The sequence below is a fragment of the Somniosus microcephalus genome, unplaced genomic scaffold (assembly GCF_052327205.1).
Source record: "Somniosus microcephalus isolate GS21.2 unplaced genomic scaffold, FLI_Smic_1.0 unresolved_chr9, whole genome shotgun sequence".
In the NCBI taxonomy this organism is placed as follows: Eukaryota; Metazoa; Chordata; class Chondrichthyes; order Squaliformes; family Somniosidae; genus Somniosus; species Somniosus microcephalus.
Window position 1 is genome coordinate 19,954,259 of NW_028225187.1, and position 121,285 is coordinate 20,075,543.

General features: G+C 52.6%; 3 protein-coding genes across 6 annotated transcripts in view; 2 read left to right on the top strand and 1 right to left on the bottom strand.

Moving 5' to 3' along the window:
- The window catches only part of LOC147084871 (uncharacterized), a 10,454-nt gene extending 10,226 nt beyond the window's left edge, over positions 1–228 (top strand). Inside the window, exon 2 of the mRNA XM_085979592.1 lies at positions 1–228. This exon is cut by the window's left edge and continues 5,790 nt beyond it. The gene's annotated coding sequence lies outside the window, so the exon portion shown is untranslated.
- A 32,132-nt stretch (positions 229–32,360) lies between these two features.
- On the bottom strand, positions 32,361–75,146 carry isoc2 (isochorismatase domain containing 2). The gene is made up of 6 exons (XM_085979604.1): positions 75,019–75,146; positions 57,969–58,188; positions 56,993–57,205; positions 49,358–49,428; positions 46,126–46,243; positions 32,361–39,526 (listed from the first exon to the last, which is right to left on the bottom strand). Exons 2-6 carry the CDS (start codon positions 58,098–58,100, stop codon positions 39,446–39,448), a joined length of 615 nt encoding a protein of 204 aa, XP_085835730.1. The 5' UTR covers positions 58,101–58,188; positions 75,019–75,146; the 3' UTR covers positions 32,361–39,445.
- Positions 75,147–75,267: 121 nt separating this feature from the next.
- LOC147084873 (splicing factor U2AF 65 kDa subunit) lies at positions 75,268–115,136 on the top strand. 4 transcript variants are annotated; one of them, XM_085979588.1, is made up of 11 exons: positions 75,268–75,568; positions 98,249–98,423; positions 98,875–98,978; positions 99,750–99,901; positions 101,232–101,348; positions 104,259–104,397; positions 106,065–106,144; positions 107,867–107,989; positions 109,598–109,684; positions 110,887–111,120; positions 114,859–115,136. In XM_085979588.1, exons 1-11 carry the CDS (start codon positions 75,520–75,522, stop codon positions 114,991–114,993), a joined length of 1,395 nt encoding a protein of 464 aa, XP_085835714.1. In that variant the 5' UTR covers positions 75,268–75,519; the 3' UTR covers positions 114,994–115,136. The 4 variants fall into 4 exon arrangements, with proteins under 4 accessions (XP_085835714.1, XP_085835712.1, XP_085835715.1 ...); XM_085979586.1 differs by having other exon boundaries at positions 75,269–75,568; positions 110,872–111,120; XM_085979589.1 differs by having other exon boundaries at positions 75,277–75,568; positions 98,288–98,423; positions 110,872–111,120.
- Positions 115,137–121,285: the final 6,149 nt, after the last annotated feature.

The window sequence follows — 121,285 nt, forward strand, 5'->3', positions numbered from 1 at the left end:
TTGAGCACAGACGCGCAAAGACAACACCCCGTCACCTTTCCAAAGCCTTTGAATGTAATGTTTTTTTTAAACTGACTACTGTACCCCGATTATAAGCAGCACATGGTTCTGTATAGTTTGTAAAAGGCATTTCAAATCAGGTTACTCGCAGATGGTGGACTGACACTGTGATTAAAAATGCTTTTTTTTTCTAATAAACCGATTTACGGCTGTGTGAATCAGACTCCGCCCGGCCTCCAGACTCGAATGTTCCGACGCTCTCCTAGGCTGGTTTTGCGTTCGCAATATGCAAACTATTTTGAGCGGAAACGAGAGAGAGAGAGAGAGAGACAGAGAGGGAGACAGAGAGAGAGAGACAGAGAGAGAGAGACAGAGAGGGAGACAGAGAGAGACAGAGAGACAGATGGAGTGAGACAGAGAGAGACACAGACAGAGAGACAAAGTGAGAGAGACAGTGAGCAAGAGTGAAAGAGAGGGAGAGACGGAGTGAGAGAAAGAGACAGAGAGACACACAGAGAGGGAGACAGAGAGAGAGAGAGAGACAGAGAGAGACAGAGAGAGAGAGACAGAGAGCGACGGAGCGAGACAGAGACAGATGGAGTGAGACAGAGAGAGACACAGACAGAGAGACAAAGTGAGAGAGACAGAGTGAGAGATGGAGAGAGACAGACAAAACGCACTTCTCACAATGGCGCCATTTTGTCAAAGCAATCGGCTTTTAAAATCCTGAGATCGCTGGTCCTCCAGTGCATGTGTCTCCCTGAGGAAGGGGACAAGCCTGTAAGATAGAATCATGGAATGGTACAGCACAGGAGGAGGCCGTTCAGCCCGTATCGCCTGTGGTCGAGCTCTCCGACTAGTCCCACTTACCCCTCGCTCTTTCCCCACAGCCCTGCACACCTTTTTTCCTCTTTCAAGTATTTATCCAATTCCCTTTTGAAAGTGGTTATTGAATCTGCTTCCACCGCCCTCTCGGGCAGCGCCTTCTGCACAATATTGACTTTGATTTGCGACACGGGTGAGTAAGAAGGCCGCAGGCAAGGTGGTGAGAAGCACGGTTAAATCATGAATCCATTTTCTAAAGCAAATCTGATTTGCCCCACTGTACCTGCAATGGTTCGAACGCGCTATGGGGTAGAAATTCTGCTCGGGCAGTAGGGAATCTGTACCAACAGCGCCGACTATTCCGTTCCATTGACTGTGGTACCGGGGATGAGGGACTTCAGTGATGTGGAGAAGCTGGGAGTGTTCTCCTTAGAGCAGAGAAGGTTAAGGGGAGATTGACCAGAATGGGACCAGGGATGAGGGACTTCAGTGATGTGGAGAGACTGGAGAAGCTGGGGTTGTTCTCCTTAGAGCAGAGAAGGTTAAGGGAAGATTGACCAGAATGGTACCTGGGATGAGGGACTTCAGTGATCTGGAGAGACTGGAGAAGCTGGGGTTGTTCTCCTTGGAGCAGAGAAGGTTAAGGGGAGATTGACCAGAATGGTACCTGGGATGAGGGACTTCAGTGATGTGGAGAGACTGGAGAAGCTGGGGTTGTTCTCCTTGGAGCAGAGAAGGTTAAGGGGGAGATTGACCAGAATGGTACCTGGGATGAGGGACTTCAGTGATGTGGAGAGACTGGAGAAGCTGGGGTTGTTCTCCTTAGAGCAGAGAAGGTTAAGGGGAGATTGACCAGAATGGTACCAGGGATGAGGGACTTCAGTGATGTGGAGAGACTGGAGAAGCTGGGATTGTTCTCCTTAGAGCAGAGAAGGTTAAGGGGAGATTGACCAGAATGGGACCAGGGATGAGAGTTCAGTGATGTGGAGAGACTGGAGAAGCTGGGATTGTTCTCCTTAGAGCAGAGAAGGTTAAGGGGAGATTGACCAGAATGGTACCAGGGATGAGGGACTTCAGTGATGTGGAGAGACTGGAGAAGCTGGGGTTGTTCTCCTTAGAGCAGAGAAGGTTAAGGGGAGATTTGATAGAGGTGTTCAACATTGTGAAGGGTTTTGATGGAGTAAATAAGGAGAAACTTTCCAGTGGCAGGAGGGTCGGTAACCAGAGGACACAGATTGAAGATAATCGGCAAAAGAACCAGAGGGGAGATGAGGAAACATTTCTTTACGCAGCGAGTTGTTGTGATCTGGAACGCGCTGCCTGAAAGGGCGGTGGAAGCAGATTCAATAGTAACTTTCAAAAGGGGAATTGGAGAAATACTTGAAGGGGAAAAATTTACAGGGCTGTGGGGAACGAGCGAGGGGAAGTGGGACTAATTGGAGAGCTCGACCAAAGAGCTGGCACAGGCACGATGGGCTGAATGGCCTCCTGTGCCATATCGTTCTATTCTGTGACTGTGATGGAGCTGAATATCGGGCGTCCGATCCGATACTGCCCGTTTTGCATCACCGGCTGAGACGAGTTTAGACCTGAATAGAGTCATAGAGTCATGTTCTGAGTATTAAGGTACAGTGAGTGAGTGCCCCTCTGTTCTGAGTATTAAGGTACAGTGAGTGAGTGCCCCTCTGTTCTGAGTATTGAGGTACAGTGAGCGAGTGCCCCTCTGTTCTGAGTATTAAGGTACAGTGAGTGAGTGCCCCTCTGTTCTGAGTATTAAGGTACAGTGAGTGAGTGCCCCTCTGTTCTGAGTATTAAGGTACAGTGAGTGAGTGCCCCTCTGTTCTGAATATTAAGGTACAGTGAGCGAGTGCCCGTCTGTTCTGAGTATTAAGGTACAGTAAGCGAGTGCCCCTCTGTTCTGAGTATTAAGGTACAGTGAGCGAGTGCCCCTCTGTTCTGAGTATTAAGGTACAGTGAGTGAGTGCCCCTCTGTTCTGAATATTAAGGTACAGTGAGCGAGTGCCTGTCTGTTCTGAGTATTAAGGTACAGTGAGTGAGTGCCCCTCTGTTCTGAGTATTAAGGTACAGTGAGCGAGTGCCCCTCTGTTCTGAGTATTAAGGTACAGTAAGCGAGTGCCGCTCTGTTCTGAGTATTAAGGTACAGTGAGCGAGTGCCCCTCTGTTCTGAGTATTAAGGTACAGTGAGTGAGTGCCCCTCTGTTCTGAGTATTAAGGTACAGTGAGCGAGTGCCCCTCTGTTCTGAGTATTAAGGTACAGTGAGTGAGTGCCCATCTGTTCTGAGTATTAAGGTACAGCGAGTGAGTGCCCCTCTGTTCTGAGTATTAAGGTACAGTGAGCGAGTGCCCCTCTGTTCTGAGTATTAAGGTACAGTAAGCGAGTGCCCCTCTGTTCTGAGTATTAAGGTACAGTGAGTAAGTGCCCCTCTGTTCTGAGTATTAAGGTACAGTGAGCGAGTGCCCCTCTGTTCTGAGTATTAAGGTACAGTGAGTGAGTGCCCCTCTGTTCTGAGTATTAAGGTACAGTGAGAGAGTGCCCCTCTGTTCTGAGTATTAAGGTACAGTGAGCGAGTGCCCCTCTGTTCTGAGTATTAAGGTACAGTGAGCGAGTGCCCCTCTGTTCTGAGTATTAAGGTACAGTAAGCGAGTGCCCCTCTGTTCTGAGTATTAAGGTACAGTAAGCAAGTGCCCCTCTGTTCTCAGTACTAAGGTACAGTGAGTGAGTGCCCCTCTGTTCTGAGTATTAAGGTACAGTGAGCGAGTGCCCCTCTGTTCTGAGTATTAAGGTACAGTAAGCGAGTGCCCCTCTGTTCTGAGTATTAAGGTACAGTGAGCGACTGCCCCTCTGTTCTGAGTATTAAGGTACAGTAAGCAAGTGCCCCTCTGTTCTCAGTATTAAGGTACAGTGAGTGAGTGCCCCTCTGTTCTGAGTATTAAGGTACAGTGAGTGCCCCTCTATAGAGTCAGAGTTATACCGCAGAGAAAGAGGCCCTTCGGCCCATCGTGTCCGCGCCGGCCATCAAGCCCTGTCTATTCTCATCCCATTTTCCAGCACTTGGTCCATGGCCTTGTATGCTATGGCGTTTCAAGTGCTCATCTAAATGCTTCTTGAATGTTGTGAGGGTTCCTGCCTCTACCACCCTTTCAGGCAGTGAGTTCCAGATTCCAACCACCCTCTGGGTGAAAAAGTTTTTCCTCAAATCCCCTCTAAACCTCCCGCCCCTTACCTTGAAACTATGCCCCCTGGTTATTGACCCCTCTACTAAGGGGAAAAGTTCCTTTCTATCTACCCTATCTATGCCCCTCATAATTTTGTACACCTCAATCAGGTCCCCGCCCTCAGCCTTCTCTGCTTGAAGGAAAACAACCCCAGCCTGTCCAGTCTCTCTCCATAGCTGAAGCGCTCCAGCCCAGGTAACATCCTGGTGAATCTCCTCTGCACCCTCTCCAATGTAATCACATCCTTCCTATAGTGTGGTGACCAGAACTGCACACAGTATTCCAGCTGTGGCCTAACTAGTGTTTTGTACAGCTCCATCATAACCTCCCTGCTCTTATATTCTATGCCTCGGCTAATGAAGGCAAGTATCCCATATTCCTTCTTAACCACCTTATCTACCTGTCCTGCTGCCTTCAGGGATCTATGTACATGCACACCGAGGTCCCTCTGATCCTCTGTCCTTCCTAGGGTCCGACCGTTCATTGTGTACTCCCTTGCCTTGTTAGTCGGTGATTTAACTTTTGTGGTGTGGGGGAAAGAGGGTATATTGAGAGGTCAGGACAGACTGCGGGAGTCACCTATGTTTCTCGTTCCTCTCCACATGACGGTGAGGTATTTCTCCGATCCTCCCCCGTGACGTTATTCGTGCTGGAGCGGGAGTAGATGCGGTTTTACGAGGACAGTGCGATTTAACCGGATGCAGGGTGCAAAAGCCCGCTCCCAGCAAGTGCCACCAGGACTGCCCTGAGGAGCGTTTCCACATGGGGTGGGGTGGGGGGGTCGCTCGGTTACTGAACACTGGCGTGGAAGCGCTCCAGACAAGCAGGGGTCATCTAGAGCCTAATCGCTGCAGCATTGGCAAACATAGACACATAGAAGATAGGAGCAGGAGTCGGCCATTCGGCCCCTCGAGCCTGCTCCGCCATTCAATGAGATCATGGCTGATCATCCAAATTCAGTACCCTGTCTCTGCTTTCTCCCCATATCCCTTGATCCCTTTAGCCTTAAGAAATATATCCAACTCCTTGAATATATTTAATGAATTGGCCTCAACTGCTTTCTGTGGTAGAGAATTCCACAGGTTCACCACTCTCTGGGTGAAGAAATTCCTCCTCATCTCTGTCCTAAATGGCTTACCCCTTATCCTTAGACTGTGACCCCTGGTTCTGGACTCCCCCGCCATCGGGAACATCCTTCCTGCATCTAGTCTGTCCAGTCCTGTTAGAATTTTATAAGTTTCAATGAGATCCCCTCTCATTCTAAACTACAGCGAGTACAAGCCCAATCGACCCAATCTCTCCTCATACGTCATTCCTGCCATCCCAGGTGTCAGTCTGGTGAATCTTCGCTGCACTGCCTCCATGGCAAGAACATCCTTCCTCAGATAAGGCGACCAAAACTGCACACAATACTCAAGGTGTGGTCTCACCAAGGCCCTGTACAACTGCAGCAAGACATCCTTGCTCCTGTACTCGAATCCTCTCGCTATGAAGGCCAACATACCATTTGCCTTCTTAACCGCCTGCTGCACCTGCATGCTTACCTTCAGCGACTGGTGCACATGGACGCCCAGGTCTCGTTGCACTTCCCCTTCTCCCAATCTATTGCCGTTCAGATAATAATCTGCCTTCCTGTTTTTACCACCAAAGTGGATAACCTCTCATTTATCCACGTCATACTGCATCTGCCATACTTCTGCCCAATCACCCAACCTGTCCAAATCATACTGGAGTTTCTCGGCATCCTCCTCACAGCACACACGCACACCCAGCTTTGTGTCGTCTGCAAACTTGGAGATATTACATCTAGTTCCCTCGTCTAGATCATTAATATATATTGTGAATAGCTGGGGTCCAAGGACCGATCCCTGCGGTACCCCAATAGTCACTGCCTGTCACTCGGAAAAAGACCCGTTTATTCCAACTCTTTGCTTCCTGTCTGCCAACCAGTTCTCTATCCAAGCCGGTCGTTAGGTTGGCGGATGCCTGTAAATCCCAGTGAATGCCAAGTTACCAACCGGGCAGCGCGCCAACTCTTGCGAGTGGGACGGGCGACCCACAGGCACCAAAGGTATTGTACGTATAGTCGAGTTTCTTCCTGTCTTCCGCCCTCCTCGATCCTCGAGATGCACCACAAGTTTCAAGACTGCCTTTGAACGCGGGGTTCCCAATAAAAGTTGTGGAAAAGGTGTCGCGGGTTGGCCGTGACCGCGAGTCTCGTTTACGGCCACGCAGAGATGCAGTGCCATGGCGCACTCAGATTCTCCGGTGTCTGCGAGGAGCCACCTCACTGGGGGGGCGTCTGCGAACGGTCTTAACATCGGCACGGTGATCGTCAGAATGTGGCGACGAAAGGTACGCAGACGGCTTGACATCGGCCCCTGTCTGGGCAAAGGCACCAAGAGCTACATGTCGTGGGATTAAGAAACCGAAACAGGGATGTGATCGCGTTAGAGAGGGTGCAGAGGAGGTTCACCAGGATGTTACCAGGGCTGGAGCGCTTCAGCTATGAAGAGAGACTGGGCAGATTGGGTTTGTTTTCCTTGGAGCAGAGGAGGCTGAGGGGGGACATGATTGAGGTGTACAAAATTATGAGGGGCATAGATAGGATGGATGCTGAGGAGCTTTTTCCCTTAGTAGAGGGGTCAATAACTAGGGGGCATAGATTCAAGGTAAAGGGTGGGAGGTTTAGAGGGGATTTGAGAAAGAACTTTTTCACCCAGAGGGTGGTTGGAGTCTGGAACTCACTGCCTGAAAGGGTTGTGGAGGCAGAAACCCTCACAACATTTAAGAAGCATTTGGATGAGCACTTGAAATGCCATAGCATACAAGGCTACGGGCCAAATGCTGGAATATGGGATTAGATTAGACAGGGCTTGATGGCCGGCGCGGACACGATGGGCCGAAGGGCCTCTATCCGTGCTGTATTACTCTATGACTCTATGACACCAGTCAGTGTACAGATATCTCCCTGAGAGAGAGGGACTGAGAGACACCAGTCAGTTTACAGATATCTCCCTGAAAGAGAGGGGACTGAGAGACACCAGTCAGTGCACAGATATCATACTGAGAGAGAGGGGACTGAGAGACACCAGTCAGTGTACAGATATCTCCCAGAGGGAGAGGGACTGAGAGACACCAGTCAGTGTACAGATATCTCCCTGATGGAGAGAGGGGACTGAGAGACACCAGTCAGTGTACAGATATCTCCCTGTGAGAGAGGGACTGAGAGACACCAGTCAGTGTACAGATATCTCCCTGAGAGAGAGTGACTGAGAGACATCAGTCAGTGCACAGATATCTCCCTGAGAGAGAGGGACTGAGAGACACCAGTCAGTGTACAGCTATCTCCCTGAGGGAGAGGGGCCTGAGAGACACCAGTCAGTGTACAGATATCTCCCTGAGAGAGAGGGGACTGAGAGACACCAGTCAGTGCACAGATATCTCCCTGAGAGAGGACTGAGAGACACCAGTCAGTGTACAGATATCTCCCTGAGGGAGAGGGACTGAGAGACACCAGTCAGTGTACAGATATCTCCCTGAGGGAGAGTGACTGAGAGACACCAGCCAGTGCACAGATATCTCCCTGCGAGAGAGAGAGGGGCCGAGAGACGGCAGTCAGTGTACAGATATCTCCCTGAGGGAGAGGGGACTGAGAGACACCAGTCAGTGTACAGATATCTCACTGAGGGAGAGGGGACTGAGAGACACCAGTCAGTGTACAGATATCTCCCTGAGAGAGGGACTGAGAGACACCAGTCAGTGTACAGATATCTCCCTGAGAGAGAGAGGACTGAGAGACACCAGTCAGTGTACAGATATCTCCCTGAGAGAGAGGGACTGAGAGACACCAGTCAGTGTACAGATATCTCCCTGAGAGAGAGGGGTCTGAGAGACACCAGTCAGTGTACAGATATATCCCTGAGAGAGAGGGGACTGAGAGACACCAGTCAGTGTACAGATATCTCCCTGAGGGAGAGGGACTGAGAAACACCAGTCAATGTACAGATATCTCCCTGAGCGAGAGGGGCCTGAGAGACACCAGTCAGTGCACAGATATCTCCCTGAGTGAGGACTGAGAGACACCAGTCAGTTTACAGATATCTCCCTGAGAGAGAGGGACTGAGAGACACCAGTCAGTGTACAGATACCTCTCTGAGGGAGAGGGGACTGAGAGACACCAGTCAGTGTACAGATATCTCACTGAGAGAGGGACTGAGAGACACCAGTCAGTGTACAGATATCTCCCTGAGGGAGAGTGACTGAGAGACACCAGTCAGTGTACAGATATCTCCCTGCGAGAGAGAGAGGGGCCGAGAGGCGGCAGTCAGTGTACAGATATCTCCCTGAGGGAGAGGGACTGAGAAACACCCGTCAGTGTACAGATATCTCTCTGAGGGAGAGGGGACTGAGAGACACCAGTCAATGTACAGATATCTCACTGTGGGAGAGGGGACTGAGAGACACCAGTCAGTGTACAGATATCTCACTGAGAGAGGGGACTGAGAGACACCAGTGAGTGTACAGATATCTCCCTGAGAGAGGGACTGAGAGACACCAGTCAGTGTACAGATATCTCCCTGAGAGAGAGAGGACTGAGAGACACCAGTCAGTGTACAGATATCTCCCTGAGAGAGAGGGACTGAGAGACACCAGTCAGTGTACAGATATCTCTCTGAGGGAGAGGGGTCTGAGAGACACCAGTCAGTGTACAGATATCTCCCTGAGAGAGAGGGACTGAGAGACCCCAGTCAGTGTACAGATATCTCCCTGAGAGAGGGGGACTGAGAGACACCAGTCAGTGTACAGATATCTCCCTGCGAGAGAGAGAGGGGCTGAGAGACAGCAGTCAGTGTACAGATATCTCCCTGAGAGAGAGGGGACTGAGAGACACCAGTCAGTGTACAGATATCTCACTGAGGGAGAGGGACTGAGAAACACCAGTCAATGTACAGATATCTCTCTGAGGGAGAGGGGACTGAGAGACACCAGTCAGTTTACAGATATCTCCCTGAAGGAGAGGGGACTGAGGGACACCAGTCAGTGTACAGATATCTCACTGAGGGAGAGGGGACTGAGAGACACCAGTCAGTGTACAGATATCTCACTGAGAGAGGGGACTGAGAGTCACCAGTGAGTAGTTAAATTCCTCCTCTATGCAGACGACCTGGTTCTGCTGTCACCAACTAAGGAGGGTGTACAGCAGAACCTGGATCTGCTGGAGTCGTTCTGTCAGACCTGGGCCCTGACAATAAACCCCCAAAAAACCAAAGTCCTTGTGTTCCAGCAATGATCCAGACATCAGGGACCCAAAATAAATCTCACACTAGGAACAACTAAAATCGAACAAACCACTAACTACACATACTTGAGCATAAAAATCAGCTGTACGGGAAATTTCAAACTGGCTGTGAATGAACTGAAAGAGAAAGCTAGAAGGGCTTTCTATGCCATTAAAAGATCAATCCAAATAGAAATCCCAATTAGCATTTGGCTCAAAATTTTCAAATCAGTAATTGAACCAATTGCACTCTATGGCAGTGAGGTGTGGGGACCGCCAACACAACAAGAATTTGCAAAATGGGACAAACACCCAATTGAGATCCTACATGCAGAATTCTGTAAATGTATCCTCCGGACTCAAAGGAAAACCGTAAACAATGCATGCAGGGCAAAACTAGGCCAATATCCACTAATAATTACTATCCAAAAAAGAGCCACCAAATTTTGGAAACACCTAAAAGTGAGCAACCCCCACTGCTATCATTACGAAGCCTTGAAATGCCAAGAGAGGACCATAAAGGAGAACACCCTCAGTCAACTAGTCCTGGGACTCAGTGAAGCAACCACTAACAATACTAACAATAACCAGCCCCAGGACAGTGACATCGTAGCACAGAGAATTCGACCCAACACAATTGTCACTAAGCAAAAGGAAAAATACCTGTCATATTGGGCAGAAACAACAAAAACCCAAAGCAAACTCAATTGCTACTTGGCCCTAAACAGACAATACAACATGGCTGATTACCTGACCATGGTAAAGGATAGCAAACTGAGAAAAACCTTGACAAGGTACAGACATAGTGAACATAGCCTGGCGATCGAAAAAGGCAGACACAGGCAGACCAGGCTGCCAAGAGAGGACAGGATATGCTCTCACTGCAGTCAGGGAGTGGTGGAGACAGAGATGCACTTCCTCACAGCCTGTGGAAAATATCAGGGCATCAGGGAGAATTTCTACCAAAAATTCTCACAAATATGCCCTGAATTCAGAAATTTGAATGACGACCAAAAACTCCCATACCTACTAGGGGAAGAGAGAAACTGTGTAACACTAGCGGCACACTATGTTACAGCTTGCCATAAACAGAGGGACAACCAGTAAACCTAAGAAAAGAGTATATACAAATTATACGAATGTATATTTATACACTCAGGGATATATCTGTTTATACACTGTACGAATAGATCTGCGTTTATGTGTTCAACCATAAATGTATTTCGATGCTTTGGCAACATAAGATGTACCTTATCATGCCTATAAAGCGATTTGAATTGAATTGAATTGAGTGTACAGATATCTCCCTGAGGGAGAGGGGACTGAGAGTCACCAGTCAGTGTACAGATATCTCCCTGAGGGAGAGGCGACTGAGAGACACCAGTCAGTGTACAGATATCTCCCTGAGGGAGAGGGACTGAGAGACACCAGTCAGTGTACAGATATCTCCCTGAAAGAGAGGGGACTGAGAGACACCAGTCAGTGTACAGATATCTCCCTGAGGGAGAGGCGACTGAGAGACACCAGTCAGTGTACAGATATCTCCCTGAGAGAGAGGGACTGAGAGATACCAGTCAGTGTACAGATATCTCCCTGAGAGAGAGGGACTGAGAGACACCAGTCAGTGTACAGATATCTCCCTGAGGGAGAGGGGACTGAGAGACACCAGTCAGTGTACAGATATCTCCCTGAGAGAGAGGGACTGAGAGACACCAGTCAGTTTACAGATATCTCCCTGAGAGAGAGGGACTGAGAGACACCAGTCAGTGTACAGATATCTCCCTGAGGGAGAGAGAGAGACTGAGAGACACCAGTGTACAGATATCTCCCTGAAAGAGAGGGGACTGAGAGACACCAGTCAGTGTACAGATATCTCCGAGAGAGAGAGTGACTGAGAGACACCAGTCAGTGTACAGATATCTCCCTGAGAGAGAGGGACTGAGAGACAGCAGTCAGTGTACAGATATCTCCGAGAGAGAGAGTGACTGAGAGACACCAGTCAGTGTACAGATATCTCCCTGAAAGAGAGGGGACTGAGAGACACCAGTCAGTGTACAGATATCTCCGAGAGAGAGAGTGACTGAGAGACACCAGTCAGTGTACAGATATCTCCCTGAAGGAGAGGGGACTGAGAGACACCAGTCAGTGTACAGATATCTCCCTGAGAGAGGGGACTGAGAGACACCAGTCAGTGTACAGATATCTCCCTGCGAGAGAGAGAGGGGCCGAGAGACACCAGTCAGTGTACAGATATCTCCGAGAGAGAGGGACTGAGAGACACCAGTCAGTTTACAGATATCTCCCTGAAAGAGAGGGGACTGAGAGACACCAGTCAGTGTGCAGATATCTCCCTGAGAGAGAGGGGCCGAGAGATGGCAGTCAGTTTACAGATATCTCCCTGAGGGAGAGGGACTGAGAAAGACCCGTCAGTGTACAGATATCTCCGAGAGAGAGAGGGACTGAGAGACACCAGTCAGTGTACAGATATCTCCCTGAGAGAGAGGGGCCGAGAGACGGCAGTCAGTGTACAGATATCTCCGAGAGAGAGAGTGACTGAGAGACACCAGTCAGTGTACAGATATCTCCCTGAGAGAGAGGGGACTGAGAGACACCAGTCAGTGTACAGATATCTCCCTGAGAGAGAGGGACTGAGAGACAGCAGTCAGTGTACAGATATCTCCGAGAGAGAGAGTGACTGAGAGACACCAGTCAGTGTACAGATATCTCCCTGAAAGAGAGGGGACTGAGAGACACCAGTCAGTGTACAGATATCTCCGAGAGAGAGAGTGACTGAGAGACACCAGTCAGTGTACAGATATCTCCCTGAAAGAGAGGGGACTGAGAGACACCAGTCAGTGTACAGATATCTCCCTGAGAGAGGGGACTGAGAGACACCAGTCAGTGTACAGATATCTCCCTGCGAGAGAGAGAGGGGCCGAGAGACACCAGTCAGTGTACAGATATCTCCGAGAGAGAGGGACTGAGAGACACCAGTCAGTTTACAGATATCTCCCTGAAAGAGAGGGGACTGAGAGACACCAGTCAGTGTGCAGATATCTCCCTGAGAGAGAGAGAGGGGCCGAGAGACGGCAGTCAGTTTACAGATATCTCCCTGAGGGAGAGGGACTGAGAAAGACCCGTCAGTGTACAGATATCTCCGAGAGAGAGAGGGACTGAGAGACACCAGTCAGTGTACAGATATCTCCCTGAGAGAGAGAGAGGGGCCGAGAGATGGCAGTCAGTGTACAGATATCTCCCTGAGGGAGAGGGACTGAGAGACACCAGTCAGTGTACAGATATCTCCCTGAGGGAGAGGGACTGAGAGACAGTGTAAGATTCGAAAATTTTCATTAAATAATCACACAAGATAACAGGATTAATAATACAGCTTTATTGACCAAAGGAAGCTTGTACAGGTAAAACCTTTGATAAAAGGGCATACAAAATGGCCGCCGGACCTCGTGATCAGTTTCTTGGACCATTTGATTTCTGTTACTGCAAGCCAGACAGGCTTGTGGATTGAGAACAGCAAACCCGCGAAAGCCAGCATCGGGAAACCGAAAGTCAGGGAAATGGGCATACATATTCAATTGGATTCTAAGTACAGGACGGTTTCAGGCAACAGGATGGGGCCCATCAAGATATGGGCGGACAATGAATGAACATTTAAACCCATTTAATGTACAAAGGAAAAACCGTTTAACAGCCATCAAGGGAAATCTCCAGACCGATCAATATGCAAACCGAGTCACGGTGACAATGTAAAAGACATTATCGGCCAGGAAGGCCAGTTAAGTTATCACCGGCTCCCGTTACAAGGCAAAGCGCCCCTGCAGAGATTTCTGCCCGCCAAAATTATTACAAAGACTGGACTATGATCTGGCGGGAGATAAGACTGACCCAAAAGGGTATAACTATGAATTGAAAAAGTCCATGAGTAGGATTTTTTGATGGCGATTTCGTAAGGCGCTTCACCTCGACGGCTACGATTCATTCGTAGGACGATTCACTTCTTCGGTACAATTCGTAACTTCGGTGACGACGAGAAGACTTTTGGCTGGGAAGCCAGCTCGGCCAGGCAAGGCTCAACCACGACGGGAAGACGAAGGAGGGTGGCCCGGGTACGTTAGTCGGGAGATCATCGACGACCCAGGCCGAAGGAGAAGACACCCTCTGGAAAAGCCTAAGCCAGGCGGGAAAGAGAAATAAACGAACTCTCCCATGTGCATCCAGTTATTCAGCATCACATCTGTGGCAGAGTCTCCCATGCACCCAGTTCTTCAACAACTTTAACGGATTCAGCCATGACGAGCGCTCATCAAGGCTGTGTCCACTGCCTCATCGCCTGAGAGAGAGAGAGAAAAACAAGCTGCGCCAGAAGTTTCCAAATCCACGTGACGACGGAAAGCTGTGCCAAAAAGGCTGCGAACCCCCTCTTTTGCGAATCTGAAAGTGGTGAGCATGATCCCGAGTTCCTCAAGTCGAAACTTAGTTTAGGTCTAGGGGAGGGAGAGGGTAAGGGTAATCGTAATGTGTTTCCCCTTTTTCGATGTGCCGTGTGTTTCCCATTTCCATGGAATCAAGTTTATAGATATGTGCATGCTCGTAGTCGCTCTGATTTGTGCTTATGATATGTATTTTGTAATGCTGCAGGCTGTTTAATAATAAAACCCTCCATTTCGTGCTATTCAACCTGGTCTATTGAGTCTTTCTCTGCACTACAGTTCCCTGCACCTAAGTCCAAGGTCTAGAACCGTAGGGGAGAGTGGGTCGAACCACTCAAGGGTAATTATTGCACGAAGCCTGGTAGGAGACCAGAAAGAGCAAGAGAAACCCTCTACAACACCAGTCAGTGTACAGATATCTCCCTGGGAGAGAGAGGACTGCGAGACACCAGCCAGTGTACAGATATCTCCCTGAGAGAGAGGGGACTGAGAGACACCAGTCAGTGTACAGATATCTCCCTGAGAGAGAGGGGACTGAGAGACACCAGTCAGTGTACAGATATCTCCCTGAGAGAGAGAGGGGACTGAGAGACACCAGTCAGTGTACAGATATCTCCCTGAGAGAGAGAGGGGACTGAGAGACACCAGTCAGTTTACAGATATCTCACTGAGGGAGAGGGGACTGACAGACACCAGCCAGTGTACAGATATCTCCCTGAGAGAGAGAGGGACTGAGAGACACCAGTCAGTTTACAGATATCTCCCTGAGGGAGAGGGGACTGAGAGACACCAGCCAGTGTACAGATATCTCACTGAGAGAGAGGGACTGAGAGACACCAGTCAGTGTACAGATATCTCCCTGAGAGAGAGGGACTGAGAGACACCAGCCAGTGTACAGATATCTCCCTGAGGGAGAGGGGACTGAGAGACACCAGTCACTGTACAGATATCTCCCTGAGAGAGAGGGACTGAGAGACACCAGTCAGTGTACAGATATCTCCCTGAGAGAGAGGGGACTGAGAGACACCAGTCAGTGTACAGATATCTCCCTGAGAGAGAGAGGGGACTGAGAGACACCAGCCAGTGTACAGATATCTCCCTGAGGGAGAGGAGACTGAGAGACACCAGTCAGTGTACAGATATCTCCCTGAGAGAGAGGGGCCTGAGAGACACCAGCCAGTGTACAGATATCTCACTGAGGGAGAGGGACTGAGAGACACCAGTCAGTGTACAGATATCTCCCTGAGAGAGAGGGGACTGAGAGACACCAGTCAGTGTACAGATATCTCCCTGAGAGAGAGGGGACTGAGAGACACCAGTCAGTGTACAGATATCTCCCTGAGAGAGAGAGGGGACTGAGAGACACTAGTCAGTGTACAGATATCTCCCTGAGAGAGAGGGACTGAGAGACACCAGTCAGTGTACAGATATCTCGCTGAGGGAGAGGGGACTGAGAGACACCAGTCAGTGTACAGATATCTCACTGAGGGAGAGGGGACTGAGAGACACCAGTCAGTGTACAGATATCTCACTGAGAGAGGGGACTGAGAGCCACCAGTGAATGTACAGATATCTCCCTGAGGGAGAGGGGACTGAGAGACACCAGTCAGTGTACAGATATCTCACTGAGGGAGAGGGGACTGAGAGACACCAGTCAGTGTACAGATATCTCACTGAGAGAGGGGACTGAGAGCCACCAGTGAATGTACAGATATCTACCTGAGGGAGAGGGGACTGAGAGTCACCAGTCAGTGTACACATATCTCCCTGGGAGAGAGGGGACTGAGAGACACCAGTCAGTGTACAGATGTCTCCCTGAGGGAGCAGGGACTGAGAGACACCAGTCAGTGTACAGATATCTCCCTGAAAGAGAGGGGACTGAGAGACACCAGTCAGTGTACAGATATCTCCCTGAGAGAGAGTGGCTGAGAGACAGCAGTCAGTGTACAGATATCTCCCTGCGAGAGAGAGAGGGGCCGAGAGATGGCAGTCAGTGTACAGATATCTCCCTGAGGGAGAGCGACTGAGAAACACCCGGCAGTGTACAGATATCTCTCTGAGGGAGAGGGGACTGAGAGACACCAGTCAGTTTACAGATATCTCCCTGAGGGAGAGGGGACTGAGAGACACCAGTCAGTGTACAGATATCTCACTGAGGGAGAGGGGACTGAGAGACACCAGTCAGTGTACAGATATCTCCCTGAGAGAGAGGGACTGAGAGACACCAGTCAGTGTACAGATATCTCCCTGAAGGAGAGGGGACTGAGAGACACCAGTCAGTGTACAGATATCTCACTGAGGGAGAGGGGACTGAGAGACACCAGTCAGTGTACAGATATCTCCCTGAGAGAGAGAGGGGACTGAGAGACACCAGTCAATGTACAGATATCTCACTGAGGGAGAGGGGACTGAGTGACACCAGTCAGTGTACAGATATCTCCCTGAGAGAGAGAGAGGGGACTGAGAGACACCAGTCAGTGTACAGATATCTCACTGAGGGAGAGGGGACTGAGAGACACCAGTCAGTGTACAGATATCTCCCTGAGAGACAGAGGGAGGGGCCGAGAGACACCAGTCAGTGTACAGATATCCCCCTGAGGGAGAGGGGACTGAGAGACACCCGTCAGTGTACAGATATCTCCCTGAGAGAGAGGGACTGAGAGACACCAGTCAGTGTACAGATATCTCCCTGAGAGAGGGGACTGAGAGACACCAGTCAGTGTGCAGATATCTCACTGAGAGAGAGGGGACTGAGAGACACCAGTCAGTGTACAGATATCCCCCTGAGGGAGAGGGGACTGAGAGACACCCGTCAGTGTACAGATATCTCCCTGAGAGAGAGGGGACTGAGAGACACCAGTCAGTGTACAGATATCTCCCTGAGAGAGAGGGGGCTGAGAGACACCCGTCAGTGTACAGATATCTCCCTGAGGGAGAGGGACTGAGAAACACCCGTCAGTGTACAGATATCTCCCTGAGGGAGAGGGACTGAGAGACACCAGTCAGTGTACAGATATCTCCCTGAGGGAGAGGGACTGAGAGACAGCAGTCAGTGTACAGATATCTCCGTGAGAGAGAGGGACTGAGAGACACCAGTCAGTGTACAGATATCTCCCTGAGAGAGAGGGACTGAGAGACACCAGTCAGTGTACAGATATCTCCCTGAGAGAGAGGGACTGAGAGACACCAGTCAGTGTACAGATATCTCCCTGAGAGAGGGGACTGAGAGACACCAGTCAGTGTGCAGATATCTCACTGAGAGAGAGGGGACTGAGAGACACCAGTCAGTGTACAGATATCCCCCTGAGGGAGAGGGGACTGAGAGACACCCGTCAGTGTACAGATATCTCCCTGAGAGAGAGGGACTGAGAGACACCAGTCAGTGTACAGATATCTCCCTGAGAGAGAGGGGACTGAGAGACACCAGTCAGTGTACAGATATCTCCCTGAGGGAGAGGGACTGAGAGACACCAGTCAGTGTACAGATATCTCCCTGAGAGAGAGGGACTGAGAGACACCAGTCAGTGTACAGATATCTCCCTGAGAGAGAGGGACTGAGAGACACCAGTCAGTGTACAGATATCTCCCTGAGAGAGAGGGACTGAGAGACACCAGTCAGTGTACAGATATCTCCCTGAGAGTGAGGGACTGAGAGACACCAGTCAGTGTACAGATATCTCCCTGAGAGAGAGGGACTGAGAGACACCAGTCAGTGTACAGATATCTCCCTGAGAGAGGGGGACTGAGAGACACCAGTCAGTGTACAGATATCTCCCTGAGAGAGAGGGACTGAGAGACACCAGTCAGTGTACAGATATCTCCCTGAGAGAGAGGGGACTGAGAGACACCAGTCAGTGTACAGATATCTCCCTGAGGGAGAGGGACTGAGAGACACCAGTCAGTGTACAGATATCTCCCTGAGAGAGAGGGACTGAGAGACACCAGTCAGTGTACAGATATCTCCCTGAGAGAGAGGGGCTGAGAGACACCAGTCAGTGAACAGATATCTCCCTGAGAGAGAGGGACTGAGAGACACCAGTCAGTGTACAGATATCTGACTGAGGGAGAGGGGACTGAGAGACACCAGTCAGTGTACAGATATCTCCCTGAGGGAAAGGGACTGAGAGACACCAGTCAGTGTACAGATATCTCCCTGAGAGAGAGGGACTGAGAGACACCAGTCAGTGTACAGATATCTCCCTGAGAGAGAGGGGACTGAGAGACACCAGTCAGTGTACAGATATCTCCCTGAGAGAGAGGGGACTGAGAGACACCAGTCATTGTACAGATATCTCCCTGAGAGAGAGGGGACTGAGAGACACCAGTCAGTGTACAGATATCTCCCTGAGAGAGAGGGGACTGAGAGACACCCGTCAGTGTACAGATATCTCCCTGAGGGAGAGGGACTGAGAGACACCAGTCAGTGTACAGATATCTCCCTGGGAGAGAGGGACTGAGAGACACCAGTCAGTGTACAGATATCTCCCAGGGGGAGAGGGGACTGAGAGACACCAGTCAGTGTACAGATATCTCCCTGGGAGAGAGGGACTGAGAGACACCAGTCAGTGTACAGATATCTCCCTGAGAGAGAGGGGCTGAGAGACACCCGTCAGTGTACTGATATCTCCCTGAGGGAGAGGGGACTGAGAGACACCAGTCAGTGTACAGCTATCTCCCTGAGGGAGAGGGGACTGAGAGACACCAGTCAGTGTACAGATATCTCCCTGAGGGAGAGGGACTGAGAGACACCAGTCAGTGTACAGATATCTCCCTGAGAGAGAGGGACTGAGAGACACCAGTCAGTGTACAGATATCTCCCTGAGGGAGAGGGGACTGAGAGACACCAGTCAGTGTACAGATATCTCCCTGAGGGAGAGGGACTGAGAAACACCCGTCAGTGTACAGATATCTCCCTGAGGGAGAGGGGACTGAGAGACACTAATCAGTGTACAGATATCTCCCTGAGAGAGAGAGAGGGACTGAGAGGCACCAGTCAGTGTACAGATATCTCCCTGAGGGAGAGGGGACTGAGAGTCACCAGTCAGTGTACACATATCTCCCTGAGGGAGCGGGGACTGAGAGACACCAGTCAGTGTACAGATATCTCCGAGAGAGAGGGACTGAGAGACACCAGTCAGTTTACAGATATCTCCCTGAAAGAGAGGGGACTGAGAGACACCAGTCAGTGTACAGATATCTCCCTGAGAGAGAGTGACTGAGAGACAGCAGTCAGTGTACAGATATCTCCCTGCGAGAGAGGGGCCGAGAGATGGCAGTCAGTGTACAGATATCTCCCTGAGGGAGAGGGACTGAGAAACACCCGGCAGTGTACAGATATCTCTCTGAGGGAGAGGGGACTGAGAGACACCAGTCAGTTTACAGATATCTCCCTGAGGGAGAGGGGACTGAGAGACACCAGTCAGTGTACAGATATCTCCCTGAGAGAGAGGGACTGAGAGACACCAGTCAGTGTACAGATATCTCCCTGAGAGAGGGGACTGAGAGACACCAGTCAGTGTACAGGTCTCTCCCTGAGAGAGAGGGACTGAGAGACACCAGTCAGTGTACAGATATCTCCCTGAGACAGGGGGACTGAGAGACACCAGTCAGTGAACAGATATCTTCCTGAGAGAGGGGACTGAGAGACACCAGTCAGTGTACAGGTCTCTCCCTGAGAGAGCGGTCTGAGAGACACCAGTCAGTGTACAGGTCTCTCCCTGAGAGAGAGGGACTGAGAGACACCAGTCAGTGTACAGATATCTCCCTGAGAGAGAGGGACTGAGAGACACCAATCAGTGAACAGATATCTTCCTGAGAGGGGACTGAGAGACACCAGTCAGTGTACAGGTCTCTCCCTGAGAGAGCGGTCTGAGAGACACCAGTCAGTGTACAGGTCTCTCCCTGAGAGAGCGGTCTGAAAGACACCAGTCAGTGTACAGGTCTCTCCCTGAGGAGAGGGGTCTGAGAGACACCAGTCAGTGTACAGGTCTCTCCCTGAGAGAGCGGTCTGAAAGACACCAGTCAGTGTACAGGTCTCTCCCTGAGAGAGAGGGACTGAGAGACACCAGTCAGTGTACAGATATCTCCCTGAGGGAGAGGGACTGAGAAACACCCGGCAGTGTACAGATATCTCTCTGAGGGAGAGGGGACTGAGAGACACCAGTCAGTTTACAGATATCTCCCTGAGGGAGAGGGGACTGAGAGACACCAGTCAGTGTACAGATATCTCACTGAGGGAGAGGGGACTGAGAGACACCAGTCAGTTTACAGATATCTCCCTGAAGGAGAGGGGACTGAGAGACACCAGTCAGTGTACAGATATCTCACTGAGGGAGAGGGGACTGAGAGACACCAGTCAGTGTACAGATATCTCCCTGCGAGAGAGAGAGGGGCCGAGAGACGGCAGTCAGTGTACAGATATCTCCCTGAGGGAGAGGGACTGAGAGACACCAGTCAGTGTACAGATATCTCCCTGAGAGAGAGGGACTGAGAGACACCAGTCAGTGTACAGATATCTCCCTGAGAGAGAGGGACTGAGAGACACCAGTCAGTGTACAGATATCTCCCTGAGAGAGAGGGACTGAGAGACACCAGTCAGTGAACAGATATCTTCCTGAGAGGGGACTGAGAGACACCAGTCAGTGTACAGGTCTCTCCCTGAGAGAGCGGTCTGAGAGACACCAGTCAGTGTACAGGTCTCTCCCTGAGAGAGCGGTCTGAAAGACACCAGTCAGTGTACAGGTCTCTCCCTGAGGAGAGGGGTCTGAGAGACACCAGTCAGTGTACAGGTCTCTCCCTGAGAGAGCGGTCTGAAAGACACCAGTCAGTGTACAGGTCTCTCCCTGAGAGAGCGGTCTGAGAGACACCAGTCAGTGTACAGGTCTCTCCCTGAGGAGAGGGGTCTGAGAGACACCTCCCACACTGATATACAGAGAGAATGATACAGTATAGGTCCCTCACTCACTGACCGTATCAGAGACACAGACACAGGGTCAGTCCCACACTGATATACAGAGAGAGATGTTTCTGTTTTTCTATTCTTCCTACCAAAGTGAATAACCTCACATTTCCCCACATTACACTCCATCTGCCACCTTACTGCCCACTCACTCAGTCTATCTATATCCCTTTGCAGACTCTGTGTTCTCCTCACAGCTTACTGTTCCACCTAGCTTTGTATCATCAGCAAACTTGGATACATTACACTCGGTCCCTTCATCTAGGTCATTAATATAGATTGTAAATAACTGAGGCCCCAACACTGATCCTTGCGGCACCCCACTAGTTACAGCCTGCCAACCTGAAAATGACCCGTTTATCCCTACTCTCTGTTTTCTGTCCGTTAACCAATCCTCTATCCATATAAAGAAAACCCAGGTGCTCCACCAGCCATCACCTAATCAGCCTGCAACTCCTCCCTCGATGAAGATTGATAATAACACCCTTGAAAATGTCAACACCTTTCCATATCTTGGTAGCCATTTATCCTCCAAAGCTGACGTTGATTCTGAAATCCATCACCACCCGAGTTGTGCAAGTGCAGCCTTTTCTAAACTGAGGAGAGTCTTTGAAAATCATGACCTCCAAGTCCAAACTAAAATTCTTGTCTACAAAGCCATCATCCTTCCCACCCTTTTATATGGAGCTGAAACCTGGACTACGTACAGTAGACATCTCAAAGCCTTAGAGCAATACCACCAACGCTCTCTACGCAAAATCTTGAGGGTCAGCTGGGAGGACAAGCGTACCAACTGAAATATACTTGAAGAGGCCAATATCTACAGCATCACCACGCTCATCATGCAGCATCAACTCCGATGGATTGGACATGTCATTCGCATGTCAGACTCACGTCTCCCAAAACAGGTTCTGTACTCCCAGTTGAAGGAAGGGCAGAGGTCTCCTGGTGGTCAAAAGAAGCGTTACAAAGATAACATCAAAGTAATCCTTAAAAAGTTCCATATCAATATTAATAACTGGGAGGAAATCGCACTGGACAGAGACAATTGGAGAAAATGCATCCACAACGGTGCCGCACTACATGAAAAGAATCTCCAGCATGCCGCTGAGGATAAACGCCAGCGCCGTAAGGAGAGACAACAACTTAAGAAGAGCCATACTCCAGTCACTACCAATAGTCTTACATGCCCACACTGTAGTAGAGTCTGTGGATCTCGGATTGGCCTCCACAGCCACCTGAAGACCCACAAGTAGATGACTGAGGAAGGACATACCATACTCGAATTCGAGTGGTCGCCGATGATGATGATGATGATTACCCCCAACCCCATGAGCCCTAATCTTGTGTAATAACCTTTTGTGTGACACCTTATCGAATGTCTTTTGGAAATCCAAATATACTACATCCACTGGTTCCCCTTTATCTACCCTGCTTGTTACATCCTCAAAAAACTCTAATAAACATGATTTCCCTTTCATAAAACCATGTTGACTCTGCCGAATCATGTTATGATTTTCTAAGTGCCCTGATACCATTTCCTTAACAATGGAGTCCAGCATTTTCCCGAGGACTGATGTCAGGCTAACTGGCCTGTCGTTCCCTGTTTTTTCTCTCCCTCCTTTCTTGAATAGCGGGGTTACATTTGCGACCTTCCAATCCGCTGGGACCGTTCCAGAATCGAGGGAATTTTGGAAGATTAAAACCAATACATCCACTATCTCTTCAGCCACCTCTTTTAGAACCCTAGGATGTAGGCCGTCAGGTCCAGGGGATTTGTCAGCTTTTAGTCCCATTAGTTTCTCTAGTACTTTTTCTCTACTTATATTAATTACGTTAAGTTTCTCATCCTCATTAGACCCTAGGTTCCGCACCATTTTTGGTATGCTTTTTGTGTCTTCTACTGTGAAGACAGATACAAAATATTTGTTTAACGTTTCTGCCATTTCCTTATGCCCCATTATAATTTCTCCTGTCTCAGCCTCTAAGGGACCGACGTTTACTTTTGCTACTCTTTTCCTTTTTACATACTTGTAGAAGCTCTTACAATCTGCTTTTATATTTCTTGCTAGCTTTCTCTCATATTCTATTTTTTCCCTATTTATCATTTTTTTGGTCATCCTTTGCTGGATTCTGAAACTCTCCCAATCCTCAGGCTTACTGCTATTCTTTGTAACATTATAAGCTTCTTCTTTCAATCTAACGCTATCCTTAACTTCTTTAGTTAGCCATGGTTGGATCACTTTTCCTGTGGAGTTTTTGTTTCTCAATGGAATGTATTTTTGTTGAGAATTATGAAATATTTCTTTAAATGCTAGCCACTGCTTAACTACCACCATACCTTTTAATCTATTTTTCCAATCTACCTTAGCCAACTCATAGATACATAGAAGATAGCAGCAGGAGTAGGCCACTCAGCCCCTCGAGCCTGCTCCGCCATTCACCGAGATCATGGCTGATCATCCAAATTCAGTACCCGGTCCCTCCTTTCTCCCCATATCCCTTGATCCCTTTAGCCTTAAGAAATATATCCAACTCTTTCTTGAACATATTTAATGAATTGGCCTCTACTGCCTTCTGAGGTAGAGAATTCCACAGGTTCACCACTCTCTGGGTGAAGAAATTCCTCCTCATCTCAGTCCTAAATGGCTTACCCCTTATCTTTAGACTGTGACCCCTGGTTCTGGACTCCCCGACCATCGGGAACATCCTTCCTGCATCTAGTCTGTCTAGTCCTGTTAGAATTTTATAAGTTTCAATGCGATCCCCTCTCATTCTTCTAAACTCCAGCGAGTATAAGCCCAATCGACCCAATCTCTCCTCATACGTCATTCCTGCCATCCCAGGTATCAGTCTGGTGAATCTTCGCTGCACTCCTTCCATGGCAAGAATATCCTTCCTCAGATAAGGCGACCAAAACTGCACACAATACTCAAGGTGTGGTCTCACCAAGGCCCTGTACAACTGCAGCAAGACATCCTTGTTCCTGTACTCGAATCCTCTCGCTACGAAGGCCAACATACCATTTGCCTTCTTAACCGCCTGCTGCACCTGCATGCTTACCTTCAGCGACTGGTGCACAAGGACACCCAGGTCTCGTTGCACTTCCCCTTCTCCCAATCCATTGCCGTTCAGATAATAACCTGCCTTCCTGTTTTTGACACCAAAGTGGATAACCTCGCATTTATCCACATTATACTGCATCTGCCAAATCACCCAACTCGCCCCTCATACCTCTGTAATTGGTTTTATTTATTATATAATCGACGGATATAATAGGGCTGGATTTTGCCAGCCGAGACGAGTTGGGGGCGGGACTGCTACATTCCAGGTTCTCGTCCCGCCCCCAGCGACATCTGACGAAACCACGCTATTTTCCTGGCGGGCTTACCGGCCAATTAAGGGAAAGCCGGTGACAGATGACGTCAGCGTATGACGCTTCATCCGTCGAAAAATTTTTGACAGATGAATTGTCAACGTTTGACAGCTTTGAGATGCTGTCAAACACTGACAATCTCTGTTCCAAGGTGAGCCCTTGCACAAAGGCTCACCAACAACTCAGCAGATGGCTGCTGCATTCTGTCATCTCTGCCGTTGAGATGAGGCACCTCCGGATCCTCAACGGTCGAAGCCTGCAGGAAGAAGCAAAGGTAAGGAATCTTTTTCCAACACTTTACACTCACCTCTCAAACTTACCTGTCCACAATTGCACCCATCACTCACCTCGACAGCTGACATTTCGGCCCCTCTCCGACCCCCGCAGACCCACTGCTCGCCTCGCTGACCCTGGCGGGGTTTCCCGACGTCGGGAAGCCTGCAATTGCAGGCGTAGAATGGGGAAAAGCCTCAAAACCGCCAGTTAACTACCTGTTTCTGCCATTTTCCCAGCAGTCCCGCCTCAAAAGGGCTGGTAAAATCCAGCCCATAGAGTGAACAGCACAGAAACGGGAGTTGGACAAATGAGAGAGAGCGCGGACTGGGTAGGTTTGGGGAATCAGCCAATTTCACAAACGGACACACAGGAACAGGAGGAGGCCCATTCAGCCCCCTCGAGCCTGTTACACAGGAACAGGAGGAGGCCCATTCAGCCCCTCGAGCCTGTTACACAGGAACAGGAGGAGGCACATTCAGCCCCTCGAGTCTGTTACACAGGAACAGGAGGAGGCCCATTCAGCCCCTCGAGCCTGTTACACAGGAACAGGAGGAGGCCCATTCAGCCCCTCGAGTCTGTTACACAGGAACAGGAGGAGGCCCATTCAGCCCCTCGAGCCTGTTACACAGGAACAGGAGGAGGCCCATTCAGCCCCTCGAGTCTGTTACACAGGAACAGGAGGAGGCCCATTCAGCCCCCTCGAGCCTGTTACACCGGAACAGGAGGAGGCCCATTCAGCCCCCTCGAGCCTGTTACACAGGAACAGGAGGAGGCCCATTCAGCCCCTCGTGTCTGTTACACAGGAACAGGAGGAGGCCCATTCAGCCCCTCGAGCCTGTTACACAGGAACAGGAGGAGGCCCATTCAGCCCCTCGAGTCTGTTACACAGGAACAGGAGGAGGCCCATTCAGCCCCCTCGAGCCTGTTACACCGGAACAGGAGGAGGCCCATTCAGCCCCCTCGAGCCTGTTACACAGGAACAGGAGGAGGCCCATTCAGCCCCTCGTGTCTGTTACACAGGAACAGGAGGAGGCCCATTCAGCCCCTCGAGCCTGTTACACAGGAACAGGAGGAGGCCCATTCAGCCCCCTCGAGCCTGTTACACAGGAACAGGAACAGGCCCATTCAGCCCCTCGAGCCTGTTACACAGGAACAGGAGGAGGCCCATTCAGCCCCTCGAGGCTGTTACACAGGAACAGGAGGAGGCCCATTCAGCCCCTCGAGCCTGTTACACAGGAACAGGAGGAGGCCCATTCAGCCCCCTCGAGCCTGTTACACAGGAACAGGAGGAGGCCCATTCAGCCCCTCGAGCCTGTTACACAGAAACAGGAGGAGGCCCATTCAGCCCCTCGAGCCTGTTACACAGGAACAGGAGGAGGCCCATTCAGCCCCTCGAGCCTGTTACACAGGAACAGGAGGAGGCCCATTCAGCCCCCTCGAGCCTGTTACACAGGAACAGGAGGAGGCCCATTCAGCCTCCTCGAGCCTGTTACACAGGAACAGGAGGAGGCCCATTCAGCCCCTCGAGCCTGTTACACAGGAACAGGAGGAGGCCCATTCAGCTCCTCAAGCCTGTTACACAGGAACAGGAGGAGGCCCATTCAGCCCCTCGAGCCTGTTACACAGGAACAGGAGGAGGCCCATTCAGCCCCTCGAGCCTGTTACACAGGAACAGGAGGAGGCCCATTCAGCCCCCTCGAGCCTGTTACACAGGAACAGGAACAGGCCCATTCAGCCCCTCGAGCCTGTTACACAGGAACAGGAGGAGGCCCATTCAGCCCCTCGAGCCTGTTACACAGGAACAGGAGGAGGCCCATTCAGCCCCTCGAGCCTGTTACACAGGAACAGGAGGAGGCCCATTCAGCCCCTCGAGCCTGTTACACAGGAACAGGAGGAGGCCCATTCAGCCCCCTCGAGCCTGTTACACAGGAACAGGAGGAGGCCCATTCAGCCCCTCGAGTCTGTTACACAGGAACAGGAGGAGGCCCATTCATCCCCTCGAGCCTGTTACACAGGAACAGGAGGAGGCCCATTCATCCCCCTGAAGCCTGTTACACAGGAACAGGAGGAGGCCCATTCAGCCCCCTCGAGTCTGTTACACAGGAGCAGGAGGAGGCCCATTCAGCCCCTCCAGCCTGTTACACAGGAACAGCAGGAGGCCCATTCAGCCCCCTCAAGCCTGTTACACAGAAACAGGAGAAGTCCCATTCAGCCCCCTTGAGCCTGTTACACAGGAACAGGAGGAGGCCCATTCAGCCCCTCCAGCCTGTTACACAGGAACAGGAGGAGGCCCATTCAGCCCCCTCGAGCCTGTTACACAGGAACAGGAGGAGGCCCATTCAGCCCCCTCGAGCCTGTTACATAGCAACAGGAGGAGGCCCATTCAGCCCCTCGAGCCTGTTACACAGGAATAGGAGGAGGCCCGTTCAGCCCCTCGAGCCTGTTACACAGGAACAGGAGGAGGCCCAATCAGCCCCTCGGGCCTGTTACACAGGAACAGGAGGAGGCCCATTCAGCCCCCTCGAGACTGTTACACAGGAACAGGAGGAGGCCCATTCAGCCCCTCCAGCCTGTTACACAGGAACAGGAGGAGGCCCATTCAGCCCCCTCGAGCCTGTTACACAGGAACAGGAGGAGGCCCATTCAGCCCCCTCGAGCCTGTTACATAGCAACAGGAGGAGGCCCATTCAGCCCCTCCAGCCTGTTATACAGGAACAGGAGGAGGCCCATTCAGCCCCCTCGAGCCTGTTAGACAGGAACAGGAGGAGGCCCATTCAGCCCCTCGAGCCTGTTACACAGGAACAGGAGGAGGCCCATTCAGCCCCCTCGAGACTGTTACACAGGAACAGGAGGAGGCCCATTCAGCCCCTCGAGCCTGTTACACAGGAACAGGAGGAGGCCCATTCATCCCCCTGAAGCCTGTCACACAGAAACAGGAGAAGTCCCATTCAGCCCCCTCGAGCCTGTTACACAGGAACAGGAGGAGGCCCATTCAGCCCCTCCAGCCTGTTACACAGGAATAGGAGGAGGCCCGTTCAGCCCCTCGAGCCTGTTACACAGGAACAGGAGGAGGCCCAATCAGCCCCTCGGGCCTGTTACACAGGAACAGGAGGAGGCCCATTCAGCCCCCTCGAGCCTGTTACACAGGAACAGGAGGAGGCCCATTCAGCCCCTCGAGCCTGTTACACAGGAACAGGAGGAGGCCCATTCAGCCCCTCGAGCCTGTTCCGCTACTCAATGACATAATGAAAAACCGATGATCCGGTCATTAACGCATTGCTGCTTGTGGGAGCTTGCTGTGCGCAAATTGGCTGCCGCGTTTCCTACATTACAACAGTGACCACACTTCAAAAGGTACCTCAATGGCTGTAAAGCGCTTTGGGACGTCCCGAGATCATGAAATGTGCTGGAGAAAATGCAAGACTTTGTTGAATCTGTTCTCGCTCGGTCGCAGTATTGGCTTCAGCCAGCAGATGTCAGTAAGCTGCCATAGATTGGAGTTTACGGTTTGTCTGGACACTGAGACACTGATGATCATTCAGCTTATCGGAGAGTGCTATTTTTTATTCATTTGCTGGATGTGGCGAGGCCGGCATTTATTGCCCATCCCTAGTTGCCCTCGAGAAGGTGGTGGTGAGCCGCCTTCTTGAACCCGCTGCAGTCATAGTCATAGAGTTATACCGCACAGAAAGAGGCCCTTCGGCCCATCGTGTCCGCGCCGGCCAACAAGCCCTGTCTAATCTAATCCCATTTTCCAGCACTTGGTCCGTAGCCTTGTATGCTGTGGTGTTTCAAGTGCTCATCGAAATGCTTCTTGAATGCTGTGAGGGTTCCTGCCTCTACCACCCTTTCAGGCAGTGAGTTCCACATTCCAACCACCCTCTGGGTGAAAAAGTTCTTCCTCAAATCCCCTCTAAACCTCCTGCCCCTTACCTTGAAACTATGCCCCCTGGTTATTGACCCCTCTACTAAGGGGAAAAGTTCCTTTCTATCTACCCTATCTATGCCCCTCATAATTTTGTACACCTCAATCAGGTCCCCCCTCAGCCTTCTCTGCTCTAAGGAAAACAACCCCAGCCTGTCCAGTCTCTCTTCATAGCCGAAGCGCTCCAGCCCAGGTAACATCCTGGTGAATCTCCTCTGCACCCTCTCCAATGCAATCTCATCCTTAACCTTCTCTGCTCCAAGGAGAATAATCTCAGCTTCTCCAGTCTCTCCACATCACTGAAGTCCCTCAATCCCTGGTCCCATTCTGGTCAATCTCCCCTTAACCTTCTCTGCTCCAAGGAGAACAATCCCAGCTTCTCCAGTCTCTCCACATAAATGGCAGAACAGGCTCGAGGGGCTGAATGGGCCTCCTACTGTTCCTGTGTAACAGGCTCAAGGGGCTGAATGGGCCTCCTCCTGTTCCTGTGTGACAGGCTCGAGGGGGCTGAATGGGCCTTCTCCTGTTCCTGTGTAACAGGCTTGAGGGGCTGAATGGGCCTCCTCCTGTTCCTGTGTAACAGGCTCGAGGAGCTGAATGGGCCTCCTCCTGTTCCTGTGTAACAGGCTCGAGGGGGCTGAATGGGCCTCCTCCTGTTCCTGTGTAACAGGCTCGAGGGGGCTGAATGGGCCTCCTCCTGTTCCTGTGTAACAGGCTCGAGGGTCTGAACGGACCTCCTCCTGTTCCTGTGTAACAGGCTCGAGGGGCTGAATGGGCCTCCTCCTGTTCCTGTGTAACAGGCTCGAGGGGGCTGAATGGGTCTCCTCCTGTTCCTGTGTAACAGGCTTGAGGGGCTGAATGGGCCTCCTCCTGTTCCTGTGTAACAGGCTCGAGGGGCTGAATGAGCCTCCTCCTGTTCCTGTGCAACAGGCTCGAGGGGGCTGAATGGGCCTCCTCCTGTTCCTGTGTAACAGGCTCGAGGGGGCTGAATGGGCCTCCTCCTGCTCCTGTGTAACAGGCTCGCGGGGCTGAATGGGCCTCCTCCTGTTCCTGTGTAACAGGCTCGAGGGGGCTGAATGGGCCTCCTCCTGTTCCTGTGTAACAGGCTCGAGGGGGCTGAATGGGCCTCCTCCTGCTCCTGTGTAACAGGCTCGCGGGGCTGAATGGGCCTCCTCCTGTTCCTGTGTAACAGGCTCGAGGGGCTGAATGGGCCTCCTCCTGTTCCTGTGTAACAGGCTCGAGGGGCTGAATGGGCCTCCTCCTGTTCCTGTGTAACAGGCTCGAGGGGGCTGAATGGGCCTCCTCCTGTTCCTGTGTAACAGGCTCGAGGGGTCTGAATGGGCCTCCTCCTGTTCCTGTGTAACAGCCTCGAGGGGCTGAATGGGCCTCCTCCTGTTCCTGTGTAACAGGCTCGAGGGGCTGAATGGGCCTCCTCCTGTTCCTGTGTAACAGGCTCGAGGGGGCTGAATGGGCCTCCTCCTGGGCTGAATGGGCCTCCTCCTGTTCCTGTGTAACAGGCTCGAGGGGCTGAATGGGCCTCCTCCTGTTCCTGTGTAACAGGCTCGAGGGGCTGAATGGCCTCCTCCTGTTCCTGTGTAACAGGCTCGAGGGGCTGAATGGGCCTCCTCCTGTTCCTGTGTAACAGGCTCGAGGGGGCTGAATGGGCCTCCTCCTGTTCCGGTGTAACAGGCTCGAGGGGGCTGAATGGGCCTCCTCCTGTTCCTGTGTAACAGACTCGAGGGGTCTGAATGGGTCTCCTCCTGTTCGTGTGTAACAGGCTCGAGGGGTCTGAATGGGCCTCCTCCTGTTCCTGTGTAACAGGCTCGAGGGGCTGAATGGGCCTCCTCCTGTTCCTGTGTAACAGGCTCGAGGGGCTGAATGGGCCTCCTCCTGTTCCTGTGTAACAGGCTCGAGGGGGCTGAATGGGCCTCCTCCTGTTCCGGTGTAACAGGCTCGAGGGGCTGAATGGGCCTCCTCCTGTTCCTGTGTAACAGGCTCGAGGGGCTGAATGGGCCTCCTCCTGTTCCTGTGTAACAGGCTCGAGGGGGCTGAATGGGCCTCCTCCTGTTCCGGTGTAACAGGCTCGAGGGGGCTGAATGGGCCTCCTCCTGTTCCTGTGTAACAGACTCGAGGGGTCTGAATGGGCCTCCTCCTGTTCGTGTGTAACAGGCTCGAGGGGTCTGAATGGGCCTCCTCCTGTTCCTGTGTAACAGGCTCGAGGGGCTGAATGGGCCTCCTCCTGTTCCTGTGTAACAGGCTCGAGGGGCTGAATGGGCCTCCTCCTGTTCCTGTGTAACAGGCTCGAGGGGGCTGAATGGGCCTCCTCCTGTTCCGGTGTAACAGGCTCGAGGGGCTGAATGGGCCTCCTCCTGTTCATGTGTAACAGGCTCGAGGGGCTGAATGGCCTCCTCCTGTTCCTGTGTAACAGGCTCGAGGGGCTGAATGGGCTTCCTCCTGTTCCTGTGTAACAGGCTCGAGGGGCTGAATGGGCCTCCTCCTGTTCCTGTGTAACAGGCTCGAGGGGCTGAATGGGCCTCCTCCTGTTCCTATGTAACAGGCTCGAGGGGCTGAATGGGCCTCCTCCTGTTCCTGTGTAACAGGCTCGAGGGGCTGAATGGGCCTCCTCCTGTTCCTGTGTAACAGGCTCGAGGGGGCTGAATGGGCCTCCTCCTGTTCCGGTGTAACAGGCTCGAGGGGGCTGAATGGGCCTCCTCCTGTTCCTGTGTAACAGACTCGAGGGGTCTGAATGGGCCTCCTCCTGTTCGTGTGTAACAGGCTCGAGGGGTCTGAATGGGCCTCCTCCTGTTCCTGTGTAACAGGCTCGAGGGGCTGAATGGGCCTCCTCCTGTTCCTGTGTAACAGGCTCGAGGGGCTGAATGGGCCTCCTCCTGTTCCTGTGTAACAGGCTCGAGGGGGCTGAATGGGCCTCCTCCTGTTCCGGTGTAACAGGCTCGAGGGGCTGAATGGGCCTCCTCCTGTTCCTGTGTAACAGGCTCGAGGGGCTGAATGGCCTCCTCCTGTTCCTGTGTAACAGGCTCGAGGGGCTGAATGGGCTTCCTCCTGTTCCTGTGTAACAGGCTCGAGGGGCTGAATGGGCCTCCTCCTGTTCCTGTGCAACAGGCTCGAGGGGGCTGAATGGGCCTCCTCCTGTTCCTGTGTAACAGGCTCGAGGGGCTGAATGGGCCTCCTCCTGTTCCTGTGTAACAGGCTCGAGGAGGCTGAATGGGCCTCCTCCTGTTCCTGTGTAACAGGCTCGAGGAGGCTGAATGGGCCTCCTCCTGTTCCTATGTAACAGGCTTGAGGAGCTGAATGGGCCTCCTCCTGTTCCTGTGTAACAGGCTTGAGGGGCTGAATGGGCCTCCTGCTGTTCCTGTGTAACAGGCTCGAGGGGGCTGAATGGGCCTCCTCCTGTTCCTGTGTAACAGGCTCGAGGGGGCTCAATGGCCTCCTCCTGTTCCTGTGTAACAGGCTCGAGGGGCTGAATGGGCCTCCTCTTGTTCCTGTGTAGCAGGCTCAAGGGGGCTGAATGGGCCTCCTCCTGTTCCTGTGTAACAGGCTCGAGGGGCTGAATGGGCCTCCTCCTGTTCCTGTGTAACAGGCTCGAGGGGCTGAAAGGGCCTCCTCCTGTTCCTGTGTAACAGGCTCGAGGGGGCTGAATGGGCCTCCTCCTGTTCCTGTGTAACAGGCTCGAGGGGGCTGAATGGGCCTCCTCCTGTTCCTGTGTAACAGGCTCGAGGGGGCTGAATGGGCCTCCTCCTGTTCCTGTGTAACAGGCTCGAGGGGGCTGAATGGGCCTCCTCCTGTTCCTGTGTAACAGGCTCGAGGGGGCTGAATGGGCCTCCTCCTGTTCCTGTGTAACAGGCTCAAGGGGCTGAATGGGCCTCCTCCTGTTCCGAACAGACCCCCCACGAAAAGTTACTGAGGCCTTTTTGGGCTGGACTTCTGCTGAAACATAAAACGCCTGCTTGGAAACACAAGTGCGGCCTACAGCACAGGCTCGAGGCCACATCGGGAAAGGACTGAGGATTTGGAGCAGATTATCAGGAAGAGGTTTATTCGCAGAGTTACGGATGCGTAGAGCAATCCAACGGTCGGCACAACAGTGGCAGAACCAGAGAAGCAAATCGAGTTACAATCAAACGTCATTGTGCACAGCAGGCTTCAACCTTGACGGGCCAAATGGCCTTTTCCCTCGGCTTTCCGCTGTCAGGGGTTGGGGATTGGGCAGTGCGTGTTCAATCAGAACGTTTCCTCAGGAGATTAATTAGATCCATGATAGGGGAGAGTGTACACGGGCTGTGGGAGGAGATTAAATGGGTGGGTAGAGTCCGTGATAGGGGAGAGTGTCCCCGGGCTGTGGGAGGAGATTAAATGGGTGGGTAGAGTCTGTGATAGGGGAGAGTGTCCCCGGGCTGTGGGAGGAGATTAAATGGGTGGGTAGAGTCCATGATAGGGGAGAGTGTACATGGGCTGTGGGAGGAGATTAAATGGGTGGGTAGAGTCCATGATAGGGGAGAGTGTACATGGGCTGTGGGAGGGGATTAAATGGGTGGGTAGAGTCCATGATAGGGGAGAGTGTACATGGGCTGTGGGAGGAGATTAAATGGGTGGGTAGAGTCCGTGATAGGGGAGAGTGTACATGGGCTGTGGGAGGAGATTAAATGGGTGGGTAGAGTCCGTGATAGGGGAGAGTGTCCCCGGGCTGTGGGAGGAGATTAAATGGGTGGGTAGAGTCCGTGATAGGGGAGAGTGTACATGGGCTGTGGGAGGAGATTAAATGGGTGGGTAGAGTCTGTGATAGGGGAGAGTGTCCCCGGGCTGTGGGAGGAGATTAAATGGGTGGGTAGAGTCCATGATAGGGGAGAGTGTACATGGGCTGTGGGAGGAGATTAAATGGGTGGGTAGAGTCCATGATAGGGGAGAGTGTACATGGGCTGTGGGAGGAGATTAAATGGGTGGGTAGAGTCCGTGATAGGGGAGAGTGTCCCCGGGCTGTGGGAGGAGATTAAATGGGTGGGTAGAGTCCGTGATAGGGAAGAGTGTACATGGGCTGTGGGAGGAGATTAAATGGGTGGGTAGAGTCTGTGATAGGGGAGAGTGTCCATGGGCTGTGGGAGGAGATTAAATGGGTGGGTAGAGTCTGTGATAGGGGAGAGTGTACATGGGCTGTGGGAGGAGATTGAATGGGTGGGTAGAGTCTGTGATAGGGGAGAGTGTACATGGGCTGTGGGAGGAGATTAAATGGGTGGGTAGAGTCCATGATAGGAGAGAGTGTACATGGGCTGTGGGAGGAGATTAAATGGGTGGGTAGAGTCCAGGATAGGGGAGAGTGTACACGGGCTGTGGGAGGAGATTAAATGGGTGGGTGGAGTCCATGATAGGGGAGAGTGTACATGGGCTGTGGGAGGGGATTAAATGGGTGGGTAGAGTCCGTGATCGGGGAGAGTGTACATGGGCTGTGGGAGATTAAATGGGTGGGTAGAGTCCATGATAGGGGAGAGTGTACACGGGCTGTGGGAGGAGATTAAATGGGTGGGTAGAGTCCATGATAGGGGAGAGTGTCCATGGGCTGTAGGAGATTAAATGGGTGGGTAGAGTCCATGATAGGGGAGAGTGTACATGGGCTGTGGGAGGAGATTAAATGGGTGGGTAGAGTCCGTGATAGGGGAGAGTGTACATGGGCTGTGGGAGGAGATTAAATGGGTGGATAGAGTCCATGATAGGGGAGAGTGTACATGGGCTGTGGGAGGAGATTAAATGGGTGGGTAGAGTCCGTGATAGGGGAGAGTGTCCATGGGCTGTGGGAGGAGATTAAATGGGTGGGTAGAGTCTGTGATAGGGGAGAGTGTACACGGGCTGTGGGAGGAGATTAAATGGGTGGGTAAAGTCCGAGATAGGGAGAGTGTCCATGGGCTGTGGGAGGAGATTGAATGGGTGGGTAGAGTCCATGATAGGGGAGAGTGTCCATGGGCTGTGGGAGGAGATTAAATGGGTGGGTAGAGTCCATGATAGGGGAGAGTGTACATGGGCTGTGGGAGGAGATTAAATGGGTGGGTAGAGTCCATGATAGGGGAGAGTGTCCATGGGCTGTGGGAGGAGATTGAATGGGTGGGTAGAGTCTGTGACAGGGGAGAGTGTCCATGGGCTGTAGGAGATTAAATGGGTGGGTAGAGTCCATGATAGGGGAGGAGTGTCCATGGGCTGTGGGAGGAGATTAAATGGGTGGGTAGAGTCCATGATAGGGGAGAGTGTACATGGGCTGTGGGAGGAGATTGAATGGGTGGGTAGAGTCCGTGATAGGGGAGAGTGTACATGGGCTGTGGGAGGAGATTAAATGGGTGGGTAGAGTCTGTGATAGGGGAGAGTGTACATGGGCTGTGGGAGGAGATTAAATGGGTGGGTAGAGTCTGTGACAGGGGAGAGTGTCCATGGGCTGTAGGAGATTAAATGGGTGGGTAGAGTCCATGATAGGGGAGGAGTGTCCATGGGCTGTGGGAGGAGATTAAATGGGTGGGTAGAGTCCGTGATAGGGGAGAGTGTACACGGGCTGTGGGAGGAGATTAAATGGGAGGGTAGAGTCCGTGATAGGGGAGAGTGTGCACGGGCTGTGGGAGGAGATTAAATGGGTGGGTAGAGTCCATGATAGGGGAGAGTGTCCATGGGCTGTGGGAGGAGATTAAATGGGTGGGTAGAGTCCGTGATAGGGGAGAGTGTACCTGGGCTGTGGGAGGAGATTAAATGGGTGGGTAGAGTCCGTGATAGGGGAGAGTGTACACGGGCTGTGGGAGGAGATTAAATGGGTGGGTAGAGTCCATGATAGGGGAGAGTGTACATGGGCTGTGGGAGGAGATTAAATGAGAGGGTAGAGTCCGTGATAGGGGAGAGTGTACATGGGCTGTGGGAGGAGATTAAATGAGAGGGTAGAGTCCGTGATAGGGGAGAGTGTACACGGGCTGTGGGAGGAGATTAAATGGGTGGGTAGAGTCCATGATAGGGGAGAGTGTACATGGGCTGTAGGAGATTAAATGGGTGGGTAGAGTCCGTGATAGGGGAGAGTGTACATGGGCTGTGGGTGGAGATTAAATGGGTGGGTAGAGTCCATGATAGGGGAGAGTGTACATGGGCTGTGGGAGGAGATTAAATGGGTGGGTAGAGTCCGTGATAGGGGAGAGTGTACACGGGCTGTGGGAGGAGATTAAATGGGTGGGTAGAGTCCGTGATAGGGGAGAGTGTCCCCGGGCTGTGGGAGGAGATTAAATGGGTGGGTAGAGTCCATGATAGGGGAGAGTGTACATGGGGTGTGGGAGGAGATTAAATGGGTGGGTAGAGTCCGTGATAGGGGAGAGTGTACATGGGCTGTGGGTGGAGATTAAATGGGTGGGTAGAGTCCATGATAGGGGAGAGTGTACATGGGCTGTGGGTGGAGTTTGAATGGGTGGGTAGAGTCCATGATAGGAGAGAGTGTACATGGGCTGTGGGAGGAGATTAAATGTGTGGGTAGAGTCTGTGATAGGGGAGAGTGTACACGGGCTGTGGGAGGAGATTAAATGTGTGGGTAGAGTCTGTGATAGGGGAGAGTGTACATGGGCTGTGGGAGGAGATTAAATGTGTGGGTAGAGTCTGTGATAGGGGAGAGTGTACATGGGCTGTGGGAGGAGATTAAATGGGTGGGTAGAGTCCATGATAGGGGAGAGTGTACACGGGCTGTGGGAGGAGATTAAATGTGTGGGTAGAGTCCGTGATAGGGGAGAGTGTACATGGGCTGTGGGAGGAGATTAAATGGGTGGGTAGAGTCCGTGATGGGGGAGAGTGTACATGGGCTGTGGGTGGAGATTAAATGGGTGGGTAGAGTCCGTGATAGGGGAGAGTGTACATGGGCTGTGGGAGGAGATTAAATGGGTGGGTAGAGTCCGTGATAGGGGAGAGTGTACACGGGCTGTGGGAGAAGATTAAATGGGTGGGTAGAGTCCGTGATAGGGGAGAGTGTACATGGGCTGTGGGTGGAGATTAAATGGGTGGGTAGAGTCCGTGATAGGGGAGAGTGTACATGGGCTGTGGGAGGAGATTAAATGGGTGGGTAGAGTCCGTGATAGGGGAGAGTGTCCCCGGGCTGTGGGAGGAGATTAAATGGGTGGGTAGAATCCATGATAGGGGAGAGTGTACATGGGCTGTGGGTGGAGATTAAATGGGTGGGTAGAGTCCATGATAGGGGAGAGTGTACACGGGCTGTGGGAGGAGATTAAATGGGTGGGTAGAGTCCGTGATAGGGGAGAGTGTACACGGGCAGTGGGAGGAGATTAAATGGGTGGGTAGAGTCTGTGATAGGGGAGAGTGTCCATGGGCTGTGGGAGGAGATTAAATGGGTGGGTAGAGTCCATGATAGGGGAGAGTGTACATGGGCTGTGGGAGGAGATTAAATGGGTGGGTAGAGTCCATGATAGGGGAGAGTGTACACGGGCTGTGGGAGGAGATTAAATGGGTGGGTAGAGTCCGTGATAGGGGAGAGTGTACACGGGCAGTGGGAGGAGATTAAATGGGTGGGTAGAGTCTGTGATAGGGGAGAGTGTCCATGGGCTGTGGGAGGAGATTAAATGGGTGGGTAGAGTCCATGATAGGGGAGAGTGTACATGGGCTGTGGGAGGAGATTAAATGGGTGGGTAGAGTCCATGATAGGGGAGAGTGTACACGGGCTGTGGGAGGAGATTAAATGGGTGGGTAGAGTCCGTGATAGGGGAGAGTGTACATGGGCTGTGGGAGGAGATTAAATGGGTGGGTAGAGTCCATGATAGGGGAGAGTGTACATGGGCTGTGGGAGGAGATTAAATGGGTGGGTAGAGTCCATGATAGGGGAGAGTGTACATGGACTGTGGGAGGAGATTAACTGGGTGGTTAGGGTCCATGATAGGGGAGAGTGTACACGGGCTGTGGGAGGAGATTAAATGGGTGGGTAGAGTCCGTGATAGGGGAGAGTGTACACGGGCTGTGGGAGGAGATTAAATGGGTGGGTAGAGTCCATGATAGGGGAGAGTGTACATGGGCTGTGGGAGGAGATTAAATGGGTGGGTAGAGTCCATGATAGGGGAGAGTGTACATGGGCTGTGGGAGGAGATTAAATGGGTGGGTAGAGTTCATGATAGGGAAGAGTGTACACGGGCTGTGGGAGGAGATTAAATGGGTGGGTAGAGTCCATGATAGGGGAGAGTGTACATGGGCTGTGGGAGGAGATTAAATGGGTGGGTAGAGTCCATGATAGGGGAGAGTGTCCATGGGCTGTGGGAGGAGATTGAATGGGTGGGTAGAGTCCATGATAGGGGAGAGTGTACACGGGCTGTGGGAGGAGATTAAATGGGTGGGTAGAGTCTGTGACAGGGGAGAGTGTCCATGGGCTGTAGGAGATTAAATGGGTGGGTAGAGTCCATGATAGGGGAGGAGTGTCCATGGGCTGTGGGAGGAGATTAAATGGGTGGGTAGAGTCCATGATAGGGGAGAGTGTACATGGGCTGTGGGAGGAGATTGAATGGGTGGGTAGAGTCCGTGATAGGGGAGAGTGTACATGGGCTGTGGGAGGAGATTAAATGGGTGGGTAGAGTCTGTGACAGGGGAGAGTGTCCATGGGCTGTAGGAGATTAAATGGGTGGGTAGAGTCCATGATAGGGGAGGAGTGTCCATGGGCTGTGGGAGGAGATTAAATGGGTGGGTAGAGTCCATGATAGGGGAGAGTGTACATGGGCTGTGGGAGGAGATTGAATGGGTGGGTAGAGTCCGTGATAGGGGAGAGTGTCCATGGGCTGTGGGAGGAGATTAAATGGGTGGATAGAGTCCGTGATAGGGGAGAGTGTACATGGGCTGTGGGAGGAGATTGAATGGGTGGGTAGAGTCCGTGATCGGGGAGTGTGTCCATGGGCTGTGGGTGGAGATTAAATGGGTGGGTAGAGTCCCTGATAGGGGAGAGTGTACATGGGCTGTGGGAGATTAAATGGGTGGGTAGAGTCCATGATAGGGGAGAGTGTACATGGGCTGTGGGAGGAGATTAAATGGGTGGGTAGAGTCCATGATAGGGGAGAGTGTACACGGGCTGTGGGAGATTAAATGGGTGGGTAGAGTCCGTGATAGGGGAGAGTGTACATGGGCTGTGGGAGATTAAATGGGTGGGTAGAGTCCATGATAGGGGAGAGTGTACATGGGCTGTGGGAGGAGATTAAATGGGTGGGTAGAGTCCATGATAGGGGAGAGTGTACATGGGCTGTGGGAGGAGATTAAATGGGTGGGTAGAGTCCATGATAGGGGAGAGTGTACATGGGCTGTGGGAGGGGATTAAATGGGTGGGTAGAGTCCGTGATCGGGGAGAGTGTACATGGGCTGTGGGAGATTAAATGGGTGGGTAGAGTCCATGATAGGGGAGAGTGTACACGGGCTGTGGGAGGAGATTAAATGGGTGGGTAGAGTCCATGATAGGGGAGAGTGTCCATGGGCTGTAGGAGATTAAATGGGTGGGTAGAGTCCGTGATAGGGGAGAGTGTACATGGGCTGTGGGAGGAGATTAAATGGGTGGGTAGATTCTGTGATAGGGGAGAGTGTACATGGGCTGTGGGAGGAGATTAAATGGGTGGGTAGAGTCCATGATAGGTGAGAGTGTACATGGGCTGTGGGAGGAGATTAAATGGGTGGGTAGAGTCCATGATAGGGGATAGTGTCCATGGGCTGTGGGAGGAGATTAAATGGGCGGGTAGAGTCCATGATAGGGGAGAGTGTACATGGGGTGTGGGAGGAGATTAAATGGGTGGGTAGAGTCCATGATAGGGGAGAGTGTACATGGGGTGTGGGAGGAGATTAAATGGGCGGGTAGAGTCCATGATAGGGGAGAGTGTCCATGGGCTGTGGGAGGAGATTAAATGGGTGGGTAGAGTCTGTGATAGGGGAGAGTGTCCATGGGCTGTGGGAGGAGATTAAATGGGTGGGTAGAGTCCATGATGATTGGAGGGAGCCGGTTCAATCTTGATTAGTCATTAGAAACTTGAAGGAAGTTTTGGAGAATCTCTCTCCAATGAGAGTGCTGCTGTCTTTACAAGAGATGTCCTGTATCACCAGCCTCTTCGGTCCCAGTTCCGTCGTTGCCTGGCCCTCAGCTGTAGAGCGGGTTCTGTCCTTGGAAGAGGCCAATCAGACCGCTGTCAGGGGCTGGTTCCATGATAATCTTTTGCACCTGGAGGGAAGCGAAGAAGGTACATGTATTTCATAGAAACATAGAAGATAGGAGCAGGAGTCGGCCATTCGGCCCCTCGAACCTGCTCCGCCATTCACCGAGGTCATCGCTGATCATCCAAACTCAGTACCCTGTCCCTGCCTTCTCCCCATATCCCTTGATCCCTTTAGCCTTAAGAAATATATCCAACTCCTTCTTGAATATATTTAATGAATTGGCCTCTACTGACTTCTGTGGTAGAGAATTCCACAGGTTTACCACTCTCTGGGTGAAGAAATTACTCCTCATCTCTGTCCTAAATGGCTTACCCCTTATCCTTAGTCTGTGACCCCTGGTTCTGGACTCCCCGACCATCGGGAACATCCTTCCTGCATCTAGTCTGTCTAGTCCTGTTAGAATTTTATAAGTTTCAATGAGATCCCCTCTCATTCTTCTAAACTCTAGCGAATACAAGCCCAATCGACCCAATCTCTCCTCATACGTCATTCCTGCCATCCCAGGTATCAGTCTGGTGAATCTTCGCTGCACCCCCTCCATGGCAAGAACATCCTTCCTCAGATAAGGCGACCAAAACTGCACACAATACTCAAGGTGTGGTCTCACCAAGGCCCTGTACAACTGCAGCAAGACATCCTTGTTCCTGTACTCGAACACTCTCGCTACGAAGGCCAACATACCATTTGCCTTCTTAACCGCCTGCTGCACCTGCATGCTTACCTTCAGCGACTGGTGCACAAGGACACCCAGGTCTCGTTGCACTTCCCCTTCTCCCAATCTATTGCCGTTCAGATAATAATCTGCCTTCCTGTTTTTGCCACCAAAGTGGATAACCTCGCATTTATCCACATTATACTGCATCTGCCATGCATCTGCCCAATCACCCAACCTGTCCAAATCATCCTGGAGTTTCAAGGCCCGATGTCCCGTTGCAAGCTCAACAGCAGGCTGAATAAATCCCGTGCTTGGCCTACCTTGGGTGGGACAATGAGTCAGACACGGGGAAGGTGTCAGTTTAGGGAGAAATGTTGCTCCCAGCACACTGGGAAGAAGTCCCCTGCCCGCACCCCTCCTCCCACTGCTCTTCTTCCGATAGTGACCTTAGGAGCTTTTACGTCCACCTGAGAGAGCAGACGGGGCCTCGGTTTAATGTCTCATCTGAAAGACGGCACCTCTGACAGTGCAGCTCTCCCTCAGTCCTGGCACCGGGGAGTGTGGGCCTGGATTATGGGGCTCGAGTCCTAGAGTATATACATCTACCTCCGACAGTGCAGCGCTCCCTCAGTACTGGCACTGGGGAGTGTGGGCCTGGATTATTGGGCTCGAGTCCTAGAGTATATACATCTACCTCCGACAGTGCAGCGCTCCCTCAGTACTGGCACCGGGGAGTGTGGGCCTGGATTATGGGGCTCCAGTCCTAGAGTATATACATCTACCTCCGACAGTGCAGCGCTCCCTCAGTACTGGCACCGGGGAGTGTGGGCCTGGATTATGGGGCTCGAGTGCTGGAGTATATACATCTACCTCCGACAGTGCAGCGCTCCCTCACTACTGGCACCGGGGAGTGTGGGCCTGGACTATGGAGCTCGAGTCCTAGAGTATATACATCTACCTCCGACAGTGCAGCGCTCCCTCAGTACTGGCACCGGGGAGTGTGGGCCTGGATTATGGGGCTCAAGTCCTAGAGTATATACATCGACCTCTGACAGTGCAGCGCTCCCTCAGTACTGGCACCGGGGAGTGTGGGCCTGGATTATGGGGCTCAAGTCCTAGAGTATATACATCGACCTCTGACAGTGCAGCGCTCCCTCAGTACTGGCACCGGGGAGTGTGGGCCTGGATTATGGGGCTCAAGTCCTAGAGTATATACATCGACCTCTGACAGTGCAGCACTCCCTCAGTACTGGCACCGGGGAGTGTGGGCCTGGATTATGGGGCTCGAGTCCTAGAGTATATACATCTACCTCCGACAGTGCAGCGCTCCCTCAGTACTGGCACCGGGGAGTGTGGGCCTGGATTATGGGGCTCGAGTCATAGAGTATATACATCTACCTCCGACAGTGCAGCGCTCCCTCAGTACTGGCACCGGGGAGTGTGGGCCTGGATTATGGGGCTCGAGTCCTAGAGTATATACATCGACCTCTGACAGTGCAGCGCTACCTCAGTACTGGCACCGGGGAGTGTGGGCCTGGATTATGGGGCTCGAGTCCTAGAGTATATACATCGACCTCTGACAGTGCAGCGCTACCTCAGTACTGGCACCGGGGAGTGTGGGCCTGGATTATGGGGCTCGAGTCCTAGAGTATATACATCTACCTCCGACAGTGCAGCGCTCCCTCAGTACTGGCACCGGGGAGTGTGGGCCTGGATTATGGGGCTCGAGTCATAGAGTATATACATCTACCTCCGACAGTGCAGCGCTCCCTCAGTACTGGCACCGGGCAGTGTGGGCCTGGATTATGGGGCTCGAGTCCAAGAGTATATACAGCCAAGCTGTCTCAGTAAGATACCCGACGGTTGTTAAGCTGTTTTAAGGTCACTGCTCGGGCAGTACCTGTGGGGGTGAGGAGGGGGAGGGCGGAGGGGGAGATATGTGAGCCCTGAGCTCACTTAATTGCAGGTTGTTGGCGGCATTTTATAGCTCACTCCCGCGCTTGTAAAATTCCGGCTGCCTCTCAGAAAGAGGCAGCACGCTTTTACTTGTTTGAAGATTACTTTCAGCACTTTGGAAGGTGAAAATGTATTGAATCGGAGAGTCACCCAGCACAGGAGGAGGCCATTCGGCCCATCGATCCTGTGCCGGCTCTTTGGTCGAGCTCTCCAATTAGTCCCACTCCCCCCTCGCTCGTTCCCCACAGCCCTGTAAAATGTTCCCCTTGTATTTCTCCAATTCCCCTTTTGAAAGTTACTATTGAATCTGCTTCCACCGCCCTTTCAGGCAGCGCATTCCAGATCACAACAACTCGCTGCGTAAAGAAATGTTTCCTCATCTCCCCCTCTGGTTCTTTTGCTGATTATCTTCAATCTGTGTCCTCTGGTTACCGACCCTCCTGCCACTGGAAACAGTTTCCCCTTATTTACTCCATCAAAACCCTTCATGATTTTGAACACCTCTATCAAATCTCCCCTTAACCTTCTCTGCTCCAAGGAGAACAATCCCAGCTTCTCCAGTCTCTCCACATCACTGAAGTCCCTCATCCCCGGTACCATTTTGGTCAATCTCCCCTTAACCTTCACTGCTCCAAGGAGAACAACCCCAGCTTCTCCAGTCTCTCCACATCACTGAAGTCCCTCATCGCTGGTCCCATTCTAGTCAATCTCCCCTTAACCTTCTCTGCTCTAAGGAGAACAATCCCAGCTTCTCCAGTCCCTCCACATCACTGAAGTCCCTCATCCCTGGTCCCATTCTGGTCAATCTCCCCTTAACCTTCTCTGCTCTAAGGAGAACAATCCCAGCTTCTCCAGTCCCTCCACATCACTGAAGTCCCTCATCCCTGGTACCATTCTGGTCAATCTCCCCCTTAACCTTCTCTGCTCTAAGGAGAACAATCCCAGCTTCTCCAGTCTCTCCACAGCACTGAAGTCCCTCATCCCTGGCACCATTCTGGTCAATCTCCCCTTAACCTTCTCTGCTCTAAGGAGAACAACCCCAGCTTCTCCAGTCTCTCCACATCACTGAAGTCCCTCATCCCTGGTACCATTCTGGTCAATCTCCCCTTAACCTTCTCTGCTCTAAGGAGAACAATCCCAGCTTCTCCAGTCTCTCCACATCACTGAAGTCCCTCATCCCTGTACATTCTGGTCAATCTCCCCTTAACCTTCTCTGCTCTAAGGAGAACAACGCCAGCTTCTCCAGTCTCTCCACATCACTGAAGTCCCTCATCCCTGGTCCCATTCTGGTCAATCTCCCCTTAACCTTCTCTGCTCTAAGGAGAACAACGCCAGCTTCTCCAGTCTCTCCACATCACTGAAGTCCCTCATCCCTGGTCCCATTCTGGTCAATCTCCCCTTAACCTTCTCTGCTCTAAGGAGAACAATCCCAGCTTCTCCAGTCTCTCCACAGCACTGAAGTCCCTCATCCCTGGCACCATTCTGGTCAATCTCCCCCTTAACTTTCTCTGCTCCAAGGAGAACAACCCCAGCTTCTCCAGTCTCTCCACATCACTGAAGTCCCTCATCCCCGGTACCATTCTGGTCAATCTCCCCCTTAACCTTCTCTGCTCCAAGGAGAACAACCCCAGCTTCTCCAGTCTCTCCACATCACTGAAGTCCCTCATCCCCGGTACCATTCTGGTCAATCTCCCCTTAACTTTCTCTGCTCTAAGGAGAACAACCCCAGCTTCTCCAGTCTCTCCACATCACTGAAGTCCCTCATCCCCGGTACCATTCTGGTCAATCTCCCCTTAACCTTCTCTGCTCCAAGGAGAACAACCCCAGCTTCTCCAGTCTCTCCACATCACTGAAGTCCCTCATCCCTGGTACCATTCTGGTCAATCTCCCCCTTAACCTTCTCTGCTCCAAGGAGAACAACCCCAGCTTCTCCAGTCTCTCCACATCACTGAAGTCCCTCATCCCTGGTCCCATTCTGGTCAATCTCCCCTTAACCTTCTCTGCTCTAAGGAGAACAATCCCAGCTTCTCCAGTCTCTCCGCATCACTGAAGTCCCTCATCCCTGGTACCATTCTGGTAATTTCACCTCAACCACTCCCTGTGGTAGCGAGTTCCACATTCTCACCACTCGCTGGGTAAAGAAGTTTCTCCTGAATTCCCTATTGGATTTATTAGTGACTGCCCTATATTGATGGCCCCTACTTCTGGTCTCGGCCACAAGTGGAAACATCTTCATCTACGACTATCCTGTCAAACTCTTTCATAATCTTAAAGACCTCGATCAGGTCCCCCCTCAGCCTTCTCTTTTCCAGAGAAAAGAGCCCCAGCCTGTTCAATCTTTCCCGATGGGTATAACCTCTCAGATCTAGTATCATCCTTGTCAATCATCTTTGCACCTTCTCCAGTGTCTCTCTATCCATTTTATAATATGGAGACCAGAACTGTGCACAGTGCTCCAAGTGTGGTCTAACCAAGGTATATGGAGACCAGAACTGTGCACAGTGCTTCAAGTGTGGTCTAACCAAGGGATATGGAGACCAGAACTGGGCACAGTGCTCCAAGTGTGGTCTAACCAAGGTATATGGAGACCAGAACTGTGCACAGTGCTCCAAGTGTGGTCTAACCAAGGTACATGGGGACCAGAACTGTGCACAGTGCTCCAAGTGTGGTCTAACTAAGGTATATGGAGACCAGAACTGTGCACAGTGCTTCAAGTGTGGTCTAACCAAGGTATATGGAGACCAGAACTGTGCACAGTGCTCCAAGTGTGGTCTAACCAAGGTACATGGGGACCAGAACTGTGCACAGTGCTCCAAGTGTGGTCTAACTAAGGTATATGGAGACCAGAACTGTGCACAGTGCTTCAAGTGTGGTCTAACCAAGGTATGTGGAGACCAGAACTGTACACAGTGCTTCAAGTGTGGTCTAACTAAGGTATATGGAGACCAGAACTGTGCACAGTGCTTCAAGTGTGGTCTAACCAAGGTATATGGAGACCAGAACTGTGCACAGTGCTCCAAGTGTGGTCTAACCAAGGTATATGGAGACCAGAACTGTGCACAGTGCTTCAAGTGTGGTCTAACTAAGGTATATGGAGACCAGAACTGTGCACAGTGCTTCAAGTGTGGTCTAACCAAGGGATATGGAGACCAGAACTGTGCACAGTGCTCCAAGTGTGGTCTAACCAAGGTATATGGAGACCAGAACTGTGCACAGTGCTCCAAGTGTGGTCTAACCAAGGTATATGGAGACCAGAACTGTGCACAGTGCTTCAAGTGTGGTCTAACTAAGGTATATGGAGACCAGAACTGTGCATAGTGCTCCAAGTGTGGTCTAACCAAGGTATATGGAGACCAGAACTGTGCACAGTGCTCCAGGTGTGGTCTAACCAAGGTACATGGAGACTAGAACTGTGCACAGTGCTCCAAGTGTGGTCTAACCAAGGTATGTGGAGACCAGAACTGTGCACAGTGCTCCAAGTGTGGTCTAACCAAGGTATATGGAGACCAGAACTGTGCACAGTGCTCCAAGTGTGGTCTACCCAAGGTATATGGAGACCAGAACTGTGCACAGTGCTCCAAGTGTGGTCTAACCAAGGTATATGGAGACCAGAACTGTGCACAGTGCTCCAAGTGTGGTCTAACCAAGGTATGTGGAGACCAGAACTGTGCACAGTGCTCCAAGTGTGGTCTAACCAAGGTATATGGAGACCAGAACTGTGCACAGTGCTCCAATGTGGTCTAACCAAGGTGTATGGAGACCAGAACAGTGCACAGTGCTCCAAGTGTGGTCTAGCCAAGGTGTATGGAGACCAGAACTGTGCACAGTGCTCCAAGTGTGGTCTAACCAAGGTTCGATACAGCAAGTCCGTTTTGCTTTTGGGACATTTTGGAAGCATTTACGTGAGTGGGGACTTTTTTTGTTTAGATTGGCCACTAGGGAAGCCAAACCTGCACCCGCCCCCACACCCCGGCCACCAGTTGCGCACTCACCTCCCGGAACTTCGGATGCTTGGCGTCCCGCAGGAGTTGTAGCAGGGTTCCTTCGCTAGTGGTGAGGAAGGCGCCGCTCTGTTTCATGCGCGACAGCGCAATCAGCCGGTCGACCTGGCTACGGAGACACGACAGAACACAAGAACATAAGAAACATTCGACCCCTCGAGCCTGCTGCGCCATTCAATAAGATCATGGCTGATCATCGACCTCAACTCCACTTTCCCCGCCCGATCCCCATATCCCTTGATTCCCCGAGAGTCCAAAAATCTATCGATCTCCGCCTTGAATATACTCAACGACTGAGCCTCCACAGCCCTCTGGGGTAGAGAATTCATCTAGGACTTCAGCCCCATAATCCAGGCCCACACTCCCCGGTGCCAGTACTGAGGGAGCGCTGCACTGTCGGAGGTAGATGTATATACTCTAGGACTCGAGCCCCATAATCCAGGCCCACACTCCCCGGTGCCAGTACTGAGGGAGCACTGCACTGTCTGAGATAGATGTGTATACTCTAGGACTCGAGCCCCATAATCCAGGCCCACACTCCCCGGTGCCAGTACTGAGGGAGTGCTGCACTGTCGGAGGTAGATGTATATACTCTAGGACTCGAGCCCCATAATCCAGGCCCACACTCCCCGGTGCTAGTACTGAGGGAGCGCTGCACTGTCGGAGGTAGATGTATATACTCTAGGACTCGAGCCCCATAATCCAGGCCCACACTACCCAGTGCCAGTACTGAGGGAGCGCTGCACTGTCGGAGGTAGATGTATATACTCTAGGACTCGAGACCCATAATCCAGGCCCACACTCCCCAGTGCCAGTACTGAGGGAGCGCTGCACTGTCGGAGGTAGATGTATATACTCTAGGACTCGAGCCCCATAATCCAGGCCCACACTACCCAGTGCCAGTACTGAGGGAGCGCTGCACTGTCGGAGGTAGATGTATATACTCTAGGACTCGAGACCCATAATCCAGGCCCACACTCCCCAGTGCCAGTACTGAGGGAGCGCTGCACTGTCGGAGGTAGATGTATATACTCTAGGACTCGAGCCCCATAATCCAGGCCCACACTCCCCGGTGCTAGTACTGAGGGAGCGCTGCACTGTCGGAGGTAGATGTATATACTCTAGGACTCGAGACCCATAATCCAGGCCCACACTCCCCGGTGCCAGTACTGAGGGAGTGCTGCACTGTCAGAGGTAGATGTAAAGATACACCACCCTCTGAGTGAAGAAATTCCTCCTCATCTCAGTCCTAAATGGCCGACCCCTTATCCTGAGACTGTGACCCCTGGTTCGAGACTCTCCAGCCAGGGGGGAAACAGCCTCTCAGCATCTACCCTGTCAATCCCCCTCAGAATCTTGTATGTTTCAATGAGATCACCTCTCATTCTTCTAAACTCCAGAGAGTATCGGCTCAATCTACTCAATCTCTCCTCAGAGGACAACCCCCCCATCCCAGGAATCAATCTAGTGAACCTTCGATGCACCGCCTCCAAGGCAAGTATATCCTTCCTTAGATAAGGAGACCAGAACTGTGCACAGTACTCCAGGTGTGGTCTCACCAAGGCCCTGTACAATTGTAGCAAGACTTCCTTACTCTTATACTCCAATCCCCTTGCAATAAAGGCCAACAGGCTATTTGCCTCCCTCATTGCTTGCTGTACCTGCATGCTCGCTTTCTGTGTTTCTTGCACGAGGACACCCAAATCTCTCTGAACACCAACATTTGAAAGTTTCTCACCATTTCAAAAATATTCTGTTTTTCTATTCTTCCAACCAAAGTGAATAACCTCACATTTCCCTACATTATACTCCAACCCGCCACCTTACTGCCCACTCACTCAGTCTATCGATATCCCTTTGCAGACGCTTTGGGCTGGATTTACATTCAGCAGTCGGGAAGGAGGCGGGACTACAACTTTCGGGTTTTAGTCCCGCCTCCATCGACGTCCGGCCAATCCACGCGATTTACCCTTGATTGGCCTTGTTGAGCCCGCCCAGCGGGGCTCAGCAGGCCAATTAAGGGCCACCCGGCAACAGGTGACGTCACAGACTGCAATTTCATCTGTCAAGACCTTTTGACAGATGAAATATCAGCGTTTCACAGCTGTTTGAAGCTGTCAAACACTGACAGTCTGACTTCTAACCTGAGTCCTTCTACACAGACTCAGTTAGAAATCTCACCGGCACAGAAAGCTGAAGGCTGTCACTTTTGACAGATCGCAGCCGTTCTGCTTTCAGTGCCGGCTGAGTGATGGACTCCCGACGCCTTGAGGAAGAAAGGCTGTGAAGGTAAGTTCAGGTAAGTAAAAGTTCTTTACACACTTTAGACACACCAAACACACTTACCTTTGCACTCATGCACCCATCACTCACCTGAACACCGACATCGCGACCCCCTCCAAGTCCTTCAACCCGACGGCCCAACTCCTCTAACCTGGCGTGGTTTGGAGCCATCGGGAATCCCACACGACACCCCTCAAAATAGGGATTAGGCTAAAAACTGCCTGTTAACTACCTGTTAACAGGCAGTTAATTGGCACTAATCCCTTCCCGCCTCGGGGCGGCGGGTCCCAGTGCGGGGCGGGTACCCGCCTCCTCTGAAACTTACGTGGAGGCGGGATGGTGTCGGGACCCCCGAATTCGCGTTTTTAGCCCCCCGCACGCCTAAAAGCCCGCCTCACAGCACACTGAAAATCTAGGCCTTTGTGTTCGCCTCACTACTTACTGTCCCACCGAGCTTTGTATCATCGGCAAACTTGGATACATTGCACTCGGTCCCTTCATTTCGTTCATTAATATAGATTGTAAATAGCTGAGGCCCCAACACTGATCCTTGCGGCACCCCACTAGTTACAGCCTGCCAACCTGAAAAAGACCCGTTTATCCCTGCTCTCTGTTTTCTGTCCGTTAACCAATCCTCTATCCATGCTACTATATTGCCCCCAACCCCATGAGCCCTAATCTTCTGTAATAACCTTTTATGTGGCACCTTATCGAATGCCTTTTGGAAATCTAAATATACTACATCCACTGGTTCCCCTTTATCTACCCTGCTGGTTACATCCTTAAAAAACTCTAATAAAATTGATCTCAGAGGAGGTGCCAATCTCCTCCGTTGCTCTGCGTCCCCGGAGCTCAGGTAAGGTCTCGTATCAAAAGATCGCGCAACAGGCCCAGACGGCCTCTTCTCTCTCTCCTCTCTCTCTCTCTCCAGGCCACTCACCTGCGTGAGGAGCAGGCGTCAGCCACCACGTGTACGTCCAGGCCCCGCTCCAGTAAATCCAGCGCCGTGCTCTGCCCGAGAAAGAACAAGGAGAATTCACCAGCACATCCCTAACATGCTCGCGACCCCCTTCCACCCCCCCGCCAGCCGCAGCTCCGTACTAAACAGATTTCGATAGGGTCCAACCACAGCAACTGGCATTGATATAGCGCCTTTAATGTAGTAAAACGTCCCAAGGTGCTTCACAGGAGCGATTATCAAACACAATTTGACACCGCGCCACATAAGGAGATATTAGGGCAGTTGACCAAAAGCTGGGTCAAAGAGGTCGGTTTTAAGGAGCGTCTTAAAGGAGGGGAGAGAGGCGGAGAGGTTTAGGGAGGGAATTCCAGAGCTCAGGGCCCCAGGCAGTTGAAGGCACGGCCGCCAATGGTGGAGCGATGGAAATCGGGGATGCTCAAGAGGGCAGAATTGGAGGAGCGCAGAGATCTCGGAGGGTTGTAGGGGCTGGAGGAGGTTACAGAGATAGGGAGGGGGCGAGGGCCATGGAGGGATTTGAACAGGAGGATGAGAATTGTAGGGGCTGGAGGAGGTTACAGAGATAGGGAGGGGGCGAGGGCCATGGAGGGATTTGAACAGGAGGATGAGACTTGTAGGGCTGGAGGAGGTTACAGAGATAGGGAGGGGGCGAGGGCCATGGAGGGATTTGAACAGGAGGATGAGAATTGCAGGGCTGGAGGAGGATACAGAGATAGGGAGGGGGCGAGGGCCATGGAGGGATTTGAACAGGACGATGAGAATTGTAGGGGCTTGAGGAGGTTACAGAGATAGGGAGGGGGCGAGGGGCCATGGAGGGATTTGAACAGGAGGATGAGAATTGTAGGGGCTGGTGGAGGTTACAGAGATAGGGAGGGGGGCGAGGGCCATGGAGGGATTTGAACAGGAGGGTGAGAATTATAGGGGCTGGAGGAGGTTACAGAGATCGGGAGGGGGCGAGGGCCATGGAGGGATTTGAACAGGAGGATGAGAATTGTAGGGGCTGGAGGAGGTTACAGAGATAGGGAGCGGGCGAGGGGCCATGGAGGGATTTCAACAGGAGGATGAGAATTGTAGGGGCTGGAGGAGGTTACAGAGATAGGGAGGGGGCGAGGGGCCATGGAGGGATTTGAACAGGAGGATGAGAATTGTAGGGGCTGGAGGAGGTTACAGAGATCGGGACGGGGCGAGGACCATGGAGGGATTTGAACAGGAGGATGAGAATTGTAGGGGCTGGAGGAGGTTACAGAGATAGGGAGGGGGCGAGGGCCATGGAGGGATTTGAACAGGAGGATGAGAATTGTAGGGGCTGGAGGAGGTTACAGAGATAGGGAGGGGGGCGAGGGCCAGGGAGGGATTTGAACAGGAGGATGAGAATTGTAGGGCTGGAGGAGGTTACAGATGTACGGAGAGGGCGAGGGGCCATGGAGGGATTTGAACAGGAGGATGAGAATTGTAGGGGCTGGAGGAGGTTACAGAGATAGGGAGGGGGCGAAGGGCCATGGAGAGATTTGAACAGGAGGATGAGAATTGTAGGGCTGGAGGAGGTTACAGAGATATGGAGGGGACGAGGGGCCATGGAGGGATTTGAACAGGAGGATGAGAATTGTAGGAGCTGGAGGAGGTTACAGAGATAGGGAGGGGGCGAGGGCCACGGAGGGATTTGAAGAGGAGGATGAGAATTGTCGGGGCTGGAGGAGGTTACAGAGATAGGGAGGGGGCGAGGGGCCATGGAGGGATTTGAACAGGAGGATGAGAATTGTCGGGGCTGGAGGAGGTTACAGAGATAGGGAGGGGGCGAGGGGCCATGGAAGGATTTGAACAGGAGGATGAGAATTGTAGGGGCTGGAGGAGGTTACAGAGATAGGGAGGGGGGCGTGGGCCATGGAGGGATTTGAACAGGAGAATGAGAATTGTAGGGCTGGAGGAGGTTACAGAGATAGGGAGGGGTCGAGGGCCATGGAGGGATTTGAACAGGAGGATGAGAATTGTAGGGCTGGAGGAGATTACAGAGATAGGGAGGAGGCAAGGGTCATGGAGGGATTTGAACAGGAGGATGAGAATTGTAAGGGCTGGAGGAGGTTACAGAGATGGGGAGGGGGCGAGGGCCATGGAGGGATTTGAACAGGAGGATGAGAATTGTAGGGGCTGGAGGAGGTTACAGAGATAGGGAGCGGGCGAGGGCCATGGAGGGATTTGAACAGGAGGATGAGAATTATAGGGCTGGAGGAGGTCACAGAGATCGGGAGGGGGTGAGGGCCATGGAGGGATTTGAACAGGAGGATGAGAATTGTAAGGGCTGGAGGAGGTTACAGAGATAGGGAGGGGGCGAGGGCCATGGAGGGATTTGAACAGGAGGATGAGAATTGTAGGGGCTGGAGGAGGTTACAGAGATAGGGAGGGGGGCGAGGGCCATGGAGGGATTTGAACAGGAGGATGAGAATTGTAGGGCTGGGCGAGGTTACAGAGATAGGGAGGGGGCGAGGGCCATGGAGGGATTTGAACAGGAGGATGAGAATTGTAGGGGCTGGAGGAGGTTACAGAGATAGGGAGGGGGGCGAGGGCCAGGGAGGGATTTGAACAGGAGGATGAGAATTGTAGGGCTGGAGGAGGTTACAGATGTACGGAGAGGGCGAGGGGCCATGGAGGGATTTGAACAGGAGGATGAGAATTGTAGGGGCTGGAGGAGGTTACAGAGATAGGGAGGGGGCGAAGGGCCATGGAGAGATTTGAACAGGAGGATGAGAATTGTAGGGCTGGAGGAGGTTACAGAGATAGGGAGGGGGCGAGGGCCATGGAGGGATTTGAACAGGAGGATGAGAATTGTAGGGGCTGGAGGAGGTTACAGAGATAGGGAGGGGGGCGAGGGCCATGGAGGGATTTGAACAGGAGGATGAGAATTGTAGGGCTGGGCGAGGTTACAGAGATAGGGAGGGGGCAAGGGCCATGGAGGGATTTGAACAGGAGGATGAGAATTGTAGGGGCTGGAGGAGGTTACAGAGATAGGGAGGGGGCGAGGGGCCATGGAGGGATTTCAACAGGAGGATGAGAATTGTAGGGCTGGAGGAGGTTACAGAGATAGGGAGGTGGCGAGGGCCATGGAGGGATTTGAAGAGGAGGATGAGAATTGTAGGGCTGGAGGAGGTTACAGAGATAGGGAGGGGGTGAGGGCCATGGAGGGATTTGAACAGGAGGGTGAGAATTGTAGGGGCTGGAGGAGGTTACAGAGATAGGGAGGGGACGAGGGGCCATGGAGGGATTTCAACAGGAGGATGAGAATTGTAGGGGCTGGTGGAGGTTACAGAGATAGGGAGGGGGGCGAGGGCCATGGAGGGATTTGAACAGGAGGGTGAGAATTATAGGGGCTGGAGGAGGTTACAGAGATCGGGAGGGGGCGAGGGCCATGGAGGGATTTGAACAGGAGGATGAGAATTGTAGGGGCTGGAGGAGGTTACAGAGATAGGGAGGGGGCGAGGGGCCATGGAGGGATTTGAACAGGAGGATGAGAATTGTAGGGCTGGGGGAGGTTACAGAGATAGGGAGGGGACGAGGGCCAGGGAGGGATTTGAACAGGAGGATGAGAATTGTAGGGGCTGGAGGTGGTTACAGAGATAGGGAGGGGGTGAGGGCCATGGAGGGATTCGAACAGGAGAATGAGAATTGTAGGGCTGGAGGAGTTTACAGAGATAGGGAGGGTTGAGGGCCATGGAGGGATTTGAACAGGAGGATGAGAATTGTAGAGGCTGGAGGAGGTTACAGAGATAGGGAGGGGGGCGAGGACCATGGAGGGATTTGAACAGGAGGATGAGAATTGTAGGGGCTGGTGGAGGTTACAGAGATAGGGAGGGGGGCGAGGGCCATGGAGGGATTTGAACAGGAGGGTGAGAATTATAGGGGCTGGAGGAGGTTACAGAGATCGGGAGGGGGCGAGGGCCATGGAGGGATTTGAACAGGAGGATGAGAATTGTAGGGGCTGGAGGAGGTTACAGAGATAGGGAGGGGGCGAGGGGCCATGGAGAGATTTGAACAGGAGGATGAGAATTGTAGGGCTGGAGGAGGTTACAGAGATATGGAGGGGACGAGGGGCCATGGAGGGATTTGAACAGGAGGATGAGAATTGTAGGGGCTGGAGGTGGTTACAGAGATAGGGAGGGGGTGAGGGCCATGGAGGGATTTGAACAGGAGAATGAGAATTGTCGGGGCTGGAGGAGGTTACAGAGATAGGGACGGGGCGAGGACCATGGAGGGATTTGAACAGGAGGATGAGAATTGTAGGGGCTGGAGGAGGTTCCAGAGATAGGGAGGGGGCGAGGGCCATGGAGGGATTTGAACAGGAGGATGAGAATTGTAGGGCTGGAGGAGGTTACAGAGATAGGGAGGGGGGCGAGGGGCCATGGAGGGATTTGAACAGGAGGATGAGAATTGTAGGGGCTGGAGGAGGTTACAGAGATAGGGAGGGGGCGAGGGGCCATGGAGAGATTTGAACAGGAGGATGAGAATTGTAGGGCTGGAGGAGGTTACAGAGATAGGGAGGGGGCGAGGGGCCATGGAGAGATTTGAACAGGAGGATGACAATTGTAGGGGCTGGTGGAGGTTACAGAGATAGGGAGGGGGCGAGGGGCCATGGAGAGATTTGAACAGGAGGATGAGAATTGTAGGGGCTGGAGGAGGTTACAGAGATAGGGAGGGGGCGAGGGGCCATGGAGAGATTTGAACAGGAGGATGAGAATTGTAGGGGCTGGAGGAGGTTACAGAGATAGGGAGGGGGGCGAGGGCCATGGAGGGATTTGAACAGGAGGATGAGAATTGTAGGGGCTGGAGGAGGTTACAGAGATAGGGAGGGGGCGAGGGGCCATGGAGAGATTTGAACAGGAGGATGAGAATTGTAGGGCTGGAGGAGGTTACAGAGATATGGAGGGGACGAGGGGCCATGGAGGGATTTGAACAGGAGGATGAGAATTGTAGGGGCTGGAGGTGGTTACAGAGATAGGGAGGGGGTGAGGGCCATGGAGGGATTCGAACAGGAGAATGAGAATTGTAGGGCTGGAGGAGGTTACAGAGATACGGAGGGTTTTGGGCCATGGAGGGATTTGAACAGGAGGATGAGAATTGTAGGGGCTGGAGGAGGTTACAGAGATAGGGAGGGGGGCGAGGACCATGGAGGGATTTGAACAGGAGGATGAGAATTGTAGGGGCTGGAGGAGGTTACAGAGATAGGGAGGGGGCGAGGGGCCATGGAGGGATTTGAACAGGAGGATGAGAATTGTAGGGCTGGAGGAGGTTACAGAGATAGGGAGGAGGCGAGGGGCCATGGAGGGATTTGAACAGGAGGATGAGAATTGTAGGGGCTGGAAGCGGTTACAGAGATAGGGAGGGGGCGATGGCCATGGAGGGATTTGAACAGGAGGATGAGAATTGTAGGGCTGGGGGAGGTTACAGAGATAGGGAGGGGGGCGAGTGCCATGGAGGGATTTGAACAGGAGGATGAGAATTGTAGGGGCTGGAGGAGGTTACAGAGATTGGGAGGGGGCGAGGGGCCATGGAGGGATTTGAACAGGAGGATGAGAATTGTAGGGCTGGAGGAGGTTACAGAGATAGGGAGGGGGCGAGGGCCATGGAGGGATTTGAACAGGAGGATGAGAATTGTAGGGGCTGGAGGAGGTTACAGAGATCGGGAGGGGGCGAGGGCCATGGAGGGATTTGAACAGGAGGATGAGAATTGTAGGGGCTGGAGGAGGTTACAGAGATAGGGAGGGGGCGAGGTGCCATGGAGGGATTTGAACAGGAGGATGAGAATTGTAGGGGCTGGAGGAGGTTACAGAGATAGGGAGGGGGCGAGGGCCATGGAGGGATTTGAACAGGAGGATGAGAATTGTAGGGGCTGGAGGAGGTTACAGAGATCGGGAGGGGGCGAGGGCCATGGAGGGATTTGAACAGGAGGATGAGAATTGTAGGGGCTGGAGGAGATTACAGAGATAGGGAGGGGGCGAGCACAGGGGGTGATGGGTGAAGGGGACTCGGTGCGAGTTAGGACACGAGGGCTGCAGGAGTTTGGGATGAGGTGAAGTTTACGTCGGGTGGAATGTGGGAGGCCAGCCAGAAGTGCGTCGGAATAGTCGAGTCTAGTGGTAACAGAGGCAGGGATGAGGGTTTCAGCAGCGGATGAGCCGAGGCTGGGACGGAGATGGGCGATGTTACGGAGGGCGGTCTTGGCGATGGAACGGTGACGGGGCTCGGAAGCTCCTCTGCGGCTGAGGTTCTGGAAGAATTTGAGGTTTAGGAATGGCGAGAGCAACACTTCTGGGACCGGGCCCTGGGACAACTTTCCCTGTGAGCCAGCCAGTGTCCGTGTTAAACACTCATTCGTCAGGAACAGAACGGCTGAGGGGGAAGAGTGCAGTTCTCGCCACTCCGGCTTTCAGTCGCGTTCCTTCGCGACTTCCACAGAACATCGCCTCCCACTAATCCTTGGAGGTGGGGCAGAGAAGATTAAGCAGAATGATAAAAGGGTTAAATTCCGAGGATAGGTTGCACAGACTCGGCTTGTACTCTGTCGAGAGTAGAAGATTAAGGGGTGAACTAATTGAGGTGTTAAAGGTTTCGATAGGGTCGGGAGAGAGAGAAACTATGTCCTCCGGTGGGGGGAGTCCAGAACAAGGGGGGGGCAGAACCTTAAAATTAGAGCCAGGCCGTTCAGGGGTGATGTCAGGAAGCACTTCTTCACACAAAGGGGCGGTGGAAACCTGGAACTCGCTCCCCCGAAGAGTTGCTGAGGCTCAATTGGAGCTTTCAAAACTGAGATCGATAGATTTTTGATGGGTAAGGGTCTCGAAGGATAGGGAGCCAAGGTAGGTGAAATGGCTGAGGTACAGATCAGGAGCGAGGGGCTGAACGGCCTCCTCCGGTTTCGTAGGTACAGCACGGGGTTCGATACAGAGTAAAGCTCCCTCTACACTGTCCCATCAAACACTCCCAGGGCAGGTACAGCACGGGTTAGATACAGAGTAAAGCTCCCGCTACAATGTCCCATCAAACACCCCCAGGGCAGGTACAGCACGGGTTAGATACAGAGTAAAGCTCCCTCTACACTGTCCCATCAAACACTCCCAGGGCAGGTACAGCACGGGGTTAGATACAGTGTAAAGCTGCCTCTGCACTGTCCCATCAAACACTCCCAGGGCAGGTACAGCACGGGTTAGATACAGAGTAAAGCTCCCTCTACACTGTCCCATCAAACACTCCCAGGGCAGGTACAGCACGGGGTTAGATACAGAGTAAAGCTCCCTCTACACTGTTCCATCAAACACTCCCAGGGCAGGTACAGCACAGGGTTAGATACAGAGTAAAGCTCCCTCTACACTGTCCCATCAAACACTCCCAGGGCAGGTACAGCACAGGGTTAGATACAGAGTAAAGCTCCCTCTGCACTGTCCCATCAAACACTCCCAGGACAGGTACAGCACAGGGTTAGATACAGAGTAAAGCTCCCTCTACACTGTCCCATCAAACACTCCCAGGACAGGTACAGCACAGGGTTAGATACAGAGTAAAGCTCCCTCTACACCTCCAGAGACGGGACAGAGGATTGAAGTGACGGACCATTATACAGGCCTGTGTCTCGATGCCACACAGGATGACCGACTCCAGTTTCGGGAGGGTCCTCAGTTCTGCTTCCACCTCGGCGCTGAGCATGCTGAAGCAGGTCTTGCTGATCTTCCTCATGCCCTCGGCCCCCAGCTCTGGCACCGTGGCCCCCAACCCCTTGGGGTATTGCTCGGTGATGATGATGGGGATCTCCAGGACTTTGGCTGCCTAGGATTAAAGATCTGGGTTACACCGCGGCCAAAGTGTGGCAGGGACTCGGACCCCACCAACACCCGCCTCCCCAGCTCTGTCGAACCCCCCCCCACCCCCGCCTCGGTGAGCAGTATCTGTCGGAAGATGGAAGGGGTACAGTCGGAGGAGAGACCCCCTCCCTCGCTCCCCTCTCCGACATCGCTCTCTCTCCCCATCCATCTCCATTCCTTCTTCAGCTCCACTCTCAAACCCCTTTCCCGGGCCCTCCTCCATCTCCTCCCCACCCACTCCCTCTGCCCCCTCCTCCGCCCCTTTCCATCTCCCCTCCCTCCAAACCCTCTCCCTCCCACACTCCTCCATCCCCTCTCCCTCCGACTGTTCTCCCTCCCACCCTGCTCCATCTCCCCTCCCTCCATCCCCTCTCCCTCCCACCCTCCTCCATCCCCTCTCCCTCCAACCCTCGTCCATCTCCTCTCCCTCCAACCACTCTTGCTCCAACTCTTCTCCCCCCTACATCTCCCCTCTCCAAGTCCTCTCCCTCCCCCTCCAACCCCACCCTCCTCCATCTCCCTCCAACCCCTCCAAAGCCTCTCCCTCTCACCCCTCCCACCCACCTCCCTCTCCCTCCAATCCTTCTCCCTCCAACCCCTCTCCTTCTCCCTCCAACCCCCTCCCTCTCCCTCCAACCCTCTCCCTCCAACACCCTCTCCCCCTCCATCTCCCTTCCTTCCATACCCCTCTCCGATCCCTTTCCCTTCCCCCTCTCCCCCCGTCTCACCTGGAGCATCCTGGCAGCGACGGCCACGACCTGGGGAAAGTAAGCCACATTGGGTCGGAACTTCTCCTGCATGTCACAGAGGAACAGCGCGCTGGACTTGCAAGTCAGCTTCCCGATCTGTCTCGCCGTCATCTCACAGGACCCGCCTGCGGTACAACGCTGGTTGAAGCTGGGAATCCTTCACAATGCGAGCGGGTTCGGCACTGGAGGCTGCAGGAAGCTGCAGAGGGATAAGATTGGTGGAAAATAGGCTCAAGACTGGCAGATGGAATTCAATGTCGCGAACAGGAGGACATTCAGCCCCTCTAAACTGTTACCATAGGAACAGGAGGAGGCGCATTCAACCCCTCGAGAGGGGGCAGAAGGGGCCCTGGTTATAACGTCTCATCTGAAAGACGGCACCTCCGACAGTGCAGCGCTCCCTCAGTACTGGCACCGGGGAGTGTGGGCCTGGATTATGGGGCTCGAGTCCTAGAGTATATACATCTACCTCCGACAGTGCAGCGCTCCCTCAGTACTGGCACCGGGGAGTGTAGGCCTGGATTATGGGGCTCGAGTCCTAGAGTATATACATCTAACTCCGACAGTGCAGCGCTCCCTCAGTACTGGCACCGGGGAGTGTGGGCCCGGATTATGGGGCTCGAGTCCTAGAGTATATACATCTACCTCCGACAGTGCAGCGCTCCCTCAGTACTGGCACCGGGGAATGTGGGCCTGGATTATGGGTCTCCAGTCCTAGAGTATATACATCTACCTCCGACAGTGCAGCGCTCCCTCAGTACTGGCACCGGGGAGTGTGGGCCTGGATTATGGGCCTCGAGTCCTAGAGTATATATATCTACCTCCGACACTGCAGCACTCCCTCAGTACTGGCACCGGGGAGGGTGGGCCTGGATTATGGGGCTCAAGTCCTAGAGTATATACATCTACCTCCGACAGTGCAGCTCTCCCTCAGTACTGGCACCGGGGAGTGTGGGCCTGGATTATGGGGCTCGAGTCCTAGAGTATATACATCTACCTCCGACAGTGCAGCGCTCCCTCAGTACTGGCACCGGGGAGTGTGGGCCTGGATTATGGAGCTCGAGTCCTAGAGTATATACATCTACCTCCGACAGTGCAGCGCTCCCTCAGTACTGGCACCAGGGAGTGTGGGCCTGGATTATGGGCTCGAGTCCTAGAGTATATACATCTACCTCCGACAGTGCAGCACTCCCTCAGTACTGGCACCGGGGAGTGTGGGCCTGGATTATGGAGCTCGAGTCCTAGAGTATATACATCTACCTCCGACAGTGCAGCGCTCCCTCAGTACTGGCACCGGGGAGTGTGGGCCTGGATTATGGAGCTCGAGTCCTAGAGTATATACATCTACCTCCGACAGTGCAGCGCTCCCTCAGTACTGGCACCGGGGAGTGTGGGCCTGGATTATGGGCTCGAGTCCTGGAGTATATACATCTACCTCCGACAGTGCAGCGCTCCCTCAGTACTGGCACCGGGGAGTGTGGGCCTGGATTTTGGGGCTCGAGTCCTAGAGTATATACATCTACCTCCGACAGTGCAGCGCTCCCTCAGTACTGGCACCGGGGAGTGTGGGCCTGGATTATGGGGCTCGAGTCCTAGAGTATATACATCTACCTCCGACAGTGCAGCGCTCCCTCAGTACTGGCACCGGGGAGTGTGGGCCTGGATTATGGGGCTCGAGTCCTAGAGTATATACATCTACCTCCGACAGTGCAGCGCTCCCTCAGTACTGGCACCGGGGAGTGTGGGCCTGGATTATGGGGCTCGAGTCCGAGAGTATATACATCTACCTCCGACAGTGCAGCGCTCCCTCAGTACTGGCACCGGGGAGTGTGGGCCTGGATTATGGAGCTCGAGTCCTAGAGTATATACATCTACCTCCGACAGTGCAGCGCTCCCTCAGTACTGGCACCGGGGAGTGTGGGCCTGGATTATGGGGCTCGAGTCCTAGAGTATATACATCTACCTCCGACAGTGCAGCGCTCCCTCAGTACTGGCACCGGGGAGTGTGGGCCTGGATTATGGGGCTCGAGTCCTAGAGTATATACATCTACCTCCGACAGTGCAGCACTCCCTCTGTACTGGCACCGGGGAGTGTGGGCCTGGATTATGGGGCTCAAGTCCTAGAGTATATACATCTACCTCCGACAGTGCAGCGCTCCCTCAGTACTGGCACCGGGGAGTGTGGGCCTGGATTATGGAGCTCGAGTCCTAGAGTATATACATCTACCTCCGACAGTGCAGCGCTCCCTCAGTACTGGCACCAGGGAGTGTGGGCCTGGATTATGGGCTCGAGTCCTAGAGTATATACATCTACCTCCGACAGTGCAGCACTCCCTCAGTACTGGCACCGGGGAGTGTGGGCCTGGATTATGGAGCTCGAGTCCTAGAGTATATACATCTACCTCCGACAGTGCAGCGCTCCCTCAGTACTGGCACCGGGGAGTGTGGGCCTGGATTATGGAGCTCGAGTCCTAGAGTATATACATCTACCTCCGACAGTGCAGCGCTCCCTCAGTACTGGCACCGGGGAGTGTGGGCCTGGATTATGGGCTCGAGTCCTGGAGTATATACATCTACCTCCGACAGTGCAGCGCTCCCTCAGTACTGGCACCGGGGAGTGTGGGCCTGGATTTTGGGGCTCGAGTCCTAGAGTATATACATCTACCTCCGACAGTGCAGCGCTCCCTCAGTACTGGCACCGGGGAGTGTGGGCCTGGATTATGGGGCTCGAGTCCTAGAGTATATACATCTACCTCCGACAGTGCAGCGCTCCCTCAGTACTGGCACCGGGGAGTGTGGGCCTGGATTATGGGGCTCGAGTCCTAGAGTATATACATCTACCTCCGACAGTGCAGCGCTCCCTCAGTACTGGCACCGGGGAGTGTGGGCCTGGATTATGGGGCTCGAGTCCGAGAGTATATACATCTACCTCCGACAGTGCAGCGCTCCCTCAGTACTGGCACCGGGGAGTGTGGGCCTGGATTATGGGGCTCGAGTCCTAGAGTATATACATCTACCTCCGACAGTGCAGCGCTCCCTCAGTACTGGCACCGGTGAGTGTGGGCCTGGATTATGGGGCTCGAGTCCTAGAGTATATAGATCTACCTCCGACAGTGCAGCGCTCCCTCAGTACTGGCACCGGGGAGTGTGGGCCTGGATTATGGGGCTCGAGTCCTAGAGTATATAGATCTACCTCCGACAGTGCAGCGCTCCCTCAGTACTGGCACCGGGGAGTGTGGGCCTGGATTATGGGGCTCGAGTCCTAGAGTATATAGATCTACCTCCGACAGTGCAGCGCTCCCTCAGTACTGGCACCGGGGAGTGTGGGCCTGGATTATGGAGCTCCAGTCCTAGAGTATATACATCTACCTCCGACAGTGCAGCGCTCCCTCAGTACTGGCACCGGGGAGTGTGGGCCTGGATTACGGGGCTCGAGTCCTAGAGTATATACATCTACCTCCGACAGTGCAGCGCTCTCTCAGTACTGGCACCGGGGAGTGTGGGCCTGGATTATGGGGCTCGAGTCCTAGAGTATATACATCTACCTCCGACAGTGCAGCGCTCCCTCAGTACTGGCACCGGGGAGTGTGGGCCTGGATTATGGAGCTCGAGTCCTAGAGTATATACATCTACCTCCGACAGTGCAGCGCTCCCTCAGTACTGGCACCGGGGAGTGTGGGCCTGGATTATGGGGCTCCAGTCCTAGAGTATATACATCTACCTCCGACAGTGCAGCGCTCCCTCAGTACTGGCACCGGGGAGTGTGGGCCTGGATTATGGAGCTCGAGTCCTAGAGTATATACATCTACCTCCGACAGTGCAGCACTCCCTCAGTACTGGCACCGGGGAGTGTGGGCCTGGATTATGGGGCTCGAGTCCTAGAGTATATACATCTAACTCCGACAGTGCAGCACTCCCTCAGTACTGGCACCGGGGAGTGTGGGCCTGGATTATGGAGCTCGAGTCCTAGAGTATATACATCTACCTCCGACAGTGCAGCACTCCCTCAGTACTGGCACCGGGGAGTGTGGGCCTGGATTATGGGGCTCGAGTCCTAGAGTATATACATCTAACTCCGACAGTGCAGCACTCCCTCAGTACTGGCACCGGGGAGTGTGGGCCTGGATTGTGGGGCTCGAGTCCTAGAGTATATACATCTACCTCCGACAGTGCAGCGCTCCCTCAGTACTGGCACCAGGGAGTGTGGGCCTGGATTATGGGGCTCGAGTCCTAGAGTATATACATCTACCTCCGACAGTGCAGCGCTCCCTCAGTACTGGCACCGGGGGAGTGTGCGCCTGGATTATGGGGCTCGAGTCCTAGAGTATATACATCTACCTCCGACAGTGCAGCGCTCCCTCAGTACTGGCACCGGGGGAGTGTGGGCCTGGATTCTGGAGCTCGAGTCCTAGAGTATATACATCTACCTCCGACAGTGCAGCACTCCCTCAGTACTGGCACCGGGGAGTGTGGGCCTGGATTATGGGGCTCGAGTCCTAGAGTATATACATCTACCTCCGACAGTGCAGCGCTCCCTCAGTACTGGCACCGGGGAGTGTGGGCCTGGATTATGGGGCTCGAGTCCTAGAGTATATACATCTACCTCCGACAGTGCAGCGCTCCCTCAGTACTGGCACCGGGGAGTGTGGGCCTGGATTATGGGGCTCGAGTCCTAGAGTATATACATCTAACTCCGACAGTGCAGCACTCCCTCAGTACTGGCACCGGGGAGTGTGGGCCTGGATTGTGGGGCTCGAGTCCTAGAGTATATACATCTACCTCCGACAGTGCAGCGCTCCCTCAGTACTGGCACCAGGGAGTGTGGGCCTGGATTATGGGGCTCGAGTCCTAGAGTATATACATCTACCTCCGACAGTGCAGCGCTCCCTCAGTACTGGCACCGGGGGAGTGTGCGCCTGGATTATGGGGCTCGAGTCCTAGAGTATATACATCTACCTCCGACAGTGCAGCGCTCCCTCAGTACTGGCACCGGGGGAGTGTGGGCCTGGATTATGGGGCTCGAGTCCTAGAGTATATACATCTACCTCCGACAGTGCAGCGCTCCCTCAGTACTGGCACCAGGGAGTGTGGGCCTGGATTATGGGGCTCGAGTCCGAGAGTATATACATCTACCTCCGACAGTGCAGCGCTCCCTCAGTACTGGCACCGGGGAGTGTGGGCCTGGATTATGGGGCTCGAGTCCTAGAGTATATACATCTAACTCCGACAGTGCAGCACTCCCTCAGTACTGGCACCGGGGAGTGTGGGCCTGGATTGTGGGGCTCGAGTCCTAGAGTATATACATCTACCTCCGACAGTGCAGCGCTCCCTCAGTACTGGCACCAGGGAGTGTGGGCCTGGATTATGGGGCTCGAGTCCTAGAGTATATACATCTACCTCCGACAGTGCAGCTCTCCCTCAGTACTGGCACCGGGGGAGTGTGGGCCTGGATTCTGGAGCTCGAGTCCTAGAGTATATACATCTACCTCCGACAGTGCAGCACTCCCTCAGTACTGGCACCGGGGAGTGTGGGCCTGGATTATGGGGCTCAAGTCCTAGAGTATATACATCTACCTCCGACAGTGCAGCACTCCCTCAGTACTGGCACCGGGGAGTGTGGGCCTGGATTATGGAGCTCGAGTCCTAGAGTATATACATCTACCTCCGACAGTGCAGCACTCCCTCAGTACTGGCACCGGGGAGTGTGGGCCTGGATTATGGGGCTCGAGTCCTAGAGTATATACATCTAACTCCGACAGTGCAGCACTCCCTCAGTACTGGCACCGGGGAGTGTGGGCCTGGATTGTGGGGCTCGAGTCCTAGAGTATATACATCTACCTCCGACAGTGCAGCGCTCCCTCAGTACTGGCACCAGGGAGTGTGGGCCTGGATTATGGGGCTCGAGTCCTAGAGTATATACATCTACCTCCGACAGTGCAGCGCTCCCTCAGTACTGGCACCGGGGGAGTGTGCGCCTGGATTATGGGGCTCGAGTCCTAGAGTATATACATCTACCTCCGACAGTGCAGCGCTCCCTCAGTACTGGCACCGGGGGAGTGTGGGCCTGGATTCTGGAGCTCGAGTCCTAGAGTATATACATCTACCTCCGACAGTGCAGCACTCCCTCAGTACTGGCACCGGGGAGTGTGGGCCTGGATTATGGGGCTCGAGTCCTAGAGTATATACATCTACCTCCGACAGTGCAGCGCTCCCTCAGTACTGGCACCGGGGAGTGTGGGCCTGGATTATGGGGCTCGAGTCCTAGAGTATATACATCTACCTCCGACAGTGCAGCGCTCCCTCAGTACTGGCACCGGGGAGTGTGGGCCTGGATTATGGGGCTCGAGTCCTAGAGTATATACATCTAACTCCGACAGTGCAGCACTCCCTCAGTACTGGCACCGGGGAGTGTGGGCCTGGATTGTGGGGCTCGAGTCCTAGAGTATATACATCTACCTCCGACAGTGCAGCGCTCCCTCAGTACTGGCACCAGGGAGTGTGGGCCTGGATTATGGGGCTCGAGTCCTAGAGTATATACATCTACCTCCGACAGTGCAGCGCTCCCTCAGTACTGGCACCGGGGGAGTGTGCGCCTGGATTATGGGGCTCGAGTCCTAGAGTATATACATCTACCTCCGACAGTGCAGCGCTCCCTCAGTACTGGCACCGGGGGAGTGTGGGCCTGGATTATGGGGCTCGAGTCCTAGAGTATATACATCTACCTCCGACAGTGCAGCGCTCCCTCAGTACTGGCACCAGGGAGTGTGGGCCTGGATTATGGGGCTCGAGTCCGAGAGTATATACATCTACCTCCGACAGTGCAGCGCTCCCTCAGTACTGGCACCGGGGAGTGTGGGCCTGGATTATGGGGCTCGAGTCCTAGAGTATATACATCTAACTCCGACAGTGCAGCACTCCCTCAGTACTGGCACCGGGGAGTGTGGGCCTGGATTGTGGGGCTCGAGTCCTAGAGTATATACATCTACCTCCGACAGTGCAGCGCTCCCTCAGTACTGGCACCAGGGAGTGTGGGCCTGGATTATGGGGCTCGAGTCCTAGAGTATATACATCTACCTCCGACAGTGCAGCACTCCCTCAGTACTGGCACCGGGGAGTGTGGGCCTGGATTATAGGGCTCGAGTCCTAGAGTATATACATCTACCTCCGACAGTGCAGCTCTCCCTCAGTACTGGCACCGGGGGAGTGTGGGCCTGGATTCTGGAGCTCGAGTCCTAGAGTATATACATCTACCTCCGACAGTGCAGCTCTCCCTCAGTACTGGCACCGGGGAGTGTGGGCCTGGATTCTGGAGCTCGAGTCCTAGAGTATATACATCTACCTCCGACAGTGCAGCGCTCCCTCAGTACTGGCACCGGGGAGTGTGGGCCTGGATTGTGGGGCTCGAGTCCTAGAGTATATACATCTACCTCCGACAGTGCAGCGCTCCCTCAGTACTGGCACCAGGGAGTGTGGGCCTGGATTATGGGGCTCGAGTCCTAGAGTATATACATCTACCTCCGACAGTGCAGCGCTCCCCCAGTACTGGCACCGGGGGAGTGTGGGCCTGGATTATGGGGCTCAAGTCCTAGAGTATATACATCTACCTCCGACAGTGCAGCGCTCCCTCAGTACTGGCACCGGGGAGTGTGGGCCTGGATTATGGGGCTCGAGTCCTAGAGTATATACATCTACCTCCGACAGTGCAGCGTTCCCTCAGTACTGGCACCGGGGAGTGTGGGCCTGGATTATGGGGCTCGAGTCCTAGAGTATATACATCTACCTCCGACAGTGCAGCGCTCCCTCAGTACTGGCACCGGGGAGTGTGGGCCTGGATTATGGGGCTCGAGTCCTAGAGTATATACATCTACCTCCGACAGTGCAGCGCTCCCTCAGTACTGGCACCGGGGAGTGTGGGCCTGGATTCTGGAGCTCGAGTCCTAGAGTATATACATCTACCTCCGACAGTGCAGCACTCCCTCAGTACTGGCACCGGGGAGTGTGGGCCTGGATTATGGGGCTCAAGTCCTAGAGTATATACATCTACCTCCGACAGTGCAGCACTCCCTCAGTACTGGCACCGGGGAGTGTGGGCCTGGATTATGGAGCTCGAGTCCTAGAGTATATACATCTACCTCCGACAGTGCAGCACTCCCTCAGTACTGGCACCGGGGAGTGTGGGCCTGGATTATGGGGCTCGAGTCCTAGAGTATATACATCTAACTCCGACAGTGCAGCACTCCCTCAGTACTGGCACCGGGGAGTGTGGGCCTGGATTGTGGGGCTCGAGTCCTAGAGTATATACATCTACCTCCGACAGTGCAGCGCTCCCTCAGTACTGGCACCAGGGAGTGTGGGCCTGGATTATGGGGCTCGAGTCCTAGAGTATATACATCTACCTCCGACAGTGCAGCGCTCCCTCAGTACTGGCACCGGGGGAGTGTGCGCCTGGATTATGGGGCTCGAGTCCTAGAGTATATACATCTACCTCCGACAGTGCAGCGCTCCCTCAGTACTGGCACCGGGGGAGTGTGGGCCTGGATTCTGGAGCTCGAGTCCTAGAGTATATACATCTACCTCCGACAGTGCAGCACTCCCTCAGTACTGGCACCGGGGAGTGTGGGCCTGGATTATGGGGCTCGAGTCCTAGAGTATATACATCTACCTCCGACAGTGCAGCGCTCCCTCAGTACTGGCACCGGGGAGTGTGGGCCTGGATTATGGGGCTCGAGTCCTAGAGTATATACATCTACCTCCGACAGTGCAGCGCTCCCTCAGTACTGGCACCGGGGAGTGTGGGCCTGGATTATGGGGCTCGAGTCCTAGAGTATATACATCTAACTCCGACAGTGCAGCACTCCCTCAGTACTGGCACCGGGGAGTGTGGGCCTGGATTGTGGGGCTCGAGTCCTAGAGTATATACATCTACCTCCGACAGTGCAGCGCTCCCTCAGTACTGGCACCAGGGAGTGTGGGCCTGGATTATGGGGCTCGAGTCCTAGAGTATATACATCTACCTCCGACAGTGCAGCGCTCCCTCAGTACTGGCACCGGGGGAGTGTGCGCCTGGATTATGGGGCTCGAGTCCTAGAGTATATACATCTACCTCCGACAGTGCAGCGCTCCCTCAGTACTGGCACCGGGGGAGTGTGGGCCTGGATTATGGGGCTCGAGTCCTAGAGTATATACATCTACCTCCGACAGTGCAGCGCTCCCTCAGTACTGGCACCAGGGAGTGTGGGCCTGGATTATGGGGCTCGAGTCCGAGAGTATATACATCTACCTCCGACAGTGCAGCGCTCCCTCAGTACTGGCACCGGGGAGTGTGGGCCTGGATTATGGGGCTCGAGTCCTAGAGTATATACATCTAACTCCGACAGTGCAGCACTCCCTCAGTACTGGCACCGGGGAGTGTGGGCCTGGATTGTGGGGCTCGAGTCCTAGAGTATATACATCTACCTCCGACAGTGCAGCGCTCCCTCAGTACTGGCACCAGGGAGTGTGGGCCTGGATTATGGGGCTCGAGTCCTAGAGTATATACATCTACCTCCGACAGTGCAGCACTCCCTCAGTACTGGCACCGGGGAGTGTGGGCCTGGATTATAGGGCTCGAGTCCTAGAGTATATACATCTACCTCCGACAGTGCAGCTCTCCCTCAGTACTGGCACCGGGGGAGTGTGGGCCTGGATTCTGGAGCTCGAGTCCTAGAGTATATACATCTACCTCCGACAGTGCAGCTCTCCCTCAGTACTGGCACCGGGGAGTGTGGGCCTGGATTCTGGAGCTCGAGTCCTAGAGTATATACATCTACCTCCGACAGTGCAGCGCTCCCTCAGTACTGGCACCGGGGAGTGTGGGCCTGGATTGTGGGGCTCGAGTCCTAGAGTATATACATCTACCTCCGACAGTGCAGCGCTCCCTCAGTACTGGCACCAGGGAGTGTGGGCCTGGATTATGGGGCTCGAGTCCTAGAGTATATACATCTACCTCCGACAGTGCAGCGCTCCCTCAGTACTGGCACCGGGGGAGTGTGCGCCTGGATTATGGGGCTCGAGTCCTAGAGTATATACATCTACCTCCGACAGTGCAGCGCTCCCTCAGTACTGGCACCGGGGGAGTGTGGGCCTGGATTATGGGGCTCGAGTCCTAGAGTATATACATCTACCTCCGACAGTGCAGCGCTCCCTCAGTACTGGCACCAGGGAGTGTGGGCCTGGATTATGGGGCTCGAGTCCGAGAGTATATACATCTACCTCCGACAGTGCAGCGCTCCCTCAGTACTGGCACCGGGGAGTGTGGGCCTGGATTATGGGGCTCGAGTCCTAGAGTATATACATCTAACTCCGACAGTGCAGCACTCCCTCAGTACTGGCACCGGGGAGTGTGGGCCTGGATTGTGGGGCTCGAGTCCTAGAGTATATACATCTACCTCCGACAGTGCAGCGCTCCCTCAGTACTGGCACCAGGGAGTGTGGGCCTGGATTATGGGGCTCGAGTCCTAGAGTATATACATCTACCTCCGACAGTGCAGCGCTCCCCCAGTACTGGCACCGGGGGAGTGTGGGCCTGGATTATGGGGCTCAAGTCCTAGAGTATATACATCTACCTCCGACAGTGCAGCGCTCCCTCAGTACTGGCACCGGGGAGTGTGGGCCTGGATTATGGGGCTCGAGTCCTAGAGTATATACATCTACCTCCGACAGTGCAGCGTTCCCTCAGTACTGGCACCGGGGAGTGTGGGCCTGGATTATGGGGCTCGAGTCCTAGAGTATATACATCTACCTCCGACAGTGCAGCGCTCCCTCAGTACTGGCACCGGGGAATGTGAGCCTGGATTATGGGGCTCGAGTCCTAGAGTATATACATCTATCTCCGACAGTGCAGCGCTCCCTCAGTACTGGCACCGGGGAGTGTGGGCCTGGATTATGGGGCTCGAGTCCTAGAGTATATACATCTACCTCCGACAGTGCAGCGCTCCCTCAGTACTGGCACCGGGGAGTGTGGGCCTGGATTATGGGGCTCGAGTCCTAGAGTATATACATCTACCTCCGACAGTGCAGCGCTCCCTCAGTACTGGCACCGGGGAGTGTGGGCCTGGATTTTTATGCTCAATACTTTGGAGTGGGGGCTCGAACTCACGACCTTCTGACTCAGAGGCGAGAGTGCTGCCCACTTTGGCACAACTTACACTGACTGTAGAGGGTAGCGGATTTGACTTAAGGTTAGTAATTCGGGTTATTTTTGTTCTTTATTACAAAAGGATTTGAGCAAAGACGTCTTACTGTAATTATATAGGGCCTTGGTGAGACCACACCTGGAGTACTGGGCACAGTTCTGGTCTCCTTATCTAAGGAAGGAGATACTTGCCTTGGAGGCGGTGCAGCGAAGGTTCACCAGACTGATTCCTGGGATGGGAGGGCTGTCCTATGAGGAGAGATTGAGTAGATTGGGCCGATACTCTCTGGAGTTTAGAAGAATGTGAGGTGATCTCATTGAAACATACCAGATTCTGAGGGGGATTGACAGGGTAGATGCTGAGAGGCTGTTTCCCCCTGGGCTGGAGAGTCTCGAACCAGGGGTCACAGTCTCAGGATAAGGGGTCGGCCATTGAGGACTGAGATGAGGAGGAATTTCTTCACTCAGAGGGCGGTGAATCTTTGGAATTCTCTACCCCAGAGGGCTGTGGAGGCTCAGTCGTTGAGTATATTCAACATAGAAACATAGAAGATAGGAGCAGGAGTAGGCCATTCGGCCCCTCGAGCCTGCTCCGCCATTCAAAGTGATCATGGCTGATCATCCAAATTCAGTACCCTGCCCCTGCCTTCTCCCCATATCCCTTGATCCCTTTAGCCTCAAGAAATATATCCAACTCTTTCTTGAATATATTTAATGAATTGGCCTCCACCGCCCTCTGTGGCAGAGAATTCCACAGGTTCACCATTCTCTGGGTGAAGAAATTCCTCCTCATTTCAGCCCTTATCCTTAGACTATGACCCCTGGTTCTGGACTCCCCAGCCATCAGAAACATCCTTCCTGCATCTAGTCTGTCCAGACCTGACAGAATTTTATAGGTTTCGATGAGATCCCCTCTCAATCTTCTAAACTCCAGTGAGTACAAGCCCAATCGACCCAATCTCTCCTCATACGTCATTCCTGCCATCCCAGGTATCAGCCTGGTGAATCTTCGCTGCACTCCCTCCATGGCAAGAACGTCCTTCCTCAGATAAGGTGACCAAAACTGCACACAATACTCAAGGTGCGGTCTCACCAAGGCCCTGTACAACTGCAGCAAGACATCCTTGTCCCTGTACTCGAACCCTCTTGCTACGAAGGCCAACATACCATTTGCCTTCTTAACCGCCTGCTGCACCTGCATGCTTACCTTCAGCGACTGGTGCAGAAGGACCCCCAGGTCTCTTTGCACTTCCCCTTCTCCCAATCTCTTGCGCACGCTAATCTCTTGTGTGGGACCTTATCGAAAGCCTTCTGAAAGTCCAAATACACCACATCCACTGGTTCTCCCTTATCTATTTTACCATCTATATTCAAGGCTGAGATCGATAGATTTTTGGACTCTCGGGGAATCGAGGGATATGGGGATCGGGCGGGAGAGTGGAGTTGAGGTCGAAGATCAGCCGCGATCTTATTGAATGGCGGAGCAGGCTCAAGGGGCCGAATGGCCGCCTCCTGCTCCCAATTCTTAAAAGGAGCAGAGAATCATAGAATCTTACAGCACAGGAGGAGGCCATTCGGCCCACCGTGCCTGTGCCGGCTCTTTGGTCGAGCTCTCCAATTAGTCCCACTCCCCCTCGCTCGTTCCCCACAGCCCTGTAAATTTTTCCCTTCAAGTATTTCTCCAATTCCCCTTTTGAAAGTTACTATTGAATCTGCTTCCACCGCCCTTTCAGGCAGCGCGTTCCAGATCACAACAACTCGCTGCGTAAAGAAATGTTTCCTCATCTCCCCTCTGGTTCTTTTGTCGATTATCTTCAATCTGTGTCCTCTGGTTACCGACCCTCCTGCCACTGGAAACAGTTTCTCCTTATTTACTCCATCAAAACCCCTCGTGATTTAGAACACCTCTATTAAATCTCCCCTTAACCTTCTCTGCTCTAAGGAGAACAATCCCAGCTTCTCCAGTCTCTCCACATCACTGAAGTCCCTCATCCCTGGTACCATTCTGGTCAATCTCCCCCTTAACCTTCTCTGCTCTAAGGAGAACAATCCCAGCTTCTCCAGTCTCTCCACATCACTGAAGTCCCTCATCCCTGGTCCCATTCTGGTCAATCTCCCCATAAACTTCACCAAGGCCATGACAGGCGTGGCTCAGTGAGTAGCACTCTCACCTCTGAGTCAGAAAGTTGTGGGTTCAAGTTGCACTCCAGAGATTTGAGCTCCATAATCCAGGCCCACACTCCCCGGTGCCAGTACTGAGGGAGCGCTGCACTGTCGGAGGTAGATGTATATACTCTAGGACTCGAGCCCCATAATCCAGGCTCACACTCCCCGGTGTCAGTACTGAGGGAGCGCTGCACTGTCGGAGGTAGATGTATATACTCTAGGACTCGAGCCCCATAATCCAGGCCCACACTCCCCTGTGCCAGTACTGAGGGAGCGCTGCACTGTCGGAGGTAGATGTATATACTCTAGGACTCGAGCTCCATAATCCAGGCCCACACTCCCCGGTGCCAGTACTGAGGGAGCGCTGCACTGTCGGAGGTAGATGTATATACTCTGGGACTCGAGCTCCATAATCCAGGCCCACACTCCCCGGTGCCAGTACTGAGGGAGCGCTGCACTGTCGGAGGTAGATGTATATACTCTAGGACTCAATCCCCATAATCCAGGCCCACACTCCCCGGTGCCAGTACTGAGGGAGCGCTGCACTGTCGGAGGTAGATGTATATACTCTAGGACTCGAGCCCCATAATCCAGGCCCACACTCCCCGGTGCCAGTACTGAGAGAGCGCTGCACTGTCGGAGGTAGATGTGTATACTCTAGGACTTGAGCCCCATAATCCAGGCCCACACTCCCCGGTGCCAGTACTGAGGGAGTGCTGCACTGTCGGAGGTAGATGTATATACTCTAGGACTCGAGCCCCATAATCCAGGCCCACACTCCCCGGTGCCAGTACTGAGGGAGCGCTGCACTGTCGGAGGTAGATGTATATACTCTTGGACTCGAGCCCCATAATCCAGGCCCACACTCCCCGGTGCCAGTACTGAGGGAGCGCTGCACTGTCGGAGGTAGATGTATATACTCTAGGACTCGAGCTCCATAATCCAGGCCCACACTCCCCGGTGCCAGTACTGAGGGAGCGCTGCACTGTTGGAGGTAGATGTATATACTCTAGGACTCGAGCTCCATAATCCAGGCCCACACTCCCCGGTGCCAGTACTGAGGGAGTGCTGCACTGTCGGAGGTAGATGTATATACTCTAGGACTGGAGCCCCATAATCCAGGCCCACACTCCCCGGTGCCAGTACTGAGGGAGCGCCGCACTGTCGGAGGTAGATGTATATACTCTAGGACTCGAGCTCCATAATCCAGGCCCACACTCCCCGGTGCCAGTACTGAGGGAGCGCTGCACTGTCGGAGGTAGATGTATATACTCTAGGACTCGAGCCCCATAATCCAGGCCCACACTCCCCGGTGCCAGTACTGAGGGAGCACTGCACTGTCGGAGGTAGATGTATATACTCTAGGACTCGAGCCCCATAATCCAGGCCCACACTCCCCGGTGCCAGTACTGAGGGAGTGCTGCACTGTCGGAGGTAGATGTATATACTCTAGGACTCGAGCCCCATAATCCAGGCCCACACTCCCCGGTGCCAGTACTGAGGGAGCACTGCACTGTCGGAGGTAGATGTATATACTCTAGGACTCGAGCCCCATAATCCAGGCCCACACTCCCCGGTGCCAGTACTGAGGGAGATGCCATCTTTCGGATGAGAGCTTAAACCCGTCTGCCCCTCTCAGGTAGACATAAAGATCCCATGGCACTCTTGTGAGGAAGTGTGCTCCCTGGGTTGTCCTTGGGGTCAATATCAACCAACATCACTAAAACAGATTATCTGGTCATTATCAGATTGCTGCTTGTGGGAGCTTGCTGTGTGGAAATTGGCGTTTACTGCATTACAACAGTGCCCACGCTTCAAAAAAAAGGTACATCACTGGCTGTTAAGCGCTTTGGGACGTCCCGAGGAGGTGAAAGGCGTCTTTTACTGACGTCCTTCCAGACGTGCTTCCTTGGACCCCAGCTATTCACAATATATATTAATGACCTAGCCGAGGGAACTAGATGTAATATCTCCAAGTTTGCAGACGACACAAAGCTGGGTGGGCGTGTGTGCTGTGAGGAGGATGCCGAGAAACTCCAGGATGATTTGGACAGGTTGGGTGATTGGGCAGAAGCATGGCAGATGCAGTATCATGTGGATAAATGCGAGGTTATCCACTTTGGTGTCAAAAACAGGAAGGCAGATTATTATCTGAATGGCAATAGATTGGGAGAAGGGGAAGTGGAGCGAGACCTGGGTGTCCTTGTGCACCAGTCGCTGAAGGTAAGCACGCAGGTGCAGCAGGCGGTTAAGAAGGCAAATGGTATGTTGGCCTTCGTAGCGAGAGGATTTGATTACAGGAACAAGGATGTCTTGCTGCAGTTGTACAGGCCTTGGTGAGACCACACCTTGAATATTGTGTGCAGTTTTGGTCGCCTTATCTGAGGAAGGATGTTCTTGCCATGGAGGGAGTGCAGTGAAGATTCACCAGACTGATACCTGGGATGGCAGGAATGACGTATGAGGAGAGATTGTGTCAATTGGGCTTGTACTCGCTGGAGTTTAGAAGAATGAGAGGGGATCTCATTGAAACTTATAAAATTCTAACAGGACTGGACAGACTAGATGCAGGAAGGATGTTCCCGATGGTCGGGGAGTCCAGAACTAGGGGTCACAGTCTAAGGATAAAGGGTAAGCCATTTAGGACTGAGATGAGGAGGAATTTCTTCACCCAGAGAGTGGTGAACCTGTGGAATTCTCTACCACAGAAGGCAGTGGAGGCCAGTTCATTAAATATATTCAAGGAGTTGGATATAGAAACATAGAAGATAGGAGCAGGAGTAGGCCATTCGGCCCTTCGAGCCTGCTCCGCCATTGAACGAGATCATGGCTGATCATCCAAACCCTAGCACCCGGTCCCAACACCGACAGCCATCCCACACAAGCCCTATCCCCGTAACCCCACGTATTTAATCCCCCCTAACACTAAGGGCATATATTTCTTAAGGCTAAAGGGATCAAGGAATATGGGAAGAAAGACAGGGTACTGATTTTGGATGATCAGCCACGATCGCACTGAATAGCGGAGCAGGCTCGAGGGGCCGAATGGCCGACTCCTGCTCCTATCCTATCTTCTATGAATTGGGGGAACCGGGACTCAAGGCAAAAAAAAATAACGCCGGTGGAAAAAGTTGTGACCCTGCTAGTCGAGGCGCCACGACTTTGCACGCTGGGGGAGGTCAGAGATGAACCGGGATCAGAGGTCGGCCAAGTTGACATGTTGAATGCGGAGATGTGGAATTGAGATTATTAATGGTGTTAAATAAGTTAGAGCTGGCTGGCTGGTTGCCCAATTATCCCCCGAGTCTACATTAGCCTTTATGTAAGTCTTTACACTCATCCCCTGAGGCAGAAATCTGGCTAAATCCATTGCTGTGTTAAAATGTAGTCAAGCCCTCCCAAAATGGCCGACCTGCCAGCAAGTCCTCCACGACGACTCCTCCCAGTTGAAGATAAGCGTCTCCTCTTGCCTCCCAGGCGCGGCTCGTCGCTATTTCGAGTGCGCGTGCGCCGACTTCCCCCCCCTCTGCCGAGGCGGCGGCCAGTGCGCGTGCGCGTAACCCTCAAGTCCTCTAAAGGCCACCCGTTGGTTCTCCAAACCGCCCTCACCCGTCCCACAACCACCGCCTCAGTCCTCCTAGCAACTCGACTGCCTGCCCGAGCCCATCGGTGCTGTCCCTCGAGTCTAACCAAAGCAACCTCGGCCTCTGCGTCGATCCGCGGTGCTTCACAGGCAAAAGAAAACCCGGCGCAGTCGTCGATCCTCGGTCCTCCCAACCAGCGCAGGCGCACACCCTCAGTCCTCCGAAGTCGCGCAGGCGCACATCCTCGGGGGCCGCGGTCCGCGCCACCGGCGCAGGCGCAGATCCTCCGGTCCTCCCAACCGGTGCAGGCGCAAGTGCTCGGGTCCTCCCAACCAGCGCAGGCGCACACCCTCGGTGCTCCCACGCAGAGCATCGGGCCTCCTAAGCGGCGCAGGCGCACATCCTCGGTCCTCCCAACCGGCGCAGGCGCACACTCTCGGTCCTCCCAACCGGCGCAGGCGCACACTCTCGGTCCTCCCAACCAAGCGCAGGCGCACACACCGCGGGTCCTCGAGCGCGCCGAGGAAGAAGCGAGAAGGTGGCGGCGGGAGGAGAAGAGAGTGGGAAAAAAATCATAAAAAGATTAAAATCACCACCACACAAAAACATGTCGGAGTTCGACGAGTTCGAAAAGCAGCTGCACGAAAACCGGCAGGGTGAGTGGCGAAGGAGAGCGAGGGAGGAGGGCCTGGCATCGAGGAGTGGGGGTGGGCCCCAAAATCCAGCCCCAGGCTTTCCGGGCCTAGTGAGAGAGAGAGAGAGAGAGAGCGCTACCATTCCGCACCCCGGGGAGAGGAGAGGAGAGGAGGATCCCGGCCCGGCCGCCCAGTGATCCGATCCCCAGTCACTCATCAGGCCCATCAAAATCCCCGGGCCTTTGTCCCGGCCCGGAGCACGCGGGGAGAGAGAGAGGTAGCGGGACTGGGGATCCCCCAACACCCGCGTGTGTCTCTTTCTCCACCCCCCCCCCAGCACCCGCTCCCCCCGCTCCCCGTGACAACACTGCCCACACTCCGCGTTTAAAGGCTGCAAACAGTCTGTTTCGTTTCAATGGTGCAGCCAGTTACAATAGTTTTATTAATGGTGCAAATACACTCAATACTGCAGCTAGTTTAAATAGTTTTAATGGTGCAGCCAGTTTAAATAGTTTCAATGGTGCAAATACACTCAATACTGCAGCTAGTTTAAATAGTTTTAATACTGCAGCTAGTTTAAATAGTTTTATTAATGGTGCAGCCAGTTACAATAGTTTTATTAATGGTGCAAATACGCTCAATACTGCAGCTAGTTTAAATAGTTTTCATGGCGCAAATACACTCAATACTGCAGCTAGTTTAAATAGTTTTAATGGTGCAGCTAGTTACGATAGTTTTAATGGTGCAGCCAGTTTAAATAGTTTCAATGGTGCAAATACACTCAATACTGCAGCTAGTTTAAATAGCTTTAATACTGCAGCTAGTTTAAATAGTTTTATTAATGGTGCAGCCAGTTACAATAGTTTTATTAATGGTGCAAATACGCTCAATACTGCAGCTAGTTTAAATAGTTTCAATGGTGCAGCTAGTTTCAATAGTTTCAATGGTGCAAATACACTCAATACTGCAGCTAGTTTAAATAGTTTTAATATTGCAGCTAGTTACAATAGTTTTAATGGTGCAGCTAGTTTAAATAGTTTTAATGGTGCAGCTAGTTACAATAGTTTCAATGGTGCAAATACACTCAATACTGCAGCTAGTTTAAATAGTTTTAATGGTGCAGCTAGTTACAATAGTTTCAATGGTGCAAATACACTCAATACTGCAGCTAGTTTAAATAGTTTTAATGGTGCAGCTAGTTACAATAGTTTCAATGGTGCAAATACACTCAATACTGCAGCTAGTTTAAATAGTTTTAATATTGCAGCTAGTTACGATAGTTTTAATGGTGCAGCTAGTTTAAATAGTTTTAATGGTGCAGCTAATTACAATAGTTTCAATGGTGCAAATACACAATACTGCAGCTAGTTTAAATAGTTTTAATGGTGCAGCTAGTTACAATAGTTTTAATGGTGCAGCTAGTTTTAACGGTGCAGCTAGTTTAAATAGTTTTAATGGTGCAGCTAGTTACAATAGTTTCAATGGTGCAAATACACAATACTGCAGCTAGTTTAAATAGTTTTAATGGCACAACTAGTTTAAATAGTTTTAATGGTGCAGCTAGTTTAAATAGTTTTAACGGCGCAGCTAGTTTAAATAGTTTTAATGGCGCAGCTAGTTTAAATCGTTTTAATGGTGCAGCTAGTTACAATATCACAGAAACCCCACAGTGCAGATAGAGGCCATTTCGGCCCATCGAGCCTACACCAACACATATCCCACCCGATCCCCGTAACCCCACGTATTTAATCCCCCCTAACACTAAGGGTCAATTTTATCATGGCCAATCAACCTGACCCGCACATCTTTGGACTGTGGGAGGAAACCGGAGCACCCGGAGGAAACCCACGCAAACACGGGGAGAATGTGCAAACTCCACACAGACAGTCACCCGAGGCCAGATTCGAACCCGGGTCCCTGGCGCTGTGAGGCAACAGTGCTAACCACTATGCCACTGTAGTTTCAATGGTGCAGCTAGTTACAATAGTTTCAATGGTGCAGCTAGTTACAATAGTTTCAATAATGCAGCTAGTTACAATAGTTTCAATGGTGCAAATACACTCAATACTGCAGCTAGTTTAAATAGTTTTAATGGTGCAGCTAGTTACAATAGTTTCAATGGTGCAAATACACAATACTGCAGCTAGTTTTAATGGTGCAGCTAGTTTAAATAGTTTTATTGGTGCAGCTAGTTTAAATAGTTTTAATGGTGCAGCTAGTTACCCTAGTTTTAATGGTGCAGCTAGTTACAATAGTTTTAATGGTGCAAATACACAATACTGCAGCTAGTTTAAATAGTTTTAACGGTGCAGCTAGTTTAAATAGTTTTAATGGTGCAGCTAGTTTTAATGGTGCAGCTAGTTTAAATAGTTTTAATGGTGCAGCTAGTTACAATAGTTTCAATGGTGCAAATACACTCAATACTACAGCTAGTTTAAATAGTTTTAATGGTGCAGCTAGTTTAAATAGTTTTAATGGTGCAGCTAGTTATAGTAGTTTCAATGGTGCAAATACACTCAATACTACAGCTAGTTTAAATAGTTTTATTGGTGCAGCTAGTTACAATAGTTTCAATGGTGCAAATATTGTCAATAACTTTAATGGTGCAAATATTTACAGTAGTTTTAATGGAGCAAATATTGTCAATGGCGACTGGTGCAAATACTCAATACTGCCTTTAGTTTTAATAGTGCAGTTAACTTTAATGGTGAAGCTAGTTACCCTACTTTTAATGGTGCAGCTAGTTTTAATGGTGCAGCCAGTCACACTAGTTTTATTGGTGCAAATAGTTGTAATACTGCAGCTAGTTACGATAGTTGTAATACTGCAGCTAGTTACGATAGTTGTAATGGTGCAGCTAGTTACCGTAGTTGTAATACTGCAGCTAGTTACCATAGTTGTAATACTGCAGCTAGTTACCATAGTTGTAATACTGCAGCTAGTTACCATAGTTGTAATACTGCAGCTAGTTACCATAGTTGTAATACTGCAGCTAGTTACCATAGTTGTAATACTGCAGCTAGTTACCATAGTTGTAATAGTGCAGCTAGTTACCATAGTTGTAATACTGCAGCTAGTTACCATAGTTGTAATACTGCAGCTAGTTACCATAGTTGTAATAGTGCAGCTAGTTACCATAGTTGTAATACTGCAGCTAGTTACCATAGTTGTAATGGTGCAGCTAGTTACCATAGTTGTAATGGTGCAGCTAGTTACCATAGTTGTAATGGTGCAGCTAGTTACCATAGTTGTAATGGTGCAGCTAGTTACCATAGTTGTAATGGTGCAGCTAGTTACCATAGTTGTAATGGTGCAGCTAGTTACCATAGTTGTAATGGTGCAGCTAGTTACCATAGTTGTAATGGTGCAGCTAGTTACCATAGTTGTAATGGTGCAGCTAGTTACCATAGTTGTAATGGTGCAGCTAGTTACCATAGTTGTAATGGTGCAGCTAGTTACCATAGTTGTAATGGTGCAGCTAGTTACCATAGTTGTAATGGTGCAGCTAGTTACCATAGTTGTAATGGTGCAGCTAGTTACCATAGTTGTAATGGTGCAGCTAGTTACCATAGTTGTAATGGTGCAGCTAGTTACCATAGTTGTAATGGTGCAGCTAGTTACCATAGTTGTAATGGTGCAGCTAGTTACCATAGTTGTAATGGTGCAGCTAGTTACCATAGTTGTAATGGTGCAGCTAGTTACCATAGTTGTAATGGTGCAGCTAGTTACCATAGTTGTAATGGTGCAGCTAGTTACCATAGTTGTAATGGTGCAGCTAGTTACCATAGTTGTAATGGTGCAGCTAGTTACCATAGTTGTAATGGTGCAGCTAGTTACCATAGTTGTAATGGTGCAGCTAGTTACCATAGTTGTAATGGTGCAGCTAGTTACCATAGTTGTAATGGTGCAGCTGGTTACCATAGTTGTAATGGTACAGCTGGTTACCATAGTTGTAATGGTGCAGCTGGTTACCATAGTTGTAATGGTGCAGCTGGTTACCATAGTTGTAATAGTGCAGCTAGTTACCATAGTTGTAATACTGCAGCTAGTTACCATAGTTGTAATACTGCAGCTAGTTACCATAGTTGTAATGGTGCAGCTAGTTACCATAGTTGTAATGGTGCAGCTAGTTACCATAGTTGTAATACTGCAGCTAGTTACCATAGTTGTAATGGTGCAGCTAGTTACCATAGTTGTAATGGTGCAGCTAGTTACCATAGTTGTAATACTGCAGCTAGTTACCATAGTTGTAATGGTGCAGCTAGTTACCATAGTTGTAATGGTGCAGCTAGTTACCATAGTTGTAATACTGCAGCTAGTTACCATAGTTGTAATACTGCAGCTAGTTACCATAGTTGTAATGGTGCAGCTAGTTACCATAGTTGTAATACTGCAGCTAGTTACCATAGTTGTAATACTGCAGCTAGTTACCATAGTTGTAATGGTGCAGCTAGTTACCATAGTTGTAATGGTGCAGCTAGTTACCATAGTTGTAATACTGCAGCTAGTTACCATAGTTGTAATAGTGCGGCTAGTTACCATAGTTGTAATGGTGCAGCTAGTTACCATAGTTGTAATACTGCAGCTAGTTACCATAGTTGTAATGGTGCAGCTAGTTACCATAGTTGTAATGGTGCAGCTAGTTACCATAGTTGTAATGGTGCAGCTAGTTACCATAGTTGTAATGGTGCAGCTAGTTACCATAGTTGTAATACTGCAGCTAGTTACCATAGTTGTAATGGTGCAGCTAGTTACCATAGTTGTAATACTGCAGCTAGTTACCATCGTTGTAATGGTGCAGCTAGTTACCATAGTTGTAATACTGCAGCTGGTTACCATAGTTGTAATACTGCAGCTAGTTACCATAGTTGTAATGGTGCAGCTAGTTACCATAGTTGTAATGGTGCAGCTAGTTACCATAGTTGTAATGGTGCAGCTAGTTACCATAGTTGTAATACTGCAGCTAGTTACCATAGTTGTAATGGTGCAGCTAGTTACCATAGTTGTAATGGTGCAGCTAGTTACCATAGTTGTAATGGTGCAGCTAGTTACCATAGTTGTAATGGTGCAGCTAGTTACCATAGTTGTAATGGTGCAGCTAGTTACCATAGTTGTAATGGTGCAGCTAGTTACCATAGTTGTAATGGTGCAGCTAGTTACCATAGTTGTAATACTGCAGCTAGTTACCATAGTTGTAATGGTGCAGCTAGTTACCATAGTTGTAATGGTGCAGCTAGTTACCATAGTTGTAATACTGCAGCTAGTTACCATAGTTGTAATACTGCAGCTAGTTACCATAGTTGTAATGGTGCAGCTAGTTACCATAGTTGTAATGGTGCAGCTAGTTACCATAGTTGTAATGGTGCAGCTAGTTACCATAGTTGTAATGGTGCAGCTAGTTACCATAGTTGTAATACTGCAGCCAATTACCATAGTTGTAATGGTGCAGCTAGTTACCATAGTTGTAATAGTGCAGCTAGTTACCATAGTTGTAATACTGCAGCTAGTTACCATAGTTGTAATGGTGCAGCTAGTTACCATAGTTGTAATGGTGCAGCTAGTTACCATAGTTGTAATGGTGCAGCTAGTTACCATAGTTGTAATGGTGCAGCTAGTTACCATAGTTGTAATACTGCAGCTAGTTACCATAGTTGTAATGGTGCAGCTAGTTACCATAGTTGTAATGGTGCAGCTAGTTACCACAGTTGTAATGGTGCAGCTAGTTACCACAGTTGTAATGGTGCAGCTAGTTACCATAGTTGTAATGGTGCAGCTAGTTACCATAGTTGTAATGGTGCAGCTAGTTACCATAGTTGTAATGGTGCAGCTAGTTACCATAGTTGTAATACTGCAGCTAGTTACCATAGTTGTAATGGTGCAGCTAGTTACCATAGTTGTAATGGTGCAGCTAGTTACCATAGTTGTAATACTGCAGCTAGTTACCATAGTTGTAATACTGCAGCTAGTTACCATAGTTGTAATACTGCAGCTAGTTACCATAGTTGTAATGGTGCAGCTAGTTACCATAGTTGTAATGGTGCAGCTAGTTACCATAGTTGTAATGGTGCAGCTAGTTACCATAGTTGTAATGGTGCAGCTAGTTACCATAGTTGTAATACTGCAGCTAGTTACTATAGTTGTAATACTGCAGCTAGTTACCATAGTTGTAATGGTGCAGCTAGTTACCATAGTTGTAATACTGCAGCTAGTTACCATAGTTGTAATACTGCAGCTAGTTACCATAGTTGTTATGGTGCAGCTAGTTACCATAGTTGTAATACTGCAGCTAGTTACCATAGTTGTAATGGTGCAGCTAGTTACCATAGTTGTAATACTGCAGCTAGTTACCATAGTTGTAATGGTGCAGCTAGTTACCATAGTTGTAATACTGCAGCTAGTTACCATAGTTGTAATGGTGCAGCTAGTTACCATAGTTGTAATACTGCAGCTAGTTACCATAGTTGTAATGGTGCAGCTAGTTACCATAGTTGTAATGGTGCAGCTAGTTACCATAGTTGTAATGGTGCAGCTAGTTGCCATAGTTGTAATACTGCAGCTAGTTACCATAGTTGTAATGGTGCAGCTAGTTACCATAGTTGTAATGGTGCAGCTAGTTACCATAGTTGTAATGGTGCAGCTAGTTACCATAGTTGTAATGGTGCAGCTAGTTACCATAGTTGTAATGGTGCAGCTAGTTACCATAGTTGTAATAGTGCAGCTAGTTACCATAGTTGTAATAGTGCAGCTAGTTACCATAGTTGTAATGGTGCAGCTAGTTACCATAGTTGTAATACTGCAGCTAGTTACCATAGTTGTAATGGTGCAGCTAGTTATCATAGTTGTAATACTGCAGCTAGTTACCATAGTTGTAATGGTGCAGCTAGTTACCATAGTTGTAATACTGCAGCTAGTTACCATAGTTGTAATGGTGCAGCTAGTTACCATAGTTGTAATACTGCAGCTAGTTACCATAGTTGTAATACTGCAGCTAGTTACCATAGTTGTAATGGTGCAGCTAGTTACCATAGTTGTAATACTGCAGCTAGTTACCATAGTTGTAATGGTGCAGCTAGTTACCATAGTTGTAATACTGCAGCTAGTTACCATAGTTGTAATAGTGCAGCTAGTTACCATAGTTGTAATGGTGCAGCTAGTTACCATAGTTGTAATACTGCAGCTAGTTACCATAGTTGTAATGGTGCAGCTAGTTACCATAGTTGTAATGGTGCAGCTAGTTACCATAGTTGTAATACTGCAGCTAGTTACCATAGTTGTAATAGTGCAGCTAGTTACCATAGTTGTAATGGTGCAGCTAGTTACCATAGTTGTAATACTGCAGCTAGTTACCATAGTTGTAATAGTGCAGCTAGTTACCATAGTTGTAATGGTGCAGCTAGTTACCATAGTTGTAATGGTGCAGCTAGTTACAATAATTTTAATGGTGCAGCTAGTTTTAATGGTGCTGCTAGTTTTAATGGTGCAGCTAGTTTTAATGGTGCTGCTAGTTGTAATGGTGCTGCTAGTTACAATAATTTTAATGGTGCTGCTAGTTTTAATGGTGCAAATATTTACAATAACTTTAATGGAGCAAATATTGTCAATGGCGACTGGTGCAAATACTCAATACTGCCTTTAGTTTTAATAGTGCAGTTAACTTTAATGGTGAAGCTAGTTACCATAGTTGTAATGGTGCAAATAATTTTAATGGTGCAGATATTGTGTTTAGTTTTAATGGTGCAAATACACTCAATACTGGCTTCAGTTTTAATAGTGTTAATGGTGAAAATTGTTACAATGGTGCAGTTAGTTTTAGTCGTGCAGAGGAACTTACACTCACAGCATGGGGTGGGGGTTTGATAGGGCAGCGGGAGGCGGGGTGTTAATAGCATGGCGGAGTGCAAGGGCACCAAAGTATAACAGACAGATTACTGCTGGGAATAATGTAGTTAAAATAATAATGTCAGTAGTTTAATGTTAACATATTGGGCTGAGTTTCATGTTAAAATAATTTTAATATTGGAAGTTATTTAATGTTGGTATAGTTTAATGTTAAGTTTAATTTTAGAACTTAGTGTGATAACGAACTAGTTAAATTACAATGTTTTTAATATTGGAACTAGTCTTACATTTCTATAGCGCCTTTCACTGCCTCATGACGTCCCAAAGCACTTTCCAGCCAATGAAGTACTTTTCAAAGTGTGGTCGCTGTTGTAATGTGGGAGGCGCGGCAGCCAATTGGCGCACAGCAAGCTCCCACAAGCAGCAATGTGATAAATGACCGGATCATCTGTTTGTTAGCGATGTGTGGGTTGAGGGATCAATATTGGCCCCAGGAGACACGAGTTAGGAGTAGATCGTGGCTGATCTGATTACTCCACAGTCCCGCCCACGCCCGATAACCATTCACTCCCTTGCTTATCAAGGTCACTGGGGAGAGAGAACTCGCCAGCTTGTTGAACTAGTGTTTAATACTGGAAATACTTTAATAACAGAAAATAGATTCGGCCAAATATATTTAATGCTGAAAGTAGCTTCCATTGTGAAAAACTTTGTGTTAAATTAGTTTTACTGCTAAAATGATTTAATACTGGAAATAGTTTTAAATAGTTTAGTCTAGAAAGTTTAATACTGGAAACGGTCTATTATTGAGCTCATCCACATCTCTGCTGGCCATGTCCTAACTCGCACCGAGTCCCGTTCACCCATCACCCCCTGTGCTCGCTGACTTACACTGGCTCCTGGTCTGGCAACACCTCGATTTCAAAATTCTCATCCTCCTGTTCAAATCCCTCCATGGCCCTCGCCCCCTCCCCATCTCTGTAACCTCCTCCAGTCCCTACAATTCTCATCCTCCTGTTCAAATCCCTCCATGGCCCCTCGCCCCCTCCCTATCTCTGTAACCTCCTCCAGGCCCTACAATTCTCATCCTCCTGTTCAAATCCCTCCATGGCCCCTCGCCCCCTCCCTATCTCTGTAACCTCCTCCAGCCCAACAATTCTCATCCTCCTGTTCAAATCCCTCCATGGCCCTCGCCCCCTCCCTATCTCTGTAACCTCCTCCAGCCCCTACAATTCTCATCCTCCTGTTCAAATCCCTCCACGGCCCCTCGCCCCCTCCCTATCTCTGTAACCTCCTCCAGCCCTACAATTCTCATCCTCCTGTTCAAATCCCTCCATGGCCCCTCGCCCCCTCCCTATCTCTGTAACCTCCTCCAGCCCCTACAATTCTCATCCTCCTGTTCAAATCCCTCCATGGCCCCTCGCCCCCTCCCTATCTCTGTAACCTCCTCCAGCCCCTACAATTCTCATCCTCCTGTTCAAATCCCTCCATGGCCCCTCGCCCCCTCCCTATCTCTGTAACCTCCTCCACCCCCTACAATTCTCATCCTCCTGTTCAAATCCCTCCATGGCACCTCGCCCCCTCCCTATCTCTGTAACCTCCTCCAGCCCCTACAATTCTCATCCTCCTGTTCAAATCCCTCCATGGCCCTCGCCTCCCCCCCCCCCTCCCTATCTCTGTAACCTCCTCCAGCCCTACAATTCTCATCCTCCTGTTCAAATCCCTCCATGGCCCTCGCCCCCTCCCTATCTCTGTAACCTCCTCCAGCCCCTACAATTCTCATCCTCCTGTTCAAATCCCTCCATGGCCCTCGCCCCCCTCCCTATCTCTGTAACCTCCTCCAGCCCCTACAATTCTCATCCTCCTGTTCAAATCCCTCCATGGCCACTCGCCCCCTCCTTATCTCTGTAACCTCCTCCAGCCCCTACAATTCTCATCCTCCTGTTCAAATCCCTCCATGGCCCTCGCCCCCTCCCTATCTCTGTAACCTCCTCCAGCTCTACAATTCTCATCCTCCTGTTCAAATCCCTCCATGGTCCCTCGCCCCCTCCCTATCTCTGTAACCTCCTCCAGCCCCTACAATTCTCATCCTCCTGTTCAAATCCCTCCATGGCCCCTCGCCCCCTCCCTATCTCTGTAACCTCCTCCAGCCCCTACAATTCTCATCCTCCTGTTCAAATCCCTCCATGGCACCTCGCCCCCTCCCTATCTCTGTAACCTCCTCCAGCCCCTACAATTCTCATCCTCCTGTTCAAATCCCTCCATGGCCCTCGCCCCCCCCCCCTCCCTATCTCTGTAACCTCCTCCAGCCCTACAATTCTCATCCTCCTGTTCAAATCCCTCCATGGCCCTCGCCCCCTCCCTATCTCTGTAACCTCCTCCAGCCCCTACAATTCTCATCCTCCTGTTCAAATCCCTCCATGGCCCTCGCCCCCCTCCCCATCTCTGTAACCTCCTCCAGTCCCTACAATTCTCATCCTCCTGTTCAAATCCCTCCATGGCCCTCGCCCCCCCCTCCCTATCTCTGTAACCTCCTCCAGCCCTACAATTCTCATCCTCCTGTTCAAATCCCTCCATGGCCCCTCGCCCCCTCCTTATCTCTGTAACCTCCTCCAGCCCTACAATTCTCATCCTCCTGTTCAAATCCCTCCATGGCCCTCGCCCCCTCCCTATCTCTGTAACCTCCTCCAGCCCCTACAATTCTCATCCTCCTGTTCAAATCCCTCCATGGCCCCTCGCTCCCCTCCCTATCTCTGTAACCTCCTCCAGCCCTACAATTCTCATCCTCCTGTTCAAATCCCTCCATGGCCCTCGCCCCCTCCCTATCTCTGTAACCTCCTCCAGCCCTACAATTCTCATCCTCCTGTTCAAATCCCTCCATGGCCCCTCGCTCCCTCCCTATCTCTGTAACCTCCTCCAGCCCCTACAACCCTCCGAGATCTCTGCGGTCCTCCAATTCTGCCCTCTTGAGTATCCCCGATTTCCATCGCTCCACCATTGGCGGCCGTGCCTTCAGCTGCCTGGGCCCTGAGCTCTGGAATTCCCTCCCTAAACCTCTCCGCCTCTCTCTCCTCCTTTAAGACGCTCCTTAAAACCGACCTCTTTGACCCAGCGTTTGGTCACCTGTCCTAATATCTCCTTATGTGGCGCGGTGTCAAATTGTGTTTGATAATCGCTCCTGTGAAGCCCCTTGGGACGTTTAACTATGTTAAAGGTGCGGGATAAATACAAGTTGCTAAAATAGTTCAAATATTGAAAAGCTATAAATCGTGGGATGCTTCAGTGTGTTTCATTAAGAAAAAAATCCCTTTATCTTTTCCATATTAACGTGCAAAAGTGCGACAGGGAATTCCATTTTGTGCCAAATTGTTTGATTTGAATTTTATGAATGCATAGACCAAAAAGATGTCCTATTTGACAAGGTTTTTTTAAAGCCACTTCTGACAATTATTCATTAGGAAGCCCACCTTTGCTCCATCTCGGAACGCTGGCATGATCTCTCCTGTGGGTTCTTAAATGGTTCCAAGGATTTTGAAAGACAGACTTGCATTTCTGTAGCGCCTTTCACAACCTCAGGACGCCCCAAAGCACTTTACAGCCAATGAAGTACTTCGTTTGAAGTGTGGTCACTGTGGTAATGTAGGAAACGCGGCAGCCAATTTGCGCACAGCAATGTGATAAGGACGTTGGTTGAGGGATCAATATTGGGCCCAGGACACCGGGGAGAACTTCCCCCCCCCCCCCCCCCCCCCCCGCTCCTCTTCGAAATAGTGCCATGGGATCTTTCACATCCACCTGAGAGGGTAGACGGGGCTTCGGTTTAACGTCTCATCCCAAAAGACGGCACCTCCGACAGTGCAGCGCTCCCTTGGTACCGCACTGGGCGTGTCAGCCTAGAATTTTGTGATCGAGGCTGGAATGGGACTAGAACCCACACCCTTCTGACTGGGGGTAATATATTCGCGTGGATAGACAATATATTCGCATGGATACAGAAAGCAGAGATTGGGGATAAATGGGTCATTTTTCCGGTTGGCAAACGGTAACTAGTGGGGTGCCACAGGGATCGGTGCTGGGGCCTCAACTATTTACAATCTACATTAATGACTGATGAAGGGACCGAGTGTAATGTAGCCAAGTTTGCGGATGATACAAGGACGGGTGGGAAAGCAAGTTGTGCAGGGGACTCAAAGAACCTGCAAAGGGATACAGACAGGCTAGGTGAGCGGGCAAACATTTGGCAGATGGAGTATCATGTGGGAAAGTGCGAGGTTATCCACTTTGGCAGGAAAAATAAAAAATCTAATTATTATTTAAATGGAGAGAGATTACAAAATGCTCCAGTTCAGAGGGACCGGGGGGTCCTTGTGCATGAAACACACACAGTTAGCATGCTGGTACAGCAAGTAATCAAAAAGGCAGATGGAATATTGGCCTTTATTACAAGGGGGTTGGAGTATAAAAGCAGGGAAGTCCTGCTACAACTGTACAGGGTATTGGTGAGACCACACCTGGAGTACTGCGTACAGTTTTGGTCTCCTTATTTAAGGAAGGATATACTTGCATTGGAGGCAGTTCAGAGAAGGTTCACGAGGTTGATTCCTGCGATGAGGGGGTTTGACTTATGAGGAAAGGTTGAGCAGGTTGGGCCTATACTCGTTGGAGTTTAGAAGAATGAGAGGTGATCTTATTGAAACATACAAGATACTGAGGGGGCTCGACAGGGTAGATGCAGAGAGGATGTTTCCCCTCGTGGGGGAAATCTAGAACTCGGGGGCACAGTCTCAGAATAAAGGGTCGCCCTTTTAGAACTGAGATGAGGAGGAATTTCTTTTCTCAGAGGGTCGTAACTCTGTGGAATCCTCTGCCCCAGAGAGCCGTGGAGGCTGGGTCATTAAATACATTTAAGGTGGAGATAGACAGATTTTTACAAGATAAGGGAGTGAAGGGTTATGGGGAGCGGGCGGGGAAGTGGCTTTGAGCCCAAGATCAGCCATGATCTCATTGAATGGCGGAGCAGGCTCGAGGGGCCAAGTGCCCTATTCCTGCTCCTATTCTTTATGTTCTTTTAATCTAATTTCCCAATCTACTTCAGCCACCTCGTAATTGGCTTTGTATGAATTTAAGACCGTAGTTTCGGACTTAACCACATCACTCGCAAACTCTGAAATTCTATCATATTATGATCACTCTTTCCCAGAGGATCCTTTACTACAAGATTACTAATTAACCCTGTCTCATTACACAATATTGGATCTAAAATAGCCTGTTCCCTGGTTGGTTCCTCGACATACTGTTCTAGGAATCTGTCTCGAATGCATTCCATCAACTCGTCCTCCAGACAACCTTTGCCAATTTAGTTTGCCCAGTCGATATGCAGATTAAAGTCCGCCCGCAATTATTGCATTACCCTTGTTACATGCTCCTCTAATTTGCTGATTTGGAGTCTGCCCAACACTATGATTACTGTTGGGGCTATAGACGACTCCCACCAGTGTTTTCTGCCCCTTGTTATCTCTTGGCTCCACCCATACTGATTCTACAGCCTGATTTTCTAAGCTTCTTTCTCCCCACTGCCTACATTTCATCCTTTATTAGGGCTACCCCTCCTCCTTTTTCTGTTGAGCCTGTCTTTTCTAAAAGTCAAGTACTTCTGAAATATTTAGTTCCCAACCTTCGTCACCCTGCGACCGCGTCTCCGTAATGGCAACTAGATCGAACCCATCTATCTCCCTCTGTGCCTTTAATTCATCTATCTTGTTACGAATGCTTCGTGCATTCAGATACAGCACCTTTCATTTGAACTTTTTGCCATTTTTCCCTCGTGGCCTTAGTCGCTAATGCCCCATTACTGTTGTTAAATTCGCTGTCCCTTCCTGAAGCAATCTGCTTGATTACACCCAAATCGATACTCTACAGCCTTGACTTCTCTCTTCAGATTTATACATTTATTCCCCGTACTTACGTGAACGCTCCCTCCCTCATTTAGTCTTTTTCCAAGTGACAGGCATTGACTAGTGGGGTAGCGCAGGGATCGGTGCTAGAACCCCAGCTAGTCACAATATATATATTAATTAATTAATGATCTAGCCGAGGGAACTAGATGTAACATCTCCAAGTTTGCAGATGACACAAAGCTGGGTGGGCGTGTGTGCTGTGAGGAGGATGCCGAGAAACTCCAGGATGATTTGGACAGGTTGGGTGATTGGGCAGATGCATGGCAGATGCAATATAATGTGGATAAATGCAAGGTTATCCACTTTGGTGGCAAAAACAGGAAGGCAGATTATTATCTGAACGGCAATAGATTGGGAGAAGATTGCAACGAGACCTGGGTGTCCTTGTGCACCAGTCGCTGAAGGTAAGCATGCAGGTGCAGCAGGCAGTTAAGAAGGCAAATGGTATGTTGGCCTTTGTAGCGAGAGGGTTCGAGTACAGGAGCAAGGATGTCTTGCTGCAGTTGTACAGGGCCTTGGTGAGACCACACCTTGAGTATTGTGTGCAGTTTTGGTCGCCTTATCTGAGGAAGGATGTTCTTGCCATGGAGGGAGTGCAGCGAAGATTCACCAGGCTGATACCTGGGATGGCAGGAATGACGTATGAGGAGAGATTGGGTCGATTGGGCTTATACTTGCTGGAGTTTAGAAGAATGAGAGGGGATTTCATTGAAACTTATAAAATTCTGACAGGACTAGACAGACTAGATGCAGGAAGGATGTTCCCGATGGCGGGGGAGTCCAGAACCAGGGGTCATAGTCTAAGGATAAGGGGTAAGCCATTTAGGACAGAGATGAGGAGGAATTTCTTCACCCAGAGAGTGGTGAACCTGTGGAATTCTCTACCACAGAAGGCGGTTGAGGCCAATTCATTAAATATATTCAAGAAGGAGTTAGATATATTTCTTAAGGCTAAAGGGATCAAGGGATATGGGGAGAAGGCAGGGACAGGGTACTGAGTTTGGATGACCAGCCATGATCCCATTGAATGGCGGAGCAGGCTCGAGGGGCCGAATGGCCGACTCCTGCTCCTATCTTCTATGTTTCTATGAAAGTCCAGAGAGTGGTGAGAATGTGGAACTCGCTATCACGAGGAGTGGTTGAGACGAATAGCACAGGTGCATTTAAGGGGGAGACAGATAAGCACATGAGGGAGATGGGAATAGAAGGATATGCTGATAGGGTGAGATGAAGAGGGGTGGGCAGAGGCTCGTATGGACCAGTTTGGCCGAATGGCCTGTTACGCTTCTGTGAACACGGAATAGGAACTCGCACCAAGTCCCATTCAACCTGTGCTCGCTGACATACACTGGCTCCCGGTCCAGCAATGCCTCCATTTTCAAATTCTCATCCCCGTGTTTTAATCCCTCCATGGCCTCTCGCCCCCTCCCTATCTCTGTAACCTCCTCCAGCCCCTACAATTCTCATCCTCCTGTTCAAATCCCTCCATGGCCCTCGCCCCCTCCCTATCTCTGTAACCTCCTCCAGCCCCTACAATTCTCATCCTCCTGTTCAAATCCCTCCATGGCCCTCGCCCCCTCCCTATCTCTGTAACCTCCTCCAGCCCCTACAATTCTCATCCTCCTGTTCAAATCCCTCCATGGCCCCTCGCCCCCTCCCTATCTCTGTAACCTCCTCCAACCCCTACAATTCTCATCCTCCTGTTCAAATCCCTCCATGGCCCCTCACCCCTCCCTATCTCTGTAACCTCCTCCAGCCCTACAATTCTCATCCTCCAGTTCAAATCCCTCCATGGCCCTCGCCCCCTCCCTATCTCTGTAACCTCCTCCAGCCCCTACAATTCTCATCCTCCAGTTCAAATCCCTCCATGGCCCCTCGCCCACTCCCTATCTCTGTAACCTCCTCCAGCCCTACAATTCTCATCCTCCAGTTCAAATCCCTCCATGGCCCCTCGCCCACTCCCTATCTCTGTAACCTCCTCCAGCCCCTACAATTCTCATCCTCCAGTTCAAATCCCTCCATAGCCCTCGCCCCCTCCCTATCTCTGTAACCTCCTCCAGCCCTACAATTCTCATCCTCCTGTTCAAAACCCTCCATGGCCCCTCGCCCCCTCCCTATCTCTGTAACCTCCTCCAGCCCCTACAATTCTCATCCTCCTGTTCAAATCCCTCCATGGCCCTCGCCCCCTCCCTATCTCTGTAACCTCCTCCAGCCCCTACAATTCTCATCCTCCAGTTCAAATCCCTCCATAGCCCTCGCCCCCTCCCTATCTCTGTAACCTCCTCCAGCCCTACAATTCTCATCCTCCTGTTCAAATCCCTCCATGGCCCCTCGCCCCCTCCCTATCTCTGTAACCTCCTCCAGCCCTACAATTCTCATCCTCCAGTTCAAATCCCTCCATGGCCCCTCGCCCCCCTCCCTATCTCTGTAACCTCCTCCAGCCCCTACAATTCTCATCCCCGTGTTCAAATCCCTCCATGGCCCCTCACCCCCTCCCTATCTCTGTAACCTCCTCCAGCCCCTACAATTCTCATCCTCCTGTTCAAATCCCTCCATGGCCCCTCGCCCCCTCCCTATCTCTGTAACCTCCTCCAGCCCCTACAATTCTCATCCTCCAGTTCAAATCCCTCCATGGCCCTCGCCCCCTCCCTATCTCTGTAACCTCCTCCAGCCCCTACAATTCTCATCCTCCTGTTCAAATCCCTCCATGGCCCCTCGCCCCCTCCCTATCTCTGTAACCTCCTCCAGCCCCTACAATTCTCATCCTCCTGTTCAAATCCCTCCATGGCCCTCGCCCCCTCCCTATCTCTGTAACCTCCTCCAGCCCCTACAATTCTCATCCTCCTGTTCAAATCCCTCCATGGCCCCTCGCCCCCTTCCTATCTCTGTAACTTCCTCCAGCCCCTACAATTCTCATCCTCCAGTTCAAATCCCTCCATGGCCCTCGCCCCCTCCCTATCTCTGTAACCTCCTCCAGCCCCGACAATTCTCATCCTCCAGTTCAAATCCCTCCATGGCCCTCGCCCACTCCCTATCTCTGTAACCTCCTCCAGCCCCTACAATTCTCATCCTCCTGTTCAAATCCCTCCATGGTCCCTCGCCCACTCCCTATCTCTGTAACCTCCTCCAGCCCCTACAATTCTCATCCTCCTGTTCAAATCCCTCCATGGCCCTCGCCCCCCTCCCTATCACTGTAACCTCCTCCAGCCCCGACAATTCTCATCCTCCTGTTCAAATCCCTCCATGGCCCCTCGCCCCCTCCCTATCTCTGTAACCTCCTCCAGCCCCTACAATTCTCATCCTCCTGTTCAAATCCCTCCATAGCCCCTCGCCCCCTCCCTATCTCTGTAACCTCCTCCAGCCCTACAACCCTTCGAGATCTCTGTGCTCCTTTTAAAGCGTTCCTTTAAATCTACCGCTGTGAGTAAGCTGACCTGTCCTACGATTTCCTTTATTGGCTCAGTGTCAATTTTCTTTCTTTCAAAAAGACCAATCAAACTTGCATTTATCTAGCGCCTTTCACGACCCCAGGATGTCCCAGAGCACTTCACAACCTATTAAGTACTTTTGAAGTGTTTTTTCTTCTTCATTCATGGGATGTGGGTGTTGCTGGCCAGGCCAGCATTTATTGCCCATCCCTCTTTGCCCTTGAGAAGGTGGTGGTGAGCCGCCTTCTCGAACCGCTGCAGTCCGTGTGGTGAAGGTGCTCCCACAGTGCTGTTAGGGAGGGAGTTCCAGGGTTTTGACCCAGCGACGATGAAGGAACGGCCGATTATATTTCCAAGTCGGGATGGTGTGTGACTTGGAGGGGAACTTGGAGGTGGTGGTGTTCTCACACGCCTGCTGCCCTCGTCCTTCTAGGTGGTAGAGGTCGCAGGTTTGGGAGGTGCTGCCGAAGAAGCCTTGGCGAGTTGCTGCAGTGCATCTTGTAGATGGTGCACACTGCAGACACGGTGCGCCGGTGGTGGAGGGAGTGAATGTTTAAGGTGGTGGATGGGGTGCCGAACAAGCAGGGCTGCTTTGTCCTGGATGGTGTCGAGCTTCTTGAGTGTTGTTGGAGCTGCACTCATCCAGGCAAGTGGAGAGTGTTTACATAAGATGGGGAAATGCTAGAATCTATTATTAAGGACGTGGCAACAGGGCACTTAGAAAATAATAATAGGATTATATGAAAGGGAAATCATGTTTGGCGAATCTGTTGGAGTTTTTTGAGGTTGTACCTAGCAGAATAGATAAGGGGGAACAAGTGGATGTGGTGTATTTGGATTTTCAGAAGGCATTCGATTAGGTGCCGCACAAGAGGTTATTAAACAAATTTAGGGCTCGTGGGATGGGGGGTAATATACTAGCATGGATCGAGGATTGGCTACCGGACAGAAAACAGAGAGTAGGAATAAACGGGTCATTTTCGGGTTGGCAGGCTGTAACTCATATTAGGACAGGTCAAAGAGGTCGGTTTTAAGGAGTGTCTTAAAGGCGGAGAGGTTTAGGGAGGGAATTCCAGAGCTCGGGGCCCCAGGCAGCTGAAGGCACGGCCGCCAATGGTGGAGCGATGGAAATCGGGGATGCTCAAGAGGGCAGAATTGGTCATACCTGTGTCGTCTGAGCTTCATTCTTTATGCCCACAACTAACAATTATTCAAAGATTACATAGAAACAGAGAAATTTGCAGTTTACATTTGGTTTCAATGCCAACAGTCACTGACCATAGACAAGTTTATTCCGCCTCTCAGTGTGCTGTTTAACAGCTGCTTTCTTGATCCACGCTTATCTCGCACGCCGCATCAGCCAGTGAATCACAGAAACCCCACAGTGCAGATAGAGGCCATTTCGGCCCATCGAGCCGGCACCGACACGTATCCCACCCGATCCCCGTAACCCCTACACCAACACATATCCCACCCTATCCCTGTAACCCCGCGTATTTAATCCCCCTAACACTAAGGGTCAATTTATCATAGCCAATCAACCTAACCCGCACATCTTTGGAGTGTGGGAGGAAACCGGAGCACCCGGAGGAAACCCATGCAAACACGGGGAGAATGTGCAAACTCCACACAGACAGTCACCCGAGGCCGGATTCGAACCCGGGCCCCTGGCGCTGTGAGGCAACAGTGCTAACCACTATGCCACCGTGATGAACAAGCAGCAGATCACCAATGGCCATCGCACTTGAGATGCAGCATGTCTGCGATTTTCAGAAGACGGTTTTATAGATTCATACGGTACAGAGGAAGGCATTCGGCCCATCGTGTCTGTGACGGCTCTTTGAAAGAGCTACTCGATTAGTCCCGCGCGCCCCCCCCCCCCACCCGTTCCCCATAGCCCTTCAAATTTTTCCTCTTAAAGTAGAGATCCATTTCCCTTCTGAAAGTTACTATTGAGTCTGCTTCCACCGCCCTTTCAGGCAGCGCGTTCCAGATCATAACTCAATTAAATCTCCCCTTAACCTTCTCTGCTCTAAGGAGAACAACCCCAGCTTCTCCAGCCTCTCCACATCACTGAAGTCCCTCATCCCTGGTACCATTCTGGTCAATCTCCCCTTAACCTTCTCTGCTCTAAGGAGAACAACCCCAGCTTCTCCAGTCTCTCCACATCACTGAAGTCCCTCATCCCTGGTACCATTCTGGTCAATCTCCTCTCCAAAGCATTGACATCCTTCCTAAAGTGTGTGGTGCCCAGCATTGGCACCAATACCCGAGTTGAGGCTCCCAACAGTGATTTGAAAGTTAATCGCACTTCACTTTTCATAGTAGATTGGGGAGTTCTTATCTTTTGCACACAGATTAGGAATGCGACACAATTGATCGGCTGTTCTTCCGGAACAATGTGTCTGTGTTTCTATCTCAGGAAATTATGGTGCAGGACTCTCCTTCCGACTTGTATCTTTCATTGAGCGAAAGTCTTACTTTTCAAAATAAGGTTTTAGTTTTTATGTGGGGAGTGTGGGCCTGGATTATGGAGCTCGAGTCCTAGAATATATACATCTACCTCCGACAGTGCAGCGCTCCCTCAGTACTGGCACCGGGGAGTGTGGGCCTGGATTATGGGGCTCGAGTCCTAGAGTATATACATCTACCTCCGACAGTGCAGCGCTCCCTCAGTACTGGCACCGGGGAGTGTGGGCCTGGATTATGGGGCTCGAGTCCTAGAGTATATACATCTACCTCCGACAGTGCAGCACTCCCTCAGTACTGGCACCGGGGAGTGTGGGCCTGGATTATGGGGCTCGAGTCCTAGAGTATATACATCTACCTCCGACAGTGCAGCGCTCCCTCAGTACTGGCACCGGGGAGTGTGGGCCTGGATTATGGGGCTCAAGTCCTAGAGTATATACATCTACCTCCGACAGTGCAGCGCTCCCTCAGTACTGGCACCGGGGAGTGTGGGCCTGGATTATGGGGCTCAAGTCCTAGAGTATATACATCTACCTCCGACAGTGCAGTGCTCCCTCAGTATTGGCACCGGGGAGTGTGGGCCTGGATTATGGGGCTCAAGTCCTAGAGTATATACATCTACCTCCGACAGTGCAGTGCTCCCTCAGTACTGGCACCGGGGAGTGTGGGCCTGGATTATGGGGCTCAAGGCTCTTGACCGGGTCTCAAAACCACTATCTTCTCAGTCAGGAAATATAGGCAGCAAATTTGTGCACAGCCAGAATCCAGAAGCAGATGGGCTGATTTTTGGTGGTGCGAGTCTAGGATGTGGAGCAGGATTCTCTTTGTGTCAAGCCAGCCCGTTGCTATGGCGACGAGATGAGCTTGGCTGCCTTTTCGTCAGCTTTGCTGTGCTGGCTTCAGGCGATTCTCTGGCTGTCTCTCTCGCTTTCTCTCTCTCTCTGTTTCCCACATTACAACAGTGACTCCACTTCAAATAGTACTTCATTGGCTGTAGAGCACTTTGGGACGTCCGATGGTCGTGAAAGGGGTCTGTCTCTCTCTCTCTTTTTCCCCCCCCCCGCCTCAGTACCGCCCTCCGACAGTGCGGCGCTCCCACAGTACCGCCCCTCCGGCGGTGTGGCGCTCCCCTCGGTTCCGGCGGCGCGGCGCTCCCCTCGGTCCCGGCGGCGCGGCCCTCCCCCTCGGTCCCGGCGGCGCGGCCCTCCCCCTCGGTCCCGGCGGCGCGGCCCTCCCCCTCGGTCCCGGCGGCGCGGCCCTCCCCCTCGGTCCCGGCGGCGCGGCCCTCCCCCTCGGTCCCGGCGGCGCGGCCCTCCCCCTCGGTCCCGGCGGCGCGGCCCTCCCCCTCGGTCCCGGCGGCGCGGCCCTCCCCCTCGGTCCCGCACTGGATTGTCAGCCTAGATTTTGTGTTCAAGTCTCTCTCGTGGGCCTTGAACCCACAACCTTCTGACTCAAAAAGACGCGAATGCTACCAATTCTCCCCGTAAAATAAACCTGTGAGGAGAAGTGATTAAGCTTTTAGATTGAAACCCGGACCTCGTGTGCAACAGTTAGTGTCTCAGCGGTTACGGCACAGGACCAGTACCCCAGAAGCCGCGCGCTCGATTCCCACTGTGGCCAAGTTCCGAGGAACTGCCACCTCATTCCCACGCCTGACTCTTGACTGGTGATAGGCAATGGGTGGTGGCCTGTAGATGGTATTTACAGCGCAGAAACAGGCCTATCGGCCCAACTGGTCCGTGCCGGTGTGTCTGCTCCACACGAGCCTCCTTCCGCCCCTCTTCATCTCACCCCATCACCATATCCCTCTATTCCTTTCTCCCTCGTGTGTTTATCCAGCTTCCCCTTAAATCCATCTCTGCTATTCACCTCAACCACTCCCTGTGGTAGCGAGTTCCACATTCTCACCACTCTCTGGGTAAAGAAGTTTCTCCTGAATTCCCCATTGGATTTATTAGTGACTGTCTTCTATTCATGTCCCCTAGTTCTGGTCTCCCCCACAAGTGGAAACATCTTCTCTACGTCTACCCTATCGAACCCTTTCATAATCTTAAAGACCTCTATCAGGTCACCCCTCAGCCTTCTCTGTTCTAGAGCAAAGAGCCCAAGCCTGTTCAATCCTTTCCTGATAGTTATAACCTCTCAGTTCTGGGATCATCCTTGTAAATCTTTTTTGCGCCTTCTCCAGTGTCTCTATATCCTTTTTTATAATATGGAGACCAGAACTGTGCACAGTGCTCCAAGTGTGGTCTGACCAAGGTATATGGAGACCAGAACTGGGCACAGTGCTCCAAGTGTGGTCTAACCAAGGGATATGGAGACCAGAACTGTGCACAGTGCTCCAAGTGTGGTCTAAACAAGGGATATGGAGACCAGGACTGCGCACAGTGCTCCAGGTGTGGTCTAACCAAGGTATATGGGGACCAGAACTGTGCACAGTGCTCCAAGTGTGGTCTAACCAAGGTATATGGGGACCAGAACTGCGCACAGTGCTCCAAGTGTGGTCTAACCCAGGTATATGGAGACCAGAACTGTGCACAGAGCTCCAAGTGTGGTCTAACCAAGGGATATGGAGACCAGAACTGTGCACAGTGCTCCAGGTGTGGTCTAACCAAGGTATATGGAGACCAGAACTGTGCACGGTGCTCCAAGTGTGGTCTAACCAAGGGATATGGAGACCAGGACTGTGCACAGTGCTCCAGGTGTGGTCTAACCATCTCGATGCGGGGAGTGGGCAGTGCTGACAGGCTCAACAGGGAACTGGATAGATTTTTGGCAGAGAAAGCCATCGAGCGCTTCCAGTGTAACATCAGTGGTCTCCTGTGTTCCCGTCTATAGCTAAACACTTCATAGCAAGTGATTGGATTGGGAAGTGCTTTGGGACGTCCTGAGGTCGTGAAAGGCGCTGTATCAATGCGCGTTCTTTCTACCGGCTGGTACGGGGCGGCCGCGATTTCCCCGGTGCCGGTGTTGGTTTAATTCACTGTCCGAACCTTCTCACTTTCCAGCTGCTCAGCCTTTTGCTCTCTCCTGTCTCTCATCTCCAGAACGCGACAAGGAAAACCGTCACAAGAAGAAGAGCAGGAGCCGGTCCCGGAGCCGAGAACGCAAGAGGCGGAGTCGGAGCAGGGAACGAGTGAACCGGGAACGACGGAGCGCGTCCCGGGAACGCAGGCGTCGCAGGTAACTGGCCGCCCTGGATTAACGTCAGTCGAGATACAGTAAGGCAGAGCCCTGAGGGAGGGAGCTGGATTCACAGCAGTAGTTAGTCAGTAATACCACTTGTGCTTCTGTGGCGGTTTATGTCCGCCAATAAATCCCACTTGCTGCTTTAGCCTGCGTTGTTTCAACTGAGTGACCCAGGGAAGGGGACAGGGGTTTACAATGGGCAATCCTGTTAACTGCTCTGCAAATAAATCTCAACAACAGGGGTTCCTGAGTGACAGTGTGAGGGAGCTGGATTAACATCAGTAGAGGTACAGTCAGTAACACAGGACGCTAGGGGAGAGGGGTTACTGAGTGACAGTGTGAGGGAGCTGGATTAACATCAGTAGAGATACAGCTCCTTTCTCTCCCCCTCCCCCTGGGTAGCTGCCTCTAACCTCACGCACTCTCTCTCTCTCTCTCTCCTCAGCCGATCCCCTCGCCGGGTACAGAAGAAGAAGCCGTACAAGTACTGGGACGTGCCTCCGCCAGGCTTCGAACACATCACCCCCATGCAGTACAAAGCAATGCAAGGTGAGCCCCATCGAGCCCCCCGGCCTGTTACATAGCATCAGGAGGAGGCCATTCAGCCCCCTCGTGCCTGTTACACAGGAACAGGAGGAGGCCATTCAGCCCCCTCGTGCCTGTTACACAGGAACAGGAGGAGGCCCATTCAGCCACCTCGGGCCTGTTACACAGGAACAGGAGGAGGCCCATTCAGCCCCTCGAGCCTGTTACACAGGAACAGGAGGAGGCCCATTCAGCCCCTCGAGCCTGTTCTGCCAGTCCATTAGATCATGGCTGTTCTGTACCTTAACTCCATCTACCCACCTTGGTTGCTGCAGTGTAAATGGGACATTTTGAAGTCATGAGAGGCGCTATAGAATACACGCTCTTTCTTTACCATGGGGGACCCGTGGGATGAGCCTCAGTACTGGCACCGGGAAGTGTGGGCCTGGATTATGGGGCTCGAGTCCTAGAGTATATACATCTACCTCCGACAGTGCAGCGCTCCCTCAGTACTGGCACCGGGGAGTGTGGGCCTGGATTATGGGGCTCGAGTCCTAGAGTATATACATCTACCTCCGACAGTGCAGCGCTCCCTCAGTACTGGCACCGTGTCTCTGGGAGTAGGAATTTAACTCGCGACTTCTGGTCTACGCCTCGGGAGTGGTGCCAACTGAGCCAAGCTGACACTCGGGCGTCCGCGTTTCTGAATCTGACAGACGGAAGAGATTTTTCATGTGTCTAATCTTTTTTTTATTTTTCCTTTCTGCCTCTCCTTCGGTTTTGCTTTTTATAAAGCGGCAGGTCAAATTCCAGCCACTGCACTGCTGCCCACAGTGACCCCTGACGGACTGGCAGTCACCCCAACCCAAGTTCCAGTGGTTGGCAGTCAAATGACCAGACAGGCACGGCGACTCTACGTTGGAAATATTCCCTTCGGTGTAACGGAGGTAATCGTCAAGATTAAAGCAGAGTAAAGCTCCCTCTACACTGTCCCATCAAACACTCCCAGAGCAGGTACAGCACGGGTTAGATACAGAGTAAAGCTCCCTCTACACTGTCCCATCAAACACTCCCAGGGCAGGTACAGCACGGGGTTAGATACAGAGTAAAGCTCCCTCTACACTGTCGCACTACACACAGGTGCAACAGGCAAACCTGCGTCTCGATCGTGGAGCATTCCTGCTGAACCATTATGATTCGTTCAGTTTTGTATCTCTGAACAGATTTGGCAGGATTGTGCTGCTGGTTTGAGACTGTCACACTCCAGAAACTCAGCAGAGAGTGACTGATCCCTGGGATGAGTGTGCTGCCCTAGGAGGAGAGATTGAGTAAACTCGGCCTATACTCGCTGGAGTTTAGAGGAATGAGCGATTATCAAACACAATTTGACACCGAGCCACATAAGGAGTTATTAGGACAGGTGACCAAAAGCTGGGTCAAAGAGGTCGGTGTTAAGGAGCGTCTCAAAGGAGGAGAGCGAGGCGGAGAGGTTTAGGGAGGGAATTCCAGAGCTCAGGGCCCCAGGCAGCTGAAGGCACGGCCGCCAATGGTGGAGCGATGGAAATCGGGGAGGCTCAAGAGGCCAGAATTGGAGGAGTGCAGAGATCTCGGAGGGTCGTAGGAGGTGAGGCCCATGGAGGGATTTGAACAGGAGGATGAGAATTGTCGGGCTGGAGGAGGTTACAGAGATAGGGAGGGGGCGAGGGCCATGGAGGGATTTGAATAGGAGGATGAGAATTGTAGGGGCTGGAGGAGGTTACAGAGATAGGGAGGGGGCGAGGGCCATGGAGGGATTTGAACAGGAGGATGAGAATTGTAGGGCTGGAGGAGGTTACAGAGATAGGGAGGGGGCGAGGGCCATGGAGGGATTTGAATGGGAGGATGAGAATTGTAGGGGCTGGAGGAGGTTACAGAGATAGGGAGGGGGCGAGGGGCCATGGAGGGATTTGAACAGGAGGATGAGAATTGTAGGGGCTGGAGGAGGTTACAGAGATAGGGAGGGGGGCGAGGGGCCATGGAGGGATTTGAACAGGAGGATGAAAATTTTAAATTGAGGGGCTGCCGGACTGGGATCCTGTGTAGGTCAGCAAGCACGGGGGGCGGTGATGGTGACTCTGTCCTCGACCCTGTCCACCAGCCCCTTTTGGATCTTGGTATTGTCTCTTGGTTGTATGTTTTGAAACGGCCACCATCTTTCCCCTCCTACCCCTCCCTGCTTTAACACAGGTGAGACGGGCGGAGCGTTAACCTCCCGTGTGTCTGTTGTGTCCCAAACAGGAGGCCATGGCGGACTTCTTCAACGCTCAGATGCGACTGGCGGCCCTGTCCCAGGCGGCTGGGAACCCAGTGCTGGCCGTCCAGATCAACCAGGATAAGAACTTTGCCTTCCTGGAGGTAAGGGAGCTGGGGGGCTGGCGCGCGAGGGCTCGTGTGGGTGTGGGCGCGTGGGGCGGTTGCTGAGGAAGCCCTGTCTCCTGGCTCTTCCCGTGCGCCGTGACGCTCCGCATGTATGAGCGAAATCCTTGCTCCTGTACTCAAATCCTCTTGCACTGTCGGAGGTGCCGTCTTTCGGATGAGACGTTAAACCGAGGCCCCCGTCTGTTCTCTCAGGTGGACGTAAAAGATCCCACAGCCACTATTTCGAAGAAGAGCAGGGGGGAAGTTAGCCCCGGTGTCCTGGGGCCAATATTTATCCCTCAACCAACATAACAAAAAACAAAAAAAACAGCTGATCTGGTCATAATCACATTGTTGTTTGCGGGAGCTTGCTGTGCGCATATTGGCTGCTGCGTTTCCCACATTACAAGTGACTCCACTTGAAAAAGTACTTCATTGGCTGTAAAGTGCTTTGAGACGTCCGGTGGTCGTGAAAAGTGCTATACACACCTTGAGTACTGCGTACAGTTTTGGTCTCATTTAAGGAAGGGTCTTCTTCTTAGGCAGTCCCTCGGAACCGAGGATGACTCGCTTCCACGTTAAAAGTGAGTTCGCAGGTGACTGATGAGTCCAAGGCGGGACCGACAGTCTCTGTCACAGGCGGGGCAGACGGTGGTTGAAGGGGGCGGGTGGGTGGGGGTGCTTGGGTTGACGTGCGCTGCCTGCGCTCTGCTTCCGCTTGCTCCCGGCGAAGAGACTCGAGGTGTTCGCCGCCTTCCCGGATGCTTCTCCTCCACTTTGTGCTCTGGTCTTGGGGCCGGGGATTCCCAGGTGTCGGTGGGGGATGTTGCACTTTTTCCAAGGAGGCTTTGAGGGTTTCCTCTGCCCACCTGGGGGGCTCTCTTGCTGTGCCGGAGCTCCGAGTAGAGCGCATGTTTTGGGAGTCTGTCCGCATGCCGGATACGAATGTGGCCAGTCCATCGGAGCTGATCGAGCGTGGTCAGAGCTTCGATGCTGGGGATAGGAAGGATATACTTCCATTGGAGGCAGTTCAGATTCGATTCACTAAGTTAATTCCTGAGATGAGGGGGTTTGACTTCTGAAGAAAGATTGAGCAGGCTGGGCCTATACTCATTGGAGTTTAGAAGAATGAGAGGTGATCTTATTGAAGCATAAGATTGTGAGGGGGCTCGACAAGGTAGATGCAGAGAGGATGTTTCCCCTCGTGGGGGAATCTAGAACTCGGGGGCACAGTCTCAGAATAAAGGGTCGCCCTTTTAGAACTGAGACGAGGAGGAATTTCTTCTGAGGGTCGTAAATCTGTGGAATTCTCTGCCCCAGAGAGCCGTGGAGGCTGGGTCATTAAATACATTTAAGGTGGAGATAGACAGATTTTTTACAAGATAAGGGAGTGAAGGGTTATGGGGAGCGGGCGGGGAAGTGGCTTTGAGCCCAAGATCAGCCACGATCTCATTGAATGGCGGAGCAGGCTCGAGGGGCCGAGTGGCCTATTCCTGCTCCTATTTCTTTTGTTCTATAGAAATGCAAGTCTGTCTTTTATGCAAGTATAAAAGATCTTTGGGTTATCTTCTTGCCAGTATTTTATCATCCCCTCTTTTTTTGCTTTCCGAACTTCCTTCTTAATTTCACCCCGACAGTTTCTGTACTCTTCCAGGAGGTCACAGTCTCAGGATAAGGGGACGGCCATTTTAGGACCGAGATGAGGAGGAATTTCTTACATAGAAACATAGAAGATAGGAGCAGGAGTCGGCCATTCTCTGCCCCAGAGAGCCGAGGAGGCTGGGTCATTAAATACATTTGAATTTTTGCAAGATAAGGGAGTGAAGGGTTACGGGGAGCGGGCAGGGAAGTGGCTTTGCACCCAAGATCAGAAATGATCTTATTGAATGGCGGAGCATGCTCGAGGGGCCAAGTGGCCTATTCCTGCTCCTATTTCTTATGGTCTTTCTCCGGCCCCCTCCCCGGCCTGATGCTTTCACTCTCTCGCAAAGCTGGGTGGGCGTGTGTGCTGTGAGGAGGATGCCGAGAAACTCCAGGATGATTTGGACAGGTTGGGTGATTGGGCAGATGCGGTATAATGTGGATAAATGCGAGGTTATCCACTTTGGTGGCAAAAACAGGAAGGCAGGTTATTACCTGAACGGCAATAGATTGGGAGAAGGGGAAATGCAACGAGACCTGGGTGTCCTTGTGCACCAGTCGCTGAAGCTAAGCATGCAGGTGCAGCAGGCGGTTAAGAAAGCAAATGGTATGTTGGCCTTCGTCGCCAGAGGATTCGAGTACAGGAACAAGGATGTCTTGCTGCAGTTGTACAGGGCCTTGGTGAGACCACACCTTGAGTATTGTGTGCAGTTTTGGTCGTCTTATCTGAGGAAGGATGTTCTTGCCATGGAGGGAGTGCAGCGAAGATTCACCAGGCTGATACCTGGGATGGCAGGAATGACTTATGAGGAGAGATTGGGTCGATTGGGCTTATACTCGCTGGAGTTTAGAAGAATGAGAGGGGATCTCATCGAAACCTATAAAATTCTAACAGGACTAGACAGACTAGATGCAGGAAGGATGTTCCCGATGGCGGGGGAGTCCAGAACCAGGGGTCACAGTCTAAGGATAAGGGGTAAGCCATTTAAGACAGAGATGAGGAGGAATTTCTTCACCCAGAGAGTGGTGAACCTGTGGAATTCTCTACCACAGAAGGCAGTGGAGGCCAATTCGTTAAATATATTCAAGAAGGAGTTAGATATATTTCTGAAGGCTAAAGGGATATGGGGAGAAGGCAGGGACAGGGTACTGAATTTGGATCATCAGCCATGATCGCATTGAATGGCGGAGCAGGCTCGAGGGGCCAAGTGGCCTACTCCTGCTCCTATATTCTATGTTTCATGTTCTCTCTTTCTCCTGCCTCAGTTCCGGTCAGTCGACGAGACGACGCAGGCGATGGCGTTCGACGGCATCATCTTCCAGGGGCAGTCGTTGAAGATCCGGCGCCCGCACGATTACCAGCCGCTGCCGGGGATGTCGGAAAATCCGTCGGTCTACGTCCCAGGTAACCGGGCGGGTCTGGGCCACACCAGCACGGCGGAGAGAACTCGAAAACCCGGCTCGGTTTCGCCTCGCCTGCTTCGGTGTCTGCCGTGTCTCCGAGTCAAGAAGGTTGTGGGTTCGGGTCCCACTCCAGAGACGCGAGCTCGCAAATCTAGGCTTGACACTTTCAGTGCCTGATCTGACTTGATACACCCTCCCGAGCACTCGACTAGTACAGGTCCCCTTGTCTGGACAACGTTGGTGTGATCCTCAGCAGGCCGGGGCAGCATCCGTGGAGAGAGAGAAATAGTCAACGTTTCAGGTCGAAACCCTTCGTCAGAACTGAGAGAAAACGCAGGGAATGAAACCGATTAAAAGGCCAGTTTGGTGGCTGGGAAATGGGGGAGGGGATGAAAGAACGAGAGAGAGAAGTGACGAGACGTTAAGAGGTGTTCAAAAGGAGACGAGATGGTGATAGGACTAGTGGACCTAATCCAGAGCCGTCTTTTGTCTCCACTAGTCCTATCACCATCTCGTCTGGTTTTGAATACCTCTTAATGCCTCTTCACTTCTCTCTCTCGTTCTTTCATCCCCATTTCCCAGCTCCCAAACTGGCCTTTTTAATCTGTTTCATTTCCTGTGTTTCTTCAGTCCTGACGAAGGGTTTCGACCTGAAGCGTTGACTTTAGTGGCAGCACGGTGGCATAGTGGTTAGCACTGTTGCCTCACAGCGCCAGGGACCCGGGTTCAAATCCGGCCTCGGGTGACTTGTCTGTGTGGAGTTTGCACATTCTCCCCGTGTTTGCGTGGGTTTCCTTCGGGTGCTCCGGTTTCCTCCCACAGTCCAAAGATGTGCGGGTTAGGTTGATTGGCCATGATGAAAATTGGCCCTTAGTGTTAGGGGGGATTAAATACGCGGGGTTACGGGGATAGGGCTTGGGTGGGATGGCTGTCGGTGTAGGGACCGGGTGCTAGGGTTTGGATGATCAGCCATGATCTCGTTGAATGGCGGAGCGGGCTGAATGGCCGACTCCTGCTCCTATCTTCTATGTCTATGTTTCTCTCTCCACGGATGTTGCCCGGCCTGCTGAGTTTGTCCAGCATTTTGTGTTGTTTCGGATTTCCAGCACCTGCAGTATTTTGCTATCGTTGGTGTGATCCTGTCTCGCTCACTTTGTGCCAGCAGAGGGTTGTCCTGTGAGGAGAGATTGAGTAGATTGGGCCTACACTCCCTTGGAGTTTAGAAGAATGAGAGGTGATCTCATTGAAACATACCAGATTCTGAGGGGGATTGACAGGGTAGATGCTGAGAGGCTGTTTCCCCCCTGGGCTGGAGAGTCTCGAACCAGGGGTCACAGTCTCAGGATAAGGGGTCGGCCATTGAGGACTGAGATGAGGAGGAATTTCTTCACTCAGAGGGCGGTGAATCTTTGGAATTCTCTGCCCCAGAGGGCTGTGGAGGCTCAGTCGTTGAGTATATTCAAGGCCGAGATCGATAGACTTTTGGACTCTCGGGGAATCGAGGGATATGGGGATCGGGCGGAGAAAGTGGAGTTGAGGTCGAAGATCAGCCACGATCTTATTGAATGACGAAGCAGGCTCGAGGGGCCGAACGGCCGACTCCTCCCAATTTTAATGTTCAGTTGATGGTGATGCTGATCTCTCTCGCGCTCTCTCTCTCTCCTGCAGGTGTCGTCTCCACTGTTGTCCCGGACTCCCCCCACAAGCTGTTCATCGGGGGCTTGCCGAACTACCTTAACGACGATCAGGTAACCGCGGCAACGCCCGTCCGTTTGGGGGGGGGGGGTGGCGAGTTCTGGGGGAAATCGAAGCCACGCATGTTTGGTAGTTGGGGAAATTTATTCTTAAAGGGATGTGGGGGGAGGGCAGGGGAAGAACATTGGATGACCACCCCCAACCGGTGTAATGTGGATAAATGCGAGGTTATCCACTTTGGTGGCAAAAACAGGAAGGCAGATTATTATCTAAATGGCAATAGATTGGGAGACGGGGAAGTGCAACGAGACCTGGGTTTCCTTGTGCACCAGTCGCTGAAGGTAAGCATGCAGGTTAAGAAGGCAAATGGTATGTTGGCCTTTGTAGCGAGAGGGTTCGAGTACAGGAACAAGGATGCCTTGCTGCAGTTGTACAGGGCCTTGGTGAGACCACACCTTGAGTATTGTGTGCAGTTTTGGTCGCCTTATCTGAGGAAGGATGTTCTTGCCATGGAGGCAGTGCAGCGAAGATTCACCAGGCTGATACCTGGGATGGCAGGAATGACGTATGAGGAGATATTGGGTCGATTGGGCTTTACTTGCTGGAGTTTAGAAGAATGAGAGGGGATCTCATTGAAACTTATAACATTCTAACAGGACTAGATGCAGGAAGGATGTTCCCGATGGTCGGGGAGTCCAGAACCAGGGGTCTAAGGATAAGGGGTAAGCCATTTAGGACAGAGATGAGGAGGAATTTCTTCACCCAGAGAGTGGTGAACCTGTGGAATTCTCTACCACAGAAGGCAGTTGAGGCCAATTCATTAAATATATTCAAGAAGGAGTTGGATATATTTCTTAAGGCTAAAGGGATCAAGGGATATGGGGAGAAGGCAGGGACAGGGTACTGAATTTGGATGATCAGCCATGATCTCATTGAATGGCGGAGCAGGCTCGAGGGGCCGAATGGCCGACTCCTGCTCCTATCTTCTATGTACACGAACCCAGGCAGGGCAAGTTGATGCGGTGGTTTAAAAGAATAGCACTCGGGTTTATTGATAGAGTAGAATATAAAAGCAAAGAATGGATCGCAAGCAGAGTGGTGGCGAGGAGGAAGGCGGTTTCCTGCATGCTCAAATGGAGGAGTGGAGCCACAGAACCCAAGGACTCGTAAGTTAAGTCGCTATCTAATAATTGGGTTCTTTGTGTTTAGGATCTCTGTGGTTCTTGTTAAGCTTCAGTAAATATTTTTGTCTTTCTTTCTAGACTAAAGTTTAGTTTAGTTTGATAATTCGAGGAATGGCGGGGCACCTCCGGCCTGTCAAAAGCTCATCCTGTGCCGCGGTTCCCGTGTCCCAGACAACCACGTGCGCGGGAAGTGCCGGCGGCTGGAGGAGCTCGAGCTCCGGGTTTCTACAAGGCTAGAGCTTCCATCAATGGCTGGCTGGGCCACAGCTGGCGTATTGTGGACCAATTCTGGGCACCGCACTTCAGGAAAGGTGTCTAGGCCTCGGAGAGGGTCGCAGGGGATGTTACCGGGGTGAGGGAGTCCAGTTAACAGCAGAGGTCGGGGAAAAGTTGGGGCTGTTCTCCTTGGAGCAGAGAAGGTGAAGAGGTGACCCGATAGAGGTTTTCAAATTGAGGTGGGGATTTGAGAGTAGATCGAGAAAAGCGTCCGCTCGTAACCGGCAGGTGAATCATTGCGAGTCGTCTCCGTTCCTGATCTCGCCACCCGTCTTCGCCTGACTCTCTCCCTCTTCGCCCCACCCTGGTTCACAGGTTAAGGAGCTGCTGACGTCCTTCGGACCCCTGAAAGCCTTCAATCTCGTGAAAGACAGCGCCACCGGGCTCTCCAAGGGCTACGCTTTCTGTGAATACGTCGACATCAACGTCACCGATCAGGTAAGGGGAGGGGGCGGATGCTTGTCAAGGGCCCGGTGGGAGGTGGGGGGGAGAGTCAGGCTGGGGGAAGCCGGGCCTCTGGGAATTAGCAGGCCCTGGGTTTCCCCCCCCCCCCCCCCCAGCCCCTGTTATCCGGTGGTTAGTGAAGAGCTGAAACCTCGCTCTGCACCGATCTGTTTGCACTGATGGATCTGCTGGACGCTCACTCCTGCGCTGTCTATTCCTGCATTCGTGGTGGTGCGCAGTGCCCCATAATCCAGGCCCACACTCCCTGGTGCCAGTGCTGAGGGAGCGCTGCACTGTCGAAGGTAGATAAATATACTCTAGGACTCGAGCCCCATAATCCAGGCCCACACTCTCCGGTGCCAGTACTGAGGGAGCGCCGCATTGTCGCAGGTAGATGCTCTAGGACTCGAGCCCCATAATGCAGGCCCACACTCCCCGGTGCCAGTACTGAGGGAGCGCTGCACTGTCGGAGGTAGATGTATATACTCCAGGACTCGAGCCCCATAATCCAGGCCCACACTCCCCGGTGCCAGTACTGAGGGAGCGCTGCACTGTCGGAGGTAGATGTATATACTCTAGGACTCGAGCCCCATAATCCAGGCCCACACTCCCCGGTGCCAGTACTGAGGGAGCGCTGCACTGTCGGAGGTAGATGTATATACTCTAGGACTCGAGCCCCATAATCCAGGCCCACACTCCCTGGTGCCAGTACTGAGGGAGCGCTGCACTGTCGGAGGTAGATGTATATACTCTAGGACTCGAGCCCCATAATCCAGGCCCACACTCCCCGGTGCCAGTACTGAGGGAGCGCTGCACTGTCGGAGGTAGATGTATATACTCTAGGACTCGAGCTCCATAATCCAGGCCCACATCCCCCGGTGCCACTACTGAGGGAGCGCTGCACTGTCGGAGGTAGATGTATATACTCTAGGACTCGAGCCCCATAATCCAGGCCCACACTCCCTGGTGCCAGTACTGAGGGCAACTCTCCGGTGAACCTTAAACAGCCCGCTATTTGGAAGAGGAGTGGGGGCGGGGGGGGTTGAGCGAGTTCTCCCCGGTGTCCAGGGCCCTGTATTCACCCATCAACTCGACGTTACTTCCAACAAAAAGTGCTGTTTGCGGGAGCTTGCTGTGCACAAATTGGGCCTCCGCGTTGTCCTACAGTACAACAGCGACAGCACCTAAAAAAAAAAAAAAAAAAGTCCTCCATTGGATGTGAAGCGCTCTAGGCCGCCCTGAGGCTGTGGAAGGCGCTGTAGAAATGGCAAGTCCTCTCGGGTCACGAGTCCCGCCCGTCTGTCCGTCTCCCCAGTGAAACCCATCAATGAATTTTGTGGTGTTTTTTGCATCGATCCTACGATCAATTTCTTCTTCTCTTCTTCTCCCCTCATTGGTTTCAGAGACCATCGAACATGGGCAGCAGCTGACAAGCACGGCCCCCCCATCTCCTCCTCCCTAGCTAACCGCCGCGCTACATCGGCTGCGAGAACTAAGTCGTGTCCTTCTTTTCCCGACCCCCCTCGCTCCCTCCGCCCCCCACCCCCCTCCCGCCTCCCCACCACCCCCGCCTCCCTTCCCACGCCCCCTCTTTTCTTGCAGGCCATCGCTGGATTGAACGGCATGCAGCTGGGAGACAAGAAGCTCATCGTCCAACGGGCTAGCGTGGGAGCAAAGAACGCCACTCCGGTAGGTCGTGCGTGCGGGGGGGGTGGGGGTGGCGAGACACAGGCGGGGAGAGCGTTGCGGTCGCGAGGGTGGTCTCACAGGCGGGGGGGTGAATGGTCACGAGCAGTGTTCCCGCCAAGTCCTGTGCGTCTGGAGGTCCCGCGCTGGCCGGCTTGTCCGCTGAAGAAACCGCGCACGGACGGAAGTTCGAAAGAGCCGCCCGGCCCCTTAAAGGGGCCACGCACCCAAAGAAAAATTAGAGGGGACGTTGGTCACGAGATAGTCTGGTTACAGACTGGGGAATGGTTGTGCCGACATTTATTGCCCATCCCCTAGTTGCCCTTGAGAAGGTGGTGGTGAGCCGCCTTCCTGAACCGCTGCAGTCCGTGTGGTGAAGGTGCTCCCACGGTGCTGTTAGGGAGGGAGTTCCAGGATTTTGACCCAGCGACGATGAAGGAACGGCCGATATATTTCCAAGTTGGGATGGTGTGTGACTTGGAGGGGAACTTGGAGGTGGCGGTGTTCCCATGCGCCTGCTGCCCTCGTCCTTCGAGGTGGAAGAGGTCGCGGGTTTGGGAGGTGCTGCCGAAGAAGCCTTGGCGAGTTGCTGCAGTGCATCTTGTAGATGGTCCACACTGCAGCCACGGTGCGCCGGTGGTGGAGGGAGTGAATGTTTGTGTTGGATGGGGTGCCGATCGAGCGGGCTGCTTTGTCCTGGATGGTGTCGAGCTTCTTGAGTGTTGTTGGAGCTGCACTCATCCAGGCCAGTGGAGAGTATTCCATCACACTCCTGACTTGTGCATTTGTAGATGGTGGAAAGGCTTTGGGGAGTCAGGAGGTGAGACACTCGTCGCAGAATACCCAGCCTCTGACCTGCTCTTGTTGCCACGGTATTTATGTGGCTGGTCCAGTTAAGTTTCTGGTCAATGGTGACCCCCAGGATGTTGATGGTGGGGGATTTGGCGATGGTAATGCCGTTGAATGTCAAGGGGCGTTGGCTGGACTCTCGCTTGTTGGAGATAGTCATTGCCTGGCACTTGTGTGGCGCGAATGTTACCTGCCACTTATCAGCCCAAGCCTGAACGCTGTCCAGGTCTTGCTGCGTACGTTCTAACAGGCTCGGTAGAAACGCTAATCTTTTCTTCCTGCTCTTTGCCCCCTCTCTTTCTCTTTCCCCTTGCCCCTCTCTCCCCCTCCTTTCTCTCTAGAATACGATAAATCAGACGCCAGTGACTCTGCAGGTGCCAGGCCTGGTGTCGACACAGGTGCAGATGGCGGGGATGCCAACCGAGATCCTGTGCCTGATGAACATGATCACGCCGGACGAGCTGATCGACGACGAGGAGTACGAGGAGATTGTGGAGGACGTGCGCGAGGAGTGCAGCAAGTACGGCATGGTCAAGTCCATCGAGATCCCCCGGCCCATCGACGGCCTGGAGGTCCCCGGCTGTGGGAAGGTGCGTCCAAAACACCCGCGGGGTCACGGGCGGTTCGGTCAGTGAGCGATTCGGTCGATTGACCGGCGGGTGGTTCAATTTGATTCGATCGACGGGCGGCTCGATCGATTGATCAATAATAAATACCATTCTCATTCAGTCGTTCAATGCCTTTCATGACCTCAGGATGTCCCAAAGCGCTTTACAGCCAAAGAACTCCTTTTTGAACCGAAAGCGCTGTTGTAATATAGGAAACGCAGCAACCAATTTGAGCACAGCAAGCTCCCACAAACCGAATTGCATAGAATTTTACAGCAGATAAACAGGCCCGTACTGAGGGAGCACTGCACTGTCGGAGGTAGATGTATATACTCTAGGACTCGAGCTCCATAATCCAGGCCCACACTCCCCGGTGCCAGTACTGAGGGAGCGCTGCACTGTCGGAGGTAGATGTATATACTCTAGGACTCGAGCCCCATAATCCAGGCCCACACTCCCCGGTGCCAGTACTGAGGGAGTGCTGCACTGTCGGAGGTAGATGTACATACTCTAGGACTCGAGCTCCATAATCCAGGCCCACACTCCCCGGTGCCAGTACTGAGGGAGCGCTGCACTGTCGGAGGTAGATGTATATACTCTAGGACTCGAGCCCCATAATCCAGGCCCACACTCCCCGGTGCCAGTACTGAGGGAGCGCTGCACTGTCGGAGGTAGATGTATATACTCTAGGACTCGAGCCCCATAATCCAGGCCCACACTCCCCGGTGCCAGTACTGAGGGAGTGCCGCACTGTCGGAGGTGCCGTCTTTCAGATGAGACGTTAAACCGAGGCCCCGTCTGCTCTCTCAGGTGGACGTAAAAGATCCCACGGCCGCTATTGGAAGAAGAGCAGGGGGGAGATCTGGGACATTATTTTTCCACCGCCTTAAAAAAAGCAGATTGACTGGCAGCTCATCTCCCTCGCTGTTTGTGGGGTCTTGCTGTTTGCATTTTGGCTTTTGCATTTGCCTCTACACCTATAATGCCTGCACTTCGAAAGTAGTTCATCAGCTGTGAGGCCTGTTGGGATGTCTTGAGAGTGGGAAAGGTGCTGTAGAAATGAAGGTTGCATTTGTTCAGAATTTAGTGTTTTCACGAAATGTCACGATTGCCCCACTCCTCACACGAGCCACAGGAAGTGTTGGCGGAAAGATATACTGTACCGGGGCTTTATTCCGTCTGCTCTAACCCTTGGGGATTGACTGGCCCTCAAACCTCCCTTTCTTAACACCTCCAGCCCTACGATTCTCATCCTCCTGTTCAAATCCCTCCATGGCCCTCGCCCCCTCCCTATCTCTAACCTCCTCCAGCCCTACAATTCTCATCCTCCTGTTGAAATCCCTCCATGGCCCCTCGCCCCCTCCCTATCTCTAACCTCCTCCAGCCCTACAGTTCTCATCCTCCTGTTCAAATCCCTCCATGGCCCCTCGCCCCCTCCCTATCTCTGTAACCTCCTCCAGCCCCTACAGTTCTCATCCTCCTGTTCAAATCCCTCCATGGCCCTCGCCCCCTCCCTATCTCTGTAACCTCCTCCAACCCCTACAGTTCTCATCCTCCTGTTCAAATCCCTCCATGGCCCCTCGCCCCCTCCCTATCTCTGTAACCTCCTCCAGCCCCTACAGTTCTCATCCTCCTGTTCAAATCCCTCCATGGCCCTCGCCCCCTCCCTATCTCTGTAACCTCCTCCAGCCCCTACAATTCTCATCCTCCTGTTCAAATCCCTCCATGGCCCTCGCCCCCTCCCTATCTCTGTAACCTCCTCCAGCCCCTACAATTCTCATCCTCCTGTTCTAATCCCTCCATGGCCCCTCGCCCCCTCCCTATCTCTGTAACCTCCTCCAGCCCCTACAATTTTCATCCTCCTGTTCTAATCCCTCCATGGCCCTCGCCCCCTCCCTATCTCTGTAACCTCCTCCAGCCCCTACAATTCTCATCCTCCTGTTCAAATCCCTCCATGGCCCTCGCCCCCTCCCTATCTCTGTAACCTCCTCCAGCCCTACAACCCTCCGAGATCTCTGCGCTCCTCCAATTCTGGCCTCTTGAACATCCCCGATTTCCATCGCTCCACCATTGGCGGCCGTGCCTTCAGCTGCCTGGGGCCCCGAGCTCTGGAATTCCCTCCCTAAACCTCTCCGCCTCTCTCTCCTCCTTTAAGACGCTCCTTAAAACCGACCTCTTTGACCAAGCGTTTGATCACCTGTCCTAATATCTCCTTATGTGGCTCGGTGTCAGATTGTGTTTGATAATCGCTCCTGTGAAGCGCCCTGGGACGTTTTACTACGTTAAAGGCGCGGGATAAATGCCAGTTCTTTTGTGCCCGGCCTCGTGCCCCAGCTGCAGGTCGTCTTGAGATTCTGCCTGAGACCCAGCGGCCTAGTGTCAATCCTTCGAGTGAACGTGTCCAATATGTGACCTCTGTTATTCTTACCAAAATGTAGCACCTCACTTATCTGTTGAAATTCATTTAGAAAGATAGAAACGTGGAAGATAGGAGTAGGCCATTCGGCCCCTCGAGCCTGCTCCGCCATTCACCAAGATCATGGCTGATCATCCAAATTCCATACCCGGCCCCTGCCTTCTCCCCATATCCCTTGATCCCTTTAACCTTAAGAAATATATCTAACTCCTTCTTGAATATATTTAATGAATTGGCCTCCACTGCCTTCTGCGGTAGAGAATTCCACAGGTTCACCACTCTCTGGGTGAAGAAATTCCTCCTCATCTCTGTCCTAAATGGCTTACCCCTTATCCTTAGACTGTGACCCCTGGTTCTGGACTCCCCCGCCATCGGGAACATCCTTCCTGCATCTAGTCTGTCTAGTCCTGTTAGAATTTTATAAGTTTCAATGAGATCCCCTCTCATTCTTCTAAACTCCAGCGAGTATAAGCCCAGTCGACCCAATCTCTCCTCATACGTCATTCCTGCCATCCCAGGTATCGGTCTTTGCCAATTATATGCCCATTCGTCAACTTTAGCAATATCTCTTTGTAATTTTGTTGCAGTGCTCCTGGCTATTGACATTACCCCCCCCCCAAATTTGGTGGTGTCCGCAAATTTAGAAATTGTGCTTTTGATTGCAAAGTCTAAATCGTTAATATAAATTATGATCAACAGTGGTCCCAGCACTGATCCTTGTGGGACCCCACTTCCCATCTTCTGTTCTGAATAGCTACCCTTTCTTATTAGTTCTGAATAGCTACCCTTTCTTATTAAATGGCAGAGCGGGCTCGAGGGGCTGAATGGTCCACTCCTGCTGCGATCTTCTATGTTTACTCCAGTCTCTTGCGGCCAGCTAGCTATCCATTCTGCGACTTGTCCCCTGACTCCACAAGCGCCGACCGCATTCGTTAGCCTCGTCTGTGTCGCCTTACGAAAAGCCTTTTGGAAATCTATATATATTGCATCTACCGCGTTGCCCTTGTCTACCCTCTCTTACCTCTTCAGAGAATTGAGTGAGGTACGACCACTGTACGCCAGTGTTATGTTTAAGCTGCGCGGCACTCTGGAGCCCGCGCAACCGGCTCGCCGGCTTTTAAGCCGCAAAAACCGCCTGCCCATATTATTAAAGGGGCCACGCGGCCAAAATAAATGAAAGGGAATTTGATCTACGGCCTCCGTTTATAAAGCCCCGGGACCCGTAGGCTTTGTTCGCCTGTCCTGCTGATTTGTTCTTGCCTTTCTCGATCGTTGACCCCAGTCTCTCTCGTTTCTCCTTACAGATCTTCGTGGAGTTTGTCTCGATCCTCGACTGCCAGAAGGCCATGCAGGGCCTCGCTGGTCGCAAGTTTGCCAACAGAGTGGTGGTCACCAAGTACTGCGAGCCAGACTCGTATCATCGCCGCGATTTTTGGTAGAACCCACCTTTTTCCCAATCCCCCCCCCTCCCTCGTCCAGTGAGCGGCACCTGACTCCGGATCCAATTTCTTTTATTTTTTTTAAAAAAAAACACTTTTTTTCTTTTTTCCTCCTCTTCCTCCTCCTCCCCCACCCCTGCCACTTTCTATATCCCTGTTTATTCTCCTTTTTAGCGACCTCTTCTCTCCACAGATCGTCCTGAGACTGGGGGGGGGGGGGGGGGGGTGCAGATTGGGGGTGCTGGTAGACTCGATGTGACCTGGTGTTGAACGGTTTGTCGCAGGGACGAGGCCTCACGGACTCTGAGACCATTGGCTGGGGAGGTGGGCAGGCGGTGTTAACTGGACTGGCGGACTCAGTATGGCGATTGAGGGGGGGGGGGGCGGGGAGTTGCCATGAACTCCAGAGGTCCACTCCAAAGACTGGAAAGTAGACGGAGGGCGTTGAAGGACGGTTACCTTCCCCCTCTTCAAGGTTGTGTGTGCTCTCGCGCTCAATCGATCTCTCCCTCTCCCCTTCTCTCCCTCTCTCTCCCCCCCCCCCTCTCCCTCTCTCTCCCCCCCTCTCCCCCTCTCTCCCCCCTCTCCCTCTTCCCCCCCCTCCCTCTCCCCCCCCCCTCCCTCTCCCCCCCCTCTCCCTCTCCCCCCCCCCCTCCCTCTCCCCCCCCTCTCCCTCTCCCCCCCCCTCTCCCTCTCCCCCCCCCCCTCCCTCTCCCCCCCCCCCTCTCCCTCTCCCCCCCCTCTCCCTCTCCCCCCCCCCTCTCCCTCTCCCCCCCCCTCTCCCTCTCCCCCCCCCTCTCCCTCTCCCCCCCCCTCTCCCTCTCCCCCCCCCTCTCCCTCTCCCCCCCCCCCCTCTCCCTCTCTCCCCCCCTCCCCCTCTCCCTCTCCCCCCCTCTCCCTCTCCCCCCCCTCTCCCTCTCCCCCCCCTCTCCCTCTCCCTCTCCCCCCCCTCTCCCTCTCCCCCCCCCTCTCCCTCTCCCCCCCCTCTCCCTCTCCCCCCCCTCTCCCTCTCCCCCCCCTCTCCCTCTCCCCCCCCTCTCCCTCTCCCCCCCCCTCTCCCTCTCCCCCCCCTCTCCCTCTCCCCCCCCTCTCCCTCTCCCCCCCTCTCCCTCTCCCCCCCTCTCCCTCTCCCCCCCCTCTCCCTCTCCCCCCCCTCTCCCTCTCCCCCCCCTCTCCCTCTCCCCCCCCTCTCCCTCTCCCCCCCCTCTCCCTCTCCCCCCCCCTCTCCCTCTCCCCCCCCCCTCTCCCTCTCCCCCCCCCCCTCTCCCTCTCCCCCCCCCCCTCTCCCTCTCCCCCCCCCCCCTCTCCCTCTCCCCCCCCCCTCTCCCTCTCCCCCCCCCCTCTCCCTCTCCCCCCCCCCTCTCCCTCTCCCCCCCCCCTCTCCCTCTCCCCCCCCCCCTCTCCCTCTCCCCCCCCCCTCTCCCTCTCCCCCCCCCCCTCTCCCTCTCCCCCCCCCCCTCTCCCTCTCCCCCCCCCCCTCTCCCTCTCCCCCCCCTCTCCCTCTCCCCCCCCCTCTCCCTCTCCCCCCCCCTCTCCCTCTCCCCCCCCCTCTCCCTCTCCCCCCCCTCTCCCTCTCCCCCCCCCCTCTCCCTCTCCCCCCCCCTCTCCCTCCCCTCTCCCTCTCCCCCCCCCTCCCTCTTCCCCCCCCCCTCCCTCTCCCCCCCCTCTCTCTCCCCCCTCTCCCTCTCTCCCCCCTCTCCCTCTCCCCCCCCTTCCTCCCTCTCCTCTCCCTCTTCCCCCCCCTCCCTCTCCCCCTCCTCCCCCCCCCCCCTCCCTCTCCCCCCCCCTCTCCCTCTTCCTCCCCCCCTCTCCCTCTTCCCCCCTCCCCCCCCTCTCTCTTTCTTCCCCCCCCCCAAATCCTAACTGTCTCAATGGCCCGAAACTCCCACCTCCCCCAGACCCTCTCCTAATCAGGCCACGGACCATGTATCAGAGCGGGTGGGGAGGGAACGCGAGAGATTCCTTGTGCGATAACAAACTTATTTTAAATTTCTACCACCGTATGATTTTATGTATAAATCAGCCGCACTCTGAGGTTGACCGGCAGTATTTGCGCTGTGGGGGTGGTGTGAAGACTGCCGGTGGGTTTCCCGCCTCGGGGTTCCCCCCCCCCCCTCCCCCCGCGATTCGTAATCAGCCACTTTTGAGTGCGAGGCTGGGAGGGTCTCCCGCTCTCCCATAACCAGCACAGCACCGTCTCAACATTAACCCGGCAGTTCAGCACCTGGCTCCTTAACCACGGCCACTGCGGTTCAGGCTAACTCGGGGCGGTACAGAGCCCGACTGCGCCCAGCTTCTCTTCCCTCTCTCCCTCCCCCTCTCTCCTTCCGCCCCCCCCCCCCTCGCACAACCAGTTCTCCCGCTGACCGGGAACCCTACAACTGTGGGACTGTTTTTCCCCCCCCCCTCGGAGCAGGAGGTGTCCCGTGCTCGGAGATTGGGACAAGGGGAGAGAAAATGAGGGGCGGGTTAGGGAGGAGGGAGCGGTCGATTGTGATTTTTTTTTTGTGGGGGTGAGCAAGGGGGAGGGAATAGAACGTGGGGTTAGGGGGAGGTGGGTGGGGGGGGTTAAGAGAACGAAAGAGATGGTGCCGTTTCTGTTTTTACTGATTCATAATAAAAGAATAAGTCTGTTTGAACTGTCCTGGTCTGTCACCTCCCGAACCTTGGCGCGAGTGAGGTGTGTCGTTGTGTTGTACCAGCAGTCTCGGGACCCGGGAGTCCTGCCCCTCTGACTCGCCTCCTAAATTTGGTTGTGTGTGTGTGTGGCGGGAGGAGCGAGGGAATGGGGGACAGACAGGACCATGGTACCTCCTCTGCACCTCACTTTGCAAACTGGGGATCGGGCTCTTGGCGCCGCACCCCTCGATCAAATAGCCGGGCGGGGGGAGCAGATGGGGTGGGCGGCGAGGGGCGGCTGGCAGCCCGGCCTATGGAGCGGGTGTCTCGCGCCTCCCTGGGAGATAGTTGAGGCGTGCGGGGAGGCGGGGGCCTTCTCAACCTGCCCGGGTCCGTCCATCCAGAACCAGCCTCCTTCCCAACTGGTGCTGAATTGATTCCAGGGATTGTGTGTGGGTGGGTGTGTGTAGGTGTGTGTGTGTGTGTAGGTGTAGGAGGACGTCGTCCTGGAGTCTTTCCTCAATTCCCCCGCCTCTTCGATTAATTGGAACTAATATTCCAGATTTGTCTACTCCCAGCTTTTCCCTTCCCCAGACCTCCTTGGGCGCTTCCTTTCACGGTTGAAACGTTTCTCTGGTCGTTCCGTGTACCTCCAGAACACCCGCCCCCCCCCCCCCCCCAAATCCCAGACGCTGGGGGGTCAGATTCGTGTCTCTCTCTGCTGCCTCCGGTAGTCGAATATCTCCCGGATGACGAGGGCTGGATGCCGGGCTCCTCTTTGCGCCTGGTTTGAGTGGTGCGGGGGGGGTGGGGAGAGAAAGAAGAGAAAGCGACGGTCCTGCGCCCTTCCCGTACAGAGGTTGCGATGCCCACCCAAGCTGAATTGCCCACTCTCCGCACGCGGCTGCCGGGCAGGGTGGAGGACGCGGCAGCAGGTTGGGCCTCTGTTGGCCTCTCTTAACGGTGGCTGGTGTCCCGGGGAAGGTGTCAGTGAGGGAGGAGGGTTGAGGGGGGGCACAGTGTTTAGATTTTCCTCTGAGCCTCTGCCCCCACCACCCCCCCCCTTTCCCTGGTCTGCTGGGCGGTGAGGTGAAGGAGGGGGGGTGGTGGCTACTGACTGAACAGCTGGGCGAGGGTGGGAGGGCAGGGGCTGACTGGGAAAGAGGGAACGACTCGAATGGAAATCTCCTCCGGCAAGGGATTGCCTGAAAGCTTCCGAATTGGATCTGAATCCCTCTCGCTCGCTCTCTCGTCTCCTCCAGTCCCAAACTGAAGCGATCTGTTTTTTAGAAAAAAGAAATCAAACTCTCAAACTTGTTTTTTAAAAAAAAAAACACCACCAGCCCAGGCGACAGCAGCGACTGTGTGGAATCGTGAACCATGTGTGTGTGTGTGTGTCTCTCTCTCTCTGTTAATCTTTTATATAAATCCGCAGGCGAGCGGCTGTTAACGGCCCTACGCCAATTTCTTTTATAAGTAAAGGTAAACCAGAAATAAAAGTTGCAAATTTGCCCCCCCGCCCCTGGATTTCTACCTCCGTTTTGTGTTAGGGGAGGGAGTTTGTTGCAGCTTCAGGGAATGCAGGAACCGAGCGACTTTCAGCCCCTCTCCTGCTCGCTCGCTCGCTCACTCGTTCGGTCGATCGGGGTCTGTACCTCGACTACCCTTCGCCCCTGCCTTTCAGCTAGCTCAAGTCTCTGACCTCCTCGCTTCCCCCCCCCCCCCCCCCTAATGCGTGGAGGAAGAGAATGCATTGGAGAGGGGAGCAAGGAAGTGAAGCCAGGGGGGGGGATCCAGCCAGATTCCTGTCGGTGTGGCGGGTCGGGTCAGGGGTCGAGACGGCTGGCTGGGGTGGAGAGGCACCTGTCTGTCCCGAGATGCGTGGACAAGCACCGTGAACTCGAGCGTCCAGTTGTACCCATCAGGGACAATAGAGACGAGAAGAAAGCAATGCATCGTCGAGTACCCCCACAGGAGAAAGCATTGCACAGTCGACCCCCCCCCCCCCCCAGTCTGCCTCTTTCTTGACTGACGCACCTCCAATCTGGCTTCCTCGCCCCCATCAGGGCTAGTCCCGTGTCCCGTTACCCGCTTGACCGCGAAGAGGCCACGCAATCGGATCCCGGCTCCATCTGGGACCCCCCAACCCCATTTATACCCACCCGCCTTTGCTCCTGTATCCCTTCACACCCTTTGTGTGAAGAACTGCTACTCCTGATATCACCCCCCCACTACTGAACGGCCTGGCTCCCCGGTGCCAGTACTGAGGGAGCGCTGCACTGTCGGAGGTAGATGTATATACTCTAGGACTCGAGCTCCATAATCCAGGCCCACACTCCCCGGTGCCAGTACTGAGGGAGCACTGCACTGCGGGAGGTAGATGTATATACTCTAGGACTTGAGCCCCATAATCCAGGCCCACACTGCCCGGTGCCAGTACTGAGGGAGCGCTGCACTGTCGGAGGTAGATGTATATACTCCAGGACTCGAGCCCCATAATCCAGGCTCACACTCCCCAGTGCCAGTACTGAGGGAGCGCTGCACTGTCGGAGGTAGATGTATATACTCTAGGACTCGAGCCCCATAATCCAGGCTCACACTCCCCGGTGCCAGTACTGAGGGAGCGCTGCACTGTTGCAGGTAGATGTATATACTCTAGCACTCGAGCCCCATAATCCAGGCCCACACTCCCCGGTGCCAGTACTGAGGGAGCGCTGCACTGTCGGAGGTAGATGTCTATACTCTAGGACTTGAGCTCCACACTCCCCGGTGCCAGTACTGAGGGAGACTCTAGGACTCGAGCCCCATAATCCAGGCCCACACTCCCCGGTGCCAGTACTGAGGGAGTGCTGCACTGTCGGAGGTAGATGTATATACTCTAGGACTCGAGCCCCATAATCCAGGCCCACACTCCCCAGTGCCAGTACTGAGGGAGTGCTGCACTGTCGGAGGTGCCGTCTTTGGGATGAGATGTTAAACCGAGGCCCTGTCTGCGCTCTCAGACCGATGTAAAAGATTCCATGGCCACTATTTCGAAGAAGAGCACGGGGGGGGGGTGGGGTGGGGCAGTTCTCCCCGGTGTCCTGGGGCCAAGATATATCCCTCCCATCAACATCACTAAAGCAGATGATCTGGTCATTATCGCATTGCTGTTAGTGGGAGCTTGCTGTGTGTAAATTGGCTGCCGCGTTTCCTACATTACAACAGTGACCACACTTGGAGAAGTACTTCATTGGCGGAGAAGTGCTTTGAGACATTGTGCAAGGCACTGTAGAAATGCATGTCCTTGTAAAATGTTCAACGGATTTGATAAAAGACCTCAATCAGATCACCCATCGACCTTCTTAAGAAGCTCCTCAAAACCGACCTCTATCCCAATATCTCATTGTGACTGTCCAATTTTGTTTGATAATCGCTCCTGTGACGTTTTCATACGTTAAAGGCGCGGTATAAACACGTCGCTGGGACAAAATCCTGGAACTCCCTCCCTAACAGCACTGTGGGAGCACCTTCACCACACGGACTGCAGCGGTTCAAGAAGGTATCTCACCATCACCGCCACCACCAGCACCACCTCGAGGAACAGGCAATAAATGCTGGCTGACACCCACAGTGCGAGAATGGATCAATTAAAAATCCGATTCGTGTCCCGCATTCCCCAAAATGGCGGCTT

Excerpts from the sequence above, each read along its gene's own strand:
- LOC147084873 (XM_085979586.1), top strand. The coding sequence starts at position 75,520 with ATGTCGGAGTTCGACGAGTTCGAAAAGCAGCTGCACGAAAACCGGCAG. Across the intron at positions 99,902-101,231 it reads TTCCCTTCGGTGTAACGGAG|GAGGCCATGGCGGACTTCTT; the intron begins GTAATCGTCAAG and ends TGTCCCAAACAG. Across the intron at positions 104,398-106,064 it reads TCCGTCGGTCTACGTCCCAG|GTGTCGTCTCCACTGTTGTC; the intron begins GTAACCGGGCGG and ends TCTCTCCTGCAG.
- isoc2 (XM_085979604.1), bottom strand. The coding sequence starts at position 58,100 with ATGACGGCGAGACAGATCGGGAAGCTGACTTGCAAGTCCAGCGCGCTG. Across the intron at positions 57,206-57,968 it reads TCGCTGCCAGGATGCTCCAG|GCAGCCAAAGTCCTGGAGAT; the intron begins GTGAGACGGGGG and ends CTTTAATCCTAG. Across the intron at positions 46,244-49,357 it reads GACGCCTGCTCCTCACGCAG|CCAGGTCGACCGGCTGATTG; the intron begins GTGAGTGGCCTG and ends GTGTCTCCGTAG.